The sequence below is a fragment of the Empidonax traillii genome, unplaced genomic scaffold (genome assembly GCF_003031625.1).
Source record: "Empidonax traillii isolate 1590-97213 ecotype Southwest subspecies unplaced genomic scaffold, ASM303162v1 scaffold223:size1722714, whole genome shotgun sequence".
In the NCBI taxonomy this organism is placed as follows: Eukaryota; Metazoa; Chordata; class Aves; order Passeriformes; family Tyrannidae; genus Empidonax; species Empidonax traillii.
The window spans coordinates 1211055-1353809 of NW_020955416.1; the positions used below are offsets into that span (position 1 = coordinate 1211055).

General features: G+C 44.5%; 2 protein-coding genes across 41 annotated transcripts in view; both read left to right on the forward strand.

The window, feature by feature from the left end:
- Nucleotides 1–18929: 18929 nt before the first annotated feature.
- On the forward strand, nucleotides 18930–118753 carry MAP2 (microtubule associated protein 2). Of its 27 annotated transcripts, none has more exons than XM_027887843.1 (16): nucleotides 18930–18993; nucleotides 47641–47925; nucleotides 66987–67100; nucleotides 69436–69513; nucleotides 78558–78815; nucleotides 81113–84865; nucleotides 85109–85315; nucleotides 85702–85836; nucleotides 91409–91470; nucleotides 95302–95475; nucleotides 96855–97008; nucleotides 99134–99477; nucleotides 111677–111769; nucleotides 113251–113332; nucleotides 113816–113928; nucleotides 114633–118753. In XM_027887843.1, exons 2-16 carry the CDS (start codon nucleotides 47664–47666, stop codon nucleotides 114846–114848), a joined length of 6045 nt encoding a protein of 2014 aa, XP_027743644.1. In that variant the 5' UTR covers nucleotides 18930–18993; nucleotides 47641–47663; the 3' UTR covers nucleotides 114849–118753. The 27 variants fall into 27 exon arrangements, with proteins under 27 accessions (XP_027743644.1, XP_027743646.1, XP_027743649.1 ...); XM_027887845.1 differs by having other exon boundaries at nucleotides 91412–91470; XM_027887848.1 differs by having other exon boundaries at nucleotides 85705–85836.
- Nucleotides 118754–124906: 6153 nt separating this feature from the next.
- Nucleotides 124907–142755, forward strand: part of UNC80 (unc-80 homolog, NALCN channel complex subunit) — a 117303-nt gene continuing 99454 nt past the window's right edge. For 10 of the 14 annotated variants that reach the window (XM_027887805.1, XM_027887810.1, XM_027887806.1 and 7 more), the window contains exons 1-8: nucleotides 124910–125314; nucleotides 126584–126632; nucleotides 132857–133013; nucleotides 133952–134250; nucleotides 136069–136192; nucleotides 137964–138037; nucleotides 138539–138678; nucleotides 142404–142665. In XM_027887805.1, coding sequence (XP_027743606.1) covers nucleotides 125223–125314; nucleotides 126584–126632; nucleotides 132857–133013; nucleotides 133952–134250; nucleotides 136069–136192; nucleotides 137964–138037; nucleotides 138539–138678; nucleotides 142404–142665 — 1197 coding nt within the window. In that variant the 5' untranslated portion in view covers nucleotides 124910–125222. Of the gene's footprint in view, nucleotides 125315–126583; nucleotides 126633–132856; nucleotides 133014–133951; nucleotides 134251–136068; nucleotides 136193–137963; nucleotides 138038–138538; nucleotides 138679–142403; nucleotides 142666–142755 lie in introns of those variants that run through there. The other 4 variants (XM_027887815.1, XM_027887817.1, XR_003571658.1 and 1 more) reach the window with 3 other exon arrangements.

The following is a 142755-nucleotide window of genomic DNA, read 5'->3' on the forward strand; positions in this document are numbered from 1 at the left end:
TAATTTGGGGTGAGTAATTTAATTCCTGCTCTCACACCTGGCTACTTTTCCTCACCTAGAAAATGTGTGAAAAAAACCCAAATTTGGAGGCTCTGAGGTAGCTACCTAAAATATATGCCTGTACATATCCTGTATTCACTTGAAACTGGAGTGACTAGGTCAGTCACTTACCAGGAGGGGATCTAGATCTTGCAAAGGATTGCAATCCTCCCCGGGGATTCATAGGTTGAAGAGATTGCTGAGAATGTGCTGTGGGTCAGTGCAAAGAGCTGTGACAACGCTTGGGTTTTTGCAGCAAACAAAACCCTGCAGTCTTGTAGCATGGCAAGGCCAGTAGCCCAGCAATTGCTTCTGTAGGCAAAAATGGAAAATGCTGTTATTGTGATATTTAAAACACCAGAAGTTAATATCTTAGAAATCATCATATGCACAACTTGCTGTTAGGGTCAAAGCTTCATTGTACAGCTTATGTTGTATAAAACTCCTGTGGGCACCCAAGTCCCATTTGATTATGCCAAGACAGAGGTATCAGAGGACCTGGGCTTAGTTGTTTCCTGGTGTAATAAATACTGTGCTGTTGATACTGAAGGCCAGGAAAAGAGAAATGCTCCTGGACTCAAGGCCATGAACTCCCTGTTACTTTTTTCTACACTTCTTCAGAGAGCTGAGATCTTAACAACTGATCTCATCACTTCATTACTTAGCTTCATCTTCTGCTGATTGTCCTCTCTCTCAAACCATCTAATCTTGCTGTGGCATGGAGTGGATTTGTGTGTGTTTGCGTGCAGACCATTCTTGTAGGATTGTCTACAAGCAAAACCTCTGCCATTTGACCCATACATGTATTAAGGGGCTGTGGTTAATAAAGAAATGTGCACTTCCTTTGTTATATGTCCAAGAAACGCTGAAGTTTCCTTCATTCTGGGATCATGTCCCTCTTCAGCCTGTCTGGTTCTCAGGTCTGTAGAGATTTTGACGTTCATGGCACCTGTTTGGTGTCACACCATGGGATACAATGGTCTACGTGGTCTCAGCTTTGACATGAGTTCTCTTCTGGGAGACAACACACTCCCTGGGGAAGGGATATGAACTGGAAGTGATGTCCACAGCAGCAAATACTCAGCTACAACTGCCTCTGTGCATGACTGCATCCAAGAGGGAAAGAGACGTTTCCTCTGGGAACAAACACATCCACATTGCCACTGAGTCTCTTTCGCTGGTAGCTGTCATTGCACCGGGTACCACAGCCATAAAATTGGCTTATGATGGACTCCTGAAAGCACCTCTTTGGTCCTGGACACTCCTGGTGTGACAGGCTGAACCTTCTGACAACCCTTTCCTTAAAGGCATTGAAACACAGGATTATATTGGAACAGATTCTGCTCCTCTTGCCCTTGTGTTTCTTGTGACACACGATGCTGTAGAGAACGTGGTTCAAAGGCTGCTGAAACCTGAGTGAAAACTTCCATCAGCTTCAGTGGGCTTTGGATTGGGCCCCTGAGGAGCTGCTTTGATCAGTGAAGAGTGCACTGGGCTAGTTCAGTTACTGACAGGAGAAGGGCTGCTCTTGCTAGTGGGGGATTTTTCTGCTGAGGTTTGCGGGTGAGGACAGTGGCTCTTTGTGTTCCCTTCCACTGCTGAGGGAAGGAGAGGCAGCCTGTCTGCAGGGTGAAAGGCAGCTCAGCCTGGGACCTGGGGGGGAAGGCACGTCAGATGACAGCTCAAACAACACGCAGAGTGACTTGGACAAACTGGAGCTGTGATGGCATGACCTACTTGGCTTAGAACATGACCTCCACTGCAGTCAGTCTTGGTCAGGGAGAAGACAGAATAAACATGCATTTTTTAACAGGTGACCTGTAAGATAAAGATGAGGAAAGTTAATTGGAATTGTCACTGCACAGTCTTTTGCCAGGGGCTGGCATTATGCTGAAAAGTGACATTAATAATGTTGGCAGGAAGGGGCAATTTATTGTTTAATATTAACTACTAAAATTCACCTTCTACTTATTCACTTACATGGAGGTGGGAGAGGTTTGACTTGCTTAAGTTGCCAAATTGCTATTTCCTCTAAAATGCTCATGACTGCCATGGACAGTACCATCTTCAGAGGAGTAAATTGGTATAGTGACATTCCATACGTCTGGAGAAATTGTAGTTGGGGTGTGAATGTGAGGGTGTTTAGGTGTGTGCTGTGCTTATGCAAATGAAGATAATTTATCTATCTACATCATAATGAGCACTTAAACAGTAATTGCAGTGGACTTAGCTGAATGTTTAATGGTAAGAATGGCGACCTGGGGGAAGGGGTGGCAGGAAATACCAAAAAAACCTGTTCAAAATAAACAGTTACTTACTAGAGGTTTGATAGCAACACACATGGCTATGTGGGCTCAACCTTCAAAATTAAATTTACATTGAAATGCTTTCTCTATTCAGGCAGATTTGTGTGGTTTTATTGACTGGTTGCAAACAGTACATTAAAGCATATGCTGTCAAAATTAGGGCATTGTATCCCACAGTGTAGTTCCTTTCTCCATGTTATTTACTTTTTCCATCTATGGAAAACCCAGTGGCAGAAATCCCTGCATATGTTCTCCACCAAGGATGTGTGTGTGGTATAAAGAATAGGGTTCATTAGCAGTGTGGAGATGGTGCAGACTTTGGACATGGCTTTCATCTTCCTTGCTTCTGGATTTCAGAACATGTTAGAAATTATTAGGTTTTTTTCTATAAGTGGCAAGATTAGGGTGGGGTTTTTTGTTTCTTTCAACCAGTTATCTTTTTTTTCTTAGGAGTAACAAACTTGGAACAAGTAATTCACAACATGCAGTTTTTCCAAAAGAATAGGTCCCCTCTTCCAGCCCCTCAAGGCATTTAACCACCCACTAATCTCTTAGCATTAAACCAGCCATGTGGAGTAAAGTTAGTGAGGCTGTTTCTTCATTGGTTGTTAACAACTGAAAGTATCTGAAGCAAATTTATTACTAGTGCACACATAAGTAGAGGAAATAGTTTTGCAGTAGTATTTTTGTGCTTTAAACAGTTACTCTCATACCAAGTGTGTGCTCAGTCTTTATTTCAGCATTTCTTTTTTTTTTTTTTTCCGCTTTCCTCAAGGTTTTGGGCTGGTTGGTAAATCATCTTCACCTTTTCAAGCTGTTACTGGTGAGATTATGGCTAAAGTATGTGGTCTCCTGTCTCCATCTGAATTGGAAGTTCCCTGAGTGACTTTGCAGAGTGAGCCTCTGAGATACTGGAACACAGCAAGAGTGTTTTGTGCAGTAATTACTGACATGTAAGGGGTTGTTTTCACCTCACGGTGCAGTTTCAAGTAGAGGTTGTGTGACAGCAGGAGGATACAGCCTAATTAAAGCAAATTGATTATTTATTTTGTGACACTGAGCACATACACTGGGTGCAGAGGATTCATTCTGTCTTCTGTTTCCCAGACTTTATGACCCCACTGTCACACATGTTTAGCATAAGCTGTGTCTGTACTTACTTCTGATGGAGCCTGTGATTGGGACACCATATGTCCCCAGGGAATTCAGAAAGACACTTTTAGTTGTGTTATTTTGGTGGCAACTTCTCCTCTCACTTACCTTTTCTCCCCCTGATTGAAGAGCACCTTGTTGTAGTAGTTACTTGCTGGTAGGAGACCTTTGAATTTCTCCATCTCAGTCTTAATTCCTGTCTCTCACTGTCCCCGTTGTTAAGCTGGGATGTGGCACAGCCTGCAGCACTCGCCTCGGGCTCTCTGGCCATAGGAGGGAAGTCTGTAGATTCCCTCAAGTAATTTTGGATTAATGTCCCTGTGACCACAGCATTGCAAGGGCATAAGAGACGGTGACAGTCAATAAGGAGAGCAAAACACAGTTTCACTAAAATATGTTTAGCCCAGAGGCAGTTCATTTTGAAAACTGTTTTAATTCATTTGTAGCAATTTGGGGTGAGCTACTTCACAAGGCATGTGTTTTCTGGGCAATGGGCCAGCTCAGTAATAAGAAGCTATGAGAAAATGGGCACTAAACATGTGGATACAGGAGGTTTGAAGGAGTGAAACCTTAATAAATATGTGCTGTCTGATTTACCTCAAGGGGGCTCAGTTCAGTTGCCGTACAGTTTCCAAGAGTACTGACAGTTCCCTGCCATAAACAAGTACTGCACTGGGGATCAAATTTGAGGTCTACCTAAACTGGTTTCTTCTTTGAGGCCATATTGTGCTTTCTTATCCACTGGAGTCCTCATCCAGCAGGAGAAAGAAAACGTACCGTTCTCTGGCCAGTCTGATGAGGAGGTAGCTGTGCCTTCTTTTTGGTGGAGAAGCAGGTGTTCCACCAAAATGCCCTCGTGTGTGCCCAGAAGGATAAGTGGAATAAGGAGTGGCTGTCCACTTGTAATAGGTAACTGAACAAAGTTTTTATTCCTTCCACACCTCCAGTTTGGCTGTTGCCTCTTTCAGTCTCCAGGCAACTTTTTCTGATAAATATGGAGCTGGAGAGTGCCCTTCAGCACCTGAAAGGAGAAGAGTGGGACTTCTACCAGCAAGAGGAAGGGGAAGGGGGCAGACAAAGCTCCCTGCTGCTCCATTGCTTCTCTTCTGTTTTCATGTATTTCCCTGATTCCTACAAAAGCCAGAGAAATCTGTTTCCTAATGCCTGAGAATAAGAAACAGCGAAGCACTGGGATTTCAGAGTTTGCATCTAAAATACCATGTCTCCTAATCATCTCAGAGCAGACATGAAAGCTCCTTCCAGGGAGATGTCACAAAAGGTCACACGTTTTCCTTTGAATAATGAGCAGTGCTTTTAAAGGAGCTTAAGATAAAACTTCAGGTCTCTGTCCCATATGATCTGTTTGCTGCATACAAAGCCTGCAGCCCTTAGCTAAGCAGGAGCAGTGATTCTGTCTTAAAGCTTGGATTGAAACTCCAGAAATCTTGCGTGTGCTTCTCTGATGTGCTGTATAGAGCCTGTGCGTGTTTTCAGGCAAAGCATTTTATCTTACTTGGCCTCAATTCATAATCTTAAAAAAAAAAAGGGGACAATAACACAATACAACACAGTTCTTGAATATTTTTGAAAATGATTTCACATATAAGCCTCAAAAATCAGAGGCAGGGAGCAGGCGATAGCGGAACAGCTGGGGAATAGGAGGCAATTATGGAAGACCAAAGATAAATAACTTTTCTGATGTATAACCTATATATAGGAACATATTCTGCACTGATGCTGAAGGACAAGTTGCTTGTTTATTATGGAGAGACTCTGAGACATAAATACAGGTCCATCATAGTGCCTGGTGTTTTTCTCTCTTCTGTTTGTATTGGGCTGTAAGCTCTTTGAGGACCAATGCCTTTTCTCCAAGGACACTGCCTGCTTTAAGGAGTCCCACTGTCAGCCACAGCCTGCAGGTGTTAAGGATGTACTTGGCACTTGGGTATAAAATAGAAATAAGTAGAATCAGATCCTATAAATTGGTGCTTCCTTTGATAACTAATACCATGGAGTCACGGAATCATTTGGGTTGGAAGGGACCTTAAGCTGTCATCTAGTTCCACTAGAGCAGGCCTGAACACTTCTAGGGAAGGGACATTCACAGCTTCTCTGAACCACCTGTTCCAGTGCCTTACCCTACTCTCACAGTAAAGAATTTTTTCCTGATATCCAATCTAAACCTACTCTCTGTCAGTGTGAAGCCATTCCCCCTTGTCCTGTCACTCTGTCCCCTTGTAAATAGTCCCTTTTCATCTTTCTTGTAGGCGCTGCTCAGGTACTGGAAGGCCTCAATTAGGTCGTCATGAAGCCTTCTCTTTTCCAGTCTGAACAATCCCAGTTCTCTCAGCCTTCCCTCACAGGAGTGGTGCTCAATCCCTCTAATCAGCTTGATGTCCCTCCTCTAGACTCAGTGCAACAATTTAGAGCTGACAGAACTGTGGGTACAGAACTTAAAGGCAGTCTGCTGAAAAACTGAGGTCTTTCAGACTCCGTGGCTGAAAGGAAAATATTTTTCTCAGAGTTCAGGCCCCTTAATCCCTGGTCCTGAGATAGGAAAAGACAACTAGAAATGCTTGAGCTGGTTTGGCTCCATAAGCTGCATTTCAGGACTGAGTCTGTAAGGGACACGGGGCTCTGCCTGAGCTCGGGGCACAGGGCTGTGTGAACTGATTCCAGTGGTGCTTCTGTGCTCCCAGCAAAGGCAGCCCATGGCTATGGTATCTGGCAGCACTGAAAGGTGTCTGGCTAATTTGTTGTAGGAATCTGGTGGTACCTTTCACGTGTACAGGAAGAGCTTCCTCTTTCAGCTCTGGGTGCATGTGCAGGGCTTCCTACCTCTGCACAACAGCCAGGGAAGGTTGCTGTTCCTCTTGGCTGAGGAGGTGTTGATAAATCACTCACCTTGCTTAGGCTTGGCTAGTGCCGAAGTTTGCTCTCAGCAGAGCTCATTGCGTGACAGGCATTCATTCCCCCAGGAGCAATCCCTGAACTTGGGACTGAGGGACTGCAAGTGTTGTCACTTCCCCTCCTGCGTGTGAGTTAATGGGCACAACAAGATTCTGGAGTTGAAAGTAAGACCTTTACCTCTGGTATCTTGTTATATCCCTAAGCAGTGTAGCTCATCGTCTTTTAAGGAGATCTGGGATGTTTTTACGTTGATGGAAGTAATTTTTGCTACAGGGTGGGCTTTTAAATTGTAATAGTCTCAAGATAGAAAGTATAAATTTTGTTAGCAAATGCATCAGGGCAGAAATTGAGGTTCTCTTTATTGTGTTTTTTATTGCTGTATGTGAGTGTCTTTAAACAGCTTTCTCTTGCTGTGTAATGTCTCCAGATCTTGGAGTCCATTTTCAAATGTGTGAATTGAAGGTGGATTGAGAATGTAAAGATAATTATCTGCCAGGTGAGCAGAAGTGCTGGTCTCTGTATAACTGAGATTTCTTTAAGACTTCCCATACTATTTGTGGCTCATTTGGCATGAGGTCTTGTTGTGCTAAAGTACCCCAAATCCTTTGTTGCGAAAGGCTGCAGCCCTTGTGCTCAAATGGGTCAGTAACCTTTGATTTTCCATCACTTTCTTTAATTAAGGTATTTCCTTAGCAAAGCATAGTGTCTTAAGAGTTTATCTGCTGCTGAGTAATGAGCTTCTGCTTTGGAAGCTTCCCAGGTTTTACACTCTAGTTGTAAAAAAGAGGCAAGTTTGCAACATAACTTAGGGAATAAAGTATTTGTTTTAAAATTGTTCCAACAGGTGTTTGGTGTTAATGGCTTCACTATGATCTATAAAGTCTGTAATCCTGAAGTCAAAACGCTATTTTTGACTCATTCTGTCTTCATAAAAGTGTTGCCATGAGTGTTGTTTTTTTTGGAGAAAGCATGGCACTGTGACTAACCAGTGCAGCCTGGTACTTCTGTGCTTTCCAGCAAGTGAAGTACAGCTTTCAGCCTGCAAATCGTTTCCTGAGATTGATCAGCTTAGGGTAAAGCATTGTTGTTTTAATGCATTTTGATACAATCAGAAGCATGTGGTGCCAAGAGGGAATAATTTTCTTTACAGGGATTTAGTTCAAGGTGGTAGAAATCTGTATTTGCCCAGCTTTTCTGGTTGTCTTGCCACTTGCTAAGTGTTTTCAGATGCACCATGCAGTTCATTTTGAGGGAGGAAATAAGGCATCTTAATGCTTTCTACTGTGTTATGCCATGGTTTCTCATCTCCTTAGCACTGCCTGCTTGCTTAATCATAAGCCAATTAAAGTGTAATAATGGAACACACTTTTGAACTGCTCATAAATAAAGGGAATTATCAGAGAAAGGGTGATAGAAAATTGAGAGGAGGAACTGCGAGCATTTTGGCCAGTGGTGTAATCTGCCCCTCCTGCAGTGCTGGCTATTCATGTCCTTGGTGAGTTTGTCTTATTTTGTATCACTTTGTCCAGTCTCTGAAACCAGGATTTTCAGAGGAGAAAAGGGGATATTACCATAGGGATTTGAGAGCACACCAGGACCCTTTGAACTTCCTCTGGTTTCTGTTTTGCTGCTTCATCTTGCAGTAGTCCTCGTGGCACAGACACCTGCCTGCCTTGGGATGGCTGTGGAGATGGATGTGCAGGGCTTTTCACCCTGGAAGTGGGGAAACCTCAGCAGATCAGTTCTCACCAACCTGTCTCAATCTTACTGCTGGAACCAAGGCCTTTCAAATTACCCAAGTGTTGCCTGTTGCTCAAAATCTCCCTAACGTGCCAGAAGTTGCCTTTTGGATTTGCAGATTCCTGGCCTGAAAGCCAATTGCCCTGTGGTTAATGGTGAGAGGGTGGGCAGTGGTGATCCCTGCCTCGTCTGGTGTGTGTCACCCGCAGTGACTGGGAAGCTCAGACTTCAGGACCCAAAATCCGCCACCTGAGCTTTGTGAAGCGCTGAAAATTGGCACATCCTCTGCAGCTTCGGGCAGCTGCTGTCACAGGCTCAGCTGAATGGAGCAGATGGCTGTAAAAGAGGAGGCAGGACTCATTTCTGTAGGATTTCTAGACTCTCAAGCTGCTGCAGGAACCTCAGCACAGCTTCTGGCTCATAACAGAAGTGGTTATAAGTTTGCATTATTTTTTAAGTATGCAGAAAGGAAAAAAAAAAACACCAAAAAAGCAACAGTTCCTCCTGAACCCACAATAAAGTGGTCTCCCACTCCTGGCAGCTTCTAGTTATTTTAAACTTTGTGAAAGATGTAGGGTATTTTATTAAAAGTAAACAAAGTTATCTGAAATGAGTGCTCTAAAAGGAAAACACTCTTGTTTTTACTAAAACCCTAAACTTTAATAAGGACACACAAGTGTGTATTCTTTATGGGCACACTGGCCTCAGCTTGACCTCAGCTAGCCATCTGGATCCCTATTTCTTAATAACATACAGTCTGCTGAATTTGGCTTTTATGACTTATTGCTTAAGCTATTAAATACAGAACATTTGGTTTCACAGGAACTACATAATTTTCAAATAAACAAGTGGTTGGAATATATACATTACGAGGGAGAGTCCTCACAGCAAACTCTTCTCCCAAATGAAACCAGGGTCAGTTTATTCTGTTTTATCTCTGGGAAAAGTAACAAAGGTCTTGTTTCCCAGAGTTAGGTTTGGAGTTGATACTGAAGTAGGAAGTTGGTCTTAATGGAGTTTTCTGCTCAAACACTTTTTTTATAAACAGAAAAGAATCTATTCATAAGATGAAAACTTGTTTTTCTGGGAAAGGATTGGTTCCCAAAACTTCCTATTCCTGAAAAATTCCTCCCTCTTTTCCCGATTTAAAAATGCCTTTTATAGACATCTTGAAAATGGAAAAAAAAATTCTTTCGGTTTGGAATAGCTCAAATTTCTGAAGGAAAACTCAAAAAAAAAGAACACAAAAACCCCCAAGTAAAACATAGTTGAAACGTTTAATTTGATCTAGTCTCAAATATGCAACAAGGTTTGGGGTTTTTTTTTAATATCTTGAGCTTGGATTGAGAAAACATTTCAGTAAGTATGTGGGACCTGGCAAGGCGATCTCTGCCAGCTCTGGACATCGGTGATCAGTGCAGCACCGTGCCAAGCAGCTCTGATCTTCCCAGGGGATTTCCCCCTGGTTCAGTGCAGCCCAGTAAGAAAACACTACCTCGGGTTTCAAAAGCAGCGGGACTGCCCTGCCTGGCCCCTCAGCCCAGGTGAAAACCTGCATGTTTGAGCAAGGCAAAACAAGGCTCAGCAGCTCACACTGGGGGGCACCCAATCCACCTGGGATTCTGCTGCTGCTGGAGCTGAGAGGGTCCCCATAAGTGTGAGGGACCACTCCAACAGCTGACCATGTACCCAGCATGTGGACAAGGCCAGCTTGTGGTTTTTCAGAAGCAGAAGAATCATCAAATTAATCCAAAATGAGAGGAGGAGAAAAACTTAGTGGTCAGGTGGGCAGCAGCAAGACTTGTGCCGTTAGCTTTATTTATGGCCACATGGTTTTGTTCAAACCCTGCTGCCTGCATCCCTTTGCCCAGTCCCAACACTTTATTTACAGATTTGTTACCTGCATAGAGCAAGAGAGCTTTGCCTGAATTCTTATCAGCAGAACCCACCTGTACTCTGCTGCAAACAGACAGGGGATTTCATGTAACTAGGGCAGCAGCAGAAGAGGTTTTGCCAATATTTTCCTTGCTTCTTTATTAGATACAAAAGTAAGAGCTTGGGTTTTTGGTGCTGGGTTGTTGGTTTTTTTTTTTTGGGGGGGGGGGGGGGGGGGAGGGGATCCAGGGACTGAGGCTCTTAGGAACTGGAGAGCTATCATACTTCAGTCTGTTTGGACAATTTTCGTATTGTCACACCTCTGGGGACCACATGACCGTGGCACTTGTGGGACTCATGTCCCATGAGCATCACTCATCTTTTAATGAAATTGGTATTTCTTATCAAATGCCTCATGGTAGGCAAATGTTGCTTGAGTTTGCTCTCTTAAGGGTTTAGCAAGGATGAGGGAGGAAACGTGGACAGTGGAATGAAGGGAAAACATTGGAGGGGGCAAGGCTGGTTGTGGGTGTGCTGGTGTTAACCATCCTGTGTTCTGGGTCTGCTTATGTGACTGCTGGCGAGTCCTGTTTCACAGTGGAAACGTCTCTTCCTGGCTGATTCTGGTGTCGTATTCTCTCTGGCGTGGAGCATTGCTCATTTACATAAGTCACCAGCAGGTTATTAGTTTTTCCACAAAGCAGGATGCATGCTAAGAGGAATTTAACAAGAGGTGTAGTTACCTGAGCAGTCCCCAGCCTGGAAAGACAAGCCAGCTTTTCTGGCCGTTGACTTTGGTCGATCAGAAAATCAAGCGATGCTGTATGTTGGATTTAGCTGGGATGTGCTGGGAGTGCTGGTGGGCATTTCTAGGGACTCCAGAGGGACAGACCTGCAGGCAGATGATGTCTGGAAAATCCCCAGCAAAGCAAGCAAAAAGCTTCCCACTGTCAGCTACCGAAAGACTTTGCTTTGTTTAATTCCCCTTCACCCTGTGACAGGTAACTTGTGCATTCCAGATTGCTAATGGAGATAAGCAGTTTAGAGGTGATTTAAGAGATAAAAGGTTTAAATCCTCTGGGAGCTTTTACTCTGCAGTTTTGTCATGCAGAAGAAGTGCATACAGGAATGTGTGTGAAATGGGTCAGTATGATCCTGAGCAAAGTGATGTGGTTCACGCCAAAATAGTACCAGGAAAACTTCTATGACATGTCATGGGATGTGGTCAGCACTGCCACACCACTGCTTGGCTGGGATGCTCTAAACTGGGCAGAAGGAAGAAGCAGAAATCCAAAGTATGGTACTAAAATTTCTTTTAAAAGGCTGGGAACGCTGGCTAACCTGAACTGCATCTCCTGACATGTTTGCTCCCAGGTGGAGGTCTTTAAGCAGTGTTTGATGCCATTTGTTTTTATCTTGGATGTCTCTGGTGGCACATATGGCACAACATTGGAGCTGTGTGTTCTGGCCAACGTCTTCTGTGTCCCCTCCCTCTTTAATCAGGTGCTTTGGGCCTTGTTATCTCCAATGCATCCATAGCAGTGTAAACCCACAGGTTTAGCTCGGTTTCCATGGATACCACACAGCTTGCACAGCTCCACTTCTCCAAGTTAACTTCAGAGCACTTAAAAATTACCCAACCAGCTGTGGACTCGCCAGAGGCTGACGCGGCTCCCCCAGAGCAGCCCCGCATCCTGAACTGCTGCACCGGGTAGTTTGCTTTAACAGGCACACCGGGAAAAGGCTGCACTTGGTGACTGCAGGATTATGGAGTTGCACACCATGCTTACATCAGGACACTGGGAATATGTGTTCAACCTTACCATTAGAGGCAGCAGCGGAGAGACCTTGGTTTTGTCCCTGTCTTAGGCAGTAACCTCCTCTCTTACCCACAGTCTACAAGCCTGTTACAGGGGATTTGATTACTTTTTCATCAGAATCATCTTGTGAAGTTTTATTGACACCCTTAAATTGTATAATATATATTGACAGGAAAAGTAAACCGATCCTGAGCCCAAAAAAAGCAATATGTTTTTATTGTGTCTTACTTTGCGTTTTTATCACACCTGTCTCTGATATACCAGATTGACTCCTGGGTATTTGTGGTACTGAGGAAATTTTCTGTCCACCTGGTGTATCACAGGAAAATCTTCAGGATGAACAGAACTGATGCATCAGAAAAGGATCCTCAAGCAAGAGGATGGAGCTAAGCCAGTGCAGCATCTCCTGCTTTCTAACCCCACCTTCTATGTCCTTTTTACTTAGTGGCAGAAGCCCCCTCCTGCTCCCTCAGTAATGATGAAATGTGCTGTCCTTGGGAAGTTGGTTGTTGGACCTGCCTTGCCTCTTCTCCTCCACCCCATGCATGGGCTGTACCTGTGTTACAGTCCTGGGTGCTGTAGTGAAAGGAAACCCACCTTTAGCTTTGGACAAGAGAGCCTAGAAGCTGGAGCAGCCATGAGCTCGGCATGGAGCAGCCATGAGCTCAGCATGGAGCAGCCATGAGCTTGGCATGGAGCAGCCATGAGCTCAGCATGGAGCAGCCATGAGCTCGGCATGGAGCAACCTGCCGTTGTTTTCCCTCTGGAGCGAATGTCCTACTGCTCCAGCAGGACAGGGCTCAAGAGCAGCAGCTGAGAAAATGCCCTCGCTGCTGCTGGGCTGAAGTGAGTCCCTGCAGTGGCAGTGTAGGCAGCACAGACCTGAGGCCAGTCTGTGCTATGTGCTCATGCCAGGGTCGTCCAGATGCTCAGCTTCCCTAAATCCATGCTTAGCAAAGCTGAAGTGGCTCTGGCCAGCTGTCAGTCTCGTTGTGACGCTTTGTCCTGACACTTTGTCCCAGCCCCTCAGGCCCTCTGCTTTCCTTCTCTTCTCCCTCCCCTTTTCCTCCCTCCAAATTACTGTGATGACTGAGGGAAAGGCTCCTGTACTTGCTGTTGATTTGCAACAGCTTGGCTGTCAAGGCTTTTGTAAGGAGATGAAAGGCAGTGGCTGATTTTCTCTGTGGATGGTGTCTGTCACTCAGGACTGAGACAGAAAGCCCTCTGCAAGCTTGGCACATCCTGGCTTTATCCACTGCAAGAACTCTGCCTGGGAACAGTCTGATTTCAATGCACACTCTTAGATTTGCATCCATGAGCTTACTTAAGGCTGAGGCTTGTTTTGGAAAGTGCTGTGAGTTCAAAGACCGATTAAATGCAGTGTTTAATAAGATAGTACAGTACCTTTTAGAAGTAGGGTTTTTATTGTCTTTTTGCTGCTCACTTAAAAAAAATTAACAACAACAACAAAACAAACAAACAAAAAATCATAATAACTTCCTGAAACTTATTAGTGTTTATCCGTATGTTGGCCCCGAGAGGCATGGGAAATGTAGAGCAATGTCCTGAATGGGCAGGTCTCCAGCTTTCTAGGAGAGCTCTTGTGTGTGTGGTGCTGGACCAAAGTGTGGAAACGTGTCTTCTGGTGTGTGATATTGAGGGGAGGATCGTGTGTCCCTGGTAGGTGGATGATTTCTCAGTCCCAGATCTTAAATAAGTATTTTCTTTTGGATACCAACTTGCAGGGTTGCTGTTTTCTGTTTCACTAAATGTCTGTATCAGACAGTTCCTGTCCAGAAAGGAATCTCTAATCAGCATTTCCTCTCCAGCATGTGAAGATACAGCCTGTGTCCATACAACTGTTTAATGGGTGTCTGAAATAGATGAGGCCTCCTAAAGCAAATGTAAAACCTGTGTTATGTTGCTGTGCCAGGATCTCCATTAGGAGTGAGAGTCTTATGATGGCCTTTCTCCTGGAGGTCAGGTGCTTCTGTGGAGGGAGGCAGACAGAGCTGCGGCTGAAGGGGGTGACAGAGGAACTGGAGCAGCAATTCATTTTGCAAGTCTCTTAAGCTATCATAAGAATTTATAGGAACTGGTTATACAATAAATTATAGATATAAATTAGCGGGTGGTACACCTTACAAGCAGGACGTGTTAAAATTCATCTTGACAAGACCAGGAAAACAGCCCCCAGACTTATCCTCAGTGAGCAACTACAAAGGAACTAAGTTGTGGTTAGGAGAAGCGGAGTGTTAATGACAGGTCTATGCCAGTAAACATGACAAAATGCCTCAAATGCCTTTAGCAGGAATTGTCATCACAACAGTTTCTTTCCCTGCTAGTTATAAAATCAGTTAAACTATTCAAGACACCACTTGTAAAACCCAGACACCGTGTATTTTCATCAAATGTAGCAATTGTCTCTGAGGGTCCTGAAACAAAACCCCCTTGGGGTTCTAGCTGGGCTCCTTTATGCAAGCTGTGAAAATATTGACATTCTCATTTTATCCTTTGCTTTCCTTGTCCTTCTCTGTTTCCTTTCTTTAATCCTTCCTTACTGGCAGCCACTTAATGTGCTGCTTCTGTGCCAAGAGGATGAGGAAACTGTTTCCTCTCGAGCCAAGTGTGCTGACACTGCTAACCTTGATTTCCATAAGTGATTGAACAGTGTCTCCTGTCTGCTGCATATGTCAGGCTCCAGTTACCCAAGATTCTCGGATGCTGAGAGGGCTTTTCATCTTCCCCATCTCCTCCTCGCAGTCAGAACGAAGCCAGGCTCTGCCTCCTCTCCCCTCATGGCTGTGAGCTGCTCAGACTGGCAGTAGCCAACCCCAAGATGCTTTTCCCCATGAATAGATTTCTCTTAACTTAAAGTTTCGAAAATTTCTTTTGACCTACTGAAAAATTTGATGTGTTTTAGCAAAAAAGGGATTTTGTAGTCAACAGACAAGCAGTGGGAATTAGGAAGTGTTGGGAGTAATCCAGTCATTTTAACACAGAAGCAGTTTAATAGTTTTTAGAATAAATAAATTTGTGATGGCAAGATGAGCATGACTTTTTTTTTTTGCAGCATTAAAACTTTCTCTAAATCAGCTTGGTCCTAACAGTAGTGCTAAGCCAGCTTTCAGAGGCAGGTGTGTTCCAGGAATAAGTACTGAATTATGTGCTGCCCAAAGCCCACTCAAACTGATGCTGAAAGTTTCAGTACGGGTTTTTCTCAGTCACTGTGGCGCTGGACTCTTGATTTGATGTTGAGGCAACATCTACTGCAGTCCTTTCTGAATTTCAGGGCCACTTGTGCAGCCAGGGTAAGCTGCTGATGGTCAGCAATTTACAACAGCCACAACCTGGCCTCTCGATGGCCTCCTTTAGCTGCAGTGCTTTAAAAACATTCACTGTCTGCGTCAAGACCGGCTGAAATTCAGATAGATTTGACCTTCATTCCGTAGCGCTTTGGAAACTGAAAAATAATAAACGTGTAGCGAATTCTGCCCTCCAGATACCAGATTATTTTTCTTTGCATGCCTTTGAAAAATGTTTATCTTATTTTAAGCCTCTGCTGCCGAGGGGAAGGCATGGGGTGCATGGAAAGTAGGAGGGAGGAGGAGTGAAGCGTGAAAGGAAGAGTATGGAAAGGTTTGGTGCTGATGGATCGGATCCATTTACAGCATTGTTGGGCAAAGCACTAAATGCTTAAAAGTAGTTTGTGGCGATTTAGGCTTTTATGATGGCGTGCACGTTGCTCTGGGGGTATATGTGGCAAAAGCCAAGCTCCCAGACTGATGAATTTATAATCGTAACTCTGCGTTCCTGCAGGCAGCTCGGTGAAGCTGACAGATCTCTGCAAGGCACAGTCAGGGCTGCTGGTGGATGGGCTCACCCCTCAGGATAACAGCTCCTCTCTGAGGGGAACAGGTGGAACTTAGTTCCACTTAGTCCTTATGATTTTCATGACAGGTAACTGTGCAGAACAGGTGTGTGGTTGGGTAGGTCATACAGGAGTCTCTGAACACATCCCTGAAAGAGAGGGAAGCAGTTCCTTTAAAAGACAGATACAATTTTTAAAATTGAATACAGTGTAGAGACCTGTCAGTCCAGTTGTTTTGAATGTTTGATAAGAGGATAAGCAGGAGTTAGGTGCACATTAGCAGAGAATAGTTACAAATACCTCGTGCATGAAAGAGACCCTCAGCCCTCCACTGTGCCTGTGTGTGTGCATGCACATTGTGTTTTTTCTGTCCGTTTTTATGGATAGATGTCAAAGTGTTCACCAAAACAGAAGCAAATGCCATCTCTAATATACACGGCAGAGGAAGTAGGATGCAGTTGGTGACCCACAGGCAAATAGCAGAGCCAAAATAAACGGGTTTCCTTAACCATTTGGTGCCAGGTCACAGTGCATCCAGCCCAGGGCTGTCCAGACCCATTTCAGTCTTCCTTACCACAGAATCCTCACAATGCACTTCAGTGAAAGGAAATGTGTGCTGAATGCACCTCCCAGCCTGCATTTGTGAACAAGACTTTGGGTTTTCTTCTTAAGCTTGCATACCCTGACGTGGGTTTCCATACCCAAGATTAAAGGGTCTATAAATGGCAGGTTTCCATTAGGAGTGAAAAGACAACTGGTCTGTTTTGTGCCCTGTCCTTTGTGAAGGGTGATGCTTAGAGCAGCCAAGGCACCAGCCCCTGCTGTCCTGGCTCCAGGGCATCAACAAAACAGCATGTCCCTTCCCTAGAGCACAGAGCTCTTCCAAAGACACTGCCACTTTCAGTGAATTCCTTGCTGGGACGGGTTCTCCAGGGATTTCTGTCTCAAACAAGAGGGTTTGGGAGAAAAACAAGCAAAAAGAAACCCTTCCTAACACACTCTGCAGGGTGATTAGCAGAAGATGCTTACAGGAAGTGGAAAAGCCCATAGATATATGTGGTGCCAGGTTCTGACCAGGCACTTAAATGTTAACTTTTGCTTTTTGGATAGCTGCCCTGAATGGAGCTGGGGGTGCCTCTGCGTGGGCAGGTGTCTCTTCTGTTTCCTAGGGGAAGAACCTTTGAAACAACTCATTTTCTTCTTGGTCAGCAAGAGGTGGAAATGCTGATACAGCCTGTCTCCAGCAAATTCCTGGGGCAGTATAAAACTGCTGCCCACTTCTGGCATCTGTATTTTGATTGTCTGGTATTTTTGGTATTCTGCTGCTGGTTAAAATTACATTTATTGCAGCTGACCTTTAGCAGAGAGGTGATTGAGGTTGCAGTTCAGACTGTTAGAACACACGCTCAGTGGTGGCAGAATAGACAGCCAAAGTGCAAAGCCAAGTTCAGTTTTGGTAAAAATGCCACCTGACCGTCTGGAATACGTGTTGCAGGCATGTCCACCCTTCTGGTAATGTCCCTGTTGGGTGTCTGTGTTTCCTTTGTTTGCCCCTCCCAGGAGGAGTGCTCCCACCTCCCCTGGCTGTGGCTGGTGGCGTTGAGCTGCCTCGGTGACACATCAGAGGCTTGTTGGGACACCGCGTGCCGAGCGCTGGGCTGTCAGGAACATCGATCTTTCTGCTGAGCCAGAGTAAATTTAATTAGCTTGTTTTAACATTCCTCTTCATCCTGCGGGTGGATAGAATTGATGCTGGCTGGAACCTCGCTTCCACATAGCTCATTTACTGTAACTAATTATTGCTTGTAATTGAATGGTACACTCTGCCGCCAGCCTCTGCAGTAAGGTGGAGCGGTCACTTTTCATTTATTTGCTGTCAGAACCATCTGAAACCTTCCCCCTCAGGGCAGCAAAATCTTTCAGTTCTTGCTGGATGTTAACTGGACAAAGTGGTGGAAAGCTGCAGTTAGCACAGCCGGTGACGTGGTGCAGGCAAGGAGACTCGTTCAGTGTCGAAGAATGAGAGTCCAGGAAATAGGAAAAGTTTGAACGGCTCTCTAGCCTAATGTTAGTCCCCTTTGTGTGTATGCAGTGTGATTCTCTCTAATTGAATACTTGCATTCTACTTTTTATCATTAATACCGTCCTTCTTTTTACCTTGGTTTAGTCATGTATTTCTCACTACTCGAGTTCCTTGTTCAGGCTGTTCTTGCTGAAGCTTTAAAACAACCAACTCCCAAACAAAAGTATGAGCTTGAGTCAGGTGTCATATAGGGTGAATCAATTCAGAACAATTAAGATCCTCAAAATTACAAGTGTCTTGGACCTGAGGAGCTGCAGCCCTAAATACAGGTGATAACTGTCACCATAATACCGAGGGGTACTCAAGGACACACAAGGCAAGGAGGCCCCTTTCTCCCTGAAAGTGTCTCCCCTTCAGTGTCTGTCTGCTCCTTGCATCTGTAATGTTTTTCTCCAGTGAGCTCTGACCAAAAACTTGGCATGAGGAGAGAGGGTGTAACATAGCAGGGCATGCAGGGGCTGCTTCAGCAAGCTGACTACATTCAGTGCCCAGGCATTTCTCTGTGATTAAAGAGGGTCACAAAAGGGGCAGTAACATGTTTGCTGTTTTTCCCAGGTAAAGTGAAGAAAACTTAAGACCCTCTGCTACAAGTTAGGCAAGAAAAACAGTTCTAAGAAGAAATTGGAGTAGTTCCCTGCCTTTGTATCTTCAGCTGCTTTGAAGTGTCATACTGGGAAGCCTGGGAGGGGGAAGTTCTTACTCTTCCTCTTCTTCCATTCCTTTCTGTGCATCTTTGCAACCACTTTCCTGGTTCTTTCTTAGGATGGTGCAGTAGAGACTGTGCATACAGCAGCCCTGACAGATTTCCTAGTGGAGGGAGTCTGGCTGGAACTGTGCTGTGTTCCATTTGCCTTCCCTGATGGATGGGTTGGTTTTCAGAGCCATTGCCAGCGTTTTTTAGGGCAGGCCTAGGGATTAAGCAGCTCCTTGGTGGTCCCCAAGCAGGCGGAACATAACAGAGGATCTGAATTAAGGAGTCTCAAGTGAGCCTTGGGAAATAAAGCTGAGAGGAAAAGGCTTGGACAGAAGTGTACATGTAAGATGTAAGGGCATCTTATATTCTTTTTAGTGTTGAATTTATGCTAAATTCACTGCATAAAGACTAAATAGAGTGTATATTTTTCTATTTCTTTATAGGAACAGAGAGTTTCCGTTGTTTAACAACCAGACGCCGCATCCTATCATCTGCTTAAACAGGTATGACCTTTTAACTTGTTAGCATAGCTTCACAAGGAAAATCTGCTTCAACAGATTGAGGGGGCTTGAGAAAATTCCTCTAGCTCCTGGAATACTTACTTTTTCTTGGGTTAGTTTCTGCTTTTTTAATACTCCTTGGATTTTACTTTGAAAGCCTCCTGCATCTGATGGGAGTCGCTGTGCCCATTGTCAAAGCGGCTCTCTTGCTTTTGGGTAAACAAGAACCTGCCTACAGCCCTGGGTGGAAAGGGCCTAAGATGTGTGAGTCTGTCAGGTGGTGCTGATACAAAGGCAGAGCATCTGAGAGAGATGACGGTGCTGCTGCACATTGCTCTGGTGTGTCACGTCCTGCCACCGCACTGAGTCCTACCACAGAAAGTATGAGGATGGTTTGGCACAGTAATCACAAGCATAATGTTCCCACATCTGCAGAACCGGAAATCATTGGGTTAGATCAAAAAAATGCACTTTTTCTCCTTTTTGGGAAAGAGAAAACATTCAGGAGGCTCCTATCTCAGAGGACTGTGTTAGGGAGAACCTGTGCCGCCTCTGTCATGTAGATAAGCAGATACTTGTTTTGTCAGCATTTCTGTATGTACACATATTCATTTCAGTTTGATTTACAACTGAACATAGTTTCTGTTCTCACAGGCATGAATTTGAAATGCCAAAGACAGACTTCAGCAAGTGGGAATGGAGTTTGAAAATCTACATATGAAGTGTAAGGAAGAAATGTGGTGTGAGCAGGGTGGCCCGAGCTTCACTTGGGCAGGGCAGGGTGAAATATTTCCATTCTTCTGGGGTGATGTGTTTGCTCTGGCCTTGCAACACAAGCAAAATGAGAGGGTTTCAGTGAGCACAGGAGATGCTCTAGAAGTTGGTGTAAGGCATAACAGCAATGCGGTCCCCTCCCCAGGATCTCAGCTCAGCAAACCAGAGAGGTTCAAACTCTGCATCCTTTAAAGAGTAGCATGAACAAATACACATGCATAAAAATTTTATTCAGCTGATAAAAGTTACCTCCTTTGTGTTGTCGCTGATAAAAAGGAAGGTGCCAGATTATGGCAGTTTAGGACTCGTTCCTTCTGTGAGGTTAAACTTACACCGTGAGCAAAACCAGTCTCCCCTGTTCTCTCCAGTAGCCTGTGCCATACTTCTGAGCCTGCCAGGATACTGAATGATGAAAAAATAGAAAGATCAAGTACAGCTTTAAAGGAAGGGAAGCTGATACTACAGGATGAAGAAAGGCGACAGTGTATGCTCTGGGATCTGTGTGGACATGCACATGTGCATTTGTGTGTGTGTGTGTATTGAGTACAAGGCTGATTTTTGGACTTCCTGAGCTGTTATGAGCCATAAATGTATGAATTTCCTCACCAGCCCCTAGTTTACTTCTGCATACACTCTCTCCTGGATCTATGAATTTGAAGGAAATGGAAACTGAGGATCAAATTTGGCCCTCTAGGTTTGTAGGCTGTAAAAAGCAGGCACACAAATAACAGGCAGTTGACTTTTCATCCGTGAACTTTTCATTCTCACAGGCTGTGGCAGCAGAGACCTGCCACGGGCTGTGGAGGCACAGAAAGGCTGTGTCTGCCAGCCTCTCCTGTCCCTCTGGCAGGAGGTTTAAGATGCCTCTCATTGTTCCCCAGAGTTTCAATGCTGCTCCTGTCGCAAAGCAGAGCACAGGAAGCCCAGCAGTTTGGGAAGGACCCTTCTCCTCCTGGGCTGTGAACTGTGGGAGGGCTGGAGCCACCGTGGCCCTGGCATTTACTCCGCTCAGGCTCCCTGGGGGCACGCAGAGCACCCAGCATGCCTGCAGGCTGGCTCCCTGCCAGCGTCTGTCAGGGAGCAGGGCACCATAAGGCTGCTTACAGTGATCCTACACGCTTCAGGAATTTTCCCATGGCCCCGGAATACCCTCGCAGCAGCGTGCGGGTACTAAATGAAGGATTAAATTAGCTTGGAAGGCTTAAAGTAACAGGCAGGTTTATTGCATTCGCTGTCTGGCTGTTGATAATATTCCACTGTTGATAAAGTAAATTCTCAGATGTCTGCTGTGCAAAGCTTTAATTGGCTCTGCAGGCCCCACTCTTAACTGACAGGCCTAAATTACTGCTCTTGAAATAAAGAGTGTGTCCGTGGAGTGCCCCGTAGCCTCTTGATGCTGCTGAGATGCCACAGACAGTTTAAAAAGCGGGCAAGTCTGAAATCAAAAGAGGGAGAAACAATCGCACATCAGAACTAGCGTTTTCTACGCAAGGTCACTGCATCAGTGGTTAGGAGATAAAACCCAGGCATAATGTCTTGTGAGTGTTGCTGTCTCTCCTGTGTCCCTTTGGCTCTGGGTGACTAACAGTGAGATTAACAGTGGAAATAACATGCCACAGGTGAGCGCAGGGAATGTTATGATAAAGGAGGTGGGGGGCTCAGGAAAAGGAGACTGTTTTGTTGCTCCCTTGCATCCCCCAAGGCTGGGATGTTGGATGGGGAGGAGGAACAGAACCAGCAAGGTGTCACAGAGAGCTACAGGGATGGGTGATAAAGCTCATGTCCCTCTGAGCTGGGGTGTCAGCACAGCCTGTTTGCAGCATTTGGAGCTGAGGGCTCAGCTTTGGAAGTGTTATGGAATCTGATGCTCCTGAGGTGGCTGTAGTGACTCTCCACATTGACCACTGGGCCTGTGATTCCCTGTGTGTTGTGAACAAACTCAGCATCTCCTTCTGGCATGAGCTTTTCACTGTGCTGTCTCTCTCTCTGTGGGTCTGTGAAGGGCCCCCAAAACAGGAAAGCACCAAGACAATTTGCTCTTCTGGGGCTGTTTCTAAGCAGGAAGGGAGGACTCTTAACTCCCTCCAGAGGCTCAGTCACACTGAGATTCCGAATAATTTTGAGTAACCTTTTGAGTATAAGCATTAATTGCTCTTTTTTTCTGCTGTGAACCTACTGATGCTCAGAAGGAGAGGTCCGTAGATGGGGATGCAGCTTGGCAGCAGCCATCCCAAGCAGAGCCTTGAGGACAGCACTTGGGAAGGTTTGTTTATTAATACTTGGTTGGATTAGGCTGGAACCCTTTTAGATACATGCACATCTTAGATGAATTTCATAGAGAGCCAATCACACTTGAAATGACTGCACCTTAGGCACACCATAGCTTGTATTTCAGACTTAGAAATTCCCCTCACCAGCGGTTGAAAGTTGACACTGTATAGAAATACGTCAGTGAGCAATGATTAAGACAGTTTTTAGGAAAAGGGATATGAATTGATAGTAATTAGAAGCGTTTCTTGTAGTATCATGAGAAGTATTGGCTTGATTTCTGAAGAATCAAAAGTTCTGGAGATGTTCTCCTTTTTCATTTTGCTTACTTGGGGTTTTTGGGTTTTCTGTCAGTGCTCTTTGTAGCACTAGGGGAAGATTGTAGGTGGGCAGAGTGCAAGGTGTAGCTTAGTGTTGTTACTGGCATTGTCTTCCCACGCAGCTGGCTTGGATGTCTCCTGCTTTGCTTTGAGAGGGCTGCAGGGAGGCATCCCCACCGGGGTGGTTCTGACACAGATGCCAGTGTGGCATCCAATCCTCCTTCATCAGCCTTCCTCTTAAAACTAGTTTCCTGCCAACAGGTTGTCCTGCAGTCTCACTTGCAAGAAACCTTTAAGCTTCCAGCTAAAACTTAAAGTGGCCACGGGGTCCTTGTACCAAACTGGCCTTCGGTTTTTCCTCCTTCGTGTTTATCACTTAGCATCAATCTGTCTCTTTTCTCCTTTGAAAGGAGGGCTATCATCAATTTTATAATCAACTTTTCTCTTCTCTCCTTCTGATTATCTTAATAGCCATTATCTGCACCTTCGTTCATTTGTAAACACCTGTTTTGAAACAAGCAATTTTGAACGCGGCGCTCCTTGTGTTTGTCAGCTATCAAAGGTAGATTTTGCTGCATTTTGAAAGGATTCAGACACGATTGTTAAGCAGTGGAAAGGAAGGAGAATGTCCCCTGTCACAATCAGATCATAATTGTGGTGGTGGTGTTAGTAATACTCTTATGTAGCAGGATGACTCACTAATAAATACTTAAAAGTTGTTTACAGCCAAGAAGCAAAACTGTTCAGGAAGGAATTGAGAGGCAAAGGTTCCTTGAGTTGCTGCAGCTTTTTAGTAAGCCTCCTTCCAGCTCTTTGGGTGCAAGAGGTGGACCAGAGAGACCAGGAGGGGAGAGGAAGAGGAAAATGTCGTGCTTCCTTTTCCCTCTGTCGTGATGAACAAAGGAGTTTAATTTTGAGGAAGGGATTGGCAAGGAAGGGAGACAGGAGTGTTCTGTGTGTTGCAGCTTGTGCTTGATGCCTTTATCAGGATCAGCAGCCAACACCAGTACTGAGCTTTTCCATTTCTGTGCAGTACTTAAGTGACTTTATAGACAGGCAAAATTAATCAAGGTGAAGGTGAGTTGTTGAGCTGGATTTTGGGTTTGTGAACACTTACTGCAGTTGCTTCTTCATCTCCACCAGTCAACATAATCCTTCCTGTAGCTCAAGAACCAGTCCAGTGTGCTAACGTTGAATTCTCATAACTTGAGTTTTTCCCCCTGGATGATGTGGAGGGAAAGAAAACTCAACACCGTGGAGTAGAAGCTCAGCTCTCCTAAAGGCAGTTGAATTTTTGCCATGGACATCCTTCTGAAAACTTACCATCTCCAGAACTTCCCTGTGAAGTATCTGGTTCTGGCTGGTGTCAGGATGGGGATACAGCACACAGGGATATGCTTTTGGCTCTCAGCACTGAGGGGGGCTGGAAGTCAGTGCTGCCTGTGAAGCACTCAAGGAAAAAACTATCCCATTCCCACTTAATAACTGTAACTGTGACTAGTGCGAGTCACTGAGTGCATCACAGCCCCTGCAGGGAGTGCTGGTGAACCTGACACACAGAGTTAGTGCTGAGTTACCTCTATTTAACCAGTTGTGCCAGTATAAATGCTTTTGAAAGAGGTAGTGGGAGTAATGGGAGTGCTGTGAGCATTCTCCATGAGATGAGTTTGAGAGAGAAACAGATTCATTTGTATTGAGGAGCAACACTTAGGGGAAGAACAGATGTTTGAATCCTAATGTTCTTTCCAGCAAAGTTGATGAAAGAAAACTTTTCGTGATCATGACCAAAAAATACTGTGGTTGTCATCCTTAGGATGAGTCATTTTTCCCCCCTTAATTTTAATCCCTGTGAAGCAGGAAGTTAAAATTCAGTCCGGTCTGTAGCCATGACACGTTGGGCAGCTGGAACAATTACGCAGGGAGAGGGGTGTAATACACCATGCAGTTCGTATTCAGTTGAGAATACGATGTGAGAAGTGAGATCCTGATGTTACAGACACGGCGTCATCAAATCATCCTTGAATGTCACATTAGAAGACTGTAGGATTGCCGGTTTTCTGCCTTTTGCCACATCTGTGTGGGGTATCTGGGGTAGATTGTGAGGCACTTTGATCGGGAGTCCTGCCTCAACAGGTGATTCATGATGTTACCTGTACCTACACTGCTAAGGTTTTTCTGCAGCATACTCTTATTAACAGCTCCCTGGTATCCTTATTTCAGTTGTGACCTCCTTGGGGCTAGAAAAAAATGTTTTGCGTGCTTATGTAGTTACTCTGGCATCGGTTTCCCTGCTAAAAATCAGGAGAACATCCACTCTGTGCTGAAAACAGAATTAAACACAACAGGATCAAGTCTAAGGTAAATGGCAGCATGCCTGGGAACTAGATACTGTGTGCAACAGCTTTTGCTGTGATTCTTAATGCTTTGTGATTCATTGCTGTAGCTACCATAATATTAGTAACTAGGTGTCCAAGTCTGGGTTGGATCACTGTTGTGTTAGATGCTGTGTGCTCAGAGTTGTTCCAGACCCAAAAGAGCTGACAGTCAAGCCTGTGCAGAGGCGTGGAGGGGTAAGCAGCCCGACAGCACGCAGGTGAGACCAAGTTTGCCACTGTAATTTGTGCCTTAGAGACTCCATAGTTCATGCTGGGAAGTTGTAGATGGAAAACCCTCCTCACATGGTGCAGTTCACTGGGGACTTGTCAGCGTGAAAGAACATAACACTATACAGCCTATTTTATTTGTGTGGGGTTTTTTGTTTGTTTGTGGTTTTGTTTGTCTTTTGTTTGTTTGTTTTTACTTAAAATCCAGTGTATGAGGGGTTATACAGGAGGCCATCTTCATCTCTTGTCTGTCTCAGCATGTTTTCCGTTGGGAACATTGTTCTCTCTAATGTTGCAAAAGTCCAGTTAGCCATGCAGCTCTGTATTTCTGCATATTGGAACAGAAATGGACCAAATAGTTCAGCTCCATTTAAAACTTGTGTAAATGTTGGCCTTAGAATGGAATTGGATCCCCTCCTCTGCCCTTCCTCACCCCCCCAGGTTCTGAATGTTTAGTGAACAGTTTTCAGCTAGCAATAAAACCACCAAGTGGAGATGAGAAAAGCTGTTTCTTTCTACCCTGAGTGAGGAGGATCTGGTAAAGTAATGAAAGTACCTTCTCTTGCAATCTGAAATGTACCTGGACCTACCAGAACAAGTCTGTACTTTGAAATGCCTGAAGTCAGGACTTCCTCTTAGTTTGAGTTCAGCTCACTGCTGGAAGTGGTGTTGCCAATTAAACTATTTCATAAATAAAATAAATGAGTATTATTTGTCAGTGTGGGGTGGCATCCAGTGTTGACTTTCTACTTGAAACTTGTTGTATTTAATACTACTCTACCTTGAGTCTACCCCTAACTCTCCCTGTGTTCCCTTCCTATGGTAACCATGTACGGCTGGTTTTCTCACCCCCTTGGTTCCCCGTGGAAGATTCACACTCTCTCCTGTGATCTTTCAGAACTACAGCCCATGGTTCTTTCCTTCATCCCTGGCTTTCCTTCCCTGTGTTGTTTTTCTGATTCTTCACTGAATTATCTCCATTTACTCCTTGGACCTTTGGGGTCTCCTGACTGACTTTGAGTTCCACGTAGCATTTTCTAAACAGCTTTCTGCATCCTCTCTGCAGTGACTTCCCATTCTCTGTGGGTTAACCAATACCTGTTTCATCCTCTGCCTGTCTTTGCTTAGACAGTTAATTGGGCAAGAAGGAGCATATGCTGTGGCTGCACGTGAGCTCCACATCCACTGATTAGACCACTAGGACACTGGCAGACAGGAGAAATACGGCATGAGCTCTTCTTGTATTTCCCTGCATAGAAGCACTTAATACCCTCTCTCTCCTTTACCCGTCTGTGGATATCCTAAGGTGATAGGTGGGAGCTTAGACTCTTCTGTAAGATGTGGTAGAAATTGGCCAGTTTGATTCACAGTTATGGATGTGGACAGACACAGCAGACAGGAAAGCAGAGCACAAACAGAACGAGACAATTGGGGACCAAATGTTTTTGGGTTGCTTGTACGTTCACACGTCTTCAGCTGAGGTGGCACGGCAGAATCAGAGCAGAGTGTTTACGATACTGGTTTAATGTCAGGGAGAAATTTTAAGGACCTGTGATGTAGTTGTGGAGTTAGCTTGGTATTGGCAACTTGGTATGTACCTTGCCATTTTTGTTTTCTGAAACGAATTTTGGGACTATGTTGTGTCACATTTTTAATTCCTACCAAAGGCAGTTCTTGGTAAAAGTATTTTTAGAAGTGAGCATCCATCAGAAGAAGAAATGCAGCGAGTTTTATATAGATCCCTGGAGGAAAGATGTAGGAAGTGTTATGGAGATTCTGTGAAGGAATTAAGTAATTTAGAGACAACCCAGTTGGTCAGGCCAACAGCCCCATGGAGCTGAAATAGGAATCTGCATTTTCATTTGTTTTTCTGCTCACACCAACAACAGGGACTCCTTAATGTAGTTTGTGGGCTGCAACCTTCATCAGAGACTTCACTCCATATTTTAAACTGTGGCTATTCTTGCTAGTCCTGGCTTATCATCGAGAGTTTTAAGGGTCCCTTTCAGCAGCACCGAGGGTCTGAGCTGAGCTCAGGGCTGCCTCTGTCCCCAGAGCTGTCAGGCAGGCACACGTGTCCCAGATGCCTCTACTTTCCCAGTGTGCTCTGGAAGTCACTCAGGCTCTGGTGTCACTGGCCAGTGTTGCAGTCCTCTCCTTTTGTGTCTTCTTTTTGTTCCTTCGAGTTTGTTGTGCTGCCTCCAGGCAGATGCTGTGTCTCATAAATGTCCTTTCCTGAGCAAAACTTTGTGAAATCTGGATCCAAAGGTTTTGGTTGGAAGCCAGAGCATCCTTGCACATATGGGAAGAGACAGCCCTTGCCCTGAAGGGTTTGCAGCACAAATAGGCAAGTTCCAGAACATTGTAATCCATGTTTTACAGCTGGGAGAACTGAGGTTCATGAGTCCGAGGTCATGGTGACAGGTGAGCACCAGGGACCTGGACTAATTCTGATCTTGAATCTCAGTGCCTTGACCATAAAACTGTTCTGCCTTTTGAAAGATCCTTGTGATTTAGGAATATCTTTATTACACCACAGTTGTAGGAGGAAGAAAACCTCTTTTTGAGTGAGATAATCTTGAAGGCACTTACATCAACGCGTGAAATTCTTCATCCTTTGGTCAGTTTTAGCAAATTCTATGCAGATAATGCTTAATAGAAGAAGATAAATTACCAGCAAGTAATAAATTAACAATAATCCAGCGAAGAGGTGAGACAATGATAGTCTCAGCAGTCAACAGATAATAAAAGGAAAATCTCTTTATTTAAAGTATCTTATAATTTTTAATGTTAATAATCTCCTGGAAAGTCCATGTCTGTGAAGGATAAGCCAAGTTTTTTCTTAAGCATGGAGAGGTTTTGTTCTTAGTCACTGGGAGGTTTGGATGATTGTAAGCATTCCTCTTCCTCTTCTTTGCAACTCTATGGGAACATGGTCTGAGATTTTCTGCAATTTGCTGAGAGAAAGAGTGAAGGAAAGGAGGGGAAAAATAGAAAATTATACTCTTTTTCCTATAGTTTTTTTCTATTATTATTTTTTCTGTAATTGTAATAAATTATGCCAGAAGAGCCAAGGGGCTGTCTGAGCTGGTCCTGCTGGCCTAACCTGGCACTTCCCCAGCACTGTGGGCCCTGGGTATGAGAGCAGGTTCTGCAGAGCTCAGCCACGGCTGCTGCAATTCTGGTTGCTCTGCGTGTCCCACCTCAGCCCTCCTCCCTCACATCTCGTTGCACCGTGTCCCACCCTCAGGTATGATATGCCTGTGGTCTCGTAGGGTCCAGCTTTGCTGACGTTTTGCCTGCCCAGTGGACATGCCATGGAAATGGTGGGAGTCAGTTTGATTCGTGTGCGGGAACAGGAAGGGGCTGATGTGGGAGCTCCAGGCAGCCAGTGGGTGCCAGATTTGGAGCTGGGGTACGTCAGGGTAGTTCTGTCAACCTCGGTGAAATCACTCGTGATGGATGCTGCGTAGAGTTCCTCCCCAAAATATGACTGACAGCGATGTAAAAACTTTCCTATAGGATCTTGCCTAGTAGAGGTGATGCCACACTCCCCATCTGATGTTCTAAGTCCAAGCAAGTACCCTTGTGGTTTTTTGCATGGCTCTGAGAGAGCCTCTGGTGTCACTGGAAGAGGTTTATGCCTCCCCCTAGGTGGTACCGTTTGCCCATGCAGCCTGTGCAGTTCAGATGGGACATCACCATCTCTCATGGATTTGTCCCCTCCTCCAGTGGAATCCTCTATCATCTGTGATGCTTAACTCATGACAGGGGGAAGTGCAACCTCAAGTGTGTACACTTTGTGCACACATTCAAAATGGAGAGACCAGCTGCTAAAGAACAGGGAGACCTCTTTATATCAAAGGTCTGGTTTTTCCCATTCTTTCATCTCACTTCACATTTCCCTCTTGAGAAGACAGTAGCCAGGATTTCTGGCGTAGTCCTACCATCTCTCTCTCTGGCTGAGAGATTTTTCCTCTTGGGGCTGAAGCATTTGAAGTCTAAGGGTGCCTCGTGCTTTGGCATGAACAGAGTCTTTGAGAGGGGGATTGATCTTTCATGGGGAAATTCACTCTGTTCTTACCTGGGATGGGATACAGTCTAACCAGTCTCTTAATTACAATCCTTTCCCTCCTGTGGAGGAGTAGATAATGTCTCTTCCAAGAGAGAGCTGAGTGACATCACTTCTTGAGTAAGTGGCCAGTAGGTGATTAGTGGCGTGGGCCTCTTCCCTTTCTGTGGCCCACCATTGGTTGCATGGCATTCCTACAGTCTGCATCAGCTGCAGCATTCCACTCAAACACTGCTGAACCAACTACTTTGTGTGGTTTATGACTGGCTTTTAATTCAGCCACAGTGCTAATTACCTGCATTGAAGTGGCTGCAGGCTCGGGGTGCTTGTTCTGCAAGCTCTGGCTCCTGGTCAGACTGCAGTAATGCAGCGTCCGTGACCATTAATCCAAAGACTGTAAATTTAAAAGGGGAAATAAAAAAGGCAAGAAGCCTAGATGATACAGTGCTATCATTTGAGTGTATAGAAATATATATACATAAAAATCAACATAAATTTATAAAGCTAGCAAATTGATAAGATGGAGGGGGAGAAAAGCAGAGTGTTTCGTAGCCTTATCTCAGATACCACCAAAAAAATTCTTGTTCTGAGTGGCTGTCAGGAGTTGCCCTCACCTTGCACATACATGTGATTCTCTATTTTTCCAAACAAGCCTTGTCACATGGTACGGAACGCATATGTGTGCTTTATCTTCCTTGAATGGAATATTGTGTAATAGTACTGGGCAACAATCCTGCTGTCAGCTAATTTTTTTCCAGAGTAAAGTGTTCAGCAAAATATATCTATCTGGGCATTTCTGCTGCCTCTTACTGCAGAAGGTTGTGGAGCTTGTGAAAATGCTGCAATGCAGCAAGTGTACTACCACTGATTAAAAGTAGATTTTTTTGGCTTTGTTGTTGTTTTCCCCCCTTCTGCAAGCTTGTGGGTGGCATTTTAATCAAGTTCTCATGGTAACAAACATAATTTAAAAGCACTAAAGCCTACAAAATTAGGCTTTTTTCTGTATGTGCTTGAGGTGGGTGTTCAAGTCATTACAACTGCAGTGATGCTGGTTATTTCAGGGTTTCTGGTGCAGAGATGACAAGGAAGTAAAATGGAAGGAGGTGTTGCTAAATGCAGAAATTGTTCGTCATCTTTTTACCAGCTTCTATTGTTGTCCTTTCTGCAAAGAGGGTGCAATTAAAGTAATGTGCAATGTAGTCCTTACGTTGCTGGTTCGTTGTTTTAGATGTGTTCTGGCGTCACAGTTATGTCATGTTTGTAATTCCTGAGGGAGCCAGGTTTTTGGACTCATGTTTTGATTCACCGTTGCAGGCACGAGCCCCCATCCAAACACACACAAAAATGCACGAGAAACTGCGGAGTGCTCTGTGGATTTATCCTGTATTTCCACGTGTAGGAACGTTTGCAGAGACAAGCGGAAAGAAGGGGTTAAAATGAAATTGTGAAGGATCTGAATCGAAGGCTTCACCTTCTGTTAATGGGTTGATCTCATAAACACCACATGGCTAAAACATGCTAACTCATGGAAATCAGCTGATTGTGGCTGGTGCTTTGCCTCCTGCCGTGTTCAGTTGTGTTTGATGCTGTATGGCACGTCATAAATTCATACTGCCACGTATTTGCAGTCCTGCAGATAGGCAGTGACCCAGGGAATGCAGGTCGGTAATCCTGGGGGCGTCAGAAAATGTGAGATACAGCTCACTCAGCTGCTGAGAAACAAGTTGATTTGCAATGAGAAAATGTGCTGGATATTTCCAGCTCTTAGATGCATGAAGTTCTAGTGATTTTTTTTTTTTTTTTTTACTACAACCTGCTTACAGGAGATGAACAGTTGAAGGATTTAACACTGTAACTCCCCACCCCAGGTATCCTTGAGTAGCTCACCTGCATTGTCTCAGGAGCTGTACACTGGTGATCTCCCAGCATAGATATGCCTGCTCTGTCAGCAGGACCAAGCCCATACCTTCAGAAAAGCTATGAAAGGAGGATTTTCAGAAATAACAGGATTGCCAGCAAGACAGAACGCTGCACTTGGGCACTGGGGAAGGACAGAGACATCTTGGCTATGGGGAAGGAAGTTCTCCTTGTCTCCCTGGCTTTCTACACAGGTATTGATCTGCTTTGCAGCAAGGCTGCGCTGCTCTGTTCCTCCTCCCCCTCAAGAATATGTTGGGTGCTTAGACTTTTTCCTACCAAGAGACTGTTTTGGTTTTTTTTTAGAGTATGAAAGTCCATTTGCAACCTTTCCTATCTAATTTAGCCCTGCATAAACACAGTGATTTGAAGAGTTGGGATAATCCTGGGACCTTAATGTATTTCCTAGTGTAGCTCCAGCTTTGCTGCTGCCCCTGTTTTTATGATCTTGTGTCTTCCTTGTTTGACAGTTACTGAAATGGAAAAATGAATGTTGGGAATTAAGTTGCGATGAATTTTTTTATCTGGATTTTGAAGAAGAGGTGGAGTGAGAAGTGTTCTAGTGCCGTGCAGAGTATTTTCCGTGACTGTTTTTGATACCGCTGACTGAGAACTGATCTGGGAGTTTGAGCAGAAGGCTGTGAATGCTGCACTGATCATCCCTAACTTGAGCTCCTTCCCACCTTTCTGGCTGCAGGAGATTGTTCTGGCCTGAAAAAGAGAGCATTGTTCAGTGTTCATAAATCTCCCTGTTGACTTTGGAAATCTTTCATGTTAAGAACTCGTGGGATTTTGAACAGGTAAACCAGTAGAGAAAGCAGTAAAATGCCACGAGCCTAAGAAAATAGAGCCACATTGGGTTTCATATCCAACTGGGGAAAAAGGCAGCAATGAAATATTAGCTATATGGAGAGAACTGATTATATAGTAAATTCCTGTCACCTTTGAGTTCATTTAGTATTGATAGAAAGAAGCCTTCTATTTAAAACCATGTCTCAATAGTCATTTCTTGCTGTGGCAAAGGGAAGAAGACCACCCCTATTTCGGAAGCTGCAAGTGGTTATAAGCAATGCTCCTTGGAAGCTGAACAACAAAGTAAAGTGCAATGCCTTCTTCAAAGCAGCATATCATTTGAATAGGTGATGTTTGAAACATCAGCCGTATCTTTTAAATGGTAATTTTCTGTGCTTGATCGTGGGATTTATGTCAAATATAATGATGTGGATACTGTAGTCTTTATTAACCTGATGTTAACAATACCCACTTCACAAGTAAAGCCCTCTAAACTGATCAGAAATTTGAAGAAAATTGAAATGTGTTGAGGACTGCAAAAATTTGCTTCAAGAAAAATCTCCTGACTTTTTTAATATTCACAGAAAACACTGACAAAGCACCAGAGTAAATCCTCTCTGAAAATCGCCGCTGATTGGTATGCACACAGTAGGGTTTGATCCTAGCAGTGCTTCAGGAAAAGGAGCTTTTAGGATTTTAGTCTTCCTAGTTTGTGCTGCAGCCTTACTCATGTAGAGTGATTCAATCTGGAAACAGCTAAAAGGACAGCAGCGGAATCTTTCATTTCATAATGTGCAAGTATTGTGTTTAAAAAAAAAAAAAAAGTGCTTTTCATAATTTCTTTGTTCTTGACAGTGCATATGCAGGGTACCCAGTGATGCTGGAAGATACCTCAGTACTGTACCCTGAAAAAATGCCCCCAAATGCCAGCCTAGCCTAATGCAGGGCAGAAATTGGGGGTGCGGTGGGAGGAAACTTTCACCATCTGTGACCTGTTCAGGAATTCTCAGCGTCTGAACCAGCATTTTCATCTGTGAGGATTTGGCACTGGCCATACAGGTGTTTGGTGCGATGGGGGACGTGGGCTGGATGCCAAAGCACATCTTCTCATTTTCTCAAGGGGGATGAGAGGGGAGTGAGACTGAAGGAGGGCACACTGGTTTGGGGGCAGTTTGTATTTACTGTTTCTTCACAGTTCTGTAGGGGTGCCCAACATTTGATGGAGGGGCTCTTTTGTTCCACGTCACTGTAAGGTAAAACATAATGCAGGTATCTTCCCCACGAATGCCAAGGCAGTGCAAAGGGTTCAAAAAGGGGTTTATTTCGAAGGCAAAGACATTAAAACTTCTCAGCCCTGCCAGGCGGTACCAGGCCTCAGAGGGAAAGGCAAACCTCCTGCTCACTCCTGGGCTTTATCATCACTGGCCCTCCCCAACTCTCCCCAGGCCACAGCAGCCCTGTAGCATTCCTGTAAATGTTATCTCTCTCCTCTCACGGATCAGAGAGAGAGGCTGAGAATTTTTCTTGCTATGTGGGGAGGGGGAGGAAGCTTTGAAACTGCCTTTGAGAAAGAGTTCCCTTTTAGGCAGAAAGCCTTCCTAAGCATCCTCTGTCTCCTCGCAGCAAAATCTTCTGGGAGAAAGGGTATTCTGTCCTCACAGCTGTGCAAGTCTAGATGTAGGGAAAGCAAAGGTTGTTTATTACTCCTGAAAATTTTTGGAAGTGGAGAGGTGTCTGGACTTTAGAACAAGGTGTTCTGCTGTTCTGCACGGGTTTTGTCCCATGGGCTGCAAGGAACCTCAGTATAACTTTTTGTGCTGCAGCCTGCATGCTGGCCAGGGCAAACCTGGGCCCAGGCTGAGTACATTCAGGTCCTTTTGCACCTTTAGACTGGACCTGGGACAAGTATCTTGCTGCTGGTCACTCAGCAGAGATTAGGGGGAGGCCTTGGCATGTTGTGCCCCTTTGAATTGCTGGAACCTGCCTGGGGAGGGCAGGCACATCGTGGTGGCAGTGCCAGGGGAAAGGACCAGGGATTATGGGATCCACAACAGATCAGGAACACTACATTGCTCTCAGCAAGGAGGGCCCCGAGTCCAAAGCCGTTCCCTTTGCACTCCCAGCATCCAAGCTGGCTCTTCCCCAGAGCCACTCCAGCAACAGCAGCAGGAGTTTGGGCAGGAATGGAGCCCAGATTTGAGTGGCAGGAGCTCTCTGCCGATGAAGAGGGTATAGCAAAGCCTTTGAGATGCCTTTGTTGGAAGCTGTTATGTTGGAACCTGTACTTTCTTTCAGGGGATACAAAGAAGCGTTGTCTGCCTTTTTAGAAAAGTCTTTGCAGTCTTTACACCTTGTGCTTCAAATCAGAACGTTAGACCTGCAGTACTTGCCATCACTATGGCTACAGCAATCCTACCTGCTGGTGCCTGTCTGAGCATAGCATACACATCCATTCACACATTTTCTGGTCAGGGTCTTGTAGTTGAGGCTGCCAGGTATGATAGCTTGATACTTTCCTTTTCAAGACTCTGTTTCTGCTTTGCCAAACTTCTTGTGGCTTAGGCTGCAATTTCCCTCTCAGGCAGTCAAGCTCAGATTGTGCCCTCCTTATGTGCAAGTGTTGGCCCAAGCTTTTCCTGGAGCCAAGGCTGCCAGGTTTGCTGTTTCAACTCAAGGTCTTGTCTGTGAAGTTCTTTAGCGACCTTGATGTTGAAAAGGGGACAACATTTCTGTTGTTCCCCATAATTAGTGTGTTGTCAGGAGAGATTTGCTAGAGCCTCTGCTGCTTCCAACCTCCCTGAACCTGCCCAATACATGTCATGCCATGTCACTGTGAGTGGTGGGGGGGGAAAGAATTATCTCCCTTTCTTTTGCTTATAGTCTCTGGGAGAGGAGAAGAAAGTCCTTGCCTTCACATGCAGAGGCAACCAAGAAAATATGGCCAAGAACTTGTGGAAGCAGGGAGTCAGGGGCAGAAGAGACAACTCTGATAAAAAATGCATAGGGGGAAAGGTGAGGATGGGAAAGCAGTGAGATGGAGGCAAGTTGTAGAGAGGGACTAGATGAGAGAGAAGGCCAGGAAAGAAAACTGTTAAGTTAATGGAGGAATGGAAATGAGGAAACTGCTGCTTGGGATGAAACCTGCTGGAGAGGACCTAGGAGTGGACCAGGCAGATAAATCCTGCGAAGTCTGGGGTGGTGAAAGCTGTAATTTGGACAGCAAACAGGGACAGGCCCTGGGTGAGGGACTGAAGCCCACAGGGACAAGGGCTGGGCTGGGCAGCTGATGCAGTAGAGACTGGAATAATCTAGGCAGAGGGATTGGGAAGAATAAACTATGTTTATGGAGAGAGGCAGTAGCTTAGTACATATGCAGATGGAGACCCAGTTAGGATTTTGCAGTCATCTCTCGTTTCTTTCACAGCCAAACTCCCGAGGTGTAACCTTGCAACCTTAATGTTTATGTGTGATAGATGTTGACACACCTCTAGACAAAATCTGATTTGTGACAGTTACTTCTTTTTCTCTTTTGGCATTTTTTGGCAGTTTTCAGTATGCTCTGTCAACAAAAGCAGAGCAAAACTTTCCATTCTTAAACAAATAAAGTTCAACACTATCCAGATGTGTATATTTAGGTGGCTGCCATGGCTGGATTTTGTTGCTGCCAGATAGACAGTGATTTATTCTGTAAGTTTTGTGCCCTGAGCTTTCAGCAATACACTATTTTCCATCCTGAAGCCTGGCAGAAGTCTAGCAGTAATAATTAGCAAGCCATAAAAATCGACCTGATTTGTGGGAACCACTGAAGGATGCAAGGAGACATTTCTGTTCAAGGAGTTAGGAACAAAAGCGCGTGGTTACTGACCCAGTCATGTCAGACCTAAATTTTGAGGGAATCCCAAGTGATAAGTGTTCTGCAGTCTGAATACTGCCTATTCATTCAGCCCTTCTAGCAGAGTGAATGAATCATCTTTTCAACCAGACACAGCCCCTCTGGGTCAGAGTCGAGGTCAGTGGTGGGGCATGTGTTTCAGACTGCTTGCCCTAAATGAAAAAGAAAACATACAAGACTTTGCTTATACTGTTACAGCTTAGAGCATCTCATCTATAAAACATTTACATACAGCATCTCCTCAGACCTCCTACAAGTGGCAGCTCTGGATACATAACCAGGTGCTTCTGGAAGGGCCATCTGTCTTCCTTGCTGCTCTTGTGCTTTTCCTCTGCAGCATCACCCCTACCCCAGAACACTTTTCTCAGCTGATCTGCCCGTTGATGTCCCCCACCTGATCATTCGCTCAGTGTCACCGTGTGCTGTCTGTTGATTTTTAGCTTGAGGGGATGCCACAGAACAGGTTGAAAATGGACACCCCCTTCCTTCATGTAGTGCACCAGCCCCACACTAATGGCAAGGTGTGGTTTGCAGGGCCTGTTCTTGCTGCATCAGCAGGAGGACATGGAACAGCTCGTGCCTGGGATGTAATGTTGTCTTTCAGTCAGAGACTCATCAGACCAGCAGAGCTGTTCATTTGCTAGAGTCTGGCTGAATGATAGGTGCTTTTCATTACAGGGCAGCACAATCTATGCCATACAGTGTATTTTCATTAGAAATTGTTAAACATTGTGATGCTCGGAGAGGGGATGTGACATTCCATCACACTCGATGGAAAATGCTTTCCTTTAAAAATTAATGACAGCAAAGCACACAATTATTTAAAGTCAGTAATAAAATAGCAAATAAGGCCTCTCATCCGCGTTTTATCTACATATTATTTATGTGGTAAAAACATTGCTTTCCCCAAAAAGGCTCTCAGATTGAGAAACCATGGGAAAATTAATGAAAGAAAAATTCAGTGGTTGGCTTTTGAAGGTAGGTAAACTTGTATCATGCACCACCTCCTGCACAGTGTAATTCCCTGCAGTGGGAAGAATCACCAGTTACTTGCAGGGAGCCTGCCACCAGTGAGTTCTGTTTGATGCACCGTAGCTCTTTGTGGAGAGAGGAATTATTTGTTTTCTCTTGTCTGTTTATCTTCTCCCTGCACACCTGCACGTATTTTTATAAACATGTTTTCCACTCCCTTCTTTCCCAGGATGAAGAGTCTTAGCATGTCTAGTCATTCCTTGCACAGAAGCTTCTCCAAACCCTTTATCAGCCACTCTGAGCTCTCTGTACCTTTTCCAGGTCTGCTTTACTTCATTTGTTATTAATAATTAATGCTTTCAGGCGTCCTAAACCAACATCAGCATTAGTGCTGTTGAAAGACTGTTTTGCTCTTGCAAAAGTACAGAGAAATTGAAGATGAATCATGTGTTGGATCCTGGGTACCTCTCAAAAAAGACATCAGAAGCACCTGAAAACGTGTGAATTCTCTGTGTCCATCAGTATCTGCATGACTTTTTGTGCCTGTTGTGCTTTTTGTCTCTTCTTGTCCTGTTAATGGAAATTTCTGATGGCAGTCCGTGAATGGACACAGGTTACTTCCCTTGTCCAGAAAGGCATCTTGGGGGTTTCTGCTGTGTGCAGTGCTAGTACTGGAAAGAGCATGATGATCTGGATCCTCACAGACATGTAGTCACCTGCCTGCCATGGAAAACAGGAGCTTTGTGTCACTGGGTAGAGACTGTGCATTGAGAACGTGCTGATTTCAAACTGAAGGTCTGTGGAGCTTCTTGCCTCTGCATGTGGAGCAGCCTGTGCTGGGCACTGCTCGTGGCAGGAGTCTACACTGGGTGGTCTGATTGAAGACAGCAAATCTCTGCTTCCCCCTGGTTGTCCCTCTGTACTGAAATGACACACACTCTACCCCATGGCTTGGGTTTTTCCCAGACTTTTTCCTCAGTTACTGAATTTGTTCATCAGTCACATCTTACCATTCTTGACATGCACTTTCTTCATCCAGTGCAACTTTCCTACCCTTCCCTGCTCCTTGGCCCCGGGCTTGTTCCACTCCTCCCACAAACTCAGTCATTCTTCATTTTATCCAAGGAGAACACCACTGACTTCACATACACAACATCAGCCCCTTGGCACAGGGTGGGAAGAAAAGGGATGACAGCAGAACGAGGTTAAACCCGACCTGCAGCAAGAGTCAGGTAGTTGGATACACTTACGGGAGCCTGGGGAGGAAACGAGTCCCTGGAACAGGTCGTGGCTGTGAGACAAGTCCTGCAATTAAGATTTCAGAAAGGCTGAATGACTCAGTGAGTCGATTCCTCCTCACACTTCAGGTACCTTAATTTTCTTAATTCAAAACCCCAAGGAATTAAAATTTAAACTTTAAAATGTCACTGTAGTTGAAATATAAGATAGGGTATCTGAATTCCTCTTTCTCTTTCTGTGCACATCCCAAGAGCTTAACTGAAATCCTTTTGAAGGCAAATCTTCCTCTGAAAGCCAGGGGTGCAAAACTGGCTCTTGTGGCTTCAGGTTCCTTCAGTTCTGTCCTCCCTGCCCTCCTGTCCCTGTGCCTGAACAGTCTGGAGGAGTGGTTGCCTGCTTTGTTTTCTTTTGTAGGTTGGCTGAGTCAAGATTTGGCAGGGTAAAGCTAGCACATGATAAAATTATATCCCAAATATTGTGATTTTACTGTCTAGAGCATTTAGAACACAAAAGATTTCTGGATATTCTCATTTCCAGATAGGGAGAGGTTATTTTATTTGCCTGGGTGTACAGTCATGGGTCATACAAGTGGGTTGCTGAATGTGGGTGGACAGCATATTTTTAAGTCATACAAGCATAAGGGTATATTTAATTTAGAAGAAGTCCTTTATTTATAACATCATTGATTAGAAAATACTATGAAGGGATGAAATAATCCCACCGCTTCTGCCCAAGGTTTTGCAGCCCAGCAGTCACTGTTCAGGCGTTCCCTAGGAAAGAAAATTCTAGCACTAGCTAATCCACCCCTAGTTTGCTGTACATATATAAGCAGGCCATGTTTGCAAATAACCTCTTTCCCAATCACTTTTCCAGTCCTTTGTCTCCTTATTACTATTTATTTGCTTACAGTTTGAAGTTTTGTGTGGCAGCTCAAAGCATTGACTCCTGCTGGCTGTAGGGGACTCTTGGGAACCTGCTCGAAGGTTTCCTGAGTTCAAAACTGAGAGTCAAAGATGCTGAAGTGAGTCTGGGTGGAGGGACTCAGCACAAGCTTTCTTCCGTCTAATGCTCCTTTTCAGCACGAATAAACAAAGCCTCTGGGAGACAGTAAGATGCTTCTGCTTGCACTGTGTGCCTGGCACGGTTGCCTGGTGTGTCTGAGTGTAAGGAAGTGAAGCAAAAAAACACTCTCAGCAAAGGAATAACCTGCTGCCCTTGACCTGGGGAGGAAACTTTTTTTCACAGGTTTTTACCCAAACAAGCTGGAGCAGCACATGGCCTTGAAGATCCTTTCCTGTTCCCATCTCCATGCTTCATTTTAGCATGAGCATCCTTATGGTGCTTGTTTAGTTATAGAATAATTGCCTTTGTTCCTTTACTTCAGCATATGGGAGGACAGAATTAAGAGAATTGAGTTAGGATTACAGCTGTATCAGGAAGTCTGTCCCTGGAATTCCTGAGCTGCCTGTTTTTATGTTGGTTTGTGGCCCTGGAGAGGGTGCAGAGAGCTGTGTTCCATATTTTTGCTGTAGGCTGATTCTTCCTGCATTTATTTATTTATAAAAAGAATCTGCCAGAAATTAGCCCAGGACACTCTTTTTACCATTTGTAGTAGCTGACATGATGATGTTCCCAAAGATCTGTGTAAGATGGTGTTGTAGCAGGGATTGAATTAATTTCAAAGGTAGGTAAAACCTTTGAAAAAATTAAAAAATGCAGATGCATTTGTAGAGGCAACATTTTTTTTTCCTAATTAAAAGCTCACTGAATAAAGCTAAGATCATGTGTAAATGTGTCATGCTAGATGAGATCTCGGTGAAACTGGAAGAAATACAGGATGTGAAAGCAATTAATGTATGCAGAGAAGGAAAAGGCACACTGGTGTAGTTAAAGCGCTTATTTTGGGTAAGTGAGATTTTGTTGTGTGAGTTTTTTCTTAGCAGATGAGTTTGTAGCCCCTCCACTAGATGGTCCAGGCAGAGTGGCTCCACTGCAGTTTGCCAGAGCAAAGCCCTGTCCCACATGGAGAATATGCAAGTAACATATTAGCATAATGAATTAATTCCTCACTACCTAATGTGAGCTGTCATCCTTCACGGAGTCTCCTGGGAAAAGAGATGCAACATCAAATCCGTGTGTCTTAGCAAGGTCAGTGCGGGGGCAAAAAAAACCTGCAAAATTTCACTCCAGCCTTTTCGTGGGTTATCTTTACCAGAGCCTGTCCAAATGCAAGTGCTGATCAGTGTGACTTCAGAGCAGAGCAAGCACGTGGCTGTGTGACCCCTTTGCAGCAGCTGTGGCAAACACAGTTTGGCTGGCACTGCTTCAAACAACAGGCTTGAAGATAGGAGTCTGAGAATTAGAAGATCATAAACTGTGTCATGTGTGCTGTTGTCACCTTCTGTACCTGTGCAATAAATAAGCAGGAGATGACTTTGTCACAGCTGTTTAGAAGCACTAAAAATGATAATGGAAGTGGCGGTAGGGAGGGGAACCGAGCGCTCAGTGTTTGTTTTCGTTTGCCAGCCAGGGTTTGTTTCTGACAGGGTTTCAGCTGACCAAACCCGTGAAACATTGGCAGCATTGACAGTGCTTTTAGTGTGATGTATCTGGGAGTATTTCTAGTAGTTCTGCCCTTTTCCTCCTAGGCTGCAGTGACTATATTGCATTCTATACTTCTTCCCTGACTATTGAAGACTTTTCTTCCTCAAGTAGTATTTTGAGCACCCTTGTCTTCTGTAGCCCATCCTCCAGCTCAGCTGTGGTGCTGTCATGGATCTTCAGCTGTCTTTTTGCCAAGGTTTGAAGTGACTGTGGTAAGAGGGAAATATCAAAAAAAAACAAACAACTTTCTTCTTTTAGAGTCAGGTTTCCTGGGTGCTTTCCTTTTCCCTTCAAGATCACCTCTTTAAGCTGAAGGTTTCCTCTGTTTTTCTGAGTTTTTTTAAAAAATCATGTTTTATTTTAATAAGTGAGGCAAATATTTCATAATTACTTTAGTACCAAAAAAAATCAGACTGTGAAAGTACAAATAAGGACTGAGTTGTTGAGTGTTTATTTCATTATAGACTTTGAAAATCTCCAAAGTTTACCACATGGAAAGGTTTAATTTCCAGTTAGATTTTTGCAGCGATTTGAAAGGCACAGGGGGGTTAGGAGGGGAAAGCTGTGCAGAGGGTGATGAAGTATTTGAATGAGGAAAGATCCATTGCTTAGTGAGCCCCACCTTGAGCAGTCCTGCAAAATTCCCCCTTAAAAGCCCCGAGAGGGCCACAGTTCTTAACGTTTGATGTCTGATCACATTCCAAACATCTTTCTCTGCCACAGCTCTTCGAGCTAGTGCTGTTTGTTCACGGTGGTTTTTTCTGTGCCTTCTGCACTGGGGGTTAAAAAGCTGATATAGCCACAAGTGTTGGTGAATCTTTGTCAGGGTTGAAGCCAGGGCCTTGGCACAGGTCATTTGGATGTGTGCTAAGGGCTGTGCAGGCTCCTGTTTCAGACAAGCCTGCCAGCTGCAATTCCTTCTCGAGGGGGGCTCACGGTGCCCATTTGAAATTGTGCTTGATGGAAAAATCGATGCATGTGTCTGACTCTGAGGTGCTCCCCTGGGAACAACCCTCTTCTTGTTCAGGGCTTGTTTCAGTGAGTCCTGTGAGGAAAAAAAGGCTCCACTGAGAAATTTGGAAGCTGCCATGGAATGTCCTGGCTTCCTGGCAGCACTCCTCCCATCCTTCAGCCCCTCCAGCTCCCTGAGGCAGGAGAGATCTCAGATAGGTTTGAGCAGGAACTGCCTTCTCTCTTTACTGATCAGAAGACGAGGCTGTCATGATGCCTCATCTTAAAATGTGCAGAAGGGCTGTGTGCATTTCCACCCAGAGACCGTCGTGTCTCTTTGTGTTGGCACCTGCACTGACTGTTGGGGTTTCTTTAATGCTTTTGCCATCCTTACTGTGGACCAAATTTATTGGTAACAAGTTTTTTTGCCTTATTTCATGTTTCAGATATCCCTTACAGTTGTCATGGTGCTGTTGTTATGGTTACCAACTCCTTCACCAGCTCAAGTGCCTTTCCTTTCTCCTGCGGGAAGCAGTGATGATTATGATAGATGGGGGTGTGTGAGGGTGCTCGATGGCCGGTGAATGGTGTAAAAGTGCAGCACTGTGGACAGAAACAGTTTGACAAAAAGGGGGTGGTGTTGGAGCAGGATGGGGTGTTCAGGGATTCTTTGTAGCTAAGAAGTGAGCTCTGTAGTGGATAGCTTTGTTGGGATTTTTCAGTCAGAAGCTGCCAGGGCCATGATTTTGCCCTTGCAAGAGAGGAGGGCCCCCAGCTGAACATTTCTGGAGTTTGAGCAAGTTGATGTGGTCCCTGGGTATGGGACTGAGGGCAGCCCTCCATGCTGGGCAAGCACATCTCTTGGAGGGGAGCATCCAGCAGCAGGTGAGCTCAGGTGTGCCCTCCTTTTGAGCAGCCAAGAGACGGGAACACCTTCCCCAGGGAGGAAGGAGTAACACCTGGAAGGTTCATTCTCGTACCTGTTGCCCAGTGGAGCTCCAGGAGGGGTTGAAGTCTCTGCTGTCAGAGGGCTGGACGCTGTGAGGGAGGATCGGAGTGCTGCAGGTCTGATCCACTGTTCCCAAGGCTGCAGCCATCCCTTGCTCTCAAATCTGGCAGGGATGCAGATTGTTGTAAATTTTCTTTGCCTTCCCACAGTGAGCCTCCTTTCTTCAGCCTCTGGTCCAGGCGCCATCTGTTATTTTTCATCCATTTCAAAACCCAAGGTGCAATCAAAAGGATTGTCCACAAAGAATATGTGGCTGTTGACTTGCTGGTTGCAGTGTGGAAATGGAAAAGGCTTTAAAACCTGCCAAACACTAAGACAAGTGCAAGGAGATGAGCACTGCCTGCATTTTTAATGGTTACAAGGTAGTATTTAAGGGGATAGGCTTGCTTAAATTGTCAAGAAAGAGGGATCTAGCAGCTCAAGCAGTGGGCAAGGAAGAAATAAATCATATTTGTTATAAAGCATCAGAGAAACTTGTTCATCCTTTATTAGGTTTGAGAGGTAAAGTGGCTCCCATGGAGAGAATGTATAATTCTTTCTAATAATACACCATATTACTAGAATTACAACAGTTAGTCATTTAGTATCAAGTGTAACTTTTGTTAATTGTTTTGTGGCTTCTGGACCATGACTGAGCATTCTGAGAGGGAAGCTAACATGGTCCCTGTCAGACACCAGCAGACTTTCTCCCTATCCATGCTGTGTTCTGTCATGCTTCTCGATCAGTGGGAAGCACACTGCTCACATCTGGAAATAATCTCATTAATTTGAGAGAAGACACACATTAGCTGAAATGAAGGAATGAAACGTGTCTGGAAGGCTCTCTGTGTGCTCATAGCATCCCAAATTACCCTTCATGTTTGGTTAATATGTGGAGACTCCATGAAGAAAATAGCACTGGTAGGGTTTGGGCACTCCATACCTCTGGCTGAGCGGGGTGGCAGGAGGTTATTGGAATTTTTCCATCAAGACTTCCCACCTTCTGTCTCTTCTTTTTTCTATTCCAGCCTCCTGATACCTACCTGCTTTCCCAGGCTCTTCTAAAAGTTGTCAGTAAGTTAAATTTACTGGCAGATTCCCTATGGACCTTTTAATCTATAGTGCATAATATTTAATATTCGTATCTGTTATCCCATTTGGCCATTTGGTGGACATAAAGTTTTCTTGGTTGTGTTGTTTAGCAGTGTAAGTTAGATTGCACCATATCCGTGTATAGTGTAACTCATTTTGGAGACATCCTAATTTCTTCTTTAATTCTTAGTTCTCTTTTCAAAAATTGGTGCACACCTTACCTCGTGAATTTCTTTTCTCTGAAAGAAACTCTCTGAATTTCTTAAATTTATTTTTTAAAAAAATTTCTTCCAGGCTGTCCCATTGGGGAGTTTTGGAAGCTCTGAGTACCTGAGGTCTTGCTAGCCATGCCTCTGCACCCCAGCCTGCATCCCTGGAGCAATCCCCTCCCTCTCCTGGCTCTGGACTTGGGAGCAGGGAGCTGTGTCAATGCTGTGGGGCATCTGAGCTAAACAGCCCTCTGTGGAAGCAGGATTTGGTTCCTGAAGCCATACAGGGGTCGTATCCCCTCTCCTCCCCCCTCTGAGCTCAGGATCTGACCATGCCCCTTCCCAGGGTTTGTTTGGGTTTTTTTGAGCAGTATGTTGTCCCTCCCTTCAGCAACCTCCAGTGTTCATCTTTTCCCTGAACTGGGATTGTAGCTCTTCCTCTGTGTGTCCAGGTGGCTGTTTCCCTTAGTTCATGAATCAGATCAAGTCCCTGAAATCAGATAGCCTCGTTTCCCTGTGTAGGGGCTCATAGATGCAAGGGCAGGTAAAAAACGTGGCTTGAAGCAGGAGGGCAGGCTATTTGCAAAACCCTTCAGTATTGGCCTAATTCTGTTGTCTTAAGAAGTGAAATGTATAGAAAATTAATCTGTTATATGCAAAGGCAGTGTTAATATAATGCTAAGATTATTCTGCAAGATGTACCTCTGAAATACACAGAAGGACAGCTCGCATGACAGGAAGTATAAATCAGCATTATCTTGGGTTTTGCATTTATGGCCTCATGCTGTATTACTGTGGGTGATTTGCTGTGCGAAGAGTTCAAAGCATTCAGGCTTGGTTCAACCCAGCCATGGCAGCAGGAGCTGGTGTCACATTAAAGAGCTTATGGATTAATAAATATGTGGAGGGTGTCTGAAAAAGTTGGATCACGGATCTCTCCCGAGGTTTGTCCCTCTGTGTTAATTCTAAGTTATTTCAGTAATTTCTGTCTCTGTACAGTTCCCAAATGGCTGAAAAAGCTGAGGGGATTAGTTTTTACCATTATTTCTGCTCCACATTATTAGTTCAGAAGATGAGATGTCCAGTTTCAGATCCACAGTGCTGTCCCCTCCATGCACTTCCTGAATTACAAGTACATGAACAGTGTATCCTTAGATTGTCCAAACTATTTCAGGTTTCTTCTTATTGCAAACCTTTCACTGTTTAAATTCTACTATATGACCTGTCCACTCTTGGTGTTTCTGAACCATTTATTCTGGATTTGGACCCGAGCTGTGGGTGAATTGGGCCGTGCAGCAGATAGTCAGTGCTGAATTGTTGAGTACAGAGATGCAGTGCGTGACTCACTCGCTGTGTCTCTACTACCATTATAAACTCTGAGAGCACTTGATGAATAACAGAGAGTCAAGAATGAATTCATCCATGTTTCACTCTGTAACCATCTATTATAAATACTGAGCCAAATTCTGCCTCCAGATACACAGAGTTCTCATTGAAGTCTGCCCATTGTATTTATTTTTAAAGATAAAAGCACTTCTGTTACTTTCACAGGGGACTTCTGTGGCACAGTCCATTGTGAGGATGTGAATATCCTTCCTCAAGAGCTTCAAGTGAATCAGGGAGTGTCTGCCTGGAACCAGGAAGGGTACTTCAGGGATAATAGCCTCCAAACTGTGGTGGTAGGATATAACCATCACATTTGCCCCAGTGATTTTCAGCACAACGTTCCCCACACTTGGCCCTTGCATAACACTCCCTGTCCCTGCTGCAGCTCTGGGCTCCTCTCGTGGGTGACCCAGGGATGGAAGTGCTGAAGCTGACAGGCAGGTTCATCCTGCTCCTGGGGCTTGCTGTCAAGTTCAAAACACATGGGTTGGTGAGGGAAGCCTTGAGTTGGGGCTTGGGTTTTTTATTTGGTTGATTTTGGGGATTTTTTTGATTGTGGTTTTTTTTTTTCTTGCTTCCCCAAGAGACATAAATGAGAATGTCTCATTTTTTTTCCTAGAACAGGCTCTGTTCTGTCCTCAGTTCCCAGATGCTGGTGGCTTTGGATGTGTACTGCTCATTCCTAGTCAAAGAGAGACATTTGTCCCATGGCCTCATATTTTGGGAAGACTGATCAGAAAATGTTCTCTAGTGTCATGTAGTAAACAGACCTTGATGCAGAGGGTGTGTAGGAGAGGGTATTTGCTCGGCTCAGACTCTGTCCTTTGTAATGACACCATCAGCTTTCCTGGTATGATGTGAGATGGCTGCTTTAAGGCTTTGGCTGTAGATACAGAACATCTCACTGATGAATGTCCCATCAGGGTAAAGGAGGTGGGGAAGGCAAAGGGATGTGGAGCACGTTTACTCTTTCTGTGCTTGACTGAGACACCTGTGCTTGCTTTGGGATACTGCTCAGCCCACAGTTGTTGTTCCAGCTCAGAGGAAAGCCTGGGCTGGAAGTTTCCCCTGCTGCTGCAGTCCTTGTGCAGGTAGTTATTCCCAGGGAATGGGGCTGGGCCAGGGTGAGAGCAGGCAAAGCTACACTTGCCAAAACAATATGATTTCACCAGGAGGCAAAAGAATTATTAGTCCTTTTTGGTGTGGAACTACAGTTTGAGTCACCTATTGTGATTATCTAATTTTTGTGATTCACCATGTTTTGTTTTGTTTTTTTTTAAGTAGCTTTGAAAGCCATTATAATTAAATAATAATACCTGATCAGAAAGGGTTTGAGTTATCAATTGGGAATGATTCTCTGGCAAATAACCATAACTTTTTCTTATGTTTAGAGGTTTTCTGCAAACTGACCTGACTTTATACAAACTAGGGGTTTTTTTCTGGTTTCTATTAAATGTCTGCAGAATCTGTGCATTATCCAGTTCGTGCATTGTTTTCTAGACTGCTCAGCCTCTGCGATAATGTGGCTGGTTGACTGCATTCAGCTCATTTCTTTCATGTGTTTTTATTCTCCCAGGAAAAAGAGGTAGCAAGTGCTTTTGGAAAAGGCATGCTGGTTTTCACTTTGAAGTAGCTAGCTCAGGGCAAGCCTTCCTCTCTTTTGCAGAGGTTATCTTATCATCAAAACACAGATTATGATTTATTGCCTTACTAGGTTTACATATTGAGGAGCTATAGCTTCATTTATCTGTGAGGAGTATCCAAAGCCTGTGGTTTGTGCAGTGACTTCTTTTCCTGGCTTGGACAAATGAGAGCTAATGAACAGGAATGAAATATATGTGAAGCAGCAAATAATGATTAGTTTTGTTTGCGTATAAATACCGATAGTCATAAGAGACTGCAAATGCTTGTATGAGAAACAGCTGTTCCCCACAGAGCATTTTGGGCGAAAGGGAGTGAGTGTGATTGTTCACAAAACAGCAAGTAAGAGGGGCTGTAAACAGGGTCGAACAGCACATATGTTCAGGAACCCAGTGCACGTTCTCAGCCGTGGCTTCTGTCCCAGGAAGTGGCAGATTGTACATGCTGCAGAGGACACAATACCTTGTCCTTCTGTGCTTGATGAGCACCCGCCCTCTGCAACTGCAGCACCAGCTTCACTTCTTCAGCAGTTGTGATGTTCTTCCCTTTATTGCCCCAGGAAGGTGTCGTGGCACTGTGATGACAGATTCACTTCTTGTTAAGTGGGTCGACATTTAACTGTAATTAATGAGTTAAAGTCAGATTAACGACAGGGCAGCCCTTGAGAAACTGGGGCGAATAAATGCAAGGCATATGAGAGTCAGGGCAGACTAGATCCATAATTTTTACTGCTGGGGATTTCTTTTGGGCTTAAATTACTTCACTCCTGACCGGGACAAACACACAGAGTCCCTCCTGCATTTAAACCCTCTCTTATCTGCTGGACAGAGTTTACCAGCCAGCACAGCTGGTGACATGACTGTGTTGCACGTGGTCGCTGCCTGGTGGTCACGCCCTTGGAGCTGATCTCTCCTGCTCGTGTCATTGCAGGCCAGGCGGGAAGGCAAGGAGCCATGGCGGAGGATAGGAAAGACGAAGCCAAGGCACCGCACTGGACTTCAGGTCAGCTAACAGAGGCTTCTTCACACCCACATTCACCTGAAATTAAGGATCAGGGTGGTTCAGGTGCTGGACTGGTCAGAAGTGCCAATGGATTTCCCTACCGAGAGGACGAGGAGCCGAGACTGGGCGGCCACGAGCAGCTGGGGACGTACGCTCAGACCAAAGAGAACGGCATCAACGGAGAGCTGTCGACAGGGGACAGGGAGACCGCAGGTAATGCACCTTGATGCCCTGCACGGGGCTCTGCAGACCGCTGGATATTTCTCCAGAGGGAAATGTTAGGTGGAGCCAAGCGTGCCCGGGGGCGTGGGGGAGTTGGCATGAGGGAGCGTGTGCTTTGGAAGGGCACTGGCTCTTCACAGCAAGGGTTGCATCTTCACCTGGGCTTGCACGGCTTGTATCCTTACCCAGGATCCTGGGCAGCGCTCTGAGAAGGCATAACTGCCTTAGTCCATCTTGGTCAATGGGACAGGGTCGCCTCTCTAAGGATGAGAGAACAGACTGATGTAGAGCAGCTGCTCAGCTCCTCTGGGCTAGGAGGGAGTAGGAAACTGCCCGGCTGTCGTGTATTTGGGAGTGCATGAGGGATGGATTCTCCTGGTACTGCTCACAGGTAACACCACCTTCTTCAAACCACATACTGTTTGCAGAATAATGCATTGCTCAGTCTCACCGGGAACACCATAATTCAGCATCAGCATTTATTCATCCTTGCCTCACTAGATTCTCACTGGGACTTTGTCTATTTGTAAGCTGTGTAGGGTTTTTAGGATGCAGCTTGTTATTTACAGAAATAAAAGACAAGTGTGACTGTGTCAAAATGAAATATGCAAAGCAAGTTTCCTGTTTTAGAAGTAAATACCAATTCTCTCTGTGCAGAGTTCCCACTTTAAACCCCAAATGCACAGTGAAAGAATTTCTCTTGTACAGACACAACTGCCCTTGATACATCCGTTCATGCATGCTAAAGAGATCTTTCTAGCAATGTTTTTTGGCTGTTGACAGCATTGGTGATGCTATCTGTAATTTCTCATCAGCTGGAGAATTTTAAGGCTCTTGGACCCTACAGTCGTTTCATAAACAACTGTGCTGGAAGTGGAGATCTCTGCTTAAAGTCTCTGAGTTTACATATAAAATCTTTTCTTGTGGATAGCCAAAATTTGAAAGCCAAAGGTAGAAGAAATCCTGTGTGAGCATTCAGATGAACACAGTGTTGATGACTGGGGATAATAACAAGGTCTTGTCTCTGTGCTGTAACCCAGCTCTGCTCAGCCAGCAAATAAGAGAGGTAAGATGCTGCAGTTCGTAAGAGTTGATGTGAGCCAGGGGAGGACCAAGTGCACTTCTCATCTTTGCCACGAATTTTTCACACAGTGTGGACAAGTCCCCTCATACATGCAGAGAAGTGGGAATGGCTTTACAGGATAAAGAGAAATTTCCTATCCTTAGAAAGGGAGCAGAGGAATGCTCTTCTCAAGCTCAGGTTCTGAGTGATGCTCAGAGAGAGATCTGAACATTTAATGAAGTTTGCAGCTAAAGGGTGAGAGGAGGCAGGAACTCACTGCTGGCCATCAGTGGGGCATTATAGTAGTGTATTTTCACATTGCTTTTTGAGGCAAGTGGTTAACAGCAGAACAAGACAAAATGAGGTAGTATGGTCTAGAGCAGGCAGCAGGACTGGGGACAGACACTTGCCAAGGGAACAAGATTACTCTTGGTCTGGATGAAATTTGCTTCAGCCACCACTTTGTGACCTCATTTCCTCCTCCCCTGCTTTTTTCTCACTGTCTGCTCAGATTGCAAGATCTCTGGTGTGGGGACTTCGTGTCAATATACACAGCTTTTGTTTGGGAGTCTTAATATAGCTTGTCTTGTGGCATCTCTGCCCTTGAACACCAGAAAAGTCCCTAGAACTGCTTACCTTCATGCACGAATTGCTAGCTCTCTGGAAACTTGTGCACTGCACACTCACACGCTGGCTAAGTCCACATTTAATTCATGCAGTGTTAACCATCTTAGGATACTTAAGATATATTTTGAATAATTTTTCTCTTTTTGAAGGAGAAAACTCTTGGCAGCTTACTGTAGTGATAGAAGTGATAGCAGTGAAGAAGGGACCAAAGCATGTGTTGCCACTTCACGCTAGTATTTACAAGCTGGATGTGTTCAGTGCCTTGTGGAGCCGGATGTTTAGATTTTTGGTGTTTGATTCAGAATTTGATCATGAAATCCAAGACTGTCATTCATTACCAAATTCAGTCATCTTTGCTGTGTTAGTCTGCTTGCAAATTTTAATTGCAGTGGGGTGTTGTATGACGAAGGGTTTTTAAATGCCGCTCTGTCACACATAATTGTCAATAATGTGAATTGTTTAATCATTGTAGTAGCTTACTGACTCCAAACAGCTGAGGAGAAAATGTGCAGGAAGCCAAGGTCGATGGAGATAACTAAGCCAAACTGTTGGTTTGAGTGGATTTACAGGGATTTTATTTTCCCTGGTGCAAGTCCAGCAGTGTAACCTAGGAAAATCTTGGGCTTCCCATCCCTGGGACATTTCACCTAAGACAGGTCTCCAGCACCTGACTGACCCAGGAGCTGGGATTTAGCCACAAAATGGGCCTCTCCTAGGGAGAGATATTCTGCAACAGTCCCTTTGGGGCTCAGCAAAGCAGCGGGACAGGCATTTGCAGGGAAATCAGAGGGCTGTGTGTTAAAGGAAAGGTTAGAGTCAGGACAGAGGCACCTTATGCCAACACCAATGCAGAGGCATGGGGTGGTAATGGGGGAGGAAGTTAACAGTTCTTGCCAAAACACATCCAATCCATCACTGCGAGTGACATTTTTGGGTTTGCACAGTTAAAATTTGCCTTTCTGTATGTACGTGTCTCTCTCTCGGGCATCTGTCTAAGAGTTACTGGGTCTGACCTCATTTTTTGGAATCCTCTGAATCTGGCTGTTGTGTTGCCTGTGATTGATCTGTCTCGGTATCGTGCTGGTAATGGCTGCATTATGGAGACACATCAATGCCCTCCTTTCAATGGGGCCGATGGGAACGTGGGAGAGTGCACAGCGCTGTGGACAGGGCAGCCTCAGGGCCTCATCTGGCAGCCACCAAAGTCACAGAGAGTAGGCCGGTTTTTTTGGCATAGCACACAGGAATCTGTTAGGGAGGTGATGTAAGTAAGGGCAGTAAAGCAGTTATTCCTTTTCACATGAATTTGTGCATATGCATTTCTGTATATACTTATGCTGTCCTTGGCAGGCCAGCTCAGCCCTGGGCCTCTGTCAGCCACAAGTCCCAGGCTGTTCCTGCCATTTCCCTGAAGACACCTTGCCTTTGGTGTACTCTGGAGCTTCCCACGGCGCAAGACTCACCAAGTTTCCATGTGCTCTTCCTGGTACGTGCCTGTCCATGTCCCTTCTCACTTGCATACACACAGCATCTTCGATGAGGATTCTGGAATTACTGAGAGTAGAGGATGAGATCTGTAGGTTTAGTCAAGCCAAACCTATTCATGTCATGTGAGATGGGAGCTGCAAAGGGGGTGTGATAGTGTAATCCTCAGAAACTCCCTCTGAAGTGGGCTGTCAAGGAAAGCTCTGGATTGAACCTCGTGGTAGATGATGTTCAGGATGTAATAGGCTTGTAATGAAACTTGACAGTGACAGCCTTTTCTTTGCTTACTGTAAAGTTGTGGTCAGCTAACGGGGAGGAAGCAGTGAGAAGCAATACAGATGCATCGCAGCCTGTGTCTGTTCTGCTCTGGGAACCAGCAATTCAACACAATCCATCTTATTGGAATTGCAAGGAACATTAAGCTGCAGAGGTTTGTGGTTTTACACTTAAAATGCCTCTGTTTTTTCTTTTCAGTAATGTAGTGACTAACCCGTCAAATTTATATAATTAGGGATAAAAGTAGTTAGATGCACCGTGAACCATCTTCTACAATATGTCTTTATGTACAGTGACTCAACTGATTAAGTGCTTTCTTCATTTTATGGCAAATTCAGGTTTGTAATCAGAGGGGACTTGGATTACGCACACAGTTGTTTGATGAATAATTTTTTTGACAGATGAAGGGAAGGCATTTCCTAAAATCCTATTGCCAGAGCCTCAGGACAGTGTCTGTGTCCTGGTGTCAGACAACGTTCAGAACAGAAACATGTCGTACCGGGGTGACAAACTGAGCCCTTCATTAACTGGCAGGGCACCCAAAGCATGTGGGATGCAGAGAGGCTGAACTGTAGCAGGCTCCCTGACACAGCACACACAGCAGCTGCAGGGGGAGCGCTCCTGGCTCTCGAGTCATGGGGAAGGTGGGTGAGAGGGAGCCCGTAATGGATCCATGAGAGAGGCTGGAATTTCTGGTGGCTGGTGTGTGTTAGGCTGTAAGTGAAACAGAAAGAGGGGGAGCCCTAGACCTGTGAAGAAGGAATGAAGAATCGTCAGTGTTGAGCTGAGGGAGGAGTAAGGGATTGAGGAATATGGGGGAACATAGTCATCAGCAGGAGAGCTGAGAGAGGTGAAGGGCTGAGAGCTGGTGAGATGAAAGCTGTGAGGGAGCAAAGCAGGGGCAGGAACTGGCAGGGAAAAATTGGAAGGTAATGACAATAGAGGTTCAGTTTTATCTGTTCATCCAGAGCCAGTACAGCTTTTACATGATGGCAGATATTACCCCAGAGAGGAAGGGATTCAAACATCAGGAATGGCACAATCTGCAGGCAGCAATCAAAGAGAAAAGTGGGAAGGGACTAATCACATTTCAACTTCGAATGTAATTTATTCTAATTCAGCCCGTTGTTTTAGGCTCTGTTTAGATGGACTAAATGGACATAAATTTATACCTGTGACCAACTACTCTTTAAATAACCATATTTCAATAAGCTGTGGGGAATACCAGCCTGAAAGACTTCCCTGGCATAGCCAGTAATGCTTGAGCACAGGTGGGGAGTCCCTTTAGGTTGACTATGGAAAAAAAACACGTTGAAGGTAGGGATTGTGCTTGTTTTCAGCCACCTGGCCTTGAGTCAAGGAAACAGTCTGTATCCCATAGCCTTGCATTGCAGTAGCCAGTGTCCAGGTAAAGAGGATTCTGTTCACAACCCTCAGCACCCTGCACTGTGAGACGGTCACCATGGTGTGTAATTGTGGCAACTCAGGGCCCTCAGCCCCTCCAGGACTGGGCCTGGAGCTGTAGTGGAGCAGGATTGCAGCACTGGGGTCAGCAAACACAACAGCCTCTCCAGGCTGAACTGCACTGACTCGTGGAGTGCTAATTGTTTGTTCCCCCTCTAGTGACATGTCATTTAATCTCCTTTTCCTTTCTTTCTCCTTCCATACAAGCAATAGTACTCTGATGGCACTGCCAGTAAACATACAAACAGGCCTTTATTGTACAGAGACCTTTTTAGTCTTTCTTTTGAACAGGACTTCTTTGTCAGTAATTTCCTTTTCATTTGGCTGTTCACACTGACTGTCCTGCTGCTGCCCAACACTCCTAGAATTACCAGAGCCCCGCCCCAAGCTCCCTGAATGCCTTTTTCCAAAAGGAGATTTCCAGCCTTGTTGTCAGATGTGCATTTTCAGCAAGCCACATGTCTTGAGCAATGCAGACAAAATGCACAGAAGGATGCAAAATCATTGACATTCAGAGCTGACTGTGACTGGTGGGTTTGTCCCGTTTCTATTATTTATTTTACAGAGCTAAGGGAAGGCATCTCACCATGTCATTGATGGCTCCCATGGGAAGGAAGCTGTTAATTAGGCATTTTGATCTCCCTCTCTTTGCCCAGGAAATGTGACAGTAATTACTGTGCACCATCATTCTGCCAATTTAGATACAGATGAACATATCGGGCTTCTGAAACTTTTCTTCTCTGTGTGAAGTGTAGTATAAGTGTTTTTTTCTGGGACACATTACTGGAATATTACAGACATGTTCAAATTATGTTGCTGAAGACAGCGCAGGTGGAGGCTGAAAAGCCTCTGGGGCACTTCTGGAAAATGTTGGGATTTCACCATTCTCTGTTAAGCTCACTATAGAGGTCCTTCCCAGTTGTCCTTCTGCAGAGAACCGGGAATGAAGGCACAGAAATTCCGTCGCACATCCCCTACCCTCAGTTATGTTCTTCCTGACTCTAAAATATTTGGTAACTGCTGTAGAGACCAGTCTCTGTGGGTTTTTCTGTGGCTGGCCCTATTAATCACTAAATCCAGTAAGACAAAGTGTTTTGTCCAGCCATAACCTCTCTGAGGGGCTGGCTCTGCCCTCCCACCTCTTCTTGGGACTTCAGAAATCAGTAATCAAAAAGTATTGGTAGGAGCTAGAGGGTCTGACTCACTTTTGGGCAGAGGAAACACGCCAAAATCATTGCCTGAAAGGGAGTGGTGTGAGATGAGATGACCCAAGCGAGCAGGTGTTGACTCCCATGTCTGGGAGTCAGACAGGCAGAGAACATCAGTCTCTCTTATCCCTGAGCTCCCCCAGGAGTGTGCCGTTCAGATTCACTGGAAAACCGTGTCTCAGAGCAGGAGCAGTAACACCATTGCAGTGAGCTCCTGTATCACCACATCAGCGCTACATCTGGCCGAGAGAAGGCCTCAACTAGCCCTTTCCTTTGGGCTCCCTGGTGTTTTGGTTCACTTTGGTGTTTTCTGGTTACAAATGAGCATCGTAAGAGGGAATTGCACAAGCAGCTGTGCTTGCTTAAGAAGTGAGAGTGTGTTGGCCTGGCAACCAGCGTTTGCTTGGTGCCATCAGTGTTCCCAGAAAATGTAATTGATAGCAACCTCAGAATGCAGTGAGGAGCAATGAGGCTGGGCTGTGAAGGAAATAGCTTTCATAAGATGTTGTTCCAACCACACCAGTGATTCAGATCGTACTCCATGAGCACCGTTTATCAGAGTTGCCTTTTGAAAACACCTGCAGCCATTCTTGGGGGGCTAGTGTAGCCAGGATAGCTATTGCTGCTGAAGGATGAGTATCCTGTCAAACACAGAATGCATTCTGGATGTTAAATTTTCTGCTTTTGTCTCCCTGTTGTCTGCTTGCCTCTGTCCCCCTTTCTTGCCATCCGTGGTTGGCTGCCTGCTCTGATGGGGACTGTAAATGCAGACTTTGCTGTTCAGATCTTGACCCTCCATCACTGGCACCAAATGAGTGACTGGTGGGGCAGTTGTGTCTGGAGGCCACGTTCTAATTTGTGACCTGTTGTGCTGAAGTTCTTTTCGCTGTGTGGTGTGTGGTAGGAGGCAGCTTGTGCATTTATGAAAGGGGGTTGTAGCCAGGTGGGGGTCGGTCTCTTCTCCCAGGTAATCAGCAGTAGGACAAGAGGGCAGGGGCTTAAGCTCTGTCAGGGGAGGTTTAGGTTGGATATTAGAAGGAAGTTCTTTCCAGAGAGAGTGATCAGGCATTGGAATGGCCTGCCCAGAGAGGTGGTGGATTCACAGTCCCTGGAGGTTTTTAAGATGAGGCTGGATGTGGCACTGAGTGCCATGATCTGGTAATCACAGTGGGGTTGGATCAAGGGTTGGACTTGATGATCTTGGAGGTCTCTTCCGACTCAGTTAATTCTATGATTCGATGATGGCAACATAAAGGACATGCAGGAGCACTGGGCAGTATTTGGCACTGGGCAGAGGTCTCTGTGAGTGCAGCTGGAAGGTGCTGGGCACTGTGCCAGCATATAATCTTCCTTTCCAGTTTTGATCTGGGGGCAGGAAAATTAGGAGGAAGGTTCATTACTAAACAACAGAGCCTTTTTTTACAGACACACAGCTGCTCTTGTTTCACGCAGAGCTGAAATGGCAACTTCTCCTCTAAAGTCACCTTGAAAGAGAAGCAGCAGGTTCTTAGGTGACAGCCTGGGATGTGCTGGTGGGCATTGCCGGCCAAATTTCCAGGCCCCTTGCCCTGTGCCTGGAAGTGTGGTCATTAACCTGGTCATGCCTGTGCTTCACAGATCCCTTCCTCTGCTTTTCCCATCGCAGAAGCTCAGGTGTGTGCTTGGTGGGCATTCCTTGGCTAAAGGACAGGTTAGCCCGGCACGAGGTGTCTGTCCCCAGGTCCCTGTGATGGAGGCAGGTCCTGCCGCCGCATGGGCTGCACACCGGCCCTTCCTCACCGGGCACGGCTTTAGCCTTTGGAGGAGAGGAGGCTCACAAAAATGAGAGTCACACAAAGTCTGCTGCTCCTGCAAGGAGTGCCAGGCATTGCTGATTCCTTTTTTCCCCGTTGCCATGCCAACATGGCCCCACACGGAGTGAGATCTCTTATTAATCTCCACCGAGGGAAAGTATGTAGCCTGGGAGCTTATTTAGCATTCAGGAGTGCACAGGCTCCCTGTGACGGCTCTGAGCCACAGCCAGGCTGGCTGACAAAGAAAAGGGGGATTTAATTTTTTTCCTCCTTTCCTCTAGCATTTGCTTCTCAAGGTTAAGGGAGACAGGGAAGAGACTGGAAGCACTTTCTACTGGAGTTCTCACTCCACAGTCCTCACTGAGGCACAGCTTTCATGGAAATGGAAAAGAAATATTACTTTGGGGCATATTTTCTGTGCAAAATACAAGTATGAGAGATATATATGCAAATTTCTTGGTTTGACTCACCCTGATGAGCTACTCTGTATGAAGTTTGGAAAGCAATCTGGGTTTTAATTTGAGTGAAACTCAAAGGCAATATTAGATGGAAGCGAGGGAGAGCTCTGTTTTTCCTGGTGTTTCAGTCTGTGAGGTTACAACATAGAGAAAAAAATCATCTCTTCTCTTGCTATATTCGTATCTTGGGTAAGGACAGCAAAACTTGGCATGTGCTGGTGTTTTGGTCTGGGTTTTTCATTTTGTGGAGTTGCTACTGGTAGATTAAAAGACCTTATAATGATAATTAATACAGATTTTCTTGCCTTTGCCAGCTGAAGGGATGGGAATCAGCATAAAACGACTGGCATTAGCTGGCAGATGAGCCCTGAGGATCCAGTGCTTGTCCTTCCCAAAAGCTGATCTGGAAATTCAAAGGCAAGACTCAAAGTGAGAGGTCTTTGTGCTGGTGTTTACGCTGTCATTTGTTCCTTGAGAGATGCTGAGCAAAGCATTTACTTTTTCTATAGACTGACTACAAAATAGAGTCAGCAGTGCTTGGAAAACCTCCTCTGAAGTGATGATGTAGAAATGCAGTTTTGCTTGTTTCTTGGGGTTTTGTTAGTACTGAGGCATTCCTCATGGCATGCAAAAAGCACAGGAAACTCCAAGCACCCCAGCTGGGTACGTTAGATCATGGGAGTGATTTCCTGCTTTGTGTGGAAAACACCTGTTCAGAACTTTAGTTTAAGTTGCATGCAATATATGGAAAATAACCATGAGATATCATTAGCTTCAGGGCAGGAAAACCTGTTAGCTCCTTCCCAGGGAATCATTTTCACTCAGGACTGCGTAGATTGAATAGTTCATGGAAATCAGTCTCCCTTGGAGGCACTGTATATTTTGGGAGGTGAAAATAAACCCCAGGTATTTCACTTTTTGTTCCTGTTTCTTTCCTTGAGACTAATTCATAGTGATATATGATCAGTTTGGTACAGCTCCCAGCAACCCATATAGCCCATGGCACTTGGGATAAAACTGATCTGCAGTCAGGTCCTCTGTCCATGCTGCCAGTGCTGCATAGATATGACAGTCTTACTGATGTACTCAAAGTGTTTTCATCCACAGCTTTGCACCAAATATCAGAAGAGGGAAAAGAATTATCTGTGATTGTTGCTTTTTACCCCAAATTCAGAGTATGTGCCACATCTAGGGTAGTACAGGCTGCACAGGTTGGTGGTGAGCTGTAAAGGAAAATAATCCTTAGCTGTTCCTGTCCATGAATTGTTTTCTCTTCCCTTTCCCTGTCATTCTTTCTCTCTATTTAAGAATATATTGTCCTTCTCACCACTTGCTCTGTCAGCTCTTCCTTCTCTCCCTCTTTTCTCACTTAGATTGTCTCTAGCTTTTTTTCTTTTGTTCTTCACATCTACTCTCAGCTTTATCTCAGCCATCCAGTGTAGCTCCTCTGTGACCTGGAATTCCCACAGCTGGTCGTCATTTTGAGTAGACTTGGGAGCTCTGCTTCTGGATGCAGCTCTCTTGGTGGCTGCAGGGACCTCCAGCCCTCATATCAGTTCTCACCACAGCACCCAGACGTCCCCAGAACTGGGGCTGCAGAAGATTGCAGGTGTTTAAATGCCCACAGAAGACAGCTCTGTCAGAAGAAGTGGAAGAGGTAGTTCAGAAGATCACAGAGTTACAGAACAGCCTTAGAGATCATCTAGTTCTGAACCCCCTGCGTGGGCAGAGATACCTTTCACTATCCCAGGTTGCTCAGAGCTCCATCCAACCTGGCCTTGAACACTGCCAGGGATGGGGCAGCCACAGCTTCTCTGGGCAACCTGTGCCAGTGCATGGGTGGGCACAAAAGACGCACCGAGGGCTTTTGTGTGCGTCTCTCACATCTCTCTCCTTCGTGGCATTTTCCTGATCACATTGCACAAGTAGAGGTGTGAGCTGAGGGTGCCCAAGGGTGGGCAGGCAGTGGATGGGAGCAGGCTGTATGGGCATTCAGGGGTGAGTCCTAGTCAGAGACAAGGTTCCTTTCAGCTGGGGCAGTGCTAGAAGAGAGAGGGAGAGACGGCAGAACTGCCGAGCTTGGCCGAGAACCGCTCTGGACATCTCTCCACGCCACAGCCCCTGTGGGACTGAATTAATTTGTACATACCTTGGGCCTGCTCTGCTCTGCCCCTGTGTGGAGTCATTGCACACACTCTCTTGGAAGTGCACAGCACATGCTCAGCTGGCAGGAGAATCACACCTGCCTTGGTACAGGGGCTGGGTGGGGCTGGGAGGAGATGAGCCACGCAGCTGCTTCTGCATTGCAGAGCCGGGCCGGCAGCTGAGCCTGAAGGTGAACAGGGCACAGCGTTGCTGCATTTGGTGTGTGTTAAATATCCCCTGACAGGTTAAACCGGCATTCTGTTGGCATTGACAGCGTGAGTTTCAGTCCTCCTGACTGGGCACAGCTAAATCCCACACAGTGTGTGCACAGCTTAATGCTAATTTTAAACTTAAATCCAGCAGTTTATATAGCATGCTTTGAATTTGTTTAAAAAAGATTACAGGAAACACTGCATTGAAAAAACTTATAAGAAAGTGTTTAATGCAATCTGAAAAGGAGCTAAAAATTAATTTTAAGGGACATCACCTACTGCTGTAGGTGGCTGAAACTCCATTGACTTCTACAGAGGTTCTTAAAAGACTGTTTCAAATGTTAACTTGTACTTAAGTTAAAAATAAATACTGATTTAAAAGCGAGTTAAAATGAGTTACCCATTACATATATTTACTCACAGAGGATTAAATATGTGGTTCTTTGTTTTGAAGCCAAAACAATTTGATTTTTTCTGCATGAGTCCTAGGGAATTCATATTTTAGGAAAAGATTGATAGAGCTGCTTTATACATTTAGGTGATGTTTTGAGCTGATACCAAATCCTAGGAAAGGCAGTGGGACCTCACTGCATTGCTCTGGCTGAGGGTGTGGTGTTGTCTACTTCAGTATTGCGTGCTAGCTCTAAATTGAGTTGCCCATGCATCAGACAAAACAGAATGGATAGCTTTTCCCACCTCTGACTTGGCTGGGAAATGCTGACAGTAAATATTTTGTTCCAGGCAATAGCCTTAAGAAGATGTGACTCAGGGGATGCACAGGGAGCAAGTATTTGCAGTAATGAGGGCTCATTTTTAAAGCGTTGCTTTATTGTTCTGACATTTGTATGACTCCTTTTTAACAGACTTACATCTTTCAAGGCGGGGCTGGGGAGGGAGCTGATCCCCTGGTGTTTTGTTCTCCAGCTGCCAGACAGCATGGCACAGGCCACTGCCTAATGAACGTGCTGGGGAGCCACAGGAGGGCACTCACTGGAGCTTTCTCAGTGGCTCCTAGCATGAATCACTTTGGGTTTTGCCACTGGAGATTTGGACTGTGTGAGCAACTCTCTCGATGAAGAAGGTGATCGGGAAGATGCAGTCGGGGCGGTGTCGCTCAATCACACGCAGAACGTGTGGGAGCAGTCCAAGGACAGGCAGCCCGAGCTTCCCCAAGCACTGCACAACAACCCAGGGGGCACTGGAGAGGCACCCTCCGGCCTCCTGTTTGTACCAGAGCACAGCCAGTCTGACACCAGATGAGCACCAACCAGCTCGACTCTGCTGTAATGCAGACAGCGTAAGAACCGTGGAATCACTAAGGTTGGAGACGACCTCCAAGGTCAAGCCCAGCCGTTTTTAGGGGCTGGATAATGGTGGTTCAGCTTTACAATCTAGAGGTTAAGGAGGACATAGGAGAGACTTTTGAATACCTGAAGTACCCCAAATCACAGAGGCCTAAGCTCTTTGCTGTGCGGCTCACCAGGGTGTGAAACTGCTGTGTCAGGCACTCAGTGGTAGCTCATCTGTTCATGCTCTTCTCACATGGTGACTGCAGTACATCCTTCCCTTAAGGCAATCTGAGTGTTTATACCTTGGGAATTCAGTCAAAGTTCTTTCTTTCCCAAAACACAAGCCTTTTCTGACCCGTTCTGTTGGTTAGCTGGTGAATCCTGGTGATTAAATTAATCTCATTGATGCTGCAGTAGCTTAAAGTCAACGAGTTTATTAGGGAAATGATACTTGTCAGTTGTGTTGTGGTTGCATTGAATTTAAAAACTGATGTTCCTATTATTTGCCTTCATACCTCCTGCCAATTGCTATTGCCAACATCCAGATCAAGGACCTACTTACAGCAAAATATTTACACTCACAAAAGCCTTTTGAAAGCAAATATTTGAATTCTGTAAAGCTATGTTACTGCTTTTTTCTTCAGTCATAAGCACTAATCTATTGGCATTATTTGGGGTTTATATAACTTACTCACACTGCTTTGATTGCTGTTGTGTGTTTCTCTTTTAATCCAAGTGCAAAAAGGCAGGACTTAACAGTTGTCATTATCCCAGCGATTAAGTCTTTGTTTTTTCCTCCTCAAATATCACTGGGTGACACCTGGGTCTTTTGCCCCAACGTTTCAGCAGTCTCGACTGAACCAAGTGATCCACCAGCTTCCAGGAGAGCTGAGCGTGAATTCAGGGCCTGTCCTTAGGGGACTGGCTAATGCCTCTAAACAAATCGAATAGCTATTTGCTTTATAGTCTTGCTGCACTTGGAATTGCAGTACCCCGGGGGAAAAAAATCCATAGGTCCTGTTTGCTTTTCAGATTGTCAAAGATAGCAAACAGCGGCTTTGTATCTTTCCTTTCTGCAGGAATATGAGGGGTGTTTTGCCTCACTAAGCAGTGCAGGTTGCTCTGTGCTTTTGTTGTTGACTGGCTTCCACTGTGCCAACAATTAGTGCTGGTTACCTTGGAAACTGCTCTGCACCCCACTGAGGATTTTGACAGGCACATTTTGACTGAAATTGCTTTGTTTTCCCAATTCTGCAAGCACACATGAGCTAAGCCTGTTGCTGTGCTCTGCCTGTGTTCCTTCCCTAAAATGTCGCAAAATTAATGAAACGTATTGTTTTATCCTTTCCATCTGATTGCAGTTTTCTTCAGACCTTGCTTTAGCCTCAGTGCTCAGGGAGCATTAATTACCCTTTGCTTTAACCAAGCTGACTTTTAATTTTCTTGATGGGTGTGTGTGGGGTGGCACTGTGAATGCATGAGAAGTTTTGACACAATTTTCAGGCTCCTCCTTTCTGTCCCTCCTTCCTATCATCCCTTTCCTTTGGTTTTCTCCTGGAGCATTTGTTGTGCCGTGCAGTTCCAGCACATTAAACTTTGTTTATGCCTTAGATGAGTTCTCCTTTACAGAGACCAGATGGCACCTTCCATGGCCACGGCAAACTCAAGGTCTGCTGCCACTGTAGTGGCATCAGAAAGAGGGGGTGGTGATGCTGCTCAAGTCTGGGAAGAGCATCCTGGTGAAACTGGGGGGATGTGAAATGCTTTTTCCTTTTAGGAGGAGCTGTCCCTGTTGCTGTGAAATGGGTTCCCAAGTGGGGAGAAGTGGTAGATAGGAGGGCTGAGTGATCTGGCTGAATGGCAGTAATGAAACACAGGCAGCTACAGGCAGGGAAGGAGAGGAAGAGCTGGGGAGACAAACTCTGGTCTGACTGAAGCAACTGTGGCCTGAGAAATCACTAGCACTGTTACCTGGGGTGACGAGCAGGCTGTTTCCCAGGGTGAGCTGTACCAGCCCTGGTTCCTCTGCCTGCAGGATCCTCATGGCAGTGCCAGGTCAGGTACCTGCAAGGCAGGGAGATGCTGTGAGCCCTGCCCATAGGCAGTGTCTCCTCTCAAAAACAGTTCTTAAAATAATCATAAAACATTGCATAGAGGGATAGGGAAGAGAGAGAAGATAAAGGCACTGCTGGACGAGGGTTGTCAGAGGCAAACAGCTGAGCCCAAGGAGGTTGACCTAGGAAGTGGTATTCCTAAGAAACTCAGCTTCTTCATGGAGCCCGAGGTCATGGTAGTTTGGAAGAGAAAGAGGAAGAACTGCCAGAGGCTGAAGGAGAACCATTTAAAGGGCACAAAGGAACAGACACCACACCCACACGTCACTGCAGAGGTGTGTCACAGATCTGGTTTTTGTCCTTGCCTTTATAGTTGCCTGTTTTTTTTCTGGAGATATTTGGTGAGAGCTCAGACACCTTTTTTAAAAGACTCTTGCCACCATCTGTTAATCTGTCTCTGGGGCTGGTAGACCTGTCCATTAGCAGAGTTAATGGACTGGAAAAGTTTCCTGGGAAATGAAAGTACTGTAGGTAATGGATTCAGGTGCCAGTGGAGACATCTGCAGCCAATTGACAACTGCAGCAGCATCAATAAGAAATGAAGGAGGGATTTAAAATGACATCTGATCCCAGATCCCGTGCTCTGCTCTAGCCATGCTTTGGCACATAACCTCATTCAACTGCCCCTGCTTGAGTCTCTGTCAGTGAAGGGGGACTTAGGTGTCTGGAGGAGTGTCAGTGTGATGCCTACTGCAGGTTAAATGGCAATGCCAGAGCGGCTGGGGTGAGGATTGGGCAGCTGGATTTTCTTGTGAGGAGGGGAGCAGCCTTTGGACACAGCAGGCCTTCTAAACCCAGCCAAGAGGAAAGGCTGCAAGCTCCCCACACCAGCAGCAGCTGGTTCAGCGTGCCCTGTGCATCCCAGTGCTCTGAAAGAGTTTATGTCCCCGAGTTACCTGTGGGGCAGGGAGATTCCAGAGCTTCTGATTTGGTATTTTGGGGGCTGGGGTTTATAGAAGAATTGGGCCTACTTCCAAAACCGGGAGAACAGAGTGCTTACTCGTTTGAGTTTTAACTTTGGTTTTAAATTAGTGTAGTACCCCAGACAGGTGCCTGCCCTCTCAGCAGGGCAGAGTCCTCTGTTCCTGCCAGGGAGCAGTCATGGCACTGGCAGCAGCTGGGCAGAGCTGACCCCACAGCCCTGTCGGAGCTTGGTCTGAAGTGACAACCTTCAAGGGAGCAGCAGAGGGACAGTCCCTCTGTGTCAGCTTCTGGCCTCGCCCTGCCAAGGGGCTCTGGAGAACTCGTGCTGAGGGTCTTTCACAATGTCTCCTCTCCATCAGGGACATCACATCCAAGGACTGCCTGTACTTTTGGGTACTGCATTCCTTGAAATCAAACCTTGAAGCTCTGTCTGTGTCCTGTATCACAAGCAGATGACATCTTGCTAAAAAGGAGCAGCATTTTACTCTCTGCAAAATGCAAAGGAAAGGCATGTCGCTATTCTTCGTTCTGCTGCAGTATAACGTGAACCTGAGGTTCTTGTGCCTTTAAGAAATACATCTATTTGGTGTTAGTTTTAATATGTTAGTGCCACTTCTGTTGCACAAAGTAGAATCAGAGGGAAAGCAGGGAAAAGAAGGAAAAGGGGAAAAAGGAAAAGAAGGGAAAAAAATATTTACAAGGAAAACTATGTCTAATGAATCCAGAGCTTTTAGGCTGTGAAGAATTTGTCTGGCATCCAGGCTGGCTAAGTCTCTTTTTTCTTTTTTTTTTTTTTGTTCTGTATCATTAGGCTTCCTTGAACTTTAACTGAACCATGAGGAAACTATGAAAAGTCTCAATAGCTGCCCTGTGAGGATTTGACTTACCCATTGGATCTGCTATTTATAGTGTCCATTAGTACAGAAATGTCTGTCCTTTTGCAGCAACCATGTATAGGAAAAGCACTGCTCTTCTGGTGAACTGCCCGTGCCTCCTGTGTCATCCGAAATATCCATCAGCAGAGTGTTCATAAGCCTTTCTCGATTAAAAAAACCCCTGCCAAACAAAACAAACCAAACAAAAATAAAGCACAAACCCAGAGGCCATTTGTATTTTTATTTACTTATTTTGCATAGCATGAAATTGAAATTTCCATTTTTCAGGAGGCAACCTTTCACCCCCAGACATATCTCCCTGTGGAACATTGTCTTTGTCCCAAGGAAATTAAATCAGGAGGAGAGCTGAGATGGTAGGAGCTGTCTTCCAGCCTTGGAGAGCTCAGTTGCACCAGAGAACCAGGCTGGATGGGAAGAAGTATAAATTCTCTAACAAAAGAGATCATTTTTAATAGGAATCTGTCTTACCTTGCTAGGAGAAGGGTTGCAGTAGCTTGGCTGATGGAAAGCAGTTGACCAAGTGAGTTTCCTTTGGATATGCTCAAGGGCACTAAATCTGGTACACACTTGCATATTCTGTATCAGAAATTAATGGGAGCCTTTTCTTAAATTTTTCGTGTAAAAATAAGCTTAAAAAATTTATTCTCTTAACAGTCTGCCCCGTTGAGTCTTGATTTGTTCATCTGAGCTAACAGCATAGACTCAATGATGTTGCTGTTGTCGGTGGTGTTGTCATTAACAGATTCATGGAAATTTTGGCAGGAGGGTTGGTTGTGTGTCACGTCCTCCCGGTGTAAAGTGGTGGCAGGAACTGGTGCAGGGTCTGCTGGAGCTGTGGGGACTCTGCAAAGCTCTGAGCTGTTCTCCGTGCTCACCAAAGCCGTCAGAGTGACACTTTTTCGTGCTCTGAAAAAGCAGGATGTGAACAGGGCTGTACCAGGTATCACAGGATGCTTTATGGGAAAGCAGTTTATGTCCCACCCGTGCAGGGTGCTGCAGCACACCGTGGCTGGCGTGGGGAGGACACCACGTGCTGCAGGAGGAGGACAGGCCAAGCCGCAGGTTTGTTCTCCAGGTTTTCCCTTGTTCTTCGCAGGCTGCTTGTGCCTCAGAACACAGGGAGCTGTCAGGGCCTGTAAAGATTCCAGATTTGTGTCCAGTCCACTGCTCTGCAGCAGCAGCACCGTGTGAGAGTCTGGGAGGGTCTGGGAAGTGTCTGTTCTGTGTTTCTCACAAGAGGAAGGAACCAAGAGGGGCTGAGAAGCTTCCTCAGCATCCAGCAGCTGTGGAAGCAGGAGGAATTCAAAAAAGCCCCAAAATGAGGTGCAGGCCTTGGAAAGGCAGCTGGGAAGATGGCTGGGCTTTAAATCGATATCCCTGTTCTTTGGTCAGTAGGACTGGCCACATGCGTGACTTGATTGATGGGGTTATGGTGCTCGATTCGATCTGCTTAACCACAGAGGGGAGGTTGATCTCACACTGGGGGCACGTTGTTGAATGGAAGAACAGAGAACTAGAGCTGCTGTTTGCAGTCTCCTTCTACTGGTGGGTAGCTATATCATATGTAGTCTCTTTCGTAAATGTATCAAACCCCATCTCAAAGCCAGTTAATTTGTTTCCTCCTATGTTGAAGGTTGCCAGCACTTCATACCACTGACAGTGGGAAAGCAGCATCTTTGGGTTTCTGGTCTGAATTTATCCTTGGCAAGTTTATATTCATGTGTTTTGGGGTTAACAGTTTTTGCAAATCAGCTTATTTTTTTCATTGGTTGTTAGTTCTGACATATTCATCTATCTCTGTTGCTGGAACTGTTGCAGTCACTGCCCTACAGGTGACCAGTCAGGAGGGAAGTGAGTTGTAAGATATAAATACCAACAATTAGGAGTGTTCTTTGCCAGTGGGTGGGGATTTTTAATATCTCATTAAATAGTTTGGTCAAAAGAAAGATTAACCGAGCACTTTGGTTTTAGACAAACGTGGCTGTGAAATTCAAGTAACTCACATCTGTGTTTTTTTGGGGAGGGGGGGAAAAAAAATGAGCTTTTCTAAATGACAAACAAAGAGGAATAACTTTACATTAAAAGTACAAAGGCAATCTGTAAGAGTACTAGCTGTGAAAAGAATTCACAATTAATCTAATGGACAGCGTCCCTTGTCAGCATGGTTGCTGTGAAGTTACATGTAGGGCATTGATTTAAATATACTTGCCCTTCCTGGCCAGTCCTTGTCTGAAGGACACAGTAATGGGTGAGCAGAGAGCTTTCATCGCTGCCCCCGGGATGGTGATTAATGGGGGCTCTGACAGCAGATGTATCGACATCTGCCATTACAAACCTCTGTGCCCACGCGAGGGCTGGGGCAGCGCTGAGGTTTTGTTCTGCTCTCAGGTGTGTGCCCAGCAGTGGAGCTGATGGGCTGGGACCGTGCAGCTTGTGGCCTTCCCTGGGGCTCAGCTGGGACTGCGTTGGGAACAGCTCCCAACCAGCACTGCGGCAGAGCTGGAGATCGTACAGAGATGTTACTTGGCCCTTCTTTTCCAAGTCCCTCATCAGCGTACATGACTGGCTGGGAAGTGCCTTTAATGCATACTGAGTGTGTACTGTTGAGGAGGAAAAAGCACCCAGAGTGCATGTTAGAATGCAGGTCTCTTCATATATTAAATGTCAAGAAATCCCATTACTCAGCTGACCGTTCTACCCCTGTTTGCAAAACAGTACCTGCAGAATTTCTTCTAGACATTTAATAAATGATCACCTTAAAATTTTGCAGTTGCTGCACATTGTCTCTATCAGAAAGAACGTTTAATAATGATGCTTTGTGTATTTTGCTGTAAAGGCTGGGCTTCTGAATTTTATAAATATTCAGCATTTTCCGCTGAGATCTTTGGAATATCTGGTGCTTCTGTTTTATTTTTAATTGATTTTCTTGTATTTCAGGGAAAAAAGATTACCTTTTAAAAATGGATTAAGTCAGCCTCCGTTTTTTATTGATTAACCTAATCTTTATGATTTTAAAACACCGTTCTGATTAGCATGCTTTTCTTTTTTTTTTTTTTCCTTTTTTTTTTTTCTTTTTCCTGACTTTGCTGCTGCCACAGAAGAAGTGTCTGCGAGGATAGTACAAGTAGTAACAGCTGAAGCTGTAGCAGTTCTGAAAGGTGAGCAGGAAAAAGAAGCCCAGCACAAAGATCAGCCCGGACCTCTACCTTTAGGTAAAATGAGACAAAGAATGTTCCAAGTAACCTCGTGCCTGCTAACATTTTGTGTGTGTGTGTGTGTGTGTGTGTGTGTGTGTGTGTGTGTGTGTGTGTTACAAAACACAGCTCCAGCCGTGTGTTCACACTGCTCATGGGTAAACCACAGCACCACGGGATAAATCCTGGAACCACATGGTACTGATGGCAGCATCCTTGCATTCCTGGCTCTTCGTGCCCTGTGTGTTCCCTGTTTGCTCTGACAGCAGTTCTCCAGCTGGTTTCTGGCTCTCAGTGGCACATTTACAGTAACAGGGGGTGTTCCTGGGGGAAGGGTTTGCTCCTTGTGTTTGGGGGGACCGTTTGTGCTCAACCGTGTACGGTGGGAAGGATTAATGTCTGGAGGCCAAAGTGGGAGGAGAGCAGATAAAAGGCAGTGAGGCTTTGCTGGCTGGGGGGGTAACTGCTCAGATAGATGGAAGGGGGGGAGCACCTCAACGGGAAGCAGAAAGGAATGGGGCATGGCAGGTGAGGGAAGAGAGGCATTAGCAGGGTGAGGGGAGGTTGTGGGAAAAGGAGTCACACGTGGAAGAAGCAAATGCCAGTGGTCTAAACTGGGAACAGTACCACTGCCACTGGTCCATGCCGTGTTCCCATCCTCCTGCTGCCTCCTTCGTGAAATGTCTCTCTGAAATATGTGTGTATGTACATGTATGTGTGTATACATAAAAAAGGTAGGTATGCAACCATTTGTACCTGAAGTGCTTCCTCCTTGGTGCAAAACTTCTGCATTAGCTCAAAACACGTCCACCAAAGGCCAGAGAAAGGCCATAGTCTATCCTGAGGTTGGGAAGTCTTGCAGACCTGCCCTGGACAGGTTCTGCTGAGTGCACCTACATTGTCATTAAATCAAAACAATGCCTCCTGGTATTTTCCCCCCAGACACTCTGCTTGCTTCAGTGCAGTGTCTGGACCTTATCCAGAGATGAATTAAAGTCAATGATTAGCTTAGAATATTGGTTGGAAATTTGGTTCCCAAGGTCTTTTGCTTCATTGAACCATCTTTGAACTGCAGCAGGGACATGTGTCACCTGGTAGTTTCATTCTTTGGAGACACTCAGTTTTACATGGAAGTCCCCAGTTCTGCAGATCACTTCATACATGTTTAAGTACAGATCTCTTCACTGGGGCCTGGGAGAGGCAAAATGGATAGTCACTTCCATCTAGTTAGATAATTTATTTAAAAAACACTGTGAGAAGTTTGTCTTCAGTTAACACCTGTTGGTGTTATAGTTCCTCTGGTCAGTTGAATTGTGATGAATTTATAAATACTCTGTCACTGGACAGCACATCTTAAGGACAAGTCCCATTCAGTCTTTTCCAAGCCACACTAAAATCAATAGGAGGAAGGCTGTAAAGCTCTGCTGTGGCTTTGAAAGTGGCCTTTATATGCTTGGGAAGAACCCCTGAATTGGAAACCGAGATCTACTTGTTGAGAAGTGCCACTGATAAAACAGGTCTGTTGGAACAGATTTGTTACTTTTTTTTTTTTAAGCATTGGTTAAGCCCCAGGAGTGGATCTGTTTTTAAAGAAGAAGAATTCTCAAAATGATTGGTAGGAGATCAGGTTATTCTGAGTTCATTTAAGAAGCAGTTTGCTTGGGATTTCATCGTACTTGAATTGAAATAACTGAAAATAAAATCATCTGGTTTCAGCATCTAGTCTTGTGACTGGGAGTGAATCTAAACCCAGATCTAAGTGCATCTAGGTTTTCACTCAGATGTGTCTTGCTCAACTGAATCACTCTTATGTCACGAATGACACAAGTTCCCTATGCTGATGTCTTTTGTTATTAGACAAACAATATTTGCATGTTTTCTATGATTAACCTTGAAGTCAGCGGAGGAAAAGAAAATGTGAAGAATGATTTTTGTTTATGTACTCAGGGGAGATTGAAGATATTGGATGCCAATTTCTGATAGCTGGCATTAGTTTGTAATATCTCTCATGCTCAGGCACTTTATTTCTGTTGCCTTGGGTGACTAAAGGTTTTCTGAGAAGCAATACTGATTTAAAAGATTATCTTTTATTTGATTTTGATATTGTACTCGATGACCAGAATCATGTAGAAAATTCACACTGAAAACCAAACCGAAACAAAAAAAAATTCCGAAGCCTGTGTATTCTGCAAGGGTGTGTCTGAAAATGCAGTAGGCATGAGTCCCCGTTGGGACTGATGGGATGAGGAATTATCCTCAGCTGGGCAGAGCAGGCTGACTGCAGCTTGCGTCACGCGTTGGTCTTCCTGCAGTTAATTGCTGTATCTCATTTTTACCATTCAATTTCTAACAGCAGTTGAAGAGTCAGCCAACCTGCCTCCTTCCCCGCCTCCGTCACCAGCTTCTGAGCAGACTGGAGCTCTGGAGGAAGGTAAGGGTCTCCTGGACATTGCAGTGCACAGCTGTCAGCAGAGGGATGAGACATGAATCTAAAGGATGGGGGAATCAGAAAATGGAGATACTTTCTGCACCTTCATGTGAAAAGATTAAGGCATTCCCAGCAATAACTCCCCATCTGCAAACCAGCTGCAATGCATGGATGAGGTAGACACATGCACAGAGGTAACTGGCAGGATATGTTAAGTATGTCCATACTAAAGAAAAAGAGATGATGCTGCTCACCTTCTTGTCTTGTTGTATGCAATATGAGCCGAGGTGTCTGCTGTCCCAGTGTGGTCACCAAAACTGTGATTCAATATGGGTCATCTTTATTTTTTCTTAATATCTGTTTGGCTGCCTTTTTTTTTTTTTTTTTTTTAATTACCATTAGCTTTGGAATCTTAAATGCATGAAAGCAAGGAGATTCAGAGTTGAATCATTTCTTTGGCCCTTGACCTGTAATTCATGCTTCAGTGCCTGCATGTCTGGGGGGTTCTGTACACAGAGTGCAGCAGTCACAGCCCAGTCTCACAAAGCAAATTTCTATTCTGTTCTGCACAACAAACGTTTGATGTCAGCAGCCCATAATCACCTCGTTTTCCTCCTGCTGGAATCTCCTCCAGTGAAGAACTGAAGTGTTGACTGAACATTAAGCAGGGGCCTAAATGGCAGTGAAGTTTTTGCAGTGTGGGTGTGTGCTCAGTGCTTTGTTCAACAGAAGACAACTGCTGCATCCAGGCCATCCCTGCAGGGGGACAGCAGTGTCCAAACTGAGCCATAGCACGGGGAAAAGGGAGAAGGATGTGGGTTTGGAATCTCCAGGGGACTGTCACTTGAACTCTGCCATATCAGTAGCATCTTTTTGTGTCCATTTATTTCCCTCTTGGACTTTATTTTAGCATTTTCTCTTTGTTACATAAGTGCATGAAAATAATTTCTCCTCATCCGCTGAACAAACTTTGGTATTTCAACACACAACCTTTATGAATTTTGCCAGTGGATGGTTGTTATTTCATGTGCTAGCATAGTCTGACTCTCAGTTTATGAGACACTGCAATCAGGCATGTTCCATCTTGCAGTCGTTTTTGACACAACGCTATTACAGGCCATGTTAACAACAACATTGGTCAGTCCACTCTACTTGAAATACCTACTGGATGTGATTAGTAGCCAAGATCAAGAACTTGATTAATTGATTATTGTGGTTTTAAAGTAAACATGTGCCCATTTTGTGTTTAAAAAATATTACAGTTCCTAGACTCATCAATCACCCAGAGGTAATGGCAGTCAAAACTGCTGGTTGCAAAGATAACTGATAAGGCCTCAGCAAAGGTTTTTACAATTGTTACCAGGATTTCACCATTGTTTTCTAATATATAGTTCACTTGGCTAGTCCAGTATACGCTTTTTAATTTTTCCTATCACAGTAATGGCCATGTTCTTCTGCTTCAGGCCAATGTCAAGGTTCTTCCTTTAGCCTCAGGCTGAGGATTAAGTTTGCCTGCTGTTTCCATCAGCTGTATTATTTGCAGGTATTTTAGGATTTTGTAAAGTACTTGTATTGATTATTTGTCAGGAGGTTGTAAATTGCCCCCTAAGCAAATTGAAAGCATTTTGGTACTAACACAGGAAGGTGGCAAAACACTGTACAACTGGAGGTTATTACCAGCTGCCAGACCTAGATCTGCATATGACTCAGCAAGCCATGGAACATTGTTGGTTTTCTCCTTCCTTGCATGTAGAATTGAGTTAATATAATTACTTACTAATAAGTAATATATTACTTACTTACCCTGCAGGGGTGGTTGCATGAGCTGAAAGGTCAGTGTTTGGGAGATGTTTTTGATGATTTACAATGCCACAGTTATTAAAAACATTGAAGACTTTTCCATGACAAGATTTTGATTCAGCTCTTCCATTTTTCAGAGCAGATGGCCAGTTCATAGGGGAAATAGGGATAGAAATGATGTGCTGAGTCATTAATGCACTCTGCTAGAACTATCTTGGTTATGTCCAGCTCTCAAACTGGAACTCCCAGTAGAGTTGGTTGAAGCAAGAGAAGGAACTTGGAAGTAATTTCACCAGAAATATATTATGTTGCTTTTCCCCAAAATATCAATGTTGTCAACTCAGTGTAGTTAATGGTAGTAAAAGTCTTGTGTTCTCTGTGTTGGAAGATGGGGGTCCTTGTTTTCTGTGGGTAAGTTGAGCTTTTGCTGACCTGAGTGAACCAGACCTGTCATTTTTATTCAGGCAAAGCTCCCATTCAGAAGAGTTTGCCTCAGTAGGGTTTGACCCAGTTTTACTGTGCTTGTTTAAACCTCCCATTCTCTGTACCACCTGGCTGTCCATCCTCATGCACCTTCACGTTGTCTGTCTTTCTGCTCAGTAGAATTCAGCTTATTAATTTGTTGAATGAAAAAGGTGAGCATTTGGTGTATCTGCCTCAGACCATTTTTCCCCTTCTCCTAGAAGCTTTTCCTAATGCACTTGTCAGTGTGTGTTGCATTGCTTTGAATCCAAGAGACTTCCTTCAGTCACAGTAGGAAGGAAATCACTGTTGTAGACATGACAAAGGTGGATGTGGCCAGCCATGCAGCAAACACAGCTTAAAAAAAAAAAAAAGGTAGAAAAGACAGAGAGATTTGTGGGTCAACTGTATTTCATGAGAGAAAGGAGTCAGTGGAGTAGGTTTCTTTGATGTGGCTGCAGAAAAACATTCAGATGAACCTGTCCCTTTTAACTGCTGCAGAAGGTAAGAAAATTATTTGCCTTATTGAAATTATTTCATTTATATCAACTATAATAGAATAATTTTGTTCAGGAAATGAAATTCCTTCTAACATTCTCTAATCCTTTTATCAGTTGTATCTAGTCATGCAGGGCTGATGCAATATTCTCTTGCCAACTTGGCATTTCTTTTGTGCTCCGTGCCTTTTGACAATGGTCAACAATATCTTCATGTAAAAATTGTCTGAAATGTTACAGGACAGAAGGATGCCTTTGATGGACTGTCTTCCATTTTAAAATGGGCATTTCATGTTAGGCTTTATATACCAAATAAGAATGTTTTGCAAACTGAAAAGAATCGAGTGTCCTATGAAAATGGGTCTGTTGACAGGGAAAATTACTTCTTGAAAGGCAGTCTCAGAATATACTTGGAAGCTGAAGCAGAATTAGCCTTTGTGAGAATTGATTTTAATCTTGGACTTCAGAATGCATTAGGGATTTTTCCCACGCTTTGAGATGAAAGAGATTGGAAAGGACTAAAATAAAAAAAAGACTTTTCTTGTTGCTGAAATAAAAGCACATCCTCCTTTAAAGACATCATTATGCTGTTAATGAAATTATCTGCAGTAATTTCAAAAACATCTTTATTCAAACTGATAAATAATGTAAATCTGTAATAGCCACATATGTAAGAGCCCCAAACAATACTAGACTTTGCACTCCTAATGATTTTTTTTGACCATCACAATACTGTGTATTAAGGTTTTTTACTGTTGTCAGTTCTCTTGTTTTAAGGAACAGTGGCAGGGCCTGCATTTTCTTGCCTACAATCCATTTGGAGCCTCTAAAGAAGGAATTTTCAGCTTTGTTTGTATTAGTATAGAGAAGTCCTGGGGTTTCCTCTTCACTCTTGTTGACGCATTTTGCTTTTGCAGGGTCCTTGAATAAGTATAACCCACAGCTGGAAGGAGAACCTCTCCTTTGGCACATCCTCCTTCTCTGTGCTCTGCTTCTGACCATATCAGCCTTCCCTTTTTTCTCCACCATGTCCCAGTTCCAGCAGAAGAGGTGGCAAGTGTGTCAGCTCATTCTGCTCTTGCCCTCAGTAATACCTGGGCTGGTGTGAGGACACCATGCAGAGGAGCAGGAATTGCAGTTTTGAACCTTCTTGGGCTTAGGAGGGAGTTGATTCCTGGTGTCTTGCCCTCTTAGCCGTGGGCTCACCCCCTGTAACTTGCTTTGTACAAACCGTGAGACCCCTCAAATCTGTTACCAAATTTTGTAGGGGCTTCTGTGGAGAAGAAATCCACTTTTTTTGCATTGCAAGTGGATCAAGGTTGCTACTTCCCTGCAGCCTTGCTGCTGGCTCTTGCTACTAGAGAGAATTGGGAAGCTTAGGCACAGCCCTATGTTTAGCATTCCCTGTTGCAGTGCTCTGCAGACTGTCCTGCTCAGCAGTATCAGCTTCCCAGCTTATCTTTCCACACCTACATCCTGTAATAATGCATAAACCCCTGAATCTGGGATTTGGATTCCACTCCAAGAGTGAAGCAGGTAAACTGTGAGTGAGTTGGGCATTGTTTATACCCTGACAGAAACAGTGAGAGTGGTTTTCTTAAGCCACGTTCTGTGGGTGGTGTTTGTGTGTGCAGGTACACCAGCTTCCCTTCGCTCCTGGACAGCCTCGGGGGCTGGCACCAACCTTAAACACAGACAGTGTCTCTTTGCAGAACTGTGATACATGCAGGAGCTACCAATACTGCCATGGATTGCTAATTTTCCTTCCTTTTTGAGGGTGTTTGGAGCCTGGGTTGCTCCTGCAGCATTCCTTTCCCAGGTGGAAGTGGTCCATGTCATCACAGGATACTTGCTTTCTCTTGCCGTAGAAAGCAGAGGATGCTTTTTTAAAGACACAGACATTGTCTTGTCATGCTGTGCTATAAAAAGAAACTTAAAACTTACTGTTGTTTGCCAGGAAGAATCTCAGAGCTCTTCTGGATGGAATTGTTTGGATCCAAGTTGCTTTCCCAGATTGGGTAATGGCAGTTAGAGCAGCATTCACGAGCCATCTTGTTTGGGGTCACACACAGATCTGGTTCATATCTGTTATTGTGCCTTGCTTTCCGACTCCATGTTCTGGATCTGAGAGTGAAAGTTTTGGAGGCTCTGGGGAAATTCTCTAAGGTACAATTGTCTGGAGGAAGACCAGGGGACACCAAGCATCGACTTGTTCCTGAAGCTGATAGGAAATGCATTGGAATAGCTGCAGGTGCTTGAGGCACACCATGAATGCAGTGTTCATCAAACTGCCACTGAGAATGGACTTGAATGTCTTTGTCTAGCCGGAGATGTTTAGTTTTTTCATAGCTTTATGCATGATGAGAGGTCACTTCAGCCTACATGAGGCTCTCAGGTCTCCCCTCTAGGTTTGTATACACGGATCAGGTGATAGGCCGGTCCTTTTCATTGGGTAGTATTATTTTCCTTTGTCTTGCAAAAAAACAACTCAAGCTCCCCCTCCCTGTAGCTGTCAGTAGCTGGTCCTGAGACGAATATGTGATTTTCTGCAGTGCTACAGTGATGGATGAATAAAGCTGTCATTCCAAAGTATTAGCAAACACCAAGGTGAGAGCTAGTTCACCCATGGAAATATGACACAACAGCATAAAATACAGGACTAACAGAGACTGCCGTGAGCAGCTTTGTGTGGTCTTTGTCGGGGAAAAAAAAGTAGCTATTTGGGGAAGGGTTTTTATGGTTGCTTAAATGTTACTTCTTTACAGTGGGGAATTTTGAAATAGATACAATGAAAAATAAAGCCACCATTGGCCCAAGTCTAAGCTGATTTTCTTTTTAATTAAGGGACTTTTTAAATTTGACATTTCCAAAGTTTTATGTGATGACTGGGAGGTTTTTATTACAGTCAGTCAGGTATAATATAGTTGTGACCTGTGGTCTGTGTGCAGTGTTTTCCTCTAAATAATGTGTGTACTTTTTGAGATTCCCTCCCTGCAGTGGTTGGTTTACAATGTTTGCAAAGCCAGGAGGAAGTGCCTCAGATGTGGCCCACGTGTTAAAATGCATGGCTGGCTCATTCCTCCATCCTGCATTCCCCGCAGCCTGGCTGGTGTCATCCACCCTGCAGCATGACACAGTGTTGGTAGGGCATGTGTCCATCCTGTCTGGTGTTTTCTGTGTCTTTCTGTCTGTCCTGCAGCGTTTGTCTGTGTGTGTCTGTTTGTAGATGAAGGGGCGGAGGATAAGGTGGGACTGCTCCAGCACTGCCCGGGCCGTGGGCCTGCTGCCAGCAGGGAGTGGTGTAAACACCTGGCCCCCTCCATTTCGGTGTCTGTGCCCAGTGATGAGCCCTACAATTCCGATGAGGAGTACTATGACCACCCTTTGTTCAGCTCGGAGTGGACTGGCTCTAGTACACGTCCCAGTGCCACGGTGAAGAGCACAGAGGTCTTGTTGGGCCATGATGAAGGTGAACTGAGCATGGTCCCATTTGGTTCCTCTTCCCCTCTACCCACCTGCCATCCATTCCATTCTCTATGTCCCTGGGATTGCTGCCTTCTGGGGAGGGAAACCTGGAGGTATTTTCTCCCCACATGGAAGTGACGCCTCTCAAAGAGTCTCTTCATGTCAAGGTAAAGCTGCAGCATGAACAGTGAGTGCAGCTTTGGGGTCAGTGTAACCATGGTCCCTGCTTAAATCAGGGCTCTGGTTCTCCAAACCTGGCTTATAGCAAAAGGAAAAGGAGCAGCCAGTTCAAAGAAGTGAAAGGTAATTTTTTCTTTGTGCCAGAGAAATACTGCCAAAATCAATGTGCAAACTAGGCCAAAAGATGGTTACTGGAGGTAAGTCAGTTGTTAAAACAATGGAGAAAAAACCCCCACATCTGTACCAAAGATAGCTGTGGAAGGTCTTTAATCCTCTAGCAGGCAAAGTAAGTAAGTTTTACCTCAGTGTACACAGGTGATTTCAGCCAGTATTGGGTCATGTTTGATTTCCACTTGTTTTGTGGACACAGCCCCTTAGCATTGTGCCAGCTGACTGCAAACAAGGAGGAAAAAAAGGTTTACTCTCTCTCTCTATCTCCTTTTTCTATGGCCTGAGCACATCAGTAAGTAGTATTTTATTAGTAGGGGTTACATAAAAGTGAAATGGCTTTTGAGGAATTAAGGGAGAATATTTCAGTGACTAACAGAAAAACTGACTTCTTCAAGGCAAAATAGATGATGTTTGATTTCACAGCATTTGACTGACTCAATCTTGGGACACAGGACAATGTAGCCTAATAACTGCAACACCACCAGTGAGAGATCAGTGCTAATAACCGAAGTTTGTTGATGTCAGCATGTGTGCCTGAAGCTCGGGGAGATAGAAAATTGCTGTAGCTGGAGTGCCTGTACCTGTATTAGAGCACTCCTGGCCTGCTTAATTCATAGACATCTTCCTTACCAGTCATGTGCCTCTGGAGAAAGTGCAAGGTCTCAGACTGTGTCAGGGAGGAAAAAAAAAAGAGAATGAGCTGGATCATCAGTAGAAAGATAGTCATCATGAAACAGCCCCCCTCACTTGCTGCCTGTAGGCTGGCAGTCTGCTTGGCATAAGAGTCTGCTGCACAAAGGGAGAATGCAGGATTCCTTCGCTAAGTCAGGGATAACTTTCTAGTTTGAGTAGTTATTTTTGATCGTGTAGCATTGGGTGAAGTGTCTCAGGAAATGGAGGCGTACACTTGGAATAGCTTAAGAGTAAAATGAGAGGCTTTCCCTAACATTTTTTAATTGAAAGGGATGCACATACAAAACATAAAATTGGAAAAAGAAAAGTAAAGGAAATCATTCAAGTCAGGGCCTCTTACAGCTGGAGACCTGCTGTCCTGCCAGGCTGCTTTTACAGTCTGCTCACATGTAAATAGCCCTGTAACGCTCAGGCATCGGTCCAGGTTTGATTCTGAATCTTCTGGCTTCTGTTCATTTAAGATATTGTATCTAATCCTAATTATTTTATATGTTATTAATATTGTGTTGTTCTTTACATAATGATATTTTCTCAGACTCAACTAGTGTTTGTGCTCCTTAAATCGCTCTTCAAAGGCCACAGTTGAAATGGATGATTGATTGTCTGCTCTTCGCTGGGGCAATCTCAGGAGAAAAATCAAGCCCTTGTAAAGTGGTTTTATTTTAATCTGCAGCCACTTCCAGATTCGGGAGCACTTCGTTCTGAGTCTGATTCTGCACAGTACTTCATCATAGGACACACTTTAAACCTGGGAGGTCATCAGGTTGCCTGCAGCCTGGCTGCTGGTCAAGTGTTTAACTGTGTTGCTGAATCAAAGGTTTCACATTGAATCCTGACTTCTTATCAGGGAGAATGCTAATAGTGGATAGTAATTTTGTCTGAGAAGCAATTGCAGGAGTACAGTTCCAGAATGGAGACTTTTCTAATCGTTATTCTGCCATGGCACAAGTAGAGACTGTTCTTGAAACTATTCCACTGATTGTACCAGCCGGTAGGATGAGTGATATATTTTAGAGATTCAGATGAACAAATAGTTACATTGAATTCATTGGTTTCTTTGACTTAATTGGTGATGAGGGACTAGTGGGGCAACAGCAAAGGAAATGAAGAGTCCTTTTGTTAAAATGGTGATTTTCACATATAGATTTCAGATGTCAACTTAAGGGAGAACTTGTTTGTAAACCTGTTCAGTGTAGAAATATTTGCTGAAATCTTGCAAAAACCATTAGTTACCAGCCATGCACAAGGCCCGTTAAGGCTCTGGAAGTGCTCAGAATTTTGCCAAAGATTCACTTGCTGGCTTGTAGCAGTCAGTATTGCCAAGGTCAGTGGGAAGAAATCAGTGCCTTATACCTTCCTCCACCCCAGCTGAATGTCTTGTACTGGATTTGACAGCACATTTAGCAAAAAAAAAAATCAGTGTACTTTGAATCATTGATGCATTGGTGTTTTCAGAGCCATCCATCATTCAGTACCATCTCCATTTGCAATGGCTGTTTGATCCACAGTCATCTTTGGGAGAGGTGTATCTCTAAAACACTTTCAGCTCTCCTCTTACAGCATAAACATGCTTCTTTGGGGGAGACAGGCTTTCAGTTTGGTTTTTTCCCTAAGGAAAATTCAGTTCCATGGTGACTAAATGGACTGGGTGCTAGCAGTCGTTTGACACACTTAAATCCAAAATGTTGAGCTGAAAGTGTTCAGTAAAAGCAGTCCTGCTCAGCTGTGTGCCTGGTGTTTACTGTTGGTGTTGATGTCACCTCCTTTTCCATCCCCAAGAAGGAGAACCGGTAAAAAGTCCAATGCCTGTGGAAGCCAAACCTGCTGCTCTTCCTGGGAAGCGAATGGGGAAAGGGCACGGGCCCACTGAGCCTTCGGAGCAGGCAAAGGGCCTCTGGCAGGGTCGGCCGGATTCTGGTTCCGAGGCCAAAGTGTGCCCTGAAGACAAAGTGCCAAGTGTGGCATCCAGCAGGGCCAGTGTAACTGTTGTGGTGGGAACACCCCTGAAAGACACATCCCCTTCCTCTGCTGAGGAAGGTGTGTCCTCCTGAGCTTTGCATGTGTTTGCTGCTGGGTGAATCCTCCTCCAGCTTTCTCCAGTGCTTTCCGAGGCTGCTTCATTTTCTGTTTTTCCCATTTATGGTACGACTGCTCTTGTTATTATGCTTGAAGAGTGTGTAGCAGATAGCAAGGTTGCATAGGTGCTGTATGACAACATGATCTCCCACCGCTGCGGCTGATTCCTGGTTTTTTACTTTGCCATGATGAAATGTGCTTTGCAGCTGAGCTGATTCCTCTGCGTAAGCCTTTTTTGCCCATCTCAGATGTGTTTGCCAGTCACATTGCTAATCTGTGTTTATTTTTTTTTTTCTCCTTTTGGTGCAGAGATTCATCTGCGTTTCTTTTAAACAGCAGATTTATTGCCTTTGACTATGACATAAAGATGCTTAAACTGTAGAAATCTTTTCATTTGCAGCGTGCAGGTTTTTTGTTTGGTTGTTTCGGGTTGTTTGTGTGCGCTTCAGTGCATTCTGGTTTAGCTTCCTTAAAGCTATTGCTTCTTATGTCATACCCTTGCCATTCACTGAGTCCACCCCTCCTCTCCTCAGTCATTGCTAGAACTCTGATTTTTTTGTGTCTTACCTTATTACAAATGTTTAACCCTGCTGCAGTGCCCTTCTTAGGAAAAACTTCCATCACTTCCACCGGGACGTTTGCCTTCAAAGTCAAAGTTAGAATTGGGTGCGCTGGGTGAAGTTCTGATCCGCTCTCTGAACAAAATATTTGCTGCAACAGTCTTTCAGTACATAAGAACTAGGCTTCAGGATTTCCCTTTTCATGGTTTTTCTCTTCAGCCAGTGCAACGAGGTTCAAAGACATCTTGTGTGGAGTGGTGATGTACCCACTGCCTCCCTGGCTGAGAAATGCTGCATTTGGGAGCCTGGTGTTCTGTCTGGCCCAGCTGGAGAACACTGGATTCCTTTGGCAGTCACAGTGTGTTTAGATACCATTGGTGTTGTTCATTTGCACTGCAGTAAGAGGCACAGTAGGATACACAGAGAAAAGCAGCGTCCAGCTATTTAATTCCTGTGAAACAAAGACCACATCAGCCCAGTGGCCGTGTCTTTGTACCTCATAGGGTTTTCAAGTCAGTCACCAAACATAAAAAGATAAAGGAGCAAAATTACTGTAGTTGTAGACTTCTGGTTTGGCCACCTGTGGAGTTCAGAATGGCAGTTGCTTTTTAGATCCAATATGAACATATGCAAGTATTTAAAGAATTACCAATACTTGGATGCTAATTGTTCTTTAAAAAATCAGGTTAATCAGAGCAGTGGCTCCATAGACTCCAATGGCTCCATGGACTTCAAATCAGACCGGAGGAAATTCAGAATCAGCCCAATGCTAGTTGTAATAAGCTTTAGAAAAAAAAATCATAAAATTTTTATTTTGCAGATTATTGCCAAAAGATCTGCCACATTCTGCAGTCTCTCTCTTCATATTTTCAATGATAGGAAGATTTCAGTGTGATAGGAATCGTTATTTTCCGTAGGATATTGAAAAAGGATCAACCTATTAATGATTAACAGAGTGTATATTAAAAAAAACTTTACTAGGTTTTACTTTCTGAAAATATAGTGACAGAGTATAAGAGTAGCATTTTTAGTTTCAAATTAGCTTAATTAGGATTAATCAAGTATTTTTTGACTTCAGTTACAGCTGTAGTTGACTGGCCATTTTGAAGGCCAGACCTTTAACATCTGGGTCTATTAATAGATCTATTGCTGATTTACACAGGGTGGTCTCATGACAGCAGCGAGATTTTTGTCATTTGCCAAACAGTTTAGACTGCACGTAGAAGAAAAATGCCAAAAAGATACAGAAATGTATAAATAAGTATGTTTTAAATATCAGGAACACACAAATATGCTATTGATTCAGTTAAAGTTGCAGACTTTACTAATGCAAAACTAAGAGAAAGCTACAGAGCCCAGCACAGCTACCAATGACGTGGGGATTATTTGTGGCTTTGCTGTTGTATACAAATCATGAAGATGAAGAATTCCCATGAAATCATCTCATTTCAGTGGTCACATTTATATGTGTAAAACTCACATATTCACTATAATACCTCATGTATTGAAAGAACACTAGGATTTAACACCCTAAAGCAGATTTCTAGGTGGATGGCCTTGCTGCATGTTTGCATCTTTCTTCCTCTCCATTCCATCATTCATACCAAGGTGTTGTAAGCCACGTGACTTGCCTGCCTGTAAGTGCTTTAAATAATATTGTTATAAAACCCAAACAAACTACTTCAGATTTACTTGCAGCCACGAAGATGGAATTCCGTGTCCAGGAGGGCACACGCCCTTTCGCAGCAGGACCATTAGACACAAAGCAACACGAATCTGGGAAAGACAGTAAGACTGTTGAGCAAACTAAATATGATGCCTTAGTTCCACAACCAGCAAAAGCAGAGGCTGTAGATAAAAAGGAACCAGAGAGCAAAGACAAAGAAAAAATGCCTTCACCTCCGTCAGAAAAGATCTTGGAAACTGATTCACAGAAGAAGGGGGAAGCCAGTTTTGCAGAACCTGCCGGCAAACCTCCTGCTCCTCAAGAACAAAAGGACTTGCCATCTCAGCTGCTTAAAGGGAGCAGGGCAGAAGAAAGGACTGCAGGTGTGCCCTCATCAACCGACCAGGTTATGTCTAGCAAATTTCAAGATGACTTTAAAGATGTCCAAGGTGTCACCATCAGCCGTGGCGAAAGTTCTCTATTGCTACCAGAACAGAAGGCAGAAGCAGCTAAAAGTGAACTTCCTTCAGGCCCATCTCCTGCTGTCCCCCAGGAGCTTTCGCTCAAAGACGCCTTCAAAGCAAAACAGGAGCCCAATGACCAACTGTTTGCCAGAGACCTCAGTAAAGACGAACAGATCCACAGAGACAGGACGTTAGCTCTGCAAGAAGTCTCAGCACTCACTGTAGATGGCCTGAAAACGCCAAGCACCCCGAAAATCCCCCCGTGGGGGGAGGAAAAGGACATGACCAAGGATGAGAGCGATGAGGAAGAAAGGTACGACTTCTACGATAAAGGTGAGGCTCAAATATTAGATGATGGTAAATTAACCACAAAACCTGAAGTTAAGACTATTTCCCTAGACAAAGCGGACTTTCAAAATGATACTTTCAAAACAGAAAAAGAAAAGGACCAAAGTGGGCTCCCAGCAACAATAGACATGAAAAAGGAGGCACAGCCAAGCACACAGCTACTCCCAGACAAGTTAAGCCATGAACAGACTCTTGAGAAAACAGTAGAGCACTCTGATACCACTCAGTTATCTGGAGTAATAGAGAAAGCCCCTGAGGCACCAGGTTTAACCACTGAAAAGACTTCCAGTCTTGAAGAAAAAGATGTTAAAAAAGATGCCAAGGAGGATAAGACAAGTGTTTCAGCTCCTCATCAAATGAAAGAGGAGGAGGATCGTTCAGGAATGTCAAAGTACTTTGAAACCTCTGCTCTGAAAGAGGAAGCCTTCAAAGCAGATGGTCTGAAACAAGGCAGTGATTACTATGAGCTAAGTGACACTAAAGAGAGTATATATGAGCCTTATCAGAGAGGTCATCTAATACCAGAAGATGAAGAGGAGGAGGAGGAGGAATTACAGACAGAACTAAATCAGCAGCAGTCTGTGCGTGCTCACGAAATGGGGTACAGTACCCTGGCCCAGAGCTATACACCAGACACATCCGAAGAACCCAGCTCCCCAACAGAGAGAATGTTCACTATTGACCCCAAAGTCTATGGGGACAAGAGAGAACTTCACAGTAAAAATAAAGACGATCTAACTCTGAGCAGGAGTTTGGGACTTGGGGGGAGATCTGCAATTGAACAGAGAAGCATGTCTATTAACCTGCCCATGTCTTGCCTGGATTCAATAGCTCTAGGATTTAGCTTTGGTCGTGCACATGATCTTTCTCCCCTGGCTTCAGATATTCTAACTAACACTAGTGGAAGTATGGATGAAGGTGATGACTACTTGCCAGCAACCACACCAGCAGTGGAGAAGGCCCCCTGCTTCCCCATTGATAGTAGAGAGGAAGATGAGCACATCGCAGAGGAAAAAGCAACACCAGAAGAAAAGGTTCAGCCCGAAACCTCGGCTGAATCATCTTTCCAGGCCAAAGATTATTACAAAAATGGGGCTGTCCTGGCTCCTGACCTGCCTGAAATGTTAGACTTGGCAGGGACAAGGTCTAGATTAGCCTCTGTGAGTGCAGATGCTGAGGTGGCGCAGAAGAAGCCAGTTCCTTCTGACACTATTGTGGAAGACAGCAGCGCAGCCCTGCCACCTGTGACAGATGAAAACCACGTGATTCTAAAAGCTGAAAGTCAGCTGGAAGACTTGGGCTACTGTGTTTTCAACAAGTACACAGTCCCACTCCCTTCTCCAGTTCAGGACAGTGAGAATTTAACGAGTGAAACCTGTCCCTTCTACGAAGGCACAGATGAAAAGCTGAGACGTGGCTTGGCTCCCGACCTGTCTTTAGTAGAAGTGAAGCTGGCGGCCGCTGAGAAATCCAAAGAAGAATTCCTTGGTGAAAAGGACTTAGGTCAGCGTGATGAGTCCGTTCTGGTGAGAGACTTTGAGCAGGAGAAAAAAGAGAAGCTAGATACTGTGCTAGAAAGAAGTGAATATCAAGTTGACTCCAAGGAAGTCTGTGCCATTAAAGGAGCAGAGCCAGAGAAGACAAGAGCTGAGGCAATGTCAGAAAGGAAAGAAGAAAGTGTGGCTGGTAAAGTTCATTTACCTGGTGATACCATGTATGACAGAATATCTGCTTCAGAGATAGCAATAGAAAAGGACTCTGTTTCTTTGTTGAGAGACAAAGAGAAGACTCTTAGTGTTGTTCCTGAAATAGCTGAGACAGAAGCTGCAATTAAACCAGATTACAATGCTATAAAGCACGATATGGAAGTAGCTGCAAGGAGAGCTGACCAAGAAAATCAGAGTCAGTTAGATGCTAAGATTGGTGAGGTTGTTTCCCTCCCTTCAGGGAAGGACAAAGCCTCTGTTAAAAGAGCAGAGGCTGAACCCAAAGACGCTCAACAGAAAGATGAGACCATGTTCTCCAGAGAAGCAAAGGATGCAGATGTACTTTCCAAGACCGAGCCTAGTTATATGAAGGACGGCACCAAACTGTCAGAAACAGAAATTAAGGAAAAAGTTACTAAGCCCGATCTGGTACATCAAGAGGCAGTTGATAAAGAGGAGTCTTACGAATCTAGTGGAGAGCATGACCAAGCCCAAGAAGGTTTGAATGGGGAATCTGTGAAACCAGAGGATGTCAAAGCAGAACCTCCAAAACCTCCAGTTTCTGGGGAAGAGATGCCTGCAGAGTTACCAGCAAAGGAGACTTGTATGGAGCAGCTCCTTTCCAAGGCTGAACAGCTCCGGGAAGAGCCTGCTGAGATTCAGATGGACAGCATACCACAGCCTGCAGAAGGAACTGAAAAGATTCCTGATACAGCTGTGAAACCTATGGAAACCCAAAAGCTGCTGCCGTGTGAAGTGGCAGCTGGGGCCACAAAGGGGGAAGAACTCGAGGAAGAAGAGATGGAAGTAGAGCAAAAAGGAAAAGAAGAGGATAAACAGCATCTTGTATCAGAAATGCCTCCAGGCTTTGGGCAGCCTGCTGCTGAAGAAATGCTAGCCAAGGGTGGCCCAGAAGCACTGCCTGAACTGAAAGGCATTATTGAATCGGTGGTGACAGTGGAGGATGACTTTATCACAGTGGTGCAGACAACAGTTGATGAGGGCGAATCTGCTTCTCACAGTGTGCGCTTTGCTGCTACTCAGCAGGAAGACATCGAAACAGGAGACTCCCAGGCTGAAGAGGAGCTGGAGGTTGAAGAAGTGGAAATTGAGCCCAAGGAGGGCTCCCCAGAGGCTCCTGCTTCACCCCAGAGAGAAGAAATCCTGCTCACCGACTACAAGACAGAGATGTGTGATGATTACAAAGATGAAACAACAATTGATGACTCCGTCATGGACACAGACAGTCTCTGGGCAGACACTCAAGGTGTGCATTATCCTTTCTGTTTTGTCTGTTTAATATTTTTGCTTCCAAATCATAGTGATTGAAAAGCAAAATTATTACAGTTATAATAGTAATCTCAGCATGTTTCAGAAAAATGGTAAAATAGTCTGCCTTTTTTTATTGAATGTCTGCTCTGTCAACTATTTTTTCCCTGCTCCACCACAGTATTGTTAACATTTGTTACTAATCTTTTGTTTGTTGTTACAATTTGCTCTGATCCTACAGATGATGATAGGAGCATCATGACTGAACAGTTAGAGACTGTTCCTAAAGAGGAGAAGGCAGAGAGAGAATTGCGAAGACCATCTCTCGATAAGCATAAAAAAGAGAAACCTTTTAAAACTGGGAGAGGCAGGATTTCTACTCCTGAAAGGAAAATAGCTAAAAAGGAACCTAGCACACTCTCCAGAGATGAAGTGAGAAGGAAAAAAGGTTCATATACCACTCCCTTTTATAGTATTTTTTTTAATTTGTTTTATTTTCTTACTATTTTACGGTTACTCTCTTGTAGATGATGTGCACCGTAACGGTATTAATGGTGGTGTTTTTTAATGAGATGCTGTACAAATATACGAGAAGCCACGTGCAAGGCTCACTGCTCCATTGGTCCTGTTCCCTTATAGACATCCCCTCTGACCCCCGGGTAATGCATCTGAGTTCATGCACTGGCACTTCCCCTCCTGCCACGTGGCCCGCAGTGACAGCGGCGCGTTGGGTCGGGGCTGTGGAGCGGTAGGCCTGCCTCTTGATGTGTCATGATGAAACTGTTTGCTGGGTTGTTTCCTGATTCTGTGTTTTTGTGTTCTTTTTGTCCGTAGCAGTGTATAAGAAAGCTGAACTTGCTAAAAAAACTGAAGTTCAGGCCCACTCTCCCTCCAGGAAAATCATTTTAAAACCTGCTATCAAATATACTAGACCAACTCATCTCTCCTGTGTTAAACGGAAGCAGACAGGTGACTGCGTTCTGTTCAGTTATGCAATGTGGCTGGCAAACATAGACATTTTCTTTTGTAAATCTCATGGCTGTAGCAGCTTCTCTATTTTTTTTTTTTTTCCTCTGAGAATATAAATCTTCACAAATAGTTGGTTGCTTTGGTTTGGCTTTTTTGGTTGGTTTTTTTTTTGGTTTTTTTTTTTAGTGTTTTGTACCATTTTTTCTTCTTTCTTTCCTGGCATTTGTTTGTTTATTTGGTGGAGGCCATGATCATGTATGCTTGTCATTGCTTGGGCCTCCAAGTGCTGTTGTTGTAACTTGGCATCGTGCTTAGAGTGTGGTGTTCTAGGAATCTCTACTCATCATTTTATTCTTTTTTTTTTTTTTTTAATGACTTGTTTTTCTTGTGGGAAAGTGTTGACAGCTTAAACCATGGTATGCATTTCCATTATTTTGCTTTTTTACTCTCATGCATAATAAGAAGTGTTTTAGACTTCTATTCTTGCTGATTGATGTTCTCTGCATTGACAATTCCCAATCTGATGTTTGTGCTGTACAGTCAAAATCCACAGGGGGAGTCCAGCCACGTGCAGCATGGAGCTGAGAGAGAAGAAATCTGGGCTCATACTACGAAATGCATTCCAAGCAAAAATCTTAATATTTGGTAGAGGAAGATGAAAGGAAGAAACAAATGATTCCTGTTACAACTCGATAGGTGTATCATTATTTGGAGGACCAAAAGATCTCTTTCGGCATTTTCTTCATATTATTCATTGTTCCTGTGAATTCAGGGTGGAAGGATGAATATCTGGACTTATTTGGTGATCTTAAAAAAAATGCCCAGCTAAAAGAGGCCAGGTTTTCTGTCATGTAACACAAACACATGCTGCAGTGGGTGTTTGAGTGAAACCAGGGCTATTAAGAACGGTGCAGAACTGCACAGGCCTCTTCTCATGGCTTAGAAATGAACAGGAGGATTTATTACACGTCCTGTGGTTAAACAGAGCAGTACCAAAAGTGTTCTTAGGAAGTCATTCCCATCTAGTTTTACACCACTGAGTCACTCCTGTTCTAAATGTAGACCAGATTCAGCAGGGAGGTCTGACTAGTGAAAATACAATAAGACATGCAAGGTATAAGATAGGCAGATATTTCTTAAGAGGATATGCTGATAAGAAGTTATGCAAGGGTAGGTTTAGTGTCAAGCCTCAGCTGTGTGAAGGTTGTGTTGTCTACTGGTTGTCTTTCATTACAGAATATGCTGAGTTGGAAGGGACCCACAAGGATCATCAAGTCCAGCTCTTAGCCCTGCACAGGACCATCCCCAAGAGTCACACCATGTGCCTGAGAGAGTCATCCAAATGCTTCTTGAACTCAGACAGGCTTGGTGCTGTGCCCACTGCCCTGGAGAGCCTGTTCAGTGCTCAGCCACCCTCTGGGGGAGGAACCTCTTTCCAATAATCCAACCTCAGCCTCCCCTGACACAATTTCAGGCCATTCCCTCAGGTCCTGTCACTGATCACGACAGAGCAGAGATCAGTGCCTGCCCCTCCTCTGCCCCTCATGAGGAAGTTGTAACTGCAATGAGGTTTCCCCTCAATCTCCTCTTCTCCAGCTGAACAGACCAAGTGCCCTCAGCCACTGCTCATACAGCTTCACCTCAAGGCCCTTCACCATCTTTATTTGGATGCTCTCTAATAGCTGAATATTTTTCTTATATTACAGTGACCAGAACTGCCACAATATTCCAGGTGAGGCTGCCCCAGTGCAGAGCAGAGCAGGACAATCCCCTTCCCCGAAAGGCTGGTGATGCTTTGCCTGATCCTCCCCAGGACAGGGTTGGCCCTCCTGGCTGCCAGGGCACTGCTGACTCGTGGCCAACTGGCCATCGACCAGGACCCCAGGTCCCTTTCCTTGGTACTGCTTTCCAGCAGCTCATTCCCCAGTCTATCTGTATATCCTTTGTACATCCAACATCCATTGCCCCATCCCAGGTGCAGAATCCGTCACTTCCCCTTGTTGAACTTCCTCTGGTTGGTGACTGCCCAGCCCTCTAATTTGTCAAGGTCTCCCTGCAGGCCCTTCCTGCCTTCGAGGGAGTCAACAGCTCCTCCCAACTTTGTGTCATCTGCAAACCTGCTCAGTGTCCCTTCCAGTCCTGCATCCAAGTCATTTGTGAAGATATTGAAGAGCATGTCACTTGACCTTGCTTCCACTGGGCATACACCTTCCCTTTTTGCCTTATTTCCAAGAGAAGATCTCTGTTTAGCCAAGCCAGCCTTCTGCCTCTCCTGGTTGACTTCTGATATTTGGGAATTGCTGCTCCTGTGCCCTCAGGAGGTGATGCTTGAAAAGTGACCAGCACTGATGCACCCCAGCACGTGCAAAAACATTTTCCCAGGGGATCTTATTAATTCCCTGAGCAGCCTCAGATATGCTCTCCTCATGTCCAGAGTTGAGGTTTTGCTGACACTTTTCCTCCTGTCAGCAGAGATTTTAAACTTAATCACTTCATGGTCGCTGTGGCCAGGACAGCCACTAATCTGTGCTCTGCTCACGAGATCCGCTCTCTTGACACGCAGCAGATCAAGGAGGGCATCTTTCTTTCTAGTCAGCTTCCCTAAGGCACCACACCTCACTCTTGTGGCTGGATCTGGTTCTTTTACTTTCCCCTCTCAGGAGAAATGGAGTGAGGGAAGGAAAGGCTGGTCCATGCCCCTCTGCACTGCGCTGATGGCTCCTCCTCGGTTTGCAGTCTCTGGGCTCTCCTAACTTTTGCTCTGGACCAGAACTACCCAAGAGTGAGGAACATACAAAAAGATTAAAACAACCCTTCTTGCTTTCTCTCCCTGTTCGCTGAAGCACAGCTTGAAAGCTCAGAAGTCACGACCCATAATTCACATATTCCTTCAAAAGCCCCAGGGAGTTCAATAAGCTGTGGAAATGGGGGGAAAATAATGCAGGCTTTTTAGTGTTCTCAACTTCATCTAGACCTCTACAGCCATGTGGTCACGCTGTTTTGCCCTCAAGTATTTTACCACTTCCTCCTCTGAATTACTCTGGCCCATAGCATCCTGGAGAGGCCTGAGTCATACAAATGGACTGGCATAAGGAAATCTGTGCCTTAAATGTGCGCTGCCTGGCAACAGTCAGAGCTTTTTCTCTCTCACTCCGATACACAGTAAAGCAGATATATTGGTCAAAATGAAAAATACGATACAAAAAAATACCTTCCCATCCCTTTAAATCCTGAGGTAGAAAGCAACCAAAATGATGGACATATAAAACTAATGTGGCTTGAGCTTTGAGGTTTGAGCTCTAAAGCAGAAGAACTTGACCCGTGCTACAAAGTGAACAAAAATATCTCTTAGAATGTTTCAGCATCCTCATTGTTGCTGGAAAATTTACAGTATCCATTATTTTCTTCTACCTCACATTTTTGTGCTTCCTGATGGCACTTGAGGGGAAGCCATGAGAAAGAGTGCAAAGCTGTGTGATACTCCAAGAGTGCAGGTGGCCCATATGTTAACTTGTGTATGCCTGAGCTTATCCCTGACCTTGTATCCCTGTCATTCAGCTCTTTCCAGGATCTGCAATCTAGAAGGACATTGTCTCTCTCCCATTTTCCTTTTTTCTAAAATCTTGCACCATTTCTTGAAGCCAGTTTTGACTGTCAGTGCTTCCTATTTGGAGTGGTCTTGTCAGCTTTAGTGACCCCTGGATAGTGCAGCCCCCCCAAAGTCACTTGGCAGTGTAGTCTATAGAGCTTTGAGTGTATGGCAGTCAGTTAAAACCTCCATGTTGCATTTATTGTGACTAAAATGAAACATGTCCAATTATAAGATACAAATGTCTACCAAAAAAAGTTGATACTTGCTTTTATTTTCTGTGTAGGGGCCCAAAAAATTACATCTTTCCCCTAATGCCCCTCAGCACCAGAAAAAAAGAAATTCCCATGTCACTGGTAAGCACTGGCAAATGCCAGTAACTTAGATCAACATATCCACGAGGGAGGGGCTGCTTTTTGAGAGGCTCATCCTTGACATTTGAAAAAGAAACTGCATGGCCAGTCCTGAGGAAAGAGTTGTGGAGTCTTTGCCTTTCCTGGTTTGCCCATGAGGGAAACCCCAGGCTGGGTTGTTTGGTCAGAGGGTGTGAAACGCCACTGCAGCTGTGCCATCAGAGGAGTGGTGTTGATGGCACGGCCAGGACGGTGACCTGGCTGTGACACACTCCTCTGCTCCTTGTCTTCAGTTCTGGGGTCACACCCCTGAGGTAAAACGTGTTTGGTTTGTATTTAAGCAAGAAGGCGCGTAGAGATCTTGAGTTCAGGTGGTGAAGTTGTGGTGCTTTCAGGTACATCAGCACAAGCAACACAGCTCTTCCTTCCACTTCATAGTGGCGACTGGTTAGTGTTAAATGCGAGGGGAAGGAGGAAAGAAGCTCTTTGCGATTATTTAATTAGAGAAGAGATGCAAAACAGACCCAAACCAGCAGTAAGGGATGTCATAAAGTGTGACGTGGAAGGGCTGCGTTGTTTATCCCTGTTACAAATTCAGAAGAGCTGAAGTGCACAGTTATATATTCTTTTCCTCCTCACAGGTTTTCTCTCCTACTCCTCGATTTTTTAAGAGTGTATATATATATTTAGAGGGCAGAACTAGAGCAGCAAGTGTGACAGAAAACCAGGGGTAATCTCATTACACCTGGGAACAACATTGGAAAAGGAAAAAATTAACCCGACCTGTCCTGTATGAGCCATTAGGGTTGGTTTTAGAGTTGGAAAACAGTTGGGTTCAAAGCAGAAGGTTGTCATTTGTGATGGCTGTCCTTGCTTCTGTGTTTACCAAGGGCATCCTGGCACAGGTGCCAGATGATTTCACATCCAGTTTTTGTGTGGTGCATCACTTCCTGAGTGGCAGCACTGGGGTGAAGTTAATAACCTGCTTTCCAAACAGCTGCCCCATTCAAAAACTTGAGATGGAATCTTAAGTCAAAAAGAGAAATCCTACCTCCAACCTCGTTGTATCAGATAAATGAAATACTGAATCGACATACTTGATGTCCCAGATATAAATTGGATTTCAAAAGTCTGGGGGCTTAGTTGACCTTGTTGACACAACTAGGATGATAATTCAGCAGTGAATTTCTCTCTTTCCATTAGGAATGTTGGCTAATATTTTAGAGGCCTCTCTTAGAATTTTAGTTTTGGATGACTTGGAGGTGCCTGATTTTCAGAGGACGGTCCTGAAAATCAGGATGCAAAGTTGTCTGAGGATCAACCTTCACACCAGAGACTCTTTTAGCTGTCAGCTATTTCCTGAACTTTTTTCTTTTAGTTTCTAGACTTTAGGGAACATGAATACAAAATTTCAATTTGTTTGAAACATGTAGAATACCATTTTACCTCTAGTAAGATGAATACAGGAAATTACTAAGTACATTTCTGCATACAGTTCACTGAAAGTAATTCACAAAATACTTGCTTTGCACACTAGTTCCAAGGCATTTAATTGTTCTAACAAGTGTACTAAATAGAAATGCTTCTTATTATTGTTTTTAACTGTCAAGTCTTTCTTTGGGTTTCTCAGCAGCAGGTGGTGAAACAAACCAGGCTCCTGGTGTATTTAAACAAGCAAAGGAAAAACTCTCAGTGAGTAAAATCATCTTATTGTTCATCTTTATAACCTCCTTTTGTCCTTATTTCACTTTTTGTGTGTGTGTGTGTTAATTCAGTAAGTAATTGTGTGTGCCATTTTAAATTGGTTTGCCTTATTCATTCTTCATTGAAAAGGGTAATTAAAACCAGCTTTCCTGAATAACCTCTGAAGCACAGTAGTAGCTGGTGACAGTTTGCAGATCCGTGGGGGCCACACAGACTCCAAACTGCAGGAGTTGGAGTCTGATCAGCATTTTGAGCCACGTCATCCTGTGGGATCAGCTGTGTACCTTGGCCGTTTCTGCAGTGCCCAACCTGTATTGCAGCCTCGTTCGATTCCTGTGAAGGGAGAAATCCTCCTCCAGGACTCGCTCTGTGTCTTCTGATGCACCATTCCATAGCCAGGAGTTCTGCAGAGGCCATGCCTGTGTGGAAGTCAGTGGCAGCAGAATTTACAAGTGATTCAGTGCTTTGAGAGTGGCCATTTCCTGGGCTGCTGATTGCTGCCTGTGTTCTATCTAACCTGAGTTTCGTGCCTTGCCTCCAGCTGCTTTACAGCCTGTTCTGCCCTCTTTGCCTGGCACTCCTCAGCAAATGCTGCCTTACTCTGTGCTGGCCCTGCACTCTTTCTGTCCCATCAATCCAAAATCCCCAGGAAATCACCCTCCATACACCCTCCCCTGTGCAAATACTTTTTCTGTGACACTGACACATGCTAATTCACATCTGCAGCACAATACTTTGTCATTGTCAGCCATCATTAAAAAGTAAGAAGTTCCTTAGGATTCCTCTAAATTTCCTAATATATTTCCCAGTGTATTCCTTGTCTGATTTGTTTCACCCGTTAAAACAGATTGTCAGTTCTTTGGGGAACAGAAAGCTCTGTCACATGAAGTGCTGCACACTGTGAATTGTAAGAAATGGTTAGAGTGCTGAGAGCAGCACAAGGCTTTGGAGGAGCCTTGGTTTTTCAGGTCTGACCCATTTCAGACCCATAACTGGGAAACTGTTGGAGCTTCTTTACAAGTACAATAAGAAATACCTGGGGGGGTTTCTGAGCTGAGTCAACAGGATGTTTTATTACTGTCTTTTCTTAGGGGATGATCAAGACACAAGAGAGTCAATACTTGCCCATTTTCAATCCTCGTGGAGTGCTCTAAGCATAAGCACTGCAAAATCATTCTGTGCAATGATCATTCTATACACCTTTCTTTTTCCTGCCCCTCGTGTTTTAGCAAAGATTAGAAGTCTGTCCCCTGCTTATCTGTTCTCCCTGTTCTCTCACCTCTCTGATTGCTGCACTCACACAACTCTTGGACATTTTCTCCTCTGTGCCTTGTCTTTGTCTCTGCTTTTATAAAGACCTCTCCCTTTTTTTGTTTTTCTCTTTTCTTTGGGATTTTCAGCTTGTATGTCCTTCAAGTGCAGCCTTTTCCTCTCCACTGGTAATGTTGGATCATCCAACCCAGTCAGTTTTGTTGTGCATGTTCAGACTGCAGTTCTCACACTGCTTTGCAGAACAAATTCAGGGAAGGCTGAGCAGTTCCATCTGCTGGAAGGAGCTGTGTACCTGCAGTTCACAGCAAGATGATGAAAACACTCGTCCTTATGTCAGGAGCACCTCTGAAATAAAGTGAGGGTTCTGCATCTCCACTTCAGCAACCCATGAGTTTCAGTCAGGGTTACACAGATCTTGTTGGGCAGCCGGCCCTTCCAGTAACAAAGGTGATGGGCTGCTAACAGAAGCAGCATTGTGGGCAAAGCACAGGCAGGGACTGAGATGTGGTTTCTTTGCTTGTTCTACCAGCTTTGGTAGAACATGTTACTTAAGTCTGGTTGGGCCAGATTCTGTCACTGTGACTGATGCTAAGAAGTGCCTTGCTCCCTAGATAACATGAGGGGGATCTAGACTGTGCACTGACTCAAGGTCATGCCTTTTCCCCAGCTGTTCCACTGGCAGATCTCAGTGTCATCCACCTTTAGCATGCCAAATAGATCCAGGTATTCACGGAGAACGCTGTGCCATATGAGTGAAAAGGATGATGTCTCTACACTGGGACTAAAATCTTAGCCTGTAAGAGTTTCCCAACCTCATTTCAGGGGAAACGTGTTGCATGACCCACAAATTGAACAAGGCAGAAACCACTGAATGACCAAGTGGACCTGAGACTGTGCATGCTTAGTTACATCTCCAGTTAAGAAAGCCATCTGAAAAGTGTTCACAGAATGTCTGCTTCTTGGGGCCACCCAGCACAGATACACTGCTCCCACAGAGCTTCAGCGTAACAAACACCAGTGGGTTTGTAAATAAGGTCCAAAGTTTCACAGGTGGATGAGACCCATAAATTGAACTGTGACAAACCCAGTTGAAGTCTAGAGAAGCCTTTGATGTGACAGGAACACATATTCCACAGTTTCTGTGTAAAATAATTTGCTGGTTTTATTCTGTTTATTTTCAAACAGTAAAATATGTATTGAAAGAGGCATAAATATGTCAGAAAACTCATTCTAGGAATAAATTCTTGGTAGTAAAAGCACTTCCATCCTTTGAACTAATTCCTTGTCGTGCTACTTGCTATGGATGATGGCATCCAATAGAACTCCTCTCAGCTGTGTTGTAGGACTGGAATTGTTTGTTAGGCAGTTCTGCAGCTTTTAATCATGTGGGTGATGTCATGGATGACATTCAGCACACTAGTCTCAATTTGACATAGGTTGGGTATGTGGCTTAAGCCAGAGGCCTGCCAGGGCTGGACTGCCCATTCTTTTCACATTTTCTAATAAAGACAAGAAGCAACTCATACACCTTTTCTGATCATTGAGAAAGTCTAGGGGATGGACTTAGATCAAATGCCAAGTTTTCTGTGGCTCAAATTCTGTACAAATCCCAGTATGACTTGCTCATTGGGATTGTTCATATGTGTAATTTCATGTTAGTATGACTAAAGAGAGAATCAAGACTACCAAGGTAACACCCAAGCAATTGTTCTTTGTAGTATCAGTTGTATCAGTGGGAGAGAAAAAAAGTGTTGCTTAAGCAAGTAGTCCAGTTCTGTTTCGAGGGAATTCCTTTTTGTAATGCAGTTAAGTGCTCCTAATTGTCAACAAAGATTTTCTGTCTGTCCTGTTGGGTTTTAATTGTTCCTTCAATGGGATGTTGTTATTCAGAAACAAACAAGAATCTGTTCACAATGACATTTCACGTCAGCCTTTCAACCACGTAAGGTTTCCTGATGCCAGGACTCCACACTGTCACTACAGATTTATGGATTTCTGTGGAGTGACACCAAATGCACAGAATGCAGGATCTGAAGTGCAGGAGGGATTTTGCCTGTACACAGTGGCACGAGAAGCAATACTGTCTTGTCCTCTTGCTGTTGTGGGAATGTAACTGTTAGAACTTTTAAGATTCCCACTGTTTTATTCCTGACCGTAACCTGGAGGGATACATTTCAAATGCACAGCTTTAAAGGACTAGGATCTCTTGGTGCTCCTGTAGGTTTGCCCTTGTTTCTAATGCAGCCAACCAGCAGTTGTACCAGTTAAATGTAACTCCTGGCACTGGTTTTGTCCTATTAACACAAGACCAAAATAGCATCCGGAGAAAAAGGCACTTCCTCGACTCAGTAACTCAGACCCAGATGGCTTCAGTAAACAATACAAAACTGAAAATTCCATGCAAGTCAGATCTGCATAGACACATTACCAGACACAGGAAAAGTATTAATTCATAGCTCGACTTTTTATTTTTGGTCCATGTTGTGTGCATTTTCCTTTTGTCTAGCTTCATGTTGTGTTTTCTTTTGTTTGTTTTCTCATGACTAGACTGCTTCTTTGTCAAAGATTCCTGCCTCAAAGTCTAGAGCAAAGTCATTGCTTCCTCCAAGACCCAGCTCAGCTTGCTCATTAACCACTAAAAGGGCCACTATTCTCGATACAGACAGTTACTTTGTTCAGCCCTCCTCAGCAGGCCCAAGAGACTCAAAAACAGATGCTAAGGTAAGGTAGCAGAGTTTGGAGAGAGAGGTCGGAGATTGTAGGTAAACTCCATGGATCATATTTTCTACCCACTGAATTTGAGTAATTCTTTGTGAAGCTTACGTGGGATTACTTACATCCAGTGGCAGGAAAACTGATTATCAGGCTACAAGACCTGTGCTAGAAAATGGATAAAATCGAAGGAGATTCATCAGAGGAAACAGAAGTGACAAAAGTTATAACTAGAAAGACATATCCTCTTTCTGTGGATGATATGGATGCTGCTTTATTGACTGCTAAGAAGTTACACCCATTTGCACGTGAGTAAGTGGTAAAGAACAGCAGGACTGATTTGCCTTCCAAGTTTAAAAAAACATGCAGTTTTCAATCAGTTAATATTCTTTGAAATCTAATTTAGCCCCCAGTGTAGGAGGGAACAGTTCTAACCACCAGCAATAAGGGCAGAATCCAAATGCTCTAGGAATCAAATTTAGTCAACGCATAGGACTTGGTTGGAGAAGTTGCAGGATAAGTTTAAAAACATGTTTGGCAGTCCATCCCACCTTCCTTGTGCTCACGTTTCACTTGTGTTTGAAATCTACATTATGATGATTGACTGTCCCCATTTAAAATTTGTTTTCACTATAGACTTCCATTTTCTTTGTAATACGGTGCTTGCTGTGTCTTGTACTGATTGGGATCATCATAATTTGGTTTTGGGAGGAATATCTGCTTATGCAAGACTATCTTTGGCTGAACATCCCCTAAGTCCAAAAATATTCTAATATACATGTCCATTGCTCTGATGGTAAAGAGAGGTTTACTTTACCGTGGTAAAGAGAAGGCATGCACTGATTTCAAAAAGGAAACATTTGTAGTATAGAAGGAAATAAAACACTAGGATTGATAATGCTGCACTGAAAAAAAAAATTTTCTCCATAAAAAAAATGACAAGTTTGTGTTCAAAATGAAAAAATCACCCAACACCCAAAAATCTCCTGTGGGGTGTATTCTGGACACCCATTGTGCAGTTACTTTGCAGGTAAACTCATAAATGAATTTCACACTTGAGCTTAAGAAAATTCTTTTACTTTGAACTTGAATTTGCATTAAAAGAAAATCTTTTTAAGAGCCCAATGTGGAATCCATCCATATTTAGATTCAAGAGTGTCCATTTGTGTCTTGGGTAGCTCAGAAGATGAGTGTTTGGATGCAGTAAAGAAGCATCAAGGAGCAAAGCAGAGCATGGAAGGGGACCAGCTCCCTGCGGGTTCCTGTGTGAGGAGTAAACTGAGCCCATAGGATGAGGTTTCCCTCTCTGTGTGTAGACTGAGAGAAATCACAGCCCACAGAGTGAGTTTTGAAAACTAAACCTTCCTTTTTTATTTTACTGCTGTTAGGATGGAGTAAGCAAGAGTCCCGAGAAGCGTTCCTCTCTACCAAGACCTTCCTCTATCCTTCCTCCTCGACGAGGTGCATCAGGAGACCGAGACAGAGAGGACAGCTCTCTCTCCCTCACAGCTTCTCTTTCCTCCTCAGTACGACGGACCACCCGTAGGTTTTTTTTGTGTATTAACCTTCTGCTCTTGTGGGTGCTCCACCCTTGTTGGGTTTGTCCCATTGCCACAGCATGTTGTGTGCCTGCCTTTGACACTGGGGGGTAGGTCTGGGGTGTGCTGATGGAAATCAGAGCCCCACAGACTGGTTTTGTTCAGATACCAGGTGCCTGTAACGAGGGGCAGGAGGCATCTGCAATGCCCAGAGCCACGACTGCTGCCCAGACTAATCACTGATAGTGGAAAATGCCTTTGCAACAAGCACAGAGCTGGGGGAAGTGTTTAACACACAGCACTTACAAACAGCAGCAAGAAATAACAAGTCAGAACTGAAATAGGCAACACGATATATTCTGATGCATCTTGGAAAAGTGAACGTGATAGTTACAGTCATTAATTTGCTGTTTCCCAATAATTATCTCCCTGTGCTCTAATCCTAGGGTAAAATCTCTGCTGAGAATCGAGATGTTAGCTAGCAGAGTGACTCACTGGGGGAATCTGGGATAGTGAACCAGCCAGGTCCTTTTATGAGGACCAAAGATACCAGATCATAAGCGAAAAGGAATTACAGGTCAAAGAGAATTTTACCAAAACCCCCAGAATTTTCAACTAGATTTGCATTCAGCCCAGGCCTCAGAACCCACATGTGGCTTCCTGCTTTCTGATAAGAATTCCTCTGTTTTCTCCCTTTGGAAACCAGTTCAACCCTTTTTAAGGCTGCTTAAGAGAAGTAGATTATTAATTCTGCAAAAAAAAAAAAAAAAAGTCCTTTGAAATTCTTATGTGATGCTCCAAGAGTAAAACAGAGACCCTTTGTAAGCAGAGTGCCCCCCAGCTGCCACAGCAGCCCATTCTTCTGATTAAGAGTGAGAGGCCATTGAGCATTTGCCAATGTAGTAAAGGGCTAAGGAAAGAAAAATAAATATACCAAAGCTGCAAGGAGGTGGGGAAAAAAAATAATTCCCTGCCTGTCTCAGTTAGTATAGTGAGAGGCTTTAGGGTTGGTTTGGAAAGAAAAAAAATATTCAGAGAAACTGGAGGTGAGGGGAGAATGTTCAGTGTATCTGATGAATAGTGTAGAGCAAAGAGTGTCTCCCAGACCCCAGGGGCAACAGTGCATTGGGTTTGGGCCACCACCACTGCATAAACAGAACAATTAGGAAACACTTTAAATAAGAATTTACTTAGTCCCACTGGATGCTTTAGAGAGGCCCATTGGATGTGTAATTCCTGAACATCTTAAGGTGAAACTTAACGTGCCCATTTGGCATTAAGGTTCCCAGGCCTGGGGGGCTCCTTTGGTCTTTCTCTCCCTCAGTATTCTCAGTGAAGCTTTACTTTAAGCAGCACAAGGAGATATTTCGGCTTCTGTTTATTTATATTCGAGAGTTAGGAGCAGAGCTGGCTGCAGAAAGCACAACTAAACTGATCCTTCTGCTCAGTGAGAAGGACTGGCAGTGCCATAAACACTGAATGAAGGTGCTACAAAATGATACAGTTGTTTGAAGGGTTTTTAACTTGCGTGAAGGTCTATCTAGAATGTAATTTTATAAAGGTTGCCTCCTGTAATAGCTTTCTGTCACTGCACTAATGAAAAATAACAAGTGAATGTGAAGACATCTGCCCATCCACACAGCAGAGCCATGGCTTGTGCACAGCTGAATGTCCACCCGGGGTCCAGCTGCAGATTGCCAGCAGTGGCATGTGACCAGCAGCAGCCAGGCACTCCGAGCCTTTAGTTTCAGGAATGCCATCAGAATTGTTCCCACTCTCTGTTTTAATGCCCAGATCCATTGAAATTGGTGACAACATTCTTACTGGCTGGTCAGGTTGTTGATGGGATCAAGTCCCAAAGGTTGGGTGGATTCCAAGGATGCTTTTCATCTGCGTTACAGAATGGAGAGCTCAGTCACTGTGTGTGGGCAGTAGCTCAACCTCTCAAGGTAACTCCTGGCAGGTTGATTAGCAAAGGAAGACACAAACATCCAGGCTGCTGTTCCAGCAGTAGCACAGCCATCTTTGAGCTGTGTCTTGCTCGGCACACAGGAATGGTCTTGGGAGTACAAAGGGAAGAAGAGATGTATTTCTGTGTCCCTAATGCTGTTTTTCTTTCTTCCCTGTAGGATCAGAGCCAATTCGTAGCAGAACAGGAAAAAGTGGAACTTCTACCCCCACTACTCCTGGCTCCACTGCCATCACTCCAGGGACACCACCAAGCTATGCCTCCCGTACCCCAGGCACCCCAGGGACACCCAGCTACTCCAGAACCCCTCACACTCCTGGGACCCCCAAATCTGCAATACTGGTACCTACTGAGAAAAAAGTTGCCATAATTCGCACTCCTCCTAAATCTCCAGCCACTCCAAAGCAGCTACGAGTTATTAACCAGCCTCTACCTGACCTCAAGAATGTCAGGTCCAAAATTGGATCAACGGATAATATCAAATACCAGCCTAAAGGAGGGCAGGTAAGGATTCCCCTCGTTGTGTTCATCCATGTGTGATGAATCTTATGTGTGCACCTTTGGGATAGGTGTGGGATAGAAGTCACCTCACAAAGCTACTTCTTTTCTCCATGTGCCTTGGTTGTTTAAGCAATGTTAAATGGCATGGACAAGGACAGTCTTCAGAAAGCATTTTGTGACTTGAAAACTAACAGTGCCTCACTGAGATCAGTTGAAAAAAATTCAAACAAGAGTTTGCATTCCATGCCACAGCCTGAGTCTCTGCAGTTGCTCCTTACTTAGTTTTGATCAGTAGCACAAATAAAAGAGATTTGATTTAATTTAAACCAGTTGAAAATCAACCCAGACAGATGTTAGCAGGATCAGACAGCACCACTGCCCTTTACTGTGCCATTTTATATTACACATGCGTTGTGTTGGATGAAGTTAATGAGTGTAACCATCCTCCAACCTGGTAAACCCACCCTGAGTTAAAGATGGGGGAAGGAGGCAGACTGAACTGCTCTTCTTGCTGCAGGGTTTGAATAAGCAGGAACGGGGCTTAAACTGTGTAAACTAGAGGATGTTTGTAAGGAAAGTGTACACATAAGAATGTGTAATAAGACAGACCAGGATTTTCTGTTCTCACTGTCTGAAAGAACAAGAATTCTGTGACATCTTGATGTGATTAAAGCTGAAAAAAAAGAGGTAATTTCATACCTTGCAGTTATGCAATGAAGCACATTGTCATGAGGATTGCTTTCAGCTAAAGACTGAACGTATGTGGTGGCAAAGTCAAAGATCTCAGAATGGTTTGGTTTGGAGGTGACTTTAGATACCACCTAGTTCCAACCCCCTCCCACATGGCCTTGAACACTTGAGGAATTGGGCATCCAACACTTCTCTGGGTAGCCTGTGCCCGTGCCTCACCACCCTCACCATCAGGAATTTCTTCCTAATATCTGATCTGATCCTGTCCTCTGTTGTTTTGAAGCCATTCCCCCTTGTCTTATCACATACTGTTGTCCAAACTCCCTCTCCAACTCTTTGTTGCCCCTTAAGGCACTGGAAGGGGCTCTGAGGCTTCCCTGGATTCTTTTCTTCTCCAGGTTGTTCTCTGGGCTGAACAACCCCAGATCTCTGAGCCTGTCTTTGTAGCAGAGGTGCTCCAGCTCTTGGAGCGTCTTCATGGCTCTCCTCTGTACTCGTTCCAACAGGTCCATGTCCTTCCTGTGCTGGGAAGAGAGCTGGATGCAGCACTGTAGGTGGGGGTCTCACAAGAGCAGAGTAGAGGGGCAGAGTTTCCTCCCTCAGCCTGTGGGTCTCTCTCCTTTGGGTGCAGCCCATGGCTCAGTTGGTTTCTGGGCTGTGCATGCACATGGCCAGGGCCTGTCCAGCTCTCATCCACCAACACCCCCAGGTCCTTGTTGGCAGAGCTGTTCTCACTCCATTCTGTGCCCAGGCTGTATCTGTGCTTGGGATTACCCCAACCCTGGAGCAGAACCTTGCACCTGGCCTTGCTGAAATCCCGTTTCTACAGACAGAACTTGCCAAGCTTTGGGAAGGGCAGCAAAGATGCAGGCGTTTAACTAAGCAGAAGCTTTTGGAGGCTGAGGGAAGATCAGAGAGGAAGCACCATAAATCTTCCTGAGGTATGATGCTTGTACCTTCCTCTAAGGAGTCTGTGCTTGATGCCCTGCCAAGCAGAGCTATAGCCAGAGCTCCAGTAGTCTTCCCTCATTTTTGGGCAATGCAGAAATGCTAACACAGATGGCATTAAAAGCCAAAATCATGTCCAAGCAACTTGTCTTTCCACCTGGAAGAACTATTGCTCTGGCTTACAGGATGAAGAAATGCATTCTGTTAATGTTTAAAGATTTCTAAAACCAGATATATAACCTGAAAGAAATCCTGTTTTATTTAGAAGCAAAGAGGCTGAATGAGGAAAAAGAATATAGCTTACCAACATTTATGCTAAAAATATGGGCAACTGAGCCTTGTGGGTGTGTTGATGCATTTCTTGTAAAGAATACCTGTGTATTTCATATTGATTCCAGACAGAACCCTATGACGAAAACACCCAGAGCCCTCAGCTCCCTTTTACTTCCTTGGGATTGCTGAGTTAGAGCAGTGGCAATGTAAGTGCTGTATGAAAAGTTCACTTCTCAAGGCTCCTCCAGGGACAGGACATGAGGGTGAATAACATGCTCCCCACTCAGCTGTCCTGAAAACAAGACGTTCCAGAAGCTGGGTTGCACACTATTTCCAGATCAGATCCTTATATATATATGCATGAGTTTGGGAATTCACAGTGGAACTTAGAGAACAGTGAGGTTTGCCTAATGCTGTCTCAAAAAAAATAATAAATTGGATAAAACTTAGCATTGCAGCCCTATGCCTGCTGCAGGTCTTCCAGAGAAAAAGAACAGGCCTATCTTTTAAACAGTAAGGTATCTCTCAGGCATTGATCCTGTTTTCATGGTAAATTAACACATTCAGTGCTTTCCAGGATTTGGACAGTAGCCAGTTACTCATAAAATCAAGAAGATAATGCCATAGCAAAGGTGGTTCTGCCTTTATTTTGACAGGTGTTGGTGTAATTATTTTGTATGGGAGCTCCTGTGCTGCCTGACATATTGTGTAGCAGATGGTCACAGTGCAGGGGCTCCAGGAACTCGAGTGCAGGCTGGGCCTCTCCATTAGCATTGCTGATGACAGACCCAGCTGCTGGACATGGGGCCGAAAGCAGCCCCGTGGCAGTCTGTGCTCCTCCTCCCTGGGACTCTCTCTGGACTGTAACGACTGTACAAGAGCAGGGAGCCACAGCAGAGTGTATTTCTTTGTTCACTCCGTGCCTGGGCAGCTGCATTTCCTTAGCAGTTCTAGGGAATTGCACAGTGTTTGCTGGGCAGTGAAGGATGGCACAGGAGCTGGCATTTCTCTCCTGCAGGCATCACGGCGGATATCTCCTGAATGGATATGATGGCTCTGAAGTTAAAGCATTTTTTAATTCCAGTGGCCACTGAGCTATGGGTTGGGCAAAGAGAGACTCACTGAGTTTTTCCTTTATGTCTTGTTTATGCTGTAGTTACTCAGTCTAGACAAGAGCTTTTAGGGTAATTCTTCTCTAGTTTCTGCAGTTGAATTTTATAGGGTCTCTGAGAGGAACACATGAAAGCTAATTGCACTTCCTTGTGTCTGCTTCTTTAATGTCTGGTAGCAAATACTGCGCTGGCTGAGATGATTTGTCTTGGCTATCTGCTCTTAGTGTTGATACATGGAACAAACAAAAAGCTGCTTTATAACCTGCACTGGACGTGCTGATAGCAACAACCACAGGAAAAACAAGCAGACAAAAAGCCAGTGTATGTCTGGGCAAGTTAAGTACATAAACATGACGTGCAAATCACTAAAGAAATATAGATATGCAGCCCAGAAGTGCCATTTGGAGACAGACTATCCTTTTTCCTGAGGCATATCTGAACCTGGCACAAGGGCTTTTCTTAACTTTGAGCTGTCCCAGAGAAAGCTGCACTCTGAAATTCCAGAGGCTGAGGTGCAGAACTGAAGAAGCAGGGGATGTTTGAATGCTAAATAAATCAAGAACTGCAGTGCTTCAGCCTTGAATTTCATCAAAAGATCTTTAGACAGCCTGATTTTACTTCAGCTCTGACTTGTCAGCCACAGAAAGACAAGGTGAGCAATTGTTCCACCTGACAGGGGTGGGGGGATAGTATGAAGAGCATGCTTCGAGGGGAAGAAACAAGCTAACTGTGCACTACGTTGAGCTCCTCCTAGGAATAGATGGTTTGAGGTGTGTTTAATTGGTGTTCTGCAGTCTGGAGAAATGAGGCCTTCTGTGCTCTGTAATGCAGCCAGTAGGTGGTTGTCTGGTTTTCTCTTTATAGTAGAGTATGATGAAATGTATCCTTCTTGGCAGAGCTCAGAGGTGACTTGCTCATGGGTATGTCTGCTGGGCTTCAGATGGATTTTCACACTGCATCAGCTGTGGAGGAAATGCTGTGCTTTCAAAAGTAACCCATTTGCATCTGTTACTTCTCAGACAGCCCAAGGGAAGCACAGGGGAAGAGGTTGGAAATCCGTTTCAGATGTCAGGACCGGTTGGTGGTTTGGTTTTTTGTTTGTTTGGTTTTGTTTTGTTTTTGTTTGTTTGGGGTTTTTTTTTTGTTGTTGTTTTGTTTTTTGTTGTTTAGATTTCTTTCTCTTCTTGAAATTTTGTCTATGAATGGAGTTTGAACCACATTGGAATACAAAAGTCCACTAATTGAGTCTTCTCATTATTGACAAGACAAGTATTTATAAAGCATCAGAGGCCAGCAACCAAAGATAAGGTCAACCTTGATTTCTTTTCATTTACTCCTAAAATACATATGTAAAATCTTAACCATGGGCAAGAGCTTCAGTGGATGAGAAGTAGCAGAGCTTTATCAAAGTGAATGAAGCTGCACAGAGTAGTAGAATGTCATGCATAACCTTTAAAATGTCACTAGCTACAGTGAGAGCCAGGAACTTTTTAAGAAGATGAGACAGAGAAAAATGAAATACCTAAGCCATGTTGAAGAATTAAGCGTTCTCTGAAGGTTTTTAGAAAGATTAAGATCTTCACCATCTTCTCTAAACTGTAGAAAACAAAGTGCAATTAGTCATGGGTCAGAAAGTTTGATCAACTACCAAACACTATTCAGTAGGCCCTTTTCAGAAGCCACAAGAATTCCGGGAAGGAGAACAGGCATCTGCATAAGATGATAAAACAGACTGGCACAGAGAAGATATCTCAGAGCTGGGCAGAGGGGGAGGTTTGGATGGGTATCTGTTGTAGTCTTTGCACAATTTTTTGCTAGCTTCAAAATCAGTTTGGATGGCAGGAGAGTTTTTCCCTCAAAACCCCCACACCACCCCATCACCACAATTTACAACCCAGTTGAGCCAAAACCATTTTGGCCCAAGTTAAGGGAATGTCCCTGAGAGGGCCAAGCTTGGTGCCCTCCCCAGCCAGAGGCACAGGAGGCAGCTGTAGAGAGGTGTGGACAGTGTGTAACATGGCTGTTGTTATGGTCTGTAACTAGTGAGAGACCGGGAGGAAATCGTTTCCTCACTGTTGGCTGCACTTACTGAAATAAGTTTGTGCATTTGTCAAGTCAACAGTTCAAAACTGTAAAATAAATTTATCTCTCTCAGTCTGGTTTGTTTTTTTTTTTCCTTCCTTTGCACATTCCCAGTTTTGGGGATTTGCAAGACATTTGAAGGAATTTATTCTGGACTGAAAATTAGAAACTGATTCATATCTTATTAATTGCAGATCTGCAAATGCCAAGAGAAATTAGGAGTTTCGGGTACACCTTCAAAACTCTGTCACAGCTCATAACTGTAATTTTTCAAGTTTCCAAAATACAGAATTTTGGCTGATTTTTGTACATTGGACAGAAATAACATCTTGCAGCTCCTGTGTTCAGACTGCACTCATTTAATAGAAGGTTTACCTGAGTCCAGTCTGTGTAGTTAAGCCTTGAATTATTCTGGCTAAAAACCTAGATCTTCTTCCTGACTCACATTTTAGAAAAACGAAGCAATCGCTGCCAGGCTTCAGGAAGTTTCAGATCTGACATTCAGTTTCTCTGTGGCTGTTGCAGAGTAACATCACTGCTCTGCCTCAACCATCTGCAAAACGTGCCCTTGAGGGCAAACTGTGAACCACAATCAGGAGGGTCACAGGGCTCTGGTCACCAGCAGAACTCCCACTGACTGCAGTAGCCACGTGCTGATGCTGCTCCCTCTTTTGAAGTCAGTGAGGAGCAGTGCCCTGATTTCTGCTGGTCAGATGAGGTGTGTTCAGCCTGTCCAGCTAGAATTGAAGGTACCACTTCCTGGACGATTCAATATCTTTCCACCAACTACAGTCGGTATCTTAAGCCACCAGTTTCAACTCTTAGCTGGCTCATGTGAGAAGAGTCAAATCTCAGCCATGACATACCGTGGATCATTGTTCTCTCATTAATAACCAGGGGAGAAGCTGTATTTTTTCCTAGAATAAATGGAAATTACCAGGATGTAAATTCCTGTGAAAGTCTGAGTCATCCCAGCAGCGAGCTCAGCAAAGGAGGTGTTTTCAGCTGAGCTCTAACTAGTCTAGATTTGAGAAATAAAATGAGGAGGGTTGCCCTTTGGGGAATAATGTTCAGACATGTAGTCTGGATCAGAGCTGTTTTGTCATATAATAGTGTTCTGTCTTGCATAGAAAGGTGAGAAAAAAGTTTGTTTTGTTAGATGGGAAAGGTCAGGAAAGAAAAGGATAGAAACCTTGGGGTTTATATTGGAGATTTGGATTTGAACAATAAGAGATGCTAAGGGACATATCTGCTGAGCGTTAGGAAAGCCAGCCTGAAGGAAGGATGAATGCAAGGTATTTTTGAACTGGAACCGAACAACCTGATTGTCTCCATTATTCTGAAGTGAAGAAATTCCAGCCATAGTGGCTCAAAGCTCATCCCTTCTCAAAGATAAGGAAATGGACTTGAAACGTGTGCTACCTAATGCTCAACAGCTGATATTTGAAGCTGTTAGTACTCTTTCGATGAGTAGGGGCTCTTGTGTCTAAAACTGAAGAATCAAACTCTGTAGTTTAGCAAAATCTGTTATTTGTTTATTTTTTGTTGAAGGGAGTACTAAACCAAGGATCCTCTGTTTTAGCTGAATTAACTGCACTCCCAGGATCTTTTTTAGTTGGTGTGTGGGAACCTTCTTCAATAATTTTTACCATTCTTTTTACCAGCTCCTCAGCTTTAGTGAGGAGTGAGATTGTTTACTGACTGTAAACTCTTCGGCGTGGAAAACGGTCGTTTCACTTTGTACTTCTCAGCGTAATTATGCAAAACCTTTCAGTGTTTCTCTGCAGGCCTTTTCTCCCTTTATTGGTAGGGATGATAATACATTATTTTACAGTACACTATTTTGCCTGTGCTATGTCCAGCAAAGCCTTTTATTTTGAATTTCGGTAGTCTGTGGGCTGGCAGCCTCACTTGGCGTGTGTATCCACTAATTCCAGGAGTGCAAAGGCTGGACACGATCATGAGCTCTGTCTGTAGGTGTGGAGAGTCTGAGGCACAGTCTTCCTCTTCAAGGACTTTGCTTGGCCAGTTAAATACTCTTCCCCTCCCTTTCCTCTACCTGTAGCCTCTGCCAGGAGTATGAAGAGTGTTGTATCATCTGTCCTTGGCAGCTTATAGATTTGGAAGCATTTGGAACTGCCTCTTGATTCTAATCAGGCTTTAACCCTGACCTTGCTTCCTGTGCCAGACAAATTCTTGTCTCACTCAATCCCTGTGTTAGCAGGAGACCAAATACTGAAATAATATCTAGTTCCTGGGATACAGCTCTGTCAAATTGCTGGGGTAAATAGAAGGAACGTGCCCTTTTTGATAAGTTGCTGGAAGTCTGGGAGCTTTTTCCAGTGTCACAGCATGTTCAAACAGCAAGTGGAGTCAAGCTAGAGTATTTTTAAATGCTTTAGGCAGAGTGTTTGTGGTAGAGCTTCTGAGAGGCCCTAATTGCAAGGCAGGGAGTACATAAATCATCAGCTTCTTGGAAATTATGTTCAGAGCCTGTAATTTCATCAGCATCAGAATTTTAGTACTTTAAATATCTTTGTTTTGTTGTGTACCAATGTAATATGCAATAGAAGGGAAGCTGTTAATGGATTCTCTGCCCAGATTCTGATAAGTTAGGGGCTTTTCCTTCCATTGTGAAAAGCAGCTGAACTGAGTGATTCTAGGCAGCAATGGAACACAATTCCTTCTCTTGCATAAGCAGCTTTTAGTCATTGATGTCGTCTTTAGCAGTGGGGCACAACTGAAATAAATCCTCCCTGGCATTTCTCTGCCTTCCCCTTAGTGTTTCTACAAATTTCTGCTTATTGGGAATCCAGTAGTGCAGTACTGACAGAGGAGGACCTCGAGCACGCCCTGGACTGCCAGCTGTTGTATATAGAGACTTTGAACTCCAAATCCACTTTCTGTTAACGGGGGACATGTATCTAACTGGGGGATTCACAGATATTGCCATCCTGTCGTCTTCTCCTCAGGCAGCCACCTTAACCTAAAAGCATCCTCTCTGGTCTGGTGTAGATGTTGCCCTTGGACCACAGCCCCTGGCTCTTCTGATTGCCAGCTGGGGCCACTGTATGTGGGAAACTAATAGTTTAACCTGCTGAGTGCAGAGCAAGGTATGGCTCATTTAGAGAAACACTTGGTTTCCTCACAGGCTACCCATAAATGCCCTGCATTGCCCAGAGCTCTGACAGGCAGCATTCCAGCAGCACAGGAGGTGTTGGAGCTCAGTGTCTCAGTCCTGCTGGGGGCTCTCTAGAAGCAGCGTGGCTCAGTGAGGCAATACTGTGTGCACAGTCTGCCCTGGGCTTCAGTTCTGGACCATTGCTGGGGAGTCATCAGAGGACAGAGAAGGGGGCAGGTCTGTCACACTTTCAGGGCTTCACACAGAAGCCAGTTTTCTCTTGGGCAATATGTTTTTGTTATAATATATATAGAATATATATATTTATAATAGAATAAACACAGCATTGTCTGTAAGGCCTTATTTTTCCACTGTGGTTTAATTTCATGCACTTAAGACATGCTGAGGAACCTCCTCTTGGTCTTGATCCAAATACTGACTTCCAGGCCGTGTCCAGCATACCAGCACAAACCAGCATCACATCAGAAGAGTAGGTACCCATTTCAGACTGGCAGGTCAGAACAAGAGTTGTTGTCAGGACATTATCTTGTTGGGATGTCTAGTGAGTGTGATTGGAAAGCAGTCCTGTTTCTGCCACAGTCTGAAATGTTCCCTTTTCTGAATGAGAGCATGGTGAGCAGGCTTGATCTGTCATTTAACTTGCAGCACAATTGAAGTGCCTATATGTATATCCTTACCACACCTTCACCCTCACAAAGAGGTACATCACACTCAGAACATGGAGACCTTCCTGGTGAGTCATGTTGTTTGTGTTGTCGCTGTTGCAGGCAGCTGCATCATGTAATTCCTTTCATCAAGTGCCATCATAAAAGTTTCCCTTGGGAAGGCAGTTCCAGAGTCTTCCTGCTCTGATAGTTACAAATTTCCCTCCAGATTCCGGCTTAAAATGATTCACAGTCAGTTTACATTCTTTGTTTGCAAGCCAAACTTTCTCTTTCACCTAAAGAGTCCCTGTGCCTCCCTGGTACTCTCCCTCTTCTGTTTACAGTCAGATTTCTCAGAGGAGACAAAGCTCCTGGGGTCACACTGGCTGGCACTCCTCAGCAGCTTTGACGGCCAAGTTCAACCAGTGTTGGCAGGGGAGCAATGGTGACTGGGTTGCTGAGTGGGTACGAAATGGGAACTCAGCATAACACTGTCGTTGGGGTAAAGGCAGTGATAACTCAGCCCCTCTCCACAGAGACAAACAGTTGGCTGGTTGTGTCTTAGCTTCTGTTCGCCCAGTCAGGCAAACCTGGGAGAAAGCTTGGGAGATGCTGCTGGCAAGAGGGGATAGGCCTTGCTGAAGTATATAGGATTGAGGAATTAAGCAGTTTAAAAGCTTCATCTACAGGAAGCAAGGCTCTATTCATTTGTAGAATGCTTAGTTACAGAGGGCAGTCATGATTTAAATGTGTGCAGGAATATTGATGTATTCCAGGAAAGACAGATCATCAGGGAAAACCTGGATCAATGCAGTTCCTCCCTGTGCCAGATGACCAGCACAACACGTCCACATCACTCAGCTCACTTCAGCCCTCAGCACAGGACATAAATGATACACGGGCTTCCTGCTTGCTGCACAGGGGTATGTTCCAGCCAGTGAGAGGATAATTGAGATGATTTGTCCTTCACATTTCTGCTAGCCAGGTCCGTGGGCCACAAGACTCATAAACTGTCAGATTCCTGGGTGCAAATCAACCTTTAGGCACTTGACCAAAGACACCCTCTCAACTTTTCACCTTTCTTTGGTTCCATTTTAAGCTACAGGCCCCCAGTCCACAGTGCTGAGGTCTTGTCATGACCCTAAGTCAGCATTTTCAGAGCAAATGCATCCCTGTGGCCATGGCTAAGAGGTGCTGCTGATCCATTGCTGAGAGATGTGCTCAGAAAGTGCTAGGAATGCTTTCTGTTTTGCCCAGTTGTGTCTGGCCTGAAGCTCTCTGGGAGCCAGATCTGACTGCACATCTGATGTGTGTTTCTGTAACTGATGTGACATCTGTCTTGTATAGTGGTGGGATACATTTTTAAACAGTATATTGAGAGAAAGCACAGGCATAACACTCCAAAGGCATTTGCTTTCATGTTTCACGTGGATTAAGCAGATGGGAGGGAGAAAGACAAAAGTCAGTTTGCCTCCTGAAAGAGACCTACCAGTTGTGGGGTTTGCTGGTGCTGTCATCACCATTATTGCTGAGCAGGCCAACAGTTAAAGCAAGCTTTTTGCTTTAAACTAAAAAGTTTAAGTTAAAAAAAAAACCCTTAACATCCTAATGGTTTGATTTAGTAGTTATGTTGTGTGTACCAAGGGGGACCCATGAAAGAGCTTGCTCTGAAGAAATTCTTTGCATTAGCTGCTGAGTGTGACCCTCTGAACATTTCATCTTGGGCGTATATTGAGCTTTAGTCAAGGGTGTACTCCAGGTGCTCAGCGTCTGAGGATTCAACTTGCTACCTAAATGTGTCATTCTCCCCACTGCAGGAGCCAAAAGCTGCAAAATCCAATATTCCTGTAAGGGGGAAAATAGTCTTTCCCTACTTTGGAGAGGTGAGGCACAGAGGGGAGTGACTTGCCTCAGATTTATCAGGAAACCTGGGGCAGTTCGGGGACATGAAGTCAGGAAGCACCAAACTGCACAGGGTTCTGCTTTATCCCACTTACTGCTTTGGCTGTTTAGCAGCTGCTTGTGTTCCTGGAGTGGTGAGAAGAAGCTGCAGTAAGGAACCCTAGTGTGCCTTTCCCTCTCTGTTATCTCAGTAGTGGTTGGTCACTGTAGGTTTACCTACAGCAGCAGCCAACAGGACTGTGCTAAGTAGTATGTCAGTGAAGGCTTCACAAGTGCCATTTAGCAAAATAGTGACCAAAATTCTGTGGCTTTCTGTGGAGGAAAGGGTCTAAGTTCATATTGAATATCAATACTTAAAGATTAAATCAAGTGTAACATTTGAATAAAGATTTCACATTTAACCCAGAGAACCCAGAAGTAACATGCTGCACGGGTGGCACGCTGGTGCAAAAAAGGTAGGGGAAGCCTTGGCCAGAAACACCTTCTCAGACACCTAAAACCCCTAATAGTGGTGAGCACAAACCCCTGCCCTTGCTCAGAAATGAATCTGAAAGTGGTGTCAGTCAGGTGTGCAGCCAGTTGTCCCTGCTGACTGATACCTGCCATGTAGCTGCACCTCATTCCTGGGAGTACAGTCATTGGTGGCACCAGAGTTCTGCCAGACGGAGGAACTGCTTTGCCATGGGGCCAAGCACGGGACACCATGGCCTGCCCTTCACAGGGGATCACCTCCAGGCACTGTCATATGCCTGCAGTGCAGCTGTAGATTTCAAGATGATGATGTTTTCTGCATTGTCCTTTGTTGGTGATGGTAAAGAGGGAGAGCGGTAGAGAGCTCTGACTTCAGTTTAATTAATTTTGTTGATCCCCTTTCACAGAACACTCTGAGGTCTGTTATATGAATGTAGCTGCTGTTATGGCTATATGGCAGAAGGAAGGTGGAAATACCTCAGGATTTCAACCCGTGCCTGAGCTGGCTGGATCTTGGATTTCTGCATCAAATGCTGAGTCTGCGGATGAGGGTTTCCAGCTTCTCCATATGGCCAGTTGAGCAGCAACATTGAATATCACTCAGTAGAGCATAGGACAAACTGTCCTGGGACTGTGCCCTGTCCATGCAAGCAAGGAGCTCTTTAAGCTTTTCAGGGAAAAGCCACATCTCTGGTCTCCCAGTATAAAAATTCTCCCGTTTGTGTTTCACCAGCCCTTTGTGAGGCAGGAAAAGAGCAGCGTAGTGTGTTTAGAGGGGCTGTGAGAACACACTAAGCATGGAGATTGTCATGGTTTACTTTTTCACGATTCGATACAAGTGTCAGACAGAGACACAGGAGGAGACAGAGTGGCCCTCGTCCTGCGCCCCAATTGAGTGTGTGTATGGTATATAGTAAGTTACCTCCGATTCCTTTTAGGTTAGGATTTTAAACAAGAAGATCGATTTTAGCGATATTCAGTCCCGGTGTGGTTCCAGAGATAACATCAAACATTCTGCAGGGGGAGGAAATGTAAGTAGTATGGACACCCTCTGAACAGACATTTCTACTGTGGTGGTCTCACACAGCCAGACCCCTCTGTTTCCCTTCCTCTGAGCACTGTTTTCCTTCTCTCTGCTGTTTCACATGTGAGTCTGGTCTGGTAGTCATGTGAGCCTTGTGTATCAGTGGTGGCCTCCTGATATTTCTCCACAGAGCACAACACATTTCCAGGACATGGACAGGGAGGGGAAAGGAGAAAAGAAGGGTTATCTTTAAATGCCCAAGGGTGCTGGCAGTGAAAGTGCAGTGAGCCAAAGATCCAGTGCCCTTCATGGAAGCAGCCCAGGAAAGTAATTTCCAGAAAGAGAGTGCAGCTCACAGTGAGACTCCAGCCTCTGATTTGGGCTTCCTCAGCTAACCTTTCAGTTACATGCATCCAGCAGAGGGGACGAATTAAAACAAGACGTAAGGAAAGAAAGCTCAGAGAGAGAGTGTGATCAGCCAGTGTGCCGAGGGCTCATGCCACAGCATTACTGCAGTATAACAAACTGTGGTTGCTGGGGGCTTGACCAGACACTCCTTGATTCCAGCAGGCACACTGGAATAGCTTAAGGTGGCTACATCCGTCCTGCTGGAAATGATCTCTGCTCAGATGGAAGAGCTGCTGGTGTGGGCACAGCTGATCCAACCACGTTCAGTACAGCCACCAGTGCTGGCTGAAGTCCCTGCTGGTGTAGTGAGCAAAGCCGTGGTGTTGCAGTCATCCTGCAGCTCCTGGCCTGGCCGGGAGGGGCTGTGACTTGTCGAGGCTGCCAGCACGGCCGCTGTGGCTGTGGCCGCCTCTGGGAGCTGCTGGGGAGTGCAGTGAGGCAGGAGTGTCGCCCCGTGGCTGTTCCCGAGCTGGGCTCAGTGCAGCCGTGGCAAGGCAGCAGTGCACGGAGCACCAGGAGGAGGGTGCAGGTGCCACTGCTCTCGGGCGAGCACCGAGCCAGCTGGCTGAACACCAGCCTGCTCAGGTACAGCTGCAGGAGGCACATGGGTACATTCATCAGGCTCTCCAGAGTGGATTGACAGGAAATGCATAACATAGTTAGATGCAGAAAAATATGAAACAGATGGTGGAGATAAAAACAGTCACCAAAATATCCTGGTTGCCAGGATGCACGTTCAAGAGCAGAAGCAAATGGGATGGGCCCTGCTGCGTGCAGGGCTTTGGAGCACCCACCCTGAGAGGAGGAGGCTCAGAAACATTTTAGGAAGAACTCACAAGCTGATCTGCTTTATCCTCCTCTTCGTTTTGCTAATAGTAGAGCTTAACCCAGCTCTGTCATCTCCCTAGGTGTGAGGGAAGCTTGCTTGATTAATCCAGGTGTTTCCTCCTTGGTGGCATGATCTGTTTTCTACTAATCATTTCTCCTTTTCCAGTGGTTTGTAGAGGCTTGGGCTCCTTCTCTGCAGGGCTTGGCTTTTTGTTCATTCCTGTAATTTGTGCATTTGTGCACTTTTGGCAGGTACAAATTGTAACCAAGAAGATTGACTTGAGTCATGTGACTTCCAAGTGTGGCTCACTCAAGAATATTCACCACAAGCCAGGTATTGTAGAAGTTTCTGGGTTATGGGACAAAGGAAAGACCTAATCTTGTTATGCAAAGGAGAAGTCATGGATGATACCACTTTCTTTTACAGTCCAAGAAAAAGTAAATACACTTTGGTGATAAAAATACACTTAACTACTCAAATAAATATATAAAGACATAAAGTTATAGAACCAGAGAGGTGATAAAAATTAATGCCAACGGATGCTGCTTTGGCATAATATTGAATACAGACTGCAAAATACTTAAGCATGTACTTAAATCCCACGAAAATCAGTGGGGCTGCAGTACGTGCTTACAATTTGAATGTATGTTGAAGATTTTATATTTGACTGAGCATGCAGAGCATTATTCTGTGCTTCTCCAAAACCACGAGATCTCAACTAAAAGGGAAGTAACGTGAGTGCGCCCATGTGTTTCAATTCACACTTTCTCCCACACCATTGCAGCCTCTTAATCTGTATTTCCTTTCCCATTGTAGGAGGTGGGCGTGTGAAAATTGAGAGTGTGAAACTGGATTTCAAAGAAAAAGCTCAGGCTAAAGTTGGTTCACTGGAAAATGCCCACCACGTTCCTGGTGGTGGGAATGTCAAGGTAAGGGAACAGCCATCAGAGAAAACGCCTCCACTGTGCCCCTGGCCTGGTGAAATCAGAGCTGTGAATTCAGCTACGGCTCTGAATCGAGTAGGAAGCATCTGTCTGTCCTCCTTCAAGCACATTCACATGGCAGTTTGTTCCCTTTGAAATTTGGAATGACCAATCCCACATCTATGTCTAAGCTGACAGCGAGTCTGAAGTCCTGTGGTTTGTGCACTGACTTTTCCCCTGAAGATCATCCTTGCTTGGGACTGTTGGACAGCATAGGTATGATCAGAGATTGGGATTGCTTCGTGAAACAGGAGTTTCACAGATCTTGAAAGTAAGATCACTCCCACAAACATTTGAAAGTACAGATTTTGAAAACAAATCACAGTTTTGTTTCCAAAGTAAATGCTTTTTATAAACATATAATGTTAATGAAATTCACAGCTTGGGACAGTGGTATTGCTCATTAAAAGTGTCTATCAGAGACAGAAATGGTAAGAGAGTGTAACATAGTAAGTCAGTATCTATTAAACAAGGTGAAAAAATGATCAGTTTGAATTACTCGAAGGAATAATCCTTCGAATAATTCAAGGCTTCAACCATCTTAGAGTAAGAGTTTTTAAAAGCAAACAAAATGATGCCCAAGTGATGATCCTTAACAGGATAATTTGGTGAATATATAACATGTGAAATTCTTTACTTTCCTGGAGCAGATTGACAGCCAGAAGCTGAACTTCAGAGAGCACGCTAAAGCCCGTGTCGACCACGGGGCTGAGATTATCACACAGTCACCAGGCAGGTCCAGCGTGGCTTCTCCACGAAGACTCAGCAACGTCTCATCCTCTGGAAGCATCAACCTGCTTGAGTCACCCCAGCTTGCTACCCTCGCTGAAGATGTCACGGCAGCCCTTGCCAAGCAGGGCTTATGAATTTGCTCATTTCGCGTTGTATGAAGTAATAATATTTAGGCATGAGCTCTTGGCAGGAATGGGCTCAGAGCAGGTGTTACATTCATTCTTTACCATGTCTAAAGCTAAGTCACATCCCAAGACTTGTAGTTACCATACAGTTAAAAAAAAAAAAAAAAAAAAAAGAAAAAGAAAATAATATTTCCATAGATGCAGAAATTGACCTGACCTCCATTTACAACAGGAAGACACTGGCTTTATATGGGTATACAACAGCAGTATGTTACATTGGACAATTATTGTTGCTCTGCTCTGTCTTGCATGGAGTACTGTACTATGATAAAATGCATTTTTACCTTTCATGTGCCTGAAGGCCATCCACCTCTATCTGAAGAGCCTTGTTGATATCCCAAGTTGCTCATTTCACAGTTCTGTTGATAGATGGGGAAATAAAAAAGTTGCCCATTTTAAGTTATTAAAGGTTAAATTAACAGTCTGCTTACCAGAAGGAAGGGCATATAGAGAAATTCAAGTTTAATAAAAAAAAATGTGTTATTTTGTATAAATGAGTAGAACAAAAGTTGAATTAAGTTATTAACATTTTCTTGGACCTGGTTAATTATGTCAGTGTATAGCTGAAAAGCCAATAAATTATTTAACTAATAACTAAAAACAGTAGCTAGAAACATTTGGATTGTGCTTTGGGGAAGTGACGTAAAAAAGCTGCTGAAAGCAAGCACTTCCACCCCAACAGACTCGAGTCTGATTAGAAAAGTTGGTTAAGCGGCTAGATTTGTGTGCACAGCACTGGTTTCACATTCTTTCCGTCTGTTTGATACAGTATTATAGATATATATATTTCTCTGTGGCCATTTGTGATATGCCCTCCTCATATACTTGAATATTCTACTTCTTTATTCACAGTATCTGTGTCTCTTGCACCCTTTGGTGTTGCAATTTTAGGTATGTAAAAGTAGATGTTAGCAGGGTTTTTTTTTCCCTATTCATAAGAATACATTTTAAAAAGATGAAAATTTTAGCATGAAGTTGCTTTCTGTAACAACTAAAAGCCGTGACCCTGTTTTAGTGCCAGATGCAAGTCTCTTCTGTGATGCTAGAAAAAGGATTCCTTCCCTCTCCCCTTTCCTTCCTTTCTTCACAAAGGAATGATTTTTTGGGGGTCCAAACATTTGTAAAAGGGTCTCCAAAGATGGCTGAGTTTGGACTCTGGCTTTTTTCAAAATCCACAATAGTTTGGTTCAAATTTCTTTTTTTATTTCTTTCTTTCCTTTTTTTTTTTTTTTTTTAACTCCCATAGTAACAGTGAATGTTAGATTTTTTTTTTTCTTTTGCTAAAGTTGAAACACAATGAAAAAAAATTAGGATGTTGTTTTCACTCCTTTAGTGATGTGTCACATGAATACTCAGGCACTCAGACAACAGTGATAAACATAGCAGAGGTGCCTGGAAATTACAGTGTATGAATAAACAGAAATGAGCTCCCTAGACTGGGTTGCCATAGCAATTCATCAATAAATAGGGCATCTTGAAATCTGAGCAAAGTGGGATTGTATTGGCTGCAACAAAGTATAAGGAAAAGTGTGCATAAAAGATAAAAGGCAGAGATACGTAACCAGCAGATCTAGAGGAGTTACCTGAGAGAACTCCAGCACTGAAGGTGGCACGGAGGTGATCCTCATCAGCAGATAATCACCTGCTGGTGCTCTGTGTACAGTAGATATTATGAAATGACCAGTTCACATTTCTCGCAGATTGTTTGAACTTTTCCTTTTGAAACCTCTTAACTGAACTTTGCACTGCCAGTTGAGCTATACTGGATACGTGTATTAGGTTAATGTTGTGTGTTGGAAGCTTTTGATCTATTTTTCCTTCTTAATTTGTGTGTGTGCGTGTGTGTGTTGGGTTTTGGTCTGAAGAGACTCATAGGGAAGATTTTTATGTCTGTGGGAAAGGATTCTAATAATTAGTAGCACAGGATTCCCCATCATTAAATTCAGGTCGTAACACACAGTAAATATTCAGTAGACCAAAAGGGGATTTTGGCTAAGCTGCCACAGCAGTACAAATACAAAACAGGGTGGTTACATCTCTCAAACTTTTACTGAATATGAACTTCTGACAGCCCCACACATGGCATTTCAGCTCTGCAGAAAGCTTTTTCACGCTAATGCTGTTTGTAAGTCGGTTGTTTCATATGAAGGACAGTGAGTTTAGAACCACGTGAAGCGCAACTGGAGGATTCTGATTTCTGCCTTGTATTTGTTATACTTTCGCTTAGACTGATCATAATAATTCCCATGGAAACAGTGTCAAGTAAGGTGCATTAAAAGCCTCTTCCCGTTTTTTTCAGAAAGGAACAGAAAGGAAAACCAACAGTATTTATATATTGCTCTGATCATACTGTCAGTTGATATGAATTGGCCTTGCAGTGGTTTTTTTCTATGCCTTTTGCCAGCGTGGGAGAGAAACTATGGTACTACTGAACCCTCCGCTCTCTGAAGCTGAGCACCAGCTCGCGAGTACAGCGATAGACCAAGACTCAAGTTTTTTTATTCTGCTTTTAAAATCAACATACTCTAGAAAATTAAGCTTAGTTAATCCACCTGAGAGTCCAAAGTTAGAGTGGTGTAACACACCAAGTCATTTATTTCATGCATTAAAATGAGCTTTCTTGTCTTGATTTAAGCAAAGACCTTTGTAATCATCATCATTCTCCCATAGAAAGAATCCTAGAATGCTGTGGAGTTAGATGAAAAGAAATCAAGAGTTTTGTGCTGTTAAATAATAAAAAACCAAGTTATGTTACATAACTCTAGATGTTCACTGGAAAAGCTCATATTAATCTTAACTTTCTCAAGAAGAGTGTTCGTTTTAAAAACAACAGTTTGTAAATAATGTAATGCCCACTAAAGAAGATAGAGCCAGCTTCCTGGAAACTGCATCTGCTGTGTTTCTTTTCCACAGGCATGTTGAGGCAGCAGGTTTGTTGGGTGCCTGAGACCCAACTCTGTAACAAAGCAGAAGTAATCCAGACAAAAGGAATGGTGAAACCTCGTTTTGGTAGCTAGGGGAGCACCCCACATTTAATAATCCATCAAGCTGTAATGACAAAAGAAAGAGTCCTTCTTCCTCATTTGCAGAGTTCTCTTTCTATGTAACCACAAGCTGCAAGAATTAAAAGTTGAGCAAACCTCTGTCCAGCAACAGTAAAGGAAAAACTAATCCTGATGAGGGAAATTGTGAGCCCACAAGGGCAATGTGTATTTTCACTGTACAGCAGTAAATGGAATTATCCATTCAGCGCTCTGCTAAAGTACAGTAGTAACCTCATCGTGGCTGCTCACACATCTAAGTTTGCCTAAATACATGACCCAAAGGGAGTCTAAAGGCAGCCTGTGTGGACTACCACACGTGAGCAGTTTTTTTCCGTGCTGGATCAAATACTGTTTGAAACCCAAGTACACGTGCCCCTTCAAAGGCAAATGCCTTGAAGAGTAGATCACATTTGCTATGAAAATTGATGCTGGTAGGTTTTTAGCCTAGGTGTCTGTCGAGTTCACTCACTAGTCAGATTGCTAAAGCAACTCCCTCTGCGACTCCAGCAATTCACACTGCAGGAAGGTAAAAGTAGTTTCACACTAAGAAAAGTCGAGTGTATAAGAGGCACTTCAACTTTAGCAAAGAGAAAAAGCCAACGAATAAACATGCTGTATGCTGGGATGTCAAGGAATATGGTCTGCTGTTACAAACCTGTGTTTTTTCTGATAATTCTAGAGCCTGTTACCATAAAAGAGGCATTTCTTGAATGGCTGGTGGTAGGTAGTTCATGTTTTTCAATCCAATTTGCAATTGTATTTGTTGCTGTATAGTGATTGTTTTGCAAAATAAAATCGCTTGTCATCTAATTGCACATGTGGGTTTCCTCTGTTTGTGATACAGCTCCTCCTGCATCCAACTGTGCCCTGGGGAAAGGTTCCATGCACCTGCTGGCACCGCGGAGTCGGTCTGGCCAGGGGCAGGCACGGCAGATCCTGCCGTATTTCTCAGCTAATCCCTGTTACTTTTAGCCAGAAGAATCAGTTTTTATGGCTGGCATCCTGTTCTGCGGGGCAGTGTCTCCCTGCTGTGTGCGTATTTCTTCACGGAAAGGGTAATTATACATTGGATGGGCTGCCCGGGGAGGTGGTGGAGTAACTGTCCCCGGAGGCGTGTATGGAAAGATTGGATGTGGCACTTGGTGACACGGTTACCTTGGACGCGATGATCTCAGAGGTCTTTCCTAACGAAATCGATTCAGTGAGTACATGTCCCTCACCGTGGGGTCCCGGCCTGGGGGTGAGGTGTGGCATCGCCCTGCACCGAGCACACGAAGGAGCAGCTCCCGCTGCCTGCGCTCGGCGTGCCCTCAGCCCGAAAGGAGTGTGCCCACCCCGCCCGGGGAGAGCCCAGCTGTGGGTGACAAACCCCTCAGCCCGAAAGGAGTGTGCCCACCCCGCCCGGGGAGAGCCCAGCTGGGTGTGACAAACCCCTCGGGCCGAGGGGCAGTGGCAGCCCCGGGCTGTAGGCAGGGCGGGCCGTGCCTTGTCCTCCCCCACCCCTCACAAGGCTGGGCGGCCGGGTGGGCGCAGTCGGGTTCCCCCCGCCTGGAGCCGGCTGAGGGCGGCGGGAGCGCCTGGGCCGAAGGTAATGGGCGTTGTGAGGGGGAATGAGCTCCTGGGGCCATGCGGAAAACTAATGGGGAAACGGCGTGGGGTTTGAGGGATGCTTGGAGCAGTTTTTTGTCTGGATCCCTGGTGGGTACTCACCCCAGAGCTCGGGTCGGGAACTCAAGGGCTCTGAGCTGCGGGTGGAAGGGAGAAATGGAATGATTTGGGAGGGACCTTAAAGCTCATCTCGTTCCAGCCCCTGCCATGGGCAGGGGCACCTTCCACTGGATAAGGTTTCTCCAAGCCCCGTTCAGCCTGGCCTTTAAAACTTGGAGGTCTGGGACATCCACAGATTCTCTGGGCTGCATGTTTCTGTGACAGTACTGCTGCATGCAACATAATACTGAGAGTACTGCTATATAAAACATACTACAGAGACTACTCCTACATACAGCATACTACTGAGAGTACTGTTGCTTCTCTGGGCAACAAATAGTCCAGCGAATGTGCGCTGTCCCAGACCACCTGTGTGTGCCAGGTGCCTGCTCGGCACAGGGCCATGGTGTAGGAGGGAGATCCAGCTGAGCAGACTGCCCTGAGTATCCCATTCCCTGAGCAAGCTGGACTTTACACGCAACGCCAGAATATTCCTAAGTAAATGGTGTCAAATTACCTGAAGGAATAATTAAGTGCTGTTAATTATCCATTAGAAGCACTCCTAAAGGTGCTTAGGTACCAGCCTGAATCAATGTATCATCTGCTAAAAGTAAAAGGATTAAGAGGTTGAGAACAAAAGGGTAAATCGTGATTTAAGCATTCGCATCTAGAATGATGGTTGAGGATAGATGGTTAGAGCCTCTTTCTCCCTTCAAAGTGAACTGGTAGAAAAGGTGTTATTTCTGTGATTGTTGTATGTTATTAGCAGTATGTGGTAGGTGATGTATTTTATCATTTGATAGCAGATTGTGGTGTTGGAGTATTGAGGTGAGTACCATTTGTGAGTAAAAATCGTGAATACTTGTTACTGAACGTGAGGGAGGCCCGGGACTCCTGCTACAATATTTGCTAGATGTACAGAGCATCTGTCCATCCTGTGCCTGTCACAGCTCAAGGGCTATTCCTTGCATTGCATAGGAACAGCGACATGGATCAGATCAGAGGGGCAGGCAGAAGGCCTTCCCCCTGGAGGTGTGTGGCTGTGCAGAAGTCTCAGTTGCTGGGAGTAAAAGACCGTGTGGCCCTGGTGGAGGGGCTCCCAAACCTGGTTTGGGTGAGCGCCCTTACTCTGGAAGGAGAAGCACGTGGTGGAGGCAGTGCTCAGCTCTCTCTGAGCAACAGAGAGGAAGGCATGTTTGGTAACTCTGGAACAAGAGACCTACACTTTCTTCTCCAGAAAGAAGGTGAAAAATGCTTTTGGGCAGGGTGAGGCTTGAGGGGAGGGTTTGTTGCCTTTTTTCCCCCGCAAAGAAAGTAAAAGTTTTGCAGCTGCTACCAGAGCAGTCACATCCCAGAGCTTAAAGAGACCTGAGCCAAGGGATGATGTGATGCCTTGGCAGTGAAAGCTGGATTACCTTTTTCCTTCCCCAGTCTTGTCCAGAGACTGCACCCTACACCATCTCTAGGATTTTTTTCGCTCTTACCCTGTCTTACTTAGTTGAAGCATAAACTGTGCCTGTCATGTATTTAATTGCACTTACATGGCTCTGTAAATGTGATAAGCTGCTTGAACATTATGCAAAGGCAATAACTTTCTTTGCGGTGACTGGTCTGCGTTTCTTCTCTGTTTTGAAACTGGGTTCTCAGATGCACGAGTGCCGTGCCACTCTACTGGTTCCACCTAAATGTGGCCCAAGGATTAAATATCTGACTGTCTTTCTGGAATCTGATCTAGATAAACTGTGGTCCACTCCTGCCTAAACTCATGCAGCAACAGCAGCAGACCTGGTAGTTTTAGGAGTCATTCATCCTTGTTTCTGAACACATAGTTGAGCTGGCTTTGAGCAGGGCTCGCAAGAAGAGCTGTGAATGAGACTTTTCAATAACCTTGGTTGAAATGTTTTCATGCTGAGTTTAAAAGCCTTAAAGAAAACAGAGTTTTCCTAGGGTTCTACCTGACAGACCCATATGAGAAAAGGGTATGACGAGAATAAGATGAAGGTGTCTTTACAAACAAGCTGTGAAAGGAAATAATTGTTTGTAGGCAAGAAAGTGGCTAATTTTAGGTTAAGAAATAGCTGTTTGTAGGGAAGACAGTGACTGAAGGAATCAATTAACTTGTAGAATAGTGAAAAAGGAAAGAGCTGCTTAAGAATAGTGAGAAAAGAACTGACTCTTTATATGTAACAGGCGTTTTCAGGAAGTCTGTGCCTTCCAAGTACTATAACCAAAGAGGAAAGGAAGAGGTCATTTTATGGCTAGGAAAAATTAGGATAAAAAGGAGGCTACCTCCTCCAGTTATCTGAGAGGTTTTCACTGGGTATATGCTCAGTAAGCTCTCCCTTTATTCATTAATAAAGTTACTGTTGGCAGCTTTGCTCTTGGAAAGGCTACTGCACAACAGAATTACTTGAGATACTTCTGGATTCTGCACAGGGAATAACAGATAAGGTGTGAATACTTAGAAGCATGTGAGGCAGGGATTGATTGAGGCTGAGAAATTGGAGAGCATATGCCTGGAAACAAGTGCAAGGCAGTGAGGTTTGAGCAGTTCCCTGTTCTGGGCATCCTTGTGTAGAGTGGGGGCTTCAGGTTCAAGTTCTGCTCAGTGTCCCCACTCTGTGACACACTGCCAGCCTTGACTGTGTCTGGATCAGGACTGAATCCTACTGTGATGGATGTGCGAAAACAACTGTCTGGTGAATAAAGTGGTGATCAAGCAGCATCATGTGATTTGGGGGGATGTCAGACTGATGCTGTCTGTAGTAAGAGAGGATATGGAATGAGAGTGTCATTGTGCCTGAGCAGTTGGGTGGGCTTGGAATTGCTGGAGTAGTGCAGAGCAGTCTCCCCTTCTCCCACACCTGCTTCCTGAAAGCAGTGACTTCTTGCATTAGTCTGGATCCTTCTGCAGGCGGACAGACCTGTGTTTCTGTGCCAGCCCAAGATGCCAGTGTAGCACAGGTGAATTTGCAGGTCACCTTTTCCTACTATAATGACCTCCCTGAAGAGTTTGCTTGCTTCCCCTTTATCCCTACTGCAAGGGAAAGCAGGGACTGATTTGGAGAATTTTCTCTTTGCAGCATCCACTGCAGTGTAAGTATCTAGGTACAGTCAAATGCTGACTGCAAATCCGAAAGCCTCTGCTGCCAGCATAAGTTCAGTATAGAGATAAATAGAATCTTTCAGGGTTTGTGTGCTCTTGAGGGGGGGGGGGGGGGGGAGGCAGTTGTTTCCAAAACAAGGCAAGAGCAAAATTGGTCTCTAGGTGCTGTCAAATTTAATGTAAACCACCTGTGCCACCTCCTGGGTTTAGTGATGGTTGTGGCCTGGCTGGATTAGAGAATCTGCACCACTGTGCCTGCAGTTTTCTTGTGACAGTGCCAGCTGTTAATAATATTACCTTTGCTCTCTGATTTGTTTTGCGTCAGAAATTCTGTAACTTCAAACCACTGTACGAACAGAGGGATTTACGTCTCTTTTATGACTGCATGTTGCTGGAGAGCAATACTCTGCACTGAAAATGGCAAGCTTGACTAGAACTGCAGTTTGCAGTTATGTTTTTTGGCTACTACAAAGTAATCAAAAACAAAACTACGCAGTAATTTAACATAGTAGCGATTGCCGTTTCCTCTCATTGCCTGTGGGGCTACCTGAGCTCCACTTGCTAATGCCCTGTGACAGGGCAAGGTGCTGGCTGTGCACAAAGAAAGAGCAAGGAAGATAATCCTGTACTCCAGAGCCATTTGTTTCCCCTAAAGAGGAGTCCTTCGAGGATGTAACAGAAAGCCAGGTAGAGGTATTGGTGTATTGTCCTCCTGCTTTCTGACAGATGTGGAGCGAGTGTGCAGTTGCCTCCTTTGGGCTCTTCTGCTCCTCTCAGACTGTAGAGAGGCCGCTTGGGTCCCCCTTTGGAGGCTCAGTGAAGTGCTGCTAGTGAGCCGCTCTGCCCTCCAGAACTGCCTCTGTTCAGGGCAACTGTGATGTTTACCTGCACAGGTTTGAAACCAGTGAATGCTGTTGTTTTCCAGAAAGGTTTGGTTTGGTTTGTTTGTGGAGCTTTGTACTCACGCTTTCATTCCTGTCCGTTTACCCCTGAGCTGACCCCACCAAGTGTCTCTGGTGTTCCTGTCAGTCAGGAGAATTCCCAGGAGATTTCAGCTGTACTTTGGAGCAAGCTGCAGTGTTCTCTATTACATGAGTTTCAGGCTGTGTAGCAGAGCATGAGAATAATAAGCTTAGGCTTAGAAACACAAACTGGAAACTATCGTGACTACTTCTTGAATGTAGGAATAAGGAGAGAGATATCCATTAAAACAAATAAACAATCAAAAGAAACGAACAAACAAACCAAACAAAATCCAAACCAAACAGATTTGAAATGCGCTTACTGAGACAATGCAAACGTCTTGAACTTAAGTTAGTTAAAAATTATCACTGACTAAAATGGCACCAATGTTGAGGGTGAGACTATACAACACTTGACATTCACATAAACCATCCCTGGCCTGCAACCCCCTCTCTGTCTGAGGGGGAGCAACCCTTCCACCTGTGGGGAAGCTGTGATTTCTCTTTGTAGTTAGTTCTCATAATATTTTAGAAATCAAGATTATTTTGTTCCTATCTGATCTCCCTTAATTGAAGGAAAGACAATGGTATTTAAAAGCTTTCCTGTCAGAGCAAGCTAATCCTGTGACTAAAAAGGCCTTAATTCTGTGCACCAGCAGTGAAAGTTACTGCTAGCAAAGAACCCAACCAAACAAGACAAACAAAGCCAACTGGTTCAGTGCTTCAGCACTCAAATATATCTTTATAGATATTAGTCAAGTCAGGTCTGATGTTTAATTTGAGACACAAGTAGATCTGCTTTGGCACTCCCCCTCTTCTCCACCTCTGTCTCAGCTCTTCTGTGTGAGAAAAACCCAAGGAATAAACTTCCCTTGCTCCTACCGCCAACCTTCAGTTTCGAAGAGGGTTTATGACTTGCTTTCCTTCTTCCCCCACTCTTGAGGTGAACGAGTTTCTCCCCGTTTATTAACTGGCAGTATCGGACCCTTCGAGGACCTTTGTGGATCCCAGGAGCGGAACTCGGGGGAGGGAGGGAGGGAAGGAAGGAAGGACGGCAGGCGCCTCTCGGCCGGCTCTGGGATGCTCTGCGCATCCCTCTCCCCAGCTTGGCGGCGGGGAGGAGGCGCAGGAGCCCTGTTGAGCTCGCTGCTCCCGGCGCGGAGCGGGAAGTTTGGCGGGCGGTGCCTCCTTCGCCCCCGCACGGCCCGCCCGCCTTCCCGCCCCGGCACCGCCCGCCGGCGGCGGCTCCGGGCGCGGGGAGCTGTCCACAGAGGGAGGTGCTGAAGGCAGGGAGGAAGCCGAGGGACGCGGACATCTTCGCTCCCCTAATTTCCTCCCTGCCTTCTGCAGCCATTTTGCACCAGCAGAGCTGGAGGGAGCGGGTGGGCTGCGGGGGATGAAGGGAAGAGGGTAAGGAGTTGCGGGGAGCGGAGAGGCAGCCATGGGAGATCCCGACCGGTGCGTCTGCTGAGACCGGCTCACTGCAGCAGCTGTCATCAGCATCATGGTGAAAAGGAAAAGCTCAGAGGGCCAGGAGCAGGAGAGTGGCCGTGGCATCCCTCTGCCCATCCAGACCTTCCTATGGAGACAAACCAGGTGAGAGCAGCGAGCCCCGGGTACTTGGGATATCGCTGCAACAGGGCAGTGCAAGTGGGGAGGCGGGTGCGGGCCGGCTGCTGCCCGGCGGCGGGGAGGAAGCGGGGATTGCAGCTGCAACATGAAGGCGTGAAACAAGCTGTTCTCTTTGCACCCAATAGAGAGCAATTTGTGTGGATTGGGGAAGGTCTAGAGGCAGCTTAACCTAGCGACAGTCCCAGGCAGCTTCTTGCTTTGACTTTAAAGCATCCCTGTCTATGTGTCTCCATGCACCTTTCCCTTCCTCCCCGTCCCGTCTCCCCCCATCCCATCCATCCTGCCTCCCCGTCTCCCCCCTTTTAAGAGCACTCGTGGAGCTCTGGTACCAGAAGCAGCACCCGCCAGTGCTGCACCAAACCTGCGGCTTTGCTTGTGTCTGTATTTGCAGCTGTCCTGGAAGTGTAATCTGTGCCTTGGGAGGTCAGCATGCAAACAGATACGTCAAAGTCTCACCTTATTTCATTGGATTGGAGAGTAATGATGTGTGAGGGGCTGGATGAATGTATGGCTGGGGCTTCACGTTCCTTGGGAATCCTGTCTGTCTCCTGTCTTAGCAGAATTCTAAAGTGAAAACATTGGGGGGGGGGGGGAGTAGCTTGGAAGGTTTGAAGGTTGTGGCTCTAATTTAAAACCTCTGTCACAAAATCCCTTTATGCCCCAGTCAGTGTCCTCTGAAAAAAATAAAATAAGGTGACCTGATTAATTTTTTTAATATTTAATTCTGATCCCATTCTGGAGAATGACAGCAGAGGGTGGGTGTTTTCTACCTACAAGGTACAGGCCTGCATTTCATCATAAGCCTTCTACATCAGCAGCTGGGGAGAAAAATACTTAATACAGAGCTGGAAAATGGATCTCTGGCTTAAAATAGGTGAAAGGCAAAGTTCTGTAACATATAACACATTTTAAACAGAATATATTGAAAATCTTTCACTGAGATAAAATGCCTGAAAAGAAGACTTTATCCCTGGGGAACAGGATTTCTCCTGAGGGTTTAATTAACAACCTCTTGGCACATCAGTGTGGGTACTTCGTCTTCTAGAAAAGGTAACAGCATTTTGTCAGATGTTATCAACAGGTATCTGAACATAGTTTTGGCCTTTTATCTTCCTTTACATTAAATTTCTCGGCGTTTTGCCAAATTTCTGACATGAGAAAAATCCTAAAAATAACTAAGCAAAATCCACATTGATGTACTGGGTCTCTAACACTTTTTCTCCCTTCCTTCAGTGCATTTTTAAGACCTAAACTGGGGAAACAATATGAAGCTTCCTGTGTGGTACGTACCTGTTCCTCTTCTTCAAGCCTTGTTAGTAACTAACTTTTCATGCAACTTGATCTGACCATGGTGGCTGATAAGCTTCTCAGCTTATCCCAGAAGTGGATTTAGTCCATTCAGCTTAAATTTGTACTTTTATCACATGAAGGATTTGAAATTTTTTCCATCTAGAGAATTTGGATATCATGTCTATCTTTAGGCACAACAAAAAGAATTGATTTAGGTATTAGTAATAGAACTCATTAGTAATTAAATGAAGTAAATAATGGTATGGGCAGACTGAGCTGTGACAGTCCAGGTCTGTTCTTGCAGTTCAGCCTGTCTGTGTGTGTGCTTTCATGTGAGATTAATGCCATTTCAGTTTGCAATTACTGGAGTTTTTTCAGACTTAAAATATTGAAAATCTAAACTTTACTAAAAGGCTCTGAACAACACTTTTACCATTGTGCAAAATGGGAAACACCTCCTTTGCTGGAAATTAGAGGGAGCATATAGCAGCATAATTAAGGAGGGGTTATTATGCAGGTACAAGTAATTCCTGTTTCTAACTTTATTTCAAATAAAACCTCAAGTTACTGTCCAAATGGAGGAGAAAGGGAAGGCACGCAGCGAGTTCAAGTAAGATGGGTATCTAGAGAATTTCAGAATTCCTTGAATGGTTGCTGATCTTTGGATTACTTAAAGTGCATTAAGCAGTTGCAGCCGAACTTGACAGAGTGGAAAAATTTGGTCTGGACATGTATCTTAATAGTTTAAAGTACTTAGATCTCTCTGCAGCAATTTTCTGACTTCCTTCTCACAAGGTATCAAGCTGGAGAAGCTTTAGCTGTTGCTGACTCATTTTCTTCTTAGAAATCCATAAATTTTTCAGGGTTTTTGCTAGATACCAGATAGTGATAGAGGACTGCTGGCTTAGTGTGTCAGTGAGTTAAAATGCATTGCAATTCTAGCACATGGAGCAAAAAGCATCATCACTGGCTAATGCCATCGACAGCTTCTGGTTGCTGAGAGGCTGGAAAATGGAGTTTGTTGCCTTGTGTCCTTTACCAGGAGCCTTGGCGGTGTGCAGGAGCCATGCCTTGGAGCACCTCTCCTCTGAGGCTGTGGCCCCACCTAAGAGCTCACACCTGTTACTGTGGTTTCCTTCCCTCTACCTTCTCCGTGATGTAGCTGTCTGTCTGTGACCCCCCTGTGCTTCCTGCTGTGCTGTTGGCATTAGGTCTTCCTCTGTGTCCTCCAGGCTGACTCTAAAGCACCTTTCTTCTATGAGCACATACCAGGATTTACTAAGCGTAAAAAATAAACCACACCAAAAAAACCACAAGACAGCATAAGTCACCTGCATCACCCAAGGGAAAGGAAGCTCTTAAAAAATCCAATTTATTTCCACCCCTTGAATGAAGAACTTGATTCTTTTCCAGTTCTCAACATAATTGTTACATTGTGGTAGAAAGGCTTCAAAGGAGGGGTTTAGTTTAGAATCATTGATGGGATACAGCCTGATATGCTGCATCAGCCACCTTCTCATCACCTTTGCTCATCAGTTTCCTATCCCTGCTGATGCACAGGAATGTCTGCCCACATCAACACACTCTGTATTTTCCAGTGGGGTAGCTGAGTGCTGAGTGCATGAGTGAGACAGGGTTTCTGGAACTTGACAGGTACCTGACTTACCTTCTGAAATATCCAGCTGACTGTCTAACACCCCTGTTTTGACTAATGTGCCTAAAAATAGTGTGCACCTGTTAAATGATCTGTCCTTTTAAAATTAGCTAGCCAGAATTGTTGTAGGCACGCCTATAGGCTGTTAACTCTCTGGCAGTGCAAATGACACAACGTTGTGCAGTATTCTATTATTATTCTTGGCTCTAAACTTGCTGCAGTAGAATTTGCTGCATATTGTGCATTGAGGAAGCAGATGCTGGAGGCTTAGATTCAGTGAGTGCAGCATCTGGTGTGCAAGAGCAGATTGCATTCCTTCTCTGAGCTTTGCTTTTTACCATAATACTTGAATAGAAACTCAGCCCTTTCCTAGCCTTGTTTTCCTTATGTGAACAATCACACTGACTTCAGTTGGTCTGTAAATAATAGCTTTTATAAGCTGGAGATAAATACCCTCCCCCCTTACATTGTCCTAAACTGTTTAAATGCTTTTGTGCCTCAGTGTGGATTTGATGTTCTTCCTTCTCTCCATCCTGAGAATGTTCTGTCCTGACACAATGTCATTCCTGATGTGCATGAGTCAGAGCTGTAAATGACCTCGTAGGAATGCAAGAGCTGTACAAAGCTAATGCATCTTTGGAGTGATAGTAAGGAACTTAAGGGTATGTTAAGTTCTTTTACCCTGAATTACATTGGGCATGGAAGAACCCAGAGGTTTTCTGGAGGATCTTGCAAATGCAAAGTTTATCTCTTTTCTGGGATTTTTTTTTTACTTTTTTTTTTTTGAAAATGTAATTAGATGTTTTATTGTTATGAATAATTAAAGTATAGATATGGAAAGTTCAGAAGGAGCCCACCTTTATTTTATCCAAACAACGGGCCTGGTTGCAGAAAACTGAGCTTTTAAGCACAACAATTTTCTGTAAATAAAGTGCTTGGCATCTATATTTCATTACTAGCTGATGTTTATACTATTGCTGTGTTTAGTAAACAATGGAGCCTTGCAATCCCTTGTGCTATGAACTCCTAGGTTAATGTTTTAGATCTTTCTAGGAACTCCTCCTTGCTCAGTGGACCTGCCCCAAACTGACAGTCCTGTGTGCCTGCATTTCAAGCTCTTTCCAGTCTGGCAGAAGTTATTTTAGCAATGGTCTCCGCTTTCCACTTGAGCTTTGGAAGAGCAGGGCAGTAAGGTCCCCTCCAAGGACACAAGTCCAGCTCAAAAAGCACTGATCATTTCTCCGTGTCTCTCCAAAGTCCTTCTGCACAAGGCTAAGTACCAGGCCCTGCTCTTTAGTTAATTTTTTTCCCCACGTGGTCCTATAGGGCTCCTCCCCTGGAGAAGACCTGCAGCTCCTCTGGCACTCCTGACAGGATGGAACAGGGGGTGCTGAGCTTCTGAAGGTCCTGTCTGTCCAGTGAGGGCCTATAGGGGCCTGGCTGAGCCCTTGCTGCCTTATGCAATTCATGCAGGTACAGCTTCCCTGGGCTCAGAGCCAGGGAATTTCATGTGACTCAAGCAAAGCTGTTTACAGAACCATGGCAAAGCCCAGCCACAGTCTGCTCTGTCCTGTACTGCTTGTCTAGGCATCTTCGGGCAGCTACCTGTTCCCATTCCAGCAGCAAAAGAACACGCAGGCTGACTCTGGTCACAAGGTATTTGACAGTCCCTTTGGTTCTTGGTGGAGAAAAAGGTAAAAGGAGTGTGGGAAGGCAGCCAGAAAAGGCTGACTGCCATTCCCTGTGAAAACAGATGTCACCACCAGGCTAAAAGGAAAAACGCTTGTGTAAGTGGCCCTGAGGGAGCTGAAAACACACACAGAGCATTGCTGAAAGGGGCTGCCCTTTCTGCAGCCAAGATATAAACACTGACTCCCCTCACTAGCACCTTGGCACATATTCTTTATCTGCCTTTGGTGTGGGGGGTGTCTCAGGCACGAACAAACTTGCTGTAAGTAGGTAACTGCTTTCTCAGCCAAGCTGCGACCCTGAGGCTGCACCTCCAGACATACCCATACCATGACAATATCTGTCTTCTGACTGACTTACAGGGAGCTTTTTCAGACATTCAGACATTGAAGCGTGTAAGTCCTCCCAGCTGTAGCAGCAGTTTCTTAGGAGTTCATGTGGGGTGAAAACTAGGTCTTCTGTCTCAATGTCTGTATATTTTCTGTAGCAGGTCCTGAAAGTTAGAGCAGAACCACTGCAGTCCAAAAGGAAGGCTCTGAAGGAGCAAATGCTAACCCAGGGCCTTGCATCTTGAATGTCTGGTGTAGAGAGAAGCTGCTGTGAGCCGCCATTTGTGGAGAACCCCAGGCAAATTTCACAGGAACACTTGTCCTAAGAACTGCATGTTCTTGTTGGTCTGCTTGGGACAGTTAACAGTGTGGGGACTGATGCCAATTAGTTCCTGTGCTGGCAGTACACCCACAGTAGTGGTAATTGTACCAGGCAGGAACACTCAGTGGTTTCCATACAGCAGCTTTTGTGTTTGCATTTTTCTGGTTACATGCAGTATTTCTGTGTCAGATACTCGTGATCACCTAAGCTGTTCTGGAAGCCAATCTTTCATTAAGGTACAGAGATACATTAGGCCTTCTGCTCAGGCCAGGAAAGAACAGCAGAATCTGGTGTCTAACCGTGCAGGGAAAGCTCCACATGTGCTCAGAAGCCCCAAGTGTGGTAAATGCAAGACTAATTTAAAGATATAGTTGCAAACTCCTTGACTTCCTCTTGAGTTTCTGAAGCATGCAGAACGTGGACCATGGCTTCTAGAAGGCACTTTGGGGGGAATTTCTCCCTGATGCCATTGAAGTACCGGGAATGAGACCTTGAAAGGAAAGCCAGGGAGCAACGACGTGTCTTCTGTCAGGCTTCAGAGTAGTGTTGCTGCCCACAGTGATTTTTCTTCCCTCCCCTTGCCCTGCAAACTGAATAGCTTCATCACTGTACTGAAGTGTGAACTTGTGGTCTGGCTTTTGTGCTGGAGGTGAGAAGATTATTTCTTTCAATAAACCTTGGTCAGCACTGATGCTTTGCAGGCCTTTTGGTGAGCTAATTCAGTTCACTAACCTGGTAGCAATACTTAGCTCTATGCTGATCTTCCTTTTGACTTGTATAGAGGCTTGGCTTGGCTGAATGAAGGATGCAGTGAGCCCCAGAGCTGATGCATAGGTAGAGCTGTGAGTGTGTGGCTGGAGCAATGAATAAGTAGTGGTGAACATGCAGTGGCCCTGTCCCCTTTTGATAAAAATAAGTAAAATCTTATGGTTTTCACTGGCTCTTTCAAACTTCACGTTGTTTGTAACCATGTGTTAACCTTGCACCTCTTGTCTTGCTTTGCTGCTTTGTTGTCCCCCCCCCTTTTGTTAGGTAACCTTGTCTGGGAAGTTGTTCTAGACCTTTGTTGTTTTCATACCAACATCCTCTCGGACTGCTACTGTGGTTCAGTGGCTTCACAGTTCCTGACTGACAGGGCGTACTCAGGCCTTCTCTCCCTGGCCTTCCCAGGCTTTCCAAGCATCAGCTCTCCCTTCATATTGCCTCCATGTCTGAACTGATAGGAGCGAATGGCAGGAGATTGTTTCCCTTTGCTGACCGCATGGCCCCCCAAGCAGATCACTCTGAGAGTTATTTGAGACATCCTTTCTGGGTAGGCAAGTTATCCAGTGCTGGGCTAAGAAACAAACACTGCTGACAGTGTGATCCATGTCGGTCCATGGGTTGACTGATCCTCAGGAAACCAGTGTTTTTGTCCACATATTACAACAAATGCTCCGCTGGTATAGGGCAAGGACGTGCATGGTCGTTATCTTTGCTTTAGGAACTTTAGAGAAGGAATGAAGCTGCATTTGTGACTTACAACGAGATCTTTGTATCTGATCAGAGCAACAACTTATTGAAATTGTTGGAACAAATAGCAATAAGGAGCTTCCATAGGGATTTCAGGGGCAGATACTCTTATTTTTTGTTGCTTGAGGTAAAAATAATGAACTTGCTGCAACCATCAGCTCTCTAAGTGTTCATAAAATTATTACATCACAGCTAGACAAAAAATTTCGTACAATGAATATTTTTTGTGATAGGGTGTGAAAACATTTCCTAAGGCCCATATACCTTTAATGGGTTGCCCTTTATGTTACACTAAACTGAAAGAGCATGTGTGTTTGAGAAGAATATCCAGCACTCAGCTCCACAAATACAGGCTTCCTTAGCTCCTGTGACTTTCAGAAGAATTACTTGCATGCCAGATTAATAACCAACATAAGAGTAAGTCTGGCTTGATATCAGAATTTACTAATATACAGATTATACTTGCTTTAACTCTCTGTATCACGGAAAATAAACTGTTTGGCCCATTCAGTTCTTAGTCAAGTATGTCCAGATGTCTGGTGAACTTCAGTTACAGTCTGTGTTTTTCAGGAAAAATATGACAAGATGTGCTTTAGTTATATAATTCAATATTACAGGTTTTTAAAAGAGAATGTTCTATGTGCTGGAAGGAATATCCGGAAACAGATACACAGTGTCTTTTTTTTTTTTTTCACTGTTCTTGCTTTTAGTCTTTCGAAAGAGTTTTGGTAGAGAACAAACTGCATGGCCTTTCTCCAGCTCTGTCTGAAGCCATCCAGAGCATTTCCCGCTGGGAGCTCGTCCAGGCTGCGCTCCCGCACGTGCTGCACTGCACCGCCACGCTGCTCTCCAACCGCAACAAACTAGGTTAGTGCTCCTGGGTGGGGGTTCTTGCTCAAAATATGCCCAAAATATCTGTCAAAATTTCAGATTAATGCTCAGGATGCCATGTTCTAAATCCTTAGAATCCCATTTAGTTCGTTCTGTGGGTTGTCCTCCTTGTGGGTTGTCTTTCTCATTTACAGCAGGGTAACCTGTGAGAGCTTCCCCACTGAAGGTAATGGTTCCATGAGCTGAAGGGCAGCTCAATAACGTTTGGCTTGTTATTTTCCAGAGCTAATAGAACTTATTTTAGAACAACCCCCCTGCAGGCATGGGTTCCTTGAAGGAATACGTATTTCTTTCAGTTGTCAATTGCAGCAGGTACTTTTAGTATCTTCAGTTCTTTTTTTTTTTCCTCTTTTTTTTTTTTTTTTTTTTTTTTTTTTTTTTTTTTTTTTTTTTTTTTTTTTTTTTTAATTCAGATCAGTGCATGTGATTCTCAGCAGATAAGTCAATCAGACAGTGAGGATAGAGGTCCAAATACAACTTACTTTTAGTAAGTCTTTTACTGATTGATTTCAGCAGGAATTTGCTTCCTGAGACATGCTAATTGGAGGCATTAACAAGACACAGCTTGAGCACCTTGCAGTGCTCACTTCCATTTTATCTTATTCCACAAAGTCAAACAAGCAAGACTGTCAAGTTGACTTCTTTTGGGACCACTCTATGTCCACACTGCTGTCCATGCCATGCAGTTGACATTGCAGGGACTGGACTGCAAATGCTGTGCTGTAAACGGAGACTTGTGATTCAGGAGGTTTCAAAATTCATGAGACAGAAGGCTGATGCTTTTAATGGTAGAATTTTAATTTTCAAATGCTCATCAGGAAGTTGGATGTCCAGTTTCCTGTACAGCTCTGAAAGTCTCAGTAGTACCAGTAATGGTAACCCTGTGAGATACAGTGATGCAATTTTCCACACAGGGCACCAGGATAAGCTTGGGGTAGCTGAAACAAAGCTTCTTCACACCCTTCACTGGATGCTGCTGGAGGCTCCTCAGGACTGCAGCAATGACCGATTTGGAGGGGACAGAGGCTCTAGCTGGGGAGGGAGCAGCAGTGCCTTTATCCATCAGGCTGAAAACCAAGGATCGCCAGGACATCCCCAGCCCAGCGCCACAACTGATGAGGAGGAGAATAACAGAAGGAAGTTCTTCCAAAACTCCATGGCCACTGTGGAGCTATTTGTCTTCCTCTTTGCTCCCCTTGTCCACAGAATTAAAGTAAGTGGAACACTGGTGGGGTGCTTGTGTGGAGTCAGCCCTGAGCAGGAAAAGAATTACTCTGCCGTTGTGATTGTTATTTAATTCAGTCTACAGTGCACACTGGGGGACCACTGGAAATGTTTTAACAAGCTGGCAGAATACCACTGCCATCAGGAAGAAATCCTTCCAGTGACATGAACAATCACCTCAGCATCAGGCAGGCACAAAAGAAAACAAATCTGAAGTGAGCCATTTTTAGCCTTTGGGAATGTCAAAGATCTGTGGCTCCTGTGAAGTCTCTGGGATCCAGGAACCTGCAAAAAGGATTGTGAGCTTTAGCCTGCTCCAGTGATTCTCAACCGTTGCTCAGAAGGCCCTTGCTAGTTTTTCAACCGTGGGGCTGCCACTGGGATTTGTTGTTGTCACTACTAATCATCTTGATGCTAATTACCAGGAATGCATGATGGTGCTGTAAGCAGAGCAGTAGCAAAGGCAGTAGCAAAGGCAGTGGAGCATTCCTTTGTTGGGAAGCTGGAAGCAGGCTGCAGGCTCCCTGTCTGCCGGGGTCGCTCTATTGGTTTTATGCTGAGTGCATCAGCTGTGCAGAGTGGTGATGAGGAGGCATTTTCTGCAGGTTCTGACTCCTGCCTCTCTTGGGGGGCTGCAGTTTTTAGCCTTTACATTTCCAGCTAGGCCTCAGGAAAGAGTAGGTGCTTGGAAAAGGTCTATAAAGTCATGGAGTGATGGGGCTCTTATCTGTTCTAATCCTGCCTCCTGTGCTGCAACAGTTGAAGATAAGAAAGAGCAGGAAATAAAGGATAATCTTGCGATTAAGGCAGGTGAAAGCAAGTCTGGAGAAGTAAATTCTTTCCCTGCTTCTATACTGAGTTCCTGTATACAGTATAGCTCAATTTATTTAGCCCAAATTTTTCATAATTGTTTCCTAGTTCCACATTTTCTCTGTAAGCTACTGGGAGAGGACAGGAAGAAATGTTGAATTCTTCCCAGTGCCACACACACAAATGTGGGCTGCCCCTTGAATGAATTAAATGAAACTGGAGGTAAACCCTGGCTATTAGAGATTAGATTTCCAATTTTCAATATTAATCTTTCTGGGATGTTGTTTCCCATTTACAAGATAGGGTTAATGTCAGTGTCTCAGGTTTACCTTGAAAATCTCTGAGATCTCTAAAATGCTGTGGTGATAAATATTGAAAAGCCCAAATTTACATGATTTCAGCCAGTTGCATATGTAAAACAATGATAGCATCACTAAGTAGTCTCAGTGTTTCTGTACTGACATAGGTACCAGCAGTGCTAATGATAACAGTGATGTATACCACTGCTTCATAGTAATCTGTTACATGTTCCCTCAATTTCTAAGTAATATTTTAATATTTAGTATTCTTTTTCTTTTGGGGAAGAAGTTCAAGTCTTGGAGTGTAAATTCTTAGGTTGAGATTGAATGCTAAACATGAAGTGGCTTTATGGTTAAAAGAGATGCTTTCTGACAGGAATGGCCTTTTCTTTTACAGCCTAATGTTCTGGGAAAAACAGGGTTTATTAACTAATATAGAAATTTCATTTGGAAAACCCTTCCTGTGTATTCTTGTATTGAGATTTCTCTGTGATTTTCCATTAGCCACAGGTGACGTGTGTTTAGTCTGCTGAGTGTTGTCAGTGGTCCCCGAGTTAGCATTACTGACTGCAGAACTGCACATGGTGCCACTCATCCCTTGTGAGATCTGTGTGTCAGAGAAGGTACAGTCCTCACAGACTGGAAACGACATTCTTCCGTGTGAGCTGATGTGGTACCACCTCTGTTTCTCCTTCCAGGAGTCTGATCTGACGTTCCGGTTGGCCAGTGGCCTTGTTATTTGGCAGCCGATGTGGGAACACAGGCAGCCCGAAGTTTCTGCCTTCAATGCTCTCGTAAAACCCATCAGGAACATCGTTACAGGTCTGTGACTTTGCTGTGGGAATGTAGCTCCTGAGAGCTGGGAAACCTTTTCTTTTGTTTGCCTAATGCTGCCCTACATTCTGTAGTCATCATATTTGAAGGAATTTACTGATACTTCAGGAATTAGTGAAGCCTTAGAGTAGGTTGTTTCCCCTTAGAGTCAACTGTCATTTGCATAATAATTGAATAGGAGATGAGAGAGCTGTCACAAATAGGAAATGAGAAACTCTTCAGTAGAGTTATCATCACCTGTCAGCCTCCTATCTCTGTTTCACCTCATCTTTCTTAGTTGCTAAGAAGGGCAAAGGCAGTATCTCTTAGCAGCCTGACATGGGTGAGGAGAGCTTTCCCAAACTGGCACTGGACAAAAATGAACAGTGAAGAACACACAGTTGGTTCTCCCCCTGTCTAAAATGTGAATTTCCCCATGTTATGAAATTAAAAAAGGTAATTTCAGGACTCTCCAAAAAAAAGGCCTAGGTTGTGAATTCACTTCTGCATGCTGGAAAGGGTTGCTCTTCCTTTGTGTTTCAGCTATAATGAGACTGGAATTGGGTGCTTAGGCTTCAGAGGCTTTGGCTTTCAAGGCCTAGTCCCAAAAAACTTTTTTACTTCCATGTTTTTAGACAATAGTTTTGCATAATTTCTACAAGGTGGTGAATTGAAAGTGAGCTGAGTATATTGCTGTAGCATTGCTTGCCAGCTCTCAAGAGCATGGAGCTGTAATTTTCACCATAGTGAAAATGCAGTTTGCTAAATCAGATTTTACTTTAAAGAAGTAATTTTGTCCTGAAGGCTTTGTAGGTCTTTGGAACATCCCAGAATTGAAAAGATTCAAGTATTTTAAATTATTTAAAACAGTCTTTGACATCTAACACTTCATCCCTCTGCTTCAACTTCTGGAATTAAAATACAGGATTTCAGCCCTGGAACTAACAAAAGGAATTAGTCCTGAAGTTTCTTTGGCCATTGGATTTTTTCCTGTAGATCTGTGTGAAATCAGGAAATTCCCAAAAAATAACTTAAGGAGTAAAGTATAAAAGGAAAATGTTCTGTTATGTTTTGAAAGCATTTTCAGCAGGACAGAAATGGTGATTGGAATAAGGTCCTTTATATAAAGGAAGATACTGCTATCTTAGCATTGTCTCAAATTTGGACCAAAAAAAAAGTCAAATTTACTTAAAAACAAATTAAAAAAATATAATGAAGAAGCTTTGAAGTGTTTTTGTTTGCAGTCAAAGTCACATCTGCACAGCTTTCAATGTGACAGGATTTCAGGAATAACCCTCCTAGTCTGTGTTACACCCTTCTTCTGCTGCAATATAACTGATCAAACTTTCTTTATGATATCCATGAATTTCCTGTGGTGAAGGCATTTGGCAAATTGGAAATCGCAATACACTCTGAGAGATGTAGCCTAGAAAAGGACCTGAATATATGTGCAAATAGGAGGAAAACCTCCAGAATAAAAGGGATTAGCATGTACAGGAAAACACAGTTTGATGGCAAATGGATTTAGGATAAAATTTATATTCAAAATAAATTTTAAAGAAATAGAGGTTTTCAGTAGACAGTGTTGATGACAATGCAGTGGAAAAGAGCTGCCCTTTTTTCTTTTTTCCTTTTGTGCAGCTGTGGCTGATGCCTAGGAACCCTGCAGCAGAGAGAGGCTGCTTTGGGTTTGGTTTTGTCTTCTGGTCTATCCTTTCAGTGATGCACTATAATACAAGAGGGGTTTCCTCAAATGTTCTGCTTTGACTTCTTTTCTCAGCCAAGAGAAGTTCTCCCACCAACAATCAGAGCGCGACTTGTGAGTCCCCAAATCTGGACAGTGGCCGTACTGAGGTAAGTTCTGGGATAAGGTTTGACAAGCTTTAATAAGGAGCTGAGGGAGGGGGGAAATAGAACTTGCTGTTACCACCCTAAAGTATTCCTTCTCCAGAAATTACAGCTATTCACCGTTCTTCCAAAGGCTCCCAACCTCGTCTGCAGTGGAACCAAAGGGTATTAAATGTAGTTGTCTGCATCTCCTTGTCCTCATCCTGTCTTGTAGGATGGAAACCTGATCTTGCTTGTGACAGGGGGTTGGAACTAGATCTTAAAGGCCCATTCCAACCCAAACCATTCCATGATTCAATGATCTTAGGTATTTTCCTGGGCAAAAGGCCTGTCTTACCCTTTGCCTCTACAATGCCTAGTACTAGGAAGCCCCAGGCTTAATGAGCTTCTCCATATTACCATGGCATTATCATTATCAGGTCTAAGCAAAAATTGCTGTTATAAAACTAATATGAGAGAAATAAATATGTTTATAAACCTATTTTATTTTATTACAACTATCCAAAGGGACTGCAGGTGGTCTGTGAGACAACACAGCCAGATTCTGTACCTCCAAAGGCTGCTGTTTCAGCATGTCATCGTGGAAATTCCTTGGATGGAAGCGTATCCTCCCAAACCTCTCAGGAGAGAGGTACTGCACATCCCAGGTACAAACACATTCAGGAGAAAGTTAGGCTGGTGTGAGTCCATGGGGGAAGTCATACAAGTCCTGTACCTCGAATCTGCTCTTGTCTGTACATGCTGAGCATGCTGGATGTTTATCTCAAACTCTCAATGCAACAAATCTCAGTTCTGGGTATTGAACAAGGTGGTGACACTTGATATGTTCAATGCCACTTCCATTGAAGAAATCTCTAGCTGAGCTGTTGGGACAGTTTCTTTAGTCTTTTCTAGTGTGTTGGTTTCTTAAAATTAAAAGCACAACAAATAACTTGCAGGTTCAACCCTCCTAGGCTGGATTCAGCCTCAGGCAACTGGCATATTTTCTGGCTTCTTTCTGATCAGATTTTTTTCCCTCTAGCAAAGGATTTTTGCAAGCCTGTCCCCATTGCCTTCATTATGTCTTCTCTGCATCCTGCTGCCTAGCTTGCTTTAGACTGCTGTCCCAAAGGAACAAAGAACAGCCATGCAAACATCCTTCCAGCTTGCCCTGCATCACACAGGCCATAGTTTTCCAGCATGGCACTGATAAATTCATCTAGATTAGGGTGCATAAAGGTAGAACCAGAATTTCAGTAGTGCTGGACACTTGGTGGTGTCATAAAGTAAATGAAGTGGATGAGTGTTTTCAGGGGGTGGAGAGGGAGGGAAGTCTATAATTTTATATATATATAACTATAATTTTAGGTCTCTATGGATTTAGAAATGTCACTTAAACTCCTCTTGAAAATTTTGGTTCTGTTTTGGGAAATGTCATATCCAGAACACTGCAGTTTTAAGAAATGGCTTCGTTACAGTGGCAGAAGAAATGTAGGATGGAGTGGGTTTCTGGGTACCATCTGGGAACAGCTCTGATTTCTGAGAAGGGGATTGGGGCATGTTTTCACTGGTCCAAAGGGCAAAGCTATTCCCTGAGGCTCTCAGCCCATCAGGAGGCTTCCCTTGGGATTTCATATCAAGCCTGTTGCTGGTTCTGGGTCTTTATTTAATTTGTATTAATATGAGCCAGTAGAGCTGAAGCTGGGGACAGAACAGCCTTTCTGTGTGTGAACACTATTCCTCAGAGAGTGCACAGCTGTAAAATAAAATAAAATAAAAAAAAAATAAAAAGGCAGCCTTTTAAGAAGACAGAATCAGGTGATCAATTTGTCAAGCCAGATCTGGTGGTTGCCATGGGGATGAAGCTTCAGACAGGCTTTGAAGAGAGCATCATTATGCCTCCTCATTTGCAGAACTCATTGATCAGTTAAAACTGAACAGGGAGCTTTGGTTGCCAAGCAACAGACAACTGGGGAACAAATGTTGTTTACTCTGCTTACCAACAGCCGCAGTATTCCTTTGTCCTTGGCCAGCGGTTGGAGGCAGGCTGCCTTTCCACATCCCAGGAGCTGATTATACAAGGGCTAGATATCCCTTTAAATGAAGTACAGAATTTAATTTCTGGCTCCTCAGACACTGCTTGAGCAAATGGCTTGTTCCCCTGATCCTGGCCGATCATCCCCCATCCACTCAGTGAAATTCTCCACGCACAGATGAGACAGTTTAACACAGAAGCAAATAAAGCCACAGCCCTTTATCCAGCTTCTGCCTTGAACAGGCTGCCTGGGAAAAAGACTTTGTAGGAAGGACTTTAGTGACAAATATTTCAGAAAGAGAACATGCCTTGCTCCAGGCTGTGTCGTGCCTCAGGTTTGCCTGTGCCACATGCAGGAAAGCATGAAAGACTGTTCAGACTCAAAGACACTGATCAAGGTCCTGCAAAGTGACCAGGGAGCAATGCATCACCTTTCACAATTGCTACTGAGATGGTGGGCTTTATTCCCTTTGCTGGGATACACTGAGTATCCCAGCTACCCTTAAGGTTTTTTGCAGGCTGCATCTGTGTGACACAACCTGGACTGTGACAAAACCAGCCTTCATATCAGGTTTATGGGGGAAAAATTGTAGCATATTTCCATTTCTCATTGTTTTCTCCTTCCTAATTCAGTTTTTCAAGTTTTTATGACATGTCATTTTAAAGTCATCAAACTTTAAGCATTTTTACCTGGAATGCAGCACTGGAGAGACTTTGAATCTATATATTGCATATAGGGTGACATATGCTGACACAGATGGGCTGGTCTGCAGTCACCAAGTGCCTTTGACATTGGCCTGTGGGCCTGGCAGCAAACCAGCTCCTGCAGGTTTGAGCTCTAGATCTGTGCATTGCTTCAAGCCCAGCCACGCCACCTGCTCCCTGTTTCCAAGTGTAATATGGAAGGGAGTTCTTAGGATTCTGAGTGGTGTCAGTGTTCACTGCACACTTCCTTCTCCTCTGCCAGTTCTGTACCTGCTGTGGATGCACAGGGCAGGGATCCAGCAAAGCACTTTAAACATGCTCTTCTCTTGAGCACTTAAAGGTCCCACTGGTCAGCATTGCTGCTGTTCCCTGATGCTTTTCTGGACTGTGTCCTTGGATGCCTCTGTTTAGAATGTGATGGTACCCAGCTAGCGATGGAGGTGTCCTGCCCACTCTGTTTTCATGCTGTTTAGCAGAACACTGTAATATAAATAATGATAATATAAATAATAAATAATGATTATAACAACAACAACCAATCCACAAAAAACCAACCAACCAACCAAAAAAACCCAAGCAAAAAAACAAACCCAAACCCCCCCGATGTTCTTGTGATGATTCTCAAATGCCTGAGAATACAGTGCACGAAAGAGCTGTTGATTTTTATAGAATCCAAAAATCCCAGAGGTACTCAGGTCAGAGAGGTGTGTTCCTAACACACAGAGTGGAAATATTCAAAATGTGTACTTCAGCAGGAAAAAAAAAAAAAAAATGTCCAGAGTTCCTGCCCCACCCCCAGGTTTCACACCTTCTTTTGCCATGTAATTCTCATTCCTCCAACTCCCTTTCACTTCCTTCTTTTCTGACAGGTTGTCTCCTAACAGCAAGTGTCTGTCCAGAGGGTAGATCAGGGCAGTTGTACTCTGCTGGGTGAGAAGTGATATAAAAAATTAAGAATAAAAAGGTGGGGGCATTTTTTTTTTTCTGCAATAAGATGGGCTCTGAAAGTACACGTGATGCCTTTGAAATCTGAAATCTCTGGATTCTCATTTCTTAGACTTACTATAGACACCTTGCCTTATGCACACTAACTTCTACAATACTTAAGAAATTCAGTATATTAAAACATATGAGGAAATTACACCACCTGATGGGCAGGGAAATTTATAATGAGGGTTTGAAATGGTCCTTTTCTCAGGAACACCTCGGCAAAGGATGTCTGTAACAGTAACTTTAACGTGTATAGGAATTAGTTTAATTAGTTTAAAGTGTTAACTAACTTCTTCTTAAGCAAAGCCTGATATGAGGAAATGTAAACAATTCCTAAATATATATTACTAGTATCTGAACAGCAGGTGCTCAAGGGTTATCTGTTTCCCACCGAACAAATTATTCAGTTAGAACGAGTGCTGGAGGCTTATCTTCAGATCACAGTTTAAGAAAGCAACCCTATCCAAGAAAACACTTAACAAAGCATGTACTGGGGTCCTCTGGGGAACTGAAAGCTAAATATCCACTTACGTGTCTTCAGCAATGCTCTCCTCAGTCAGAGCCTCAGTCCCAAAGAGTCAGTTCTTTACTCTGAGAGCCGAGGCTCTGGGAAGGCCCAGGGAGCCCGCTGGCTGACGTTTCTGCTCCTCTTTTTTGGAACAGGGTGTCCTTGGTGATCCCCCCGTGCCAGAAGTCTCGCTATGCCACGTACTTCGACGTGGCCGTGCTGCGCTGCCTGCTGCAGCCACACTGGTCCGAGGAGGGCACGCAGTGGTCGCTGATGTACTACCTGCAGAGGCTGAGGCACATGTTGCAGGAGAAGCCAGAGAAACCACCCGAGCCGGAGATCACCCCTTTGCTGAGGCCTCGGAGCAGCTCCATGGTGGCTGCTGCACCCTCTCTGGTGAACACCCACAAAACTCAGGTAAGAAGTTGCTGTCGAGAAGAAAATGACTGCTGTGGTGGCGATGCTGGGAAGTGATGGCTGGACAAGTAGGGAAAGGCACAGCTCTGG

Excerpts from the sequence above, each read along its gene's own strand:
- MAP2 (XM_027887843.1), top strand. The coding sequence starts at position 47,664 with ATGGCGGAGGATAGGAAAGACGAAGCCAAGGCACCGCACTGGACTTCA. Across the intron at positions 84,866-85,108 it reads TCTCTGGGCAGACACTCAAG|ATGATGATAGGAGCATCATG; the intron begins GTGTGCATTATC and ends CTGATCCTACAG. Across the intron at positions 113,333-113,815 it reads GAATATTCACCACAAGCCAG|GAGGTGGGCGTGTGAAAATT; the intron begins GTATTGTAGAAG and ends TTCCCATTGTAG.